Below are 144179 nucleotides of genomic sequence, written 5' to 3' on the forward strand. Positions count from 1 at the left end.
CTTGCGTACATCCTCTGTTTTGATTGGGTAAAAGGAGGACACTTTGGTATACATGTGATTGATTCATATACAACTTGCTATACAGCCTATAGCTCCATTGCGAGGGGGTGTATAGTTGAACAAATCAAGTTGTGTACAGCCTCCCTTCCTCTGGCCTCTGGAATGGGAAAAGGCGTACACCTTGGTACAACCTTGATTCAAATACACTTGCTATACAGCCTATAGCTCCAATGCGAAGGGGGTGTATAGTTGTAACAAATCAAGTTGTGTACAGCCCTTCCTCTGCCTCTGGAATGGGAAAAGGCGGACACTTTGGTATACATGTGATTGATTCATATACAACTTGCTATACAGCCTATAGCTCCATTGCGAGGGGGTGTATAGTTGAACAAATAAAGTTGTGTACAGCCTCACTCCCTCTGGAACGGGAAAAGGCGTACACCTTGGTACAACAATTATTCAACCTGGTATACAGCCTATTGCTCCAATGCGAGGGGGGTATGTAGATGTACAAATCGACTTGCGTACATCCTCTGTTTTGATTGGGTAAAAGGAGGACACTTTGGTATACATGTGATTGATTCATATACAACTTGCTATACAGCCTATAGCTCCAATGCGAGGATGTGTGTAGTTGAACAAATCAAGTTGTGTACAGCCTCCCTTCCTCTGGCCTCTGGAATGGGAAAAGGCGGACACTTTGGTATACATGTGATTGATTCATATACAACTTGCTATACAGCCTATAGCTCCATTGCGAGGGGGTGTATAGTTGAACAAATCAAGTTGTGTACAGCCTCCCTTCCTCTGGCCTCTGGAATGGGAGTGAGGCTGTATAACCATGATTCAACCTGTTATACAGCCTATTGCTCCAATGCGAAGGGGGTATCTAGTTGTACAAATCAAGTTGTGTACAGCCTCCCTCCGTCAGGAATGGAAAAAGGCGTACACCTTGGTACAACCTTGATTCAACCCGGTATAAAGCCTATAGCTCCAATGCGAAGGGGGTATCTAGTTGTACAAACAATGTTGTGTACAGCCTCCCTTCCTCTGGAATGGGAAAAGGCGTACACCTTGGTACAACCATTATTCAACCTGGTATTGTGATTGATTCATATACAACTTGCTATACAGCCTATAGCTCCATTGCGAGGGGGTGTATAGTTGAACAAATCAAGTTGTGTACAGCCTCACTCCCTCTGGAATGGGAAAAGGCGTACACCTTGGTACAACCATTATTCAACCTGGTATTGTGATTGATTCATATACAACTTGCTATACAGCCTATAGCTCCATTGCGAGGGGGTGTATAGTTGAACAAATCAAGTTGTGTACAGCCTCCCTTCCTCTGGCCTCTGGAATGGGAAAAGGGAAGGCTGTACTAACCATTGATTCAACCTGGTACAGCCTATTGCTCCATTGCGAAGGGGGTTATCTAGTTGAACAAAGTCAAGTTGTGTACAGCCTCCCTTCTCGTGCCTATGAATGGGAAAAGGCGTACACCTTGGTACAACCTTGATTCAACCCGGTATAAAAGCCTATAGCTCCAATGCGAAGGGGGTATCTAGTTGTACACAACAATGTTGTGTACAGCCTCCCTCCTCTGGAATGGAAAAGGCGTACACCTTGGTACAACCATTATTCAACTGGTATTGTGATTGATTCATATACAACTTGCTATACAGCCTATAGCTCCATTGCGAGGGGGTGTATAGTTGAACAAATCAAGTTGTGTACAGCCTCACTCCCTCTGGAACGGGAAAAGGCGTACACCTTGGTACAACCTTGATTCAACCCGGTATACAGCCTATAGCTCCAATGCGAAGGGGGTATCTAGTTGTACAAATCAAGTTGTGTACAGCCTCCCTCCGTCTGGAATGGGAAAAGGCGTACACCTTGGTACAACCATTATTCAACCTGGTATACAGCCTATTGCTCCAATGCGAGGGGGGTATGTAGTTTAATGTACAAATCGACTTGCGTACATCCTCTGTTTTGATTGGGTAAAAGGAGGACACTTTGGTATACATGTGATTGATTCATATACAACTTGCTATACAGCCTATAGCTCCATTGCGAGGGGGTGTATAGTTGAACAAATCAAGTTGTGTACAGCCTCCCTTCCTCTGGCCTCTGGAATGGGAAAAGGCGTACACCTTGGTACAACCTTGATTCAACCCGGTATAAAGCCTATAGCTCCAATGCGAAGGGGGTATCTAGTTGTACAAATCAAGTTGTGTACAGCCTCCCTCCCTCTGGAATAGGAAAAGGCGTACACCTTGGTACAACCATTATTCAATCTGGTATACAGCCTATTGGTCCAATGCGAGGGGGGTATGTAGTTGTACAAATCGACTTGCGTACATCCTCTGTTTTGATTGGGTGAAAGGCGGACATTTTGGTATACATGTGATTGATTCATATACAACTTGCTATACAGCCTATAGCTTCATTGCGAGGGGGTGTATAGTTGAACAAATCAAGTTGTGTACAGCCTCCCTTCCTCTGGACTCTGGAATGGGAAAAGGCGTCACCTTGGTACAACCATTATTCAACCTGGTATACAGCCTATTGCTCCAATGCGAGGGGGGTATGTAGTTGTACAAATCGACTTGCGTACATCCTCTGTTTTGATTGGGTAAAAGGCGGACACTTTGGTATACATGTGATTGATTCATATACAACTTGCTATACAGCCTATAGCTCCATTGCGAGGGGGTGTATAGTTGAACAAATCAAGTTGTGTACAGCCTCCCTTCCTCTGGCCTCTGGAATGGGAAAAGGCGTACACCTTGGTACAACCTTGATTCAACCCGGTATAAAGCCTATAGCTCCAATGCGAAGGGGGTATCTAGTTGTACAAACAATGTTGTGTACAGCCTCCATCCCTCCGGAATGGGAAAAGGCGTACACCTTGGTACAACCATTATTCAACCTGGTATTGTGATTGATTCATAAACAACTTGCTATACAGCCTATAGCTCCATTGCGAGGGGGTGTATAGTTGAACAAATCAAGTTGTGTACAGCCTCCCTTCCTCTGGCCTCTGGAATGGGAAAAGGCGTACACCTTGGTACAACCTTGATTCAACCCGGTATAAAGCCTATAGCTCCAATGCGAAGGGGGTATGTAGTTGTACAAATCGACTTGCGTACATCCTCTGTTTGATTGGGTGAAAGGCGGACATTTGGTATACATGTGATTGATTCATATACAACTTGCTATACAGCCTATAGCTTCATTGCGAGGGGGTGTATAGTTGAACAAATCAAGTTGTGTACAGCCTCCCTTCCTCTGGCCTCTGGAATGGGAAAAGGCGTACACCTTGGTACAACCTTGATTCAACCCGGTATAAAGCCTATAGCTCCAATGCGAAGGGGGTATCTAGTTGTACAAACAATGTTGTGTACAGCCTCCCTCCCTCTGGAATGGGAAAAGGCGTACACCTTGGTACAACCATTATTCAACCTGGTATTGTGATTGATTCATATACAACTTGCTATACAGCCTATAGCTCCATTGCGAGGGGGTGTATAGTTGAACAAATCAAGTTGTGTACAGCCTCACTCCCTCTGGAACGGGAAAAGGCGTACACCTTGGTACAACCTTGATTCAACCCGGTATACAGCCTATAGCTCCAATGCGAAGGGGGTATCTAGTTGTACAAATCAAGTTGTGTACAGCCTCCCTCCGTCTGGAATGGGAAAAGGCGTACACCTTGGTACAACCATTATTCAACCTGGTATACAGCCTATTGCTCCAATGCGAGGGGGGTATGTAGTTTAATGTACAAATCGACTTGCGTACATCCTCTGTTTTGATTGGGTAAAAGGAGGACACTTTGGTATACATGTGATTGATTCATATACAACTTGCTATACAGCCTATAGCTCCATTGCGAGGGGGTGTATAGTTGAACAAATCAAGTTGTGTACAGCCTCCCTTCCTCTGGCCTCTGGAATGGGAAAAGGCGTACACCTTGGTACAACCTTGATTCAACCCGGTATAAAGCCTATAGCTCCAATGCGAAGGGGGTATCTAGTTGTACAAACAAAGTTGTGTACAGCCTCCCTCCCTCTGGAATGGGAAAAGGCGTACACCTTGGTACAACCATTATTCAACCTGGTATTGTGATTGATTCATATACAACTTGCTATACAGCCTATAGCTCCATTGCGAGGGGGTGTATAGTTGAACAAATCAAGTTGTGTACAGCCTCACTCCCTCTGGAATGGGAAAAGGCGTACACCTTGGTACAACCTTGATTCAACCCGGTATACAGCCTATAGCTCCAATGCGAAGGGGGTATCTAGTTGTACAAATCAAGTTGTGTACAGCCTCCCTCCCTCTGGAATGGGAAAAGGCGTACACCTTGGTACAACCATTATTCAACCTGGTATACAGCCTATTGCTCCAATGCGAGGGGGGTATGTAGTTTAATGTACAAATCGACTTGCGTACATCCTCTGTTTTGATTGGGTAAAAGGAGGACACTTTGGTATACATGTGATTGATTCATATACAACTTGCTATACAGCCTATAGCTCCATTGCGAGGGGGTGTATAGTTGAACAAATCAAGTTGTGTACAGCCTCCCTTCCTCTGGCCTCTGGAATGGGAAAAGGCGTACACCTTGGTACAACCTTGATTCAACCCGGTATACAGCCTATAGCTCCAATGCGAAGGGGGTATCTAGTTGTACAAATCAAGTTGTGTACAGCCTCCCTTCCTCTGGACTCTGGAATGGGAAAAGGCGTCACCTTGGTACAACCATTATTCAACCTGGTATAAAGCCTATAGCTCCAATGCGAAGGGGGTATCTAGCTGTACAAATCAAGTTGTGTACAGCCTCCCTCCCTCCCTCTGGAATAGGAAAAGGCGTACAACTTGGTACAACCATTATTCAATCTGGTATACAGCCTATTGGTCCAATGCGAGGGGGTATGTAGTTGTACAAATCGACTTGCGTACATCCTCTGTTTTGATTGGGTGAAAGGCGGACATTTTGGTATACATGTGATTGATTCATATACAACTTGCTATACAGCCTATAGCTTCATTGCGAGGGGGTGTATAGTTGAACAAATCAAGTTGTGTACAGCCTCCCTTCCTCTGGACTCTGGAATGGGAAAAGGCGTCACCTTGGTACAACCATTATTCAACCTGGTATACAGCCTATTGCTCCAATGCGAGGGGGGTATGTAGTTGTACAAATCGACTTGCGTACATCCTCTGTTTTGATTGGGTAAAAGGCGGACACTTTGGTATACATGTGATTGATTCATATACAACTTGCTATACAGCCTATAGCTCCATTGCGAGGGGGTGTATAGTTGAACAAATCAAGTTGTGTACAGCCTCCCTTCCTCTGGCCTCTGGAATGGGAAAAGGCGTACACCTTGGTACAACCTTGATTCAACCCGGTATAAAGCCTATAGCTCCAATGCGAAGGGGGTATCTAGTTGTACAAACAATGTTGTGTACAGCCTCCCTCCCTCTGGAATGGGAAAAGGCGTACACCTTGGTACAACCATTATTCAACCTGGTATTGTGATTGATTCATATACAACTTGCTATACAGCCTATAGCTCCATTGCGAGGGGGTGTATAGTTGAACAAATCAAGTTGTGTACAGCCTCCCTTCCTCTGGCCTCTGGAATGGGAAAAGGCGTACACCTTGGTACAACCTTGATTCAACCCGGTATACAGCCTATAGCTCCAATGCGAGGGGGGTATGTAGTTGTACAAATCGACTTGCGTACATCCTCTGTTTTGATTGGGTAAAAGGAGGACACTTTGGTATACATGTGATTGATTCATATACAACTTGCTATACAGCCTATAGCTCCATTGCGAGGGGGTGTATAGTTGAACAAATCAAGTTGTGTACAGCCTCCCTTCCTCTGGCCTCTGGAATGGGAAAAGGCGTACACCTTGGTACAACCTTGATTCAACCCGGTATACAGCCTATAGCTCCAATGCGAAGGGGGTATCTAGTTGTACAAATCAAGTTGTGTACAGCCTCCCTCCTCTGGAATGGGAAAGGCGTACACCTTGGTACAACCATTATTCAACCTGGTATACAGCCTATTGCTCCAATGCGAGGGGGGTATGTAGTTGTACAAATCGACTTGCGTACATCCTCTGTTTTGATTGGGTGAAAGGCGGACATTTTGGTATACATGTGATTGATTAATATACAAGTTGCTATACAGCCTGTGGCTGCAATGCGAGGGTGTGTGTAGTTGAACAAATCAAGTTGTGTACAGCCTCCCTTCCTCTGGAACGGGAAAAGGCGTACACCTTGGTACAACCATTATTCAACCTGGTATACAGCCTATAGCTCCAATGCGAAGGGGGTATCTAGTTGTACAAATCGACTTGCGTACATCCTCTGTTTTGATTGGGTAAAAGGCGGACAGTTTGGTATACATGTGATTGATTCATATACAACTTGCGATACAGACTAAAGCTCCAATGCGAGGGTGTGTGTAGTTGAACAAATCAAGTTGTGTAAGGGCTACGTCCCTCTGGAACGGGAAAAGGCGTACACCTTGGTACAACCATGACTCAACCTGGTATACAGCCTATTGCTCCAAATGCGAGGGGTATGTACATCCTCTGTTTTGATTGGGTAAAAGGCGGACATTTTCAGTTTAGTGCGTGAAGCTCATTGAAGAAAGTTTCTTCTTTTTTCTTATGTCCTTTAAAAGTTGTATTACTATTTCTTTTGTTGATGCAATGAATGACATCAGTTCCGAGTGAAGTTGTTGTGTTTGCTGGAAGCTATTGGCATACAACAGGTCACGACCTTTCGCCTCATTGGTCAGTGCGTGAGTAAACAGGTGATGCACTGCGAATTCAATACCAGCTGAACAGGGATACCACATTCCAATTCAGGATTTATTATATATGGCTGCAACCTTTAAGAAGACGAGCATAGTATAATTGTTCCAAACGTCGAGACCAAACTGGCTCTGCATAGAGCCACCACTCGTTCAAAAGAGATTTTACTCCTGGTTGTACCCGCAGGTTTACTATTCATATTTATGTGTAATTACTCTTATTCTCCAAATCATGCAAAGCTTCAAGCACCATTTGCTACAACTTTTGATGAACATCATAGCATTAATTTCTTTTAAATTACAACAAGACACGTTTTTTGTGTGCAATACATACACCTTTGATAATAAAGATCAAAACATAATTTCCACAAGACATTCATTTATTAAAATGAGGTTTAAAACAAACCTTTTCAAAAAAAACAACCTTTTTAATCTGTTAAACTATCTTTCGAAACCTGTCTAAGCGATTAGGTAATGTCCTCTTATTTGCATGATTTGGCCCAAGACGCTTTAAACTGGCAGTTTATCCAGTAAATGTACTGCGAAACCTTGCAAATGAGTAGGCTAGGCCTATACAAATCATGTTCATCGTCACAAATAAATTTCGTTCGGTGCTTTTATTTTTTAGTAAACAATTTGCAAAAACCAATAATTTTTGTTCACTAGCATTATTATTATTTTTTGTATTGCTTCATTTGTTTATTTTACCCAAAGCACAAAAGCATGAACAACATTTTAACAGGTGTTTTGACAAACAAAAATTAGGGTTTTCAACACAAAGCTGGTTGTCCCCACAAGACTTGCAGCAAAAACAAAAACATTGAAACAATATATTATCTCTATGTAAGTGAGAGTTGTTTGCCCTACTGAGTACTGGTGGTTCTTAAAATAACCGTTTTTGTGTTGACTCACCCCCTACTGGTCAGGCTTGACCATGTCTTCTTCATTCTTCTAGAAGTAGAAGTTGGTGCAAGTTTCAGCAAAACAGCCAGCTACTTCGCTCTTAAGAATAGCTGTACGGTCTCAACTTCTCGAAGAACAGCAAGCCGCCGTGCTTTTGAACGGCGGCATTTTGTGTACGGCACACGGGCGAAAGTGTCAAATGGTGCAGCATTTTCACTTCCGAAATTTAGCATTTTTACTTGTCAAGTTCCAGCTTCAAATGCTTCTTACGTTTAGTCTATATCATTATTTTAAGGCGTCCACTTGAATCCACGGCTGGACCAAACTCGGCAATTTTTTTTTAATTTCCGTTAATTAGGACAACGAAATACGAAGGAGTCGCAAGGCTGTTACATCCGTACTACATGTGTTAATTACACCAAATGAAAAACAAACATAATTGGTGGACCGTTTTACTCATGATTATATTTCTACGCGAGATGTTTACTCGTCGAAAATCTAAGCAAACAAAACATTTTTAATAAGAGTGAAGATTATTTCTTCAAAAGTATCTCAAACAAAATAACCTGGAAAAACTTTCATTGTGTTTGTCCTTTGTTTTCCAATGTTAACTCAGCAAAGGTGCACTACTTTCACCGGTGCGCGGAAGGTTTAAAGTTCTACGGTCGCGGAAATGTTGTCCGTGAAACTTTGAGCATGAGAGGCATGGACGTGTTTTTTTTTGTTTTTTTGTTTTTTTTTCGGGGGGGGGGGGGGGGAGGTCTTAGCTCATTTAGACTAAATCTAAGTTATTACCTTCTGTAAACCCTGTAAGTTATTTGTAAAATTTGTGAACTTTTATTTGTTGTTCTGTTCCGAAAGTGTATCATGGCTAGGCAATGGAAACTATTGGTAATTACTCAAAATGTAGCATAAAACCTTACTTGGTAACGAGTAATGGGGAGAGGGTGATAAAACATTGTGAGAAACGGCTCCCTCTCAAGTAATAAGTATTTTTCCACGAATTTGATTTTAAGACATCAAAATTTAGAAATTGAGGTCTCGAAATCAAGCATCTGCGGAAAGCACACAACGTCGTGTGACAGGGGTGTTTTTTCTTTCATTATTATCTCGCTACTTCGATGACCGATTGAGCTCAAATTTTCACAGTTTGTTATTTTATGCATATTATGTTAAGATACACCAAGTGGGAAGACTGGTCTTTGACAATTACCAATAGTGTTCAATGTCTTTAAGATGGACTCATTGAGTTGTCATTAGTTGCACCCAAAAGCTCCCACGAGAAAACAGAGCGTCGCGGGCCTCAATATTGTACAGTTATCCTTAACTATTTTACTCCATACTCGAAGATTTTGAGAGCTGACAAAGAAGTAACAGGTATTCTTAGGGGTATCAAAATTATGGTGTGGGTCCAGGGGCTGGTGTCAGATGCAATTGTGTTCGCCATGTAATACTGTCCGTTCCGGACACTTTTGCATATGCAATTGTGTTCGGTATGCAAAAACCGTCCGGCGGACATGTATGTATGTGCACGCGTAAGCGAGCGTGCATGCACTGAACCTGATGCAGCATGAATCACGTATTAATTTTTACGATGTCATCGCTGAAATAAAAATGGTCCTATTTGCCGAGAGGTTTAGGAAATTGAGTTTCTCAAGCTTTGGAAAATCACGACGGCGAGCCGGGTGTTTACATGTATTAGGTCTAGCTTTATAATGTTCTCAGTTTGGAGTTATAGGGAGATGAATCGGCAGGCCTTGTGACTCCCTAAATCACTGAGCAGAGATAATTAATACCCTATTACTAGGGAGTCAACACACCGCTCCAGTAGTCAATCCATCGCCACTGGGGGGCGCTATAGTATAATTCGCGCACGCTTGCATCATCATCGCAGGTGAGTTTATTTACCATTGACAAGTTTCGTTTTTGTTATGATGCGTAAACAAACCCTGAGATTGATTGGGGTTTACAAAAGAACTTAAGAATATAAGGTAAGTTAACAACTATTTTGTAGTAGGTTTTAAGCTCTACAAGAAAATTTCTTGTTGTATTATGTGCAAAAACACAGAACAGATGTTTTGCCTGTCCAGTTTACGGACATCTCCTCCTCATCATATACTTCGAATAGTCAATATGGGTACCGGTCAACTCGGTCCCAAGCCAACTCGGAAGGCTTAATATTGCCAAAGTCTTGCATCAATTATAAATTCACATATTGATTTTATTTGCCATAATTGTAACCCATTCATGATCCCGACTGTCGCAGGTGCTCACAGCCCCTACATGAAGTAAAAGAGCTATGATTCTTGATTTCTTACATCTACAGAAAAAAAAAAACTGGTGGAAAAAAAAGACATAAATACATGTACATAGCACAAATTCAGGACTGGAATTTCGTCTGTAAATATGTTGAAAAGGCAAGGCCTTTTTCATTTTGCAATAGGGCACTTCCGTTGGAAAATCTTAAAGTCTTTTGAATGGAACCTGCCAAGGCCAAGACCAGGCTGCCAGGGGTAACAGAGGTCATGACATCAGGTTTTATTAAGTTCCTGTTTTCTATGCCATATTTTTTAAAGCGATGGACACCAAACCCTCATCAGTGGCGACACCAGGGCAGACCCTGGACCAACAGGCCAAGAAATTATCCAAAAAGCAAAGAAGAGAGCAGAGGTTGCAGGAGCAAGGCAAACTAGACCCAGCAGGTAAACCCTTTGCAGCACCAACAGCAGCAGCAGCTGCAGCAGCGAGTGGAAAGACACCAGCAAAGACACCTGCAGCAGCCGCAGCGTCAGAGTCTCAGGGAACTCAGAAGAGTAAAGCAGAACTAAAGGCTGAAAGACGTGCCAAGCAGGTCAGTATTTCAGGGGTTTCCCTGAACTTTTCTTTCAAATCGCCTGCCGGACGAGTCAACCAGAATTGTGGGTAGCTTGCAAGTATTTTTCACTAGCCTGCATGATTTAATGCTTACAGTTTTCACAATGTCACAAAAACAAAATCCGGAAGTGAGGTTTGGACAATCTTAGCACCTTATTTCTGCCCTTAATAAGACTTTTTTCTTCCAAATACCAAGACTTTTCAAACTGTTTTACAAACTAAAATAATTTATCTCAGGGATTTTACCAATGCACCCCTCATTTATTGTGACTCTGGCCTCAACATAACAAAGTGTTCTTGTAATTCCAGGAGGCAGACAGACAACGAAAAGCCAAGGAAGCTGGCGGAGGCCATGGAGGGTCAACGGGGGCGCCATCTGGGGGGTCATCAGGGGTAACATTACACACCAAAATCAGAGCTTCAAAATCCACATCGTCAGATGGACCAGGTTGGTAACAATAATAATAATATATTTATTACGAGCTTAGTACGGATGTTTCTAAGAGCACATTCAATTTTTTCCTGCAAGTATGCGGGACTACATTTGAATTATGAGACCTACTCCTTTTACATAGCATTTTCTGGCTGAAAAATGGTACAAAAGAGTAGAATTATTTAATATTTAAAAATAATTTGTTAAGAGCACCCAATTCAAGCTCTGGTGCTTGTGATCAGCAGAGTGTGGGTTCAAGTCCCGGTCGTGACACCTGTGTCCTTATTTTTTTTAGAGCAAAACACTTAACCATGATTGCTTAATAAAATTTGGGAGGCAGTGCTTTCTGCTCTACCAGCCAGGATTCTGTCCTGATTGATGATACCCAAGCCTACATTCGTATGGACTGTAAAGGGGGTATCCCTGTTTCAAACCCCGGAGTAGGTGACAATGGCCCCTGGAAAAATAGTTGAATTGTAGCCCACACTGAGGCCTTGTGTGTCTGGCGACTTGCATTAAAAAAAAAATTCTAAATAATTCCTACATGTCTAAGGTTATGATAGTTGCCTTGCAATGAAGTTACATCTTTTGACCCCTACCTGTAGGTCAAATGGTAGGAGGCTCTCTATTGACCGATAGTGGTATGTATCTGTATGGTGCCTGTCAATGCAATCATTTTTTTTTTAAATCTTGAAACTTTAACTTACAGCATCTCATGTCAAACCGGTTCATCTAAGACTTCATTTGCATTGGATATTAAATTAATAGGTTACTGTGTACCATGGTAAACTTTTATTCTTGGTTGGGTTGAGTTACACAATGTACCATCCACGGGACTTAAATTTAGGGAAACAATCAACAAAAATGCATTAAGAGCTTGTAGCTAAAAATGTTCTGACTAGACCGGTATTTATTTTACAAGAACAAGGGGTTTCTGTCCCAGTGCTAAAATTACTGGGCTTTGGCCAGTGGTCATGTTTTGGTTACTGGCCCAATGTGAAACTACAGGACTCTGGCCAGTGGTCCAGAGGTTTTTTTTGTTACTAGCCAATGTTTGAATTACAAGATGTATTTCAAGCCCTGGGGTTTACTGACTCTGGCCTGTGCTCCAGTGGATATTTCAACCTCTGCACTGGTTTAAACCACTTTACATTCAGCCACCAGTCTTTCACTAAGCGCCTCGCCACAATAATTCTTTGTTTATTTCCTCATGGGTTGATTGTACAATACATTACACGGGTATCATTTGTTGATCACTGAGGTGGCATTACGCATTTTACTTGGAAGTGATTGTTTTTTTGTTTGTTTTTAAGATCACATTTTTATAAATTTACATATAACAACGCCCCAGCCAGATTGCAGACTAGGGCTATTGATATGAATGTTAATATTGGGCTCTATGCTTGTAAGGTTTTTTGCTTTCGTGCTTTGTGCTCCCAAGGTTTTTTTTCTTTTCGTAACAGCCTATCAAATCCCTGATTTAAAAGGAATGATCAGGTGACTAAAGTTTGCATTAAATTGTTGATGTCCTTATGGTACCAAAGCATGATGTGTATAGTCTTGGTGCAAGGCATTTTTCTATATAATATTGTCTGTCATACATGTACATGTCATACCACTAGTAATAATGAACTACCATGTCTGGTATTGAGACTAGACTGTTGGTAAATGAAGGGCTATCAGCTTGCGGGTGCTTTTCCATGCAAATACTTGCTTTACTGTTGCTGAAAGAGGGAATACGAAGCACATAGTTATGTCGTTGGATGCGGGACGAGTTGGTTGATGGGAGGAGCCAGTGCTTTTTGGGAAGAGTTGGTTAAGCGTAGTACAATGTGGTTTCTTGGCGTGTGCAGAGTTTCTAGCCTTTGTTTTCTACGTGCATGTGCATTGCATTATATTACATTGCATTGGACATTTACAATTGCATTAGTTTCTTGTTGTCATGTTTGTTATTTTCTGAATTTGTAACCTCCCAAGTAAAGGATTGATAAAACTTAATTACATGTAGTAGCGAACAAATTCTATAATAATGTACGAGTTTAGCAAACACCGTGAACGGTCTGGATGTGATTTCTCTACAAAAATGGTAAGGCGGCTCACTTGCATGTGATATTAGTAGGGATATCCCTATCAATATCACATGCATTTTTGTGGAGAAATCACATCCAGGCCTTTCACAGTGAAACCAATTGAGAGAGGATAACTACCGGTAGTTTTTTAGCAGACCAGTTTTGTGCATTGATTAGAATTTGATTCATGCTGCAGAGCTCAAATTTGTAGGGAAATCTACAACACAGTAGAACTTATATGTAGCTCAGAATTTATACAGGACCGGACTAATTGAATCTCACAGTTTGATACCTTTATATTTGAAAAATCATGAAAAGAAAATGTGTCTCACTGTCATTGGTCTTAGGGGTACGTACTGTTTACTTTGATAATCAAAGACACGGTTGCACTGAATGTTTTCCCTTTTTGTCTAAAAAGATATGACACAGTTGTGAGATTGTTTTTATCCAATTGGAGACTTTTGGACGGTGTTTTTTCACAGTTCTCGCCAGAAGTGCGCATGCTCAGAGCTACCCGCGCATTACTGAGCGTATGTGCGTACGCTCAGATGCCTTAAAAAAGGACCAGTTTGTCTGCTGCCGCCAGCATCTAAAAAGTCTCACATAAAAAAAAAACCCAGACTCAAACACTTGTACAGTTGCAGTTTTCAAACCATAAAGATTCTGAAGTAACCCTGGTGAAACAAAAATTCCCGTTACTTTCTAATGCTTACCACTTTTTGATGTTTGTCCTCAATTGTAGTCTCGAGTTTGTCCAAGAAAGAGCCCCCTCGTGTGTCGGACGCGTTGAAGCAAGATGATCCAAAGGTGCAGAAGAGAAGAGCCAAGAAATTGGAGAGACATCAGGTAAGGTAGACCGGTGAAATCTCCTTCATCCATCTGAAATTATCGTCACTGGTGACTTAAACATTCATTTTGATGCAGCCTCAACACCAATGCAAATAAATTTAAGCATCCACTTCAGGCTTTTGGTCTTACCCAGCATATCAAGGAGTGGTCTCATCGTCTGGGTCATTACATGGACAATGTCATAACTTGTGATATAACCCCACCCAATTTTATTTTCTCATGGTTGCATAAAGTAAACATTTGTGTGAAACATAATAATTTTGTAATTTTGTGTAGATTCCCCAACGAGCTGAGATCGAGCGCAAAGTCAGTCTCTTCTCTCATCTCGATCAATATGAGAGACAGGTGTCGATCACTAGAGGGCTGAGCTTCGCTAGCGGAGGGATCCATCCGGCTGTTATGAGATTAGGATTACAGTATGCAGAGGGGATTATCTGTGGAGCTAATGCAAGGTAAGATTACTGCAGGAGTGGGTGTTGGAAGAGGGTAAATACAGAAGACCTCAGATACCTTTGTATTTTTCTTGACTCATTAACAGTCCTAGAAATACACAGAGGCCATGACCCTGGTCTTGGCCTTGATGACCCTTCAAAAGTTTTCCATAGACTTTAAGATTTTTTTGCGATGGAGGTGCCCTATGCAAAATGAAATTAGCCCAGCCTTCTTACGTTCACAACTGATATCGTTTACAACCTATCGGACCTGCAACTAGGCATGACACTCCTCTCTAAATACTCCAGGACAAGAAGACCCAACCTACAGAACCCTATCGTAAAGGTGGAGCACTTTTGCACACCTACCAACAGCAACTCTCTGATGACCTTGGGATGGTTGGTATTGGATTACAGCAGCTTCAGAATATAACGATTTCTAAACAACAATTCAGTTTATAAAGTGAGGTAGCTTGAAGCAGTTTTAGTTTAATCTGCCGCTAGAGGGCGCTCTTACATTTAGTGACGTAATTTGTATTATTTTTTAAACCAGACCTTTGCCAGAGTTGTATTAAGTAATGGTAAAGCATCAAAAGGTGTATATATCAACCTAAAATCCATTAAATAACGCCTTTTCAAAGTATGTTCAGTTCAATTCAATTCAATTTAATTCAATTCAATTTAATTCAATTGTTTATTGTCACACATATAAATACATATACAGTGAAATTCACTTCGGCTTGCGAGTCAAAAAATATTTAAAAAATAAAAAAAAATTACAAAAAAATACAGAAAACCCTTAAACCACATAGGCATATAGAATAACGAACAAAATAAACAGTATGCGCACATTATGCAGAGAGACAATAAGAACTATCGTAATAATCGTAATAATCATGTTGGAACTTACTTTTTGTTTTTATGAGAGGGCTACACTTAATTGATTTGGGCTGTCAACCCCACTTAACTACCACCAGGGGCACATGACCACCCACTCCTGAGCCTAAAAAAGGGTTATCCCTTCACAGACAGCAAGGATGTAGACATGGTTATCATCTATCATCTACCTCACCCTCCTCTACAAAGTTCAGAACCAAGCTATTGCAGTCAATCCACACATACGTGTACCTTAACCCAGCAATCCCATGTAATACTAGATCATTCCACCCAAATAAATATCAGATCATCCCAGGTAGGATACAGTCATTCTCAAACTCATTTTTCCCAAGAACCGTCATCTGGTGGACATCACTCCCCGACAACATTATCACCTCCCCTTCAGTTGAGGTATTCAGGGGAGTGGTGACTGCTCACCTATAAGCAGCAATGAGTCTTTGTTTACTTGCACCTTGTACAAATGCACCCCTGCACCGCTCATGGACAAGTAGTCCCTCGGCTTTACGTCCTGTCTTATGGACCCTTCCGAGTATCCAAGTGTCATGACCAGGATTTGAACCCACACTCTGTAGCTGACAACACCAGAGTTTGTGTCCAGTGAACTAGACCGCTCGACCACGACACGCCAATGCTTGTACTTCGTTCTTTTTAAATCTGTTTAAATTATTGTTAATATCTGTATATTGTTGTAATGCGCAGCTGTACATATTTTTTATGAAACTTGTGCATAATAAATGAATAAATTATTATTATTATTATTTTTGTTGTGATATGTCATTGCAGATGTATAGCCATGTTGCATGCTTTCAAGCAAGTCATAGCTGACTACACCACCCCACCCCAGAAGGAGTTATCCAGAGATCTAGAAAGTAAGATCAAACCATACATCAGGTAATTGACCCCTTGCACAACTTCCAGGGCCCAATTTCATAGAGATGCTAAGCACAAAAATTTGCTTAGCATGAAATTTCTTCCTTGATAAAAACAGGATTACCAACCAAATTTCCATATGTTGCATATTCCTTATTAATGGTATTCAACTGTTGTTTGCTTATCCTGAAAATTAAGTGGAAATTTGGAAGGTAATCCTATTTTTATCAAGGCAAAAATTTCAAGCTTAACAAATTTTAGTGCTTAATAATAATAATAATAATGAACCATTTTTGTATAGCGCATATCATAATCACAGACAAGTCTCTATGCGCTTTGCAGCTCTATGAAATTAGGCCCAGGTTTTTTTTAACTATTACATGTTGGCTAGTGAAAAAAACTGAGGGCGCCCCAACATTTTGGTTGACTCATCCGGTGGGAGAGTGGACAAATTAATGAGGGAAACCCCCTGAATTGTCGTGATTGTTTTTGAGATTTTGAGTGTCAAATGTTTAACTTTGATTTGTGTTTGGTTTGATTGTAGTTTTCTGAATGTATGTCGACCTAAGTCAGTGAGTATGGGGAATGCAATCAAGTATGTCAAGCTACAGATAAGTCAGATTCCCCAGGACATGGCTGATACAAAGGTATGTATACACCAATACACCAAAGACAAAGACATACATGTAGAGCAAGTTCGAGTGCTAACATTTAGTCAACACCTGATTAACCACTGACCAGCAATGTACATGCGCAGTATCGCACTCACTCGAAAGACTTGTTTGAAAGTCTAGTCAGCAATCGGGAACACTTTCGCATTTTCGCTGTAGTATCACTGGTTCCCTTCTGCCCATTACACATGTTAGCATGGAACAAGCTATTGAGACCAGTGAAGAAACCATGGTCATGAGGTTGGTTCCAAATGGTCGACCACAGTAGTCAACCAATGTTCGACCAGCCTTGGTTTGATTCAAACTAGTCAACCTTTAGTTAACCGTGGTGCACACTCGAACTTGCTCACAGCTGCAGCATTTTAAGACCGGTTGACTGAAGCATGTCTGGCGGTCCTAGTGATGCGCTAGTTGGTGTGCAAGCTTACGCTTGGGCAATGGTAATGCATAATGCAATCTAGCCTGATATTCTTACTACGTTAGTCTGTTTTCTATTTTTGTTTTACCCTTGGGAAAAATCTGAATTTTTGTTATTCTAAGTAAGGCCTGCAAAAGTCTATTAAAAGCACTGGACACCTTTAGTAATTGTCAAAGACCAACAAGAATAACAAATAATGAGAATTTCACCTCGTGATTATTTTCTGTGACAGTGCACTCAATCTGTCCAACACTTATTATTAACAAATTTTGTATTTTTTCTTAGGCAAAGGAACATCTATATCAGTGCATTGACTCTTATGTGAATAAGATTATTCTGGCTGCTGTAGCAATCTCTAAAGATGCGATTAAGAAGATTAAAAATGGAGATGTAATCCTCATATACACATGGTATGTAAAACTATGTCACTAAATAAACTATTTAATAGTAAACTTGCATGTACAACCATGTAATAATTCTCTCTTGAGGGAGTGTTGGCTCTAAAAAGAGCCGGTTTGGTCTCAACGTTTCAAACAGTATTCGCCTGAAATATCTGTTTTTCGATGGAAACAATTCAAATATAAAACAAAGCCATTTTTCAATGATTGTCAGTGTAAGCCATTACTGGGATTGGTAGTGCTTGTAAAAGAACCCAGAACACTTATCATTAATAATATTAATAATAATTGTGGCTTCTTATAAAGTGCCCATGTCCGTCACTCAGTGACACTCCTGGCGCTGTTACACACAGTATTTCCTGCAAGAAATGGAAGAGTGGGTGTTAACGCAGGTGTTTCTGGTTCACATAGCAAGCACCCTTGTTTACAGGTTTTCCTCAGGCTTGCGAGCTACAGTGATAAACTTCACTTATGAGGCAACCTTGGTTTCATCACAAGATATATATAATAACAGACGCTTATCATGGAAGAGTAGGGATTATTACCCCCGGTGTTTCTGGTTCACATAGCAAGCACCATTGTTTAAAGGTTTCCTCAGGCTTGCAAGCTACAGTGATTTAAAGTTCACTTATGAGGCATTCTTGGTTTCATCACCGGAAATACAAAACAAAAATAATAGTAATAATGAGACCTTATTGCCCTGACAAGACAAAATGTCTGTCTTTCCATAGAAATAATTCAAATATAAAACAGAGCATTTCATGTCATGGTTTCACAGTTCTTCCCTGATATACAAAGTTCTTTGTGACGCCCATGAAGCCGGCAAGACATTCCGAGTGATCGTGGCCGATAGTAGACCCAAATCAGAAGGCATTGAAGCTGTACGTCGACTCATGAAACATGGAATCAAGTGTACATACATCCTGATCAGCGCAATCTCCTACATGATGCAAGAGGTTTGTGCTAGAAGTGCATTTAAAAATCAGAATCTCTTAAATGTGTTGATCCACAGAACAGTAAGCTTATTTTGAAGTTTTTTGATGAAAACAAGTCTTTTTTTTTTTTCTAATTTAAGAGAAAGACAAGCACAATTTTAATCTTTTTTTTTTGTTAATTAACCATGATTGTAGGGCATTAATTCAGTCAACTACATGTAAGTGAGACTTTATTTTTTCATGCTAAAGTAGTTTTTTCTGTGAAATACTTTTTTCTGAAATGAAGTCATAATCAAGAAAACTGGATCAAAAAAATTTAAACGAAAAACGTAACAACCAAAGTTATAACAATGGAATTTAAGGACTTTGTATTTACATGCTTAAAATTGTACATGGTGGGATTGTCCATAAATGTCATAGTCCTAGTTTATTTTTCTTTGTTCTTCCCAAAACTGTCAAGGTATCCAAGGTGTTCTTAGGAGCTCACGCCTTATTGGCCAATGGTTACGTCATGTCTAGGGTGGGGTCGTCCATCATCGCTATGGTAGCCAAGGCGTACAACGTGCCCGTTCTTGTCTGCTGCGAAACCTACAAGTTTAGTGAACGTGTACAAACAGATAGCTTTGTCTTCAATGAGTTGGGTAAGTATTGTAGTATTTGCATTGTATCATTGAATGGCATGTCATAACCGTTTTTACTGACAAAATTTGATTAAAGAATGAACAATAGTATCAACGTATGGGCGTTTGTGATGGTTATACAGAAATAAATGGTCTTACTCACCAAATAATATAATGTGTAGCCCTAGTCAGGAACAGAGGACATCTGTGATGCTATCAAGCAAAATGAGTCTTTTGCTGTTGTCGACCCGGGTCTTTTTTCTTTGTTTTTATTATGAAAAGAGAACAATCTATGGTTTAAAACTGTTAAAACCCTATGTTCATAGTATTTTTGGTTCAAAAGTTGTGATATTAGAAACACAAAGAGATGCCAGAGAATGAAGCTGAGAAAAAGGGAACAGTCAAGTTGTTTATTGAACATACACCATCACATTTTCTTTCAATGCTAACTTTTTCCTATTTCTGCTGTTATTTAAAAAGATAGAAGTTGCGAATATAAATAAGATATTTTTTGTGCATTTAAAACAGAAAAAAATGGATTTGAAAATGTCACCCCTTTGGCCTGCTTTGGCTTGTTTCTCCATACTGGTGTTTCTGACAAATTTCTATCTGTGTTTAAACCTTTGCATTTTTATTTCTTCCTTGTACAGGAGATCCAGACGATCTAGTGAAGATCAGGAAACCCACCCAGTACCTGAAGGACTGGAGAAACATCCAGTCCCTAACCATCCTCAATCTCGTCTATGATGTCACACCACCTGACTTCATCTCCATGGTGATCACCGAGATTGGCATGTTACCATGCACGTCTGTACCTGTCGTGTTGAGAGTCAAGAATGTCGAAACGTAACCCATCGTGTCCTGGACAGGCCTGGAAGTAGTTGCAGGCCCTGGAGGCCATTGCCCGTGGTCTTGGCCTTCGGCCCCTTCAAAAGTTTCTCATTGGTTTTAAGATTTTTCAATGGAATGGCCCTCTGCAAAATGATAATTGCTTTGCCCTTTTGAAGATCAAATTCCAGGCCTGTTTGGAGACCTTAGAAGTTGAACAAATCTACATATAATCTGTGGTATTTTGTTAAGGGAGTGCCCTCAAACCAATAAGGGTAAAGTATCTTGCTCAAGAATATAAACTGGAACCCACATAAACTGGAACGTCTTGCACCAGAGCTTCAGTCCGTCACTCTTTACCCCTGGGCCACGGCACGCCACAGTCACCTATTGTCAAAACAATTTTCGTTTGTGCAACAATGTCATATTTTTGTCAAAGGGAGTGGACTGCAGACTGTTTTGCTGGGCCCTGACATTAGGGCTAGCCCTTAACACTTGCCCATTAAAAACTGCTTGGTCAGTAAGCACCACCTCCACTTCTCCTCGCCGCGCGCCTCACTATCGAGTGTTAGCGGGCGCTGTTGAAAAAATGCCAGATCACCCCACCACACCACACTCAAAACAACAATCACGGCTTACAGAAATAACCTCTTTCAGTGGAATAGTCACTGTGTGTATAGCGTTGAGTGTATGGGGCCTTTGGCATACCATACAGGTTGACCAACTCAACAAGAACGTCTTGCACCAAGTCTACTGCAAATGCTTCAATGGATATGGAGGAAGATATAATATACAAGTGTCTCGTACATTTAAAGGCAGTGGACACTATTGGTAATCACACAAGTTTAGAACTTGAGGTCTCGAAATCAACTATCTAAACGCACACAACTTCGTGTGACAAGGTTTTTTTCTTTCATTATTATCTCGGAAGTTCAATGACCGATTGAGCTCAAATTTTCACAGGATCGTTATTTTATGCATATGTTGAGATACAACAAGTGAGAAGACTGGTCTTTGAAAATTACCAATAGTGTCCACTGCCTTTAAAAAGGAATGTTTTCAGTTAACTCTTTCACTAGTTTAAATCCCCTTGGAAATTTATTTGTGAACAAAAATAAAGACTGCACGCCCAGACATAATTCAGAATGGGAAACAGGACTCTTTAGGGTACGATCATGACCCGTTTTTGGGGTGTCGTTATTTGCAAAAAAAACAAGTAAAAACTTATGTGTACATACTGTATTACCAAGTTATCATTAAAATAAAAGGTGCCTGAAATGGATATACTCCTAAATAAGAAGTGTGGTGGTAAGTGGTGCTTTGAAAGTACTAAGTGTTCTCATTTTAACAAGTGTTCTCAAATTACAAGATCTAACTGTAGACTGAAACATCTGCAAGAGAAATACAAGTCTGCACTCCAAAAATGCAGATTTCTGCTCTTCTTTGAGCATGTTGAATGATTTGGCAAGTGTATGGTGCATTTACTCCTGCATTGGTTAGGATTCTGTGCTAACCTCCTTAACAGTTAGTTGATTGCAAGCAAAGAATGCTACCCTGATGGATTATAAGGCCCAATTTCATGGCTCTGCTTACCGCCAAACTCTGCGCTTGCGATCACCATTCTTTGCTTATTGTGCAATGGCCAAATTTCTGCACTAGCTGAGTAAAGCGAAGAATCCCTAGTAACATGGAGTACGCACACACAAGCAAAAATTTCCTGCCAACACATGAGATTTGACAAAGTGCGGAATTCTCTGTTTCTGTAAGCGTTGATCCTTTGCTTAACACATGGACTATAAGCAGAGCCCCAGGGCCCAATTTAATAGAGCTGCTAAGCAGAGTAATTTGCTTAGCATGAAATTTCTTCTTCGATAAAAACAGGATTACCAACCAAATTTCCATTTGTTGCAAACTGCTTGTTAATGGTATTCAGCTGTTGTTTGCTTATCCTGAAAATCACGTGGAAATTCTGTTGGTAATCCTGTTTTTTATCAAGGAAGAATTTCCATGCTAAGCAAATTTGTGTGCTTAGCAGTGCTATGAAATTGAGCCCTGATCACAGCAAACAATTTTGGGATAAACGGCTATGGATTCTCTATCAAAAACTGTTTTCAAACAGCATCTTTCAGGCCAAAACAAAATGTTTGTTTATCCATAGATGGTCCCAAAAGACAGGGTCAATCTGTAATTTGTTTAAATACATGTATGTTTTATATGGATATTGTACTTGGGAATATAAACTCTTTGGTATAAAAATATTAAGTCACATAACAACATTTTCACTGTGTTTTTTAAGCAATCGAATGGTTCAACAAATCCAACACTGCTCTAGAATTGGTTTGAATCCCTCCCGAGTAACATGCCTGTGATATTTTTTCACAGGACTCGGGGGGGGGGGGGGGGGGGGGGGGGGGAAGTACTAACTGAGTATACAGTGATAACACACATCGGTGAATAGGAACAAAACCCCAAATTAATATTCTTTATCCTCTCGATGCAAATTTAACATCTATTATAAATCCGAGGTATACTTTGCCTCTGAGAAACTGGGTCCTGGAGTGAAATTTGTACATTCTGTTTAAAAAAATTCTTAGCATTATTCAAAATGAGGATAATCAGTTGACACAACAACATTACAATGTTTGATAAGTTTTATCTTTTATTTGAACTAAAATTCATCCTGGGTCGGAAGGTGAACCCGGTTAGTTTTTAACGTGCATTGAACGAGTCACTCTGATTTAATTACCACTCTCACTCTTTGAAAAAAAGACAAATCTTAAAAAAAGATGCACACTTGATGCTCAACTACATTATCTACGAATAATATAGAAGACAAAATTGCATAATAGGATTAACTTTTTTTCAATACTTTGCAATTGGGTCATTTCAAATGCATGAATTACAATTTGACTAGACTTGTGGACAAATCATTAATGTTTTTACGCGGTGAGATGGTCGAGTCGTGGTGGTGGCGTAATGATTCAGGTCTCTGTAATCGAAGGCCTCCTGCTCTCGCGCAAAGCTGCTGGCTGCAGACTACTCTGCTACTGCGAGAGCAGTCGACTCACGGGGGCCAGTGTCGCGAGAATTAGAGAGTCGAAATGCTATCACCGTGACAGAAATTTAATGACTTGTCTACAAGTCTACCATTTGATGGATTCTCAAATACAAATAACCCATAACTCAAAAAGGTCATGTCCTGAACTGGAAATGTTGTCCATGTTTTCTATTGTCTCAGTTTCTAAAACGAAACAAAATTATGACAAGTTTCATTTTTCAGCTGAATCTTTGCAACATTCACAATGTTTGGAGGGTAAACAAGTGACACCTTTAAAAGAATTACTTGCAAAGGTACTAGATAACCTGAGAAGTTAAACAGTCATTATGAAACAAAATTTATCTTAAAAGTTTTGAAGGCCGAAACGCCTACAATCATATCTGTAATGAATTTTGGGGGGGGGTTTTCATTTTAAGAGTCGACTTTGTAAGGCCAATGTTTATTTAAGGTGTACATTAAACAGGCATAATATTCTTCCTACTTAAGTATGTTATTCAACTTTTTCTTGGAAAAGTCAGAAAAATTTAATACATTCTAAAAAGTCTATTAAAGCCCACATCCTGTATGCATTTAGGTCAGTCCTTGTACCACAATTGGATAAAATAGTCATACTTTTTTCCAAGGACAAGTTTTTCCCAACTAATATAGTATCTATAGTATTACAGTAAGTGCCACAATTTTCACCCATTTATCATGTTTATTGAAATCATAAACTGACCTATTGCAGACGCATCTTGTAGCTACCCTTTGAAGCACTTTTAATGAAGTAACCACCGCACAAGCAGAAGTTCCCTGCTTCCATAAGTGCTGAATCTTAAGCAGAGCCTAACAGTTTATATGTGGAAAGACCCCCATTAAGCAGCTCTATGCGATTAGGCCAAACAGCTGGTTTATTGTGTTTCAGCAGGGTAGCTTCTTGTTGTGTCTGACCAGGGAACAATTTTATGAAGCCTGTAAGCACAAACATGTGCTAAGCACAGACAAGTCTTGCTTAGCAGAAACTTGGTACCAGCCAAAATTCCACCAGGCTCACATTGTTAAAATTTGTTCTAAGCAAAGAAATTTGCTAAGAAGTATATTCTTCTTAAACAGCTCAAATTCATAGAGCTGCTATGGAAATATTGCGGAAAAAGTTTCTGCTAAGCAGAAATTAGCAGGATACCAGTCACAAATTGTACATATGACATGGTAATTTGGCTGGTAACCTTATTCTGGTAAGCAAAATGTAATTGCGCTTAGTTACTTGTGTGTGCTTAAGCAGCTCTATGAAATCGGTCCTGCATGACTATAGAAAATATTCTGTAGGTATACTTTGAGTTATAAGAACATTACTTTGTCTTTGGAAGTTGCTTTAGTGAATATCGCCTGGATGGTTGTAAAGACGGTGTTGGGTGCTTTGGAAGCGTCGATCGTCTCCAGGATTCCCTTCTTCCTGTAGTAGTCAGTCAATGGAGCCGTCTGCTTGTGGTACGTCGCTAGACGAGCTACCAACGTGGACTCGTTGTCATCTGAACGCTTCATTAATGGCTCACCGGTAATCTGCAACAGTTTGAAATGATCCTAATTTTTAATTTATTAGAGACAATAGCAGAAAGAAGCGGCTTGCCCCCAAAATGCAAGATTTGAACTATAGGAACATTGCAAATTCACTCAAACAAAAGTACAGCCATGCATTTAACTGGTATTGTCCATGTAAACAAAGAATTAAAATTTATAGAAAACTCAACTTCGGTTGCATATTTTTTTCTTTTCTTCAACTATCAAAAATATAAACACAAGGAAAACTGACTAAGTGACCGCCATGTAGGGCTAGATTGCAAGGTTGGTAGAGCGCCAGCATGTCGTTGATTTTTTTTCCCACCAGACACCCCCCTGCACCAAATTGATGTCCATTTCTCAATTTTTAAATATATTTCATAATTTACACGAACCTGCTGACAAAACTATTCACTTTCCTTGCATTTTAGATTATCTTATAAACCTTGGTCTTCTCTATAATTGAACTACTTTAACATGTTTAATGAGAGTTGTTTCTAACGTTTGTATATTACCAACAGCTCTCCAGTGCTCTATACCAAGTCAGTTTATGGTCATAATATTGGAGTAAATACCTAAGGCAAGACATTAATGTAAAAAATAAAAACATGAAGTTGTTATTTGCTAGGCTGAGCATCAGGGTACCTACATCATCAGTCATAGGCACTTTGGGTGGACTGAACTCTTCATGATAACTTCGTCCACTAGCTCGATGAATCAATCGACCACAGATTCGCTTGATGAGCAGCGAGTCATCGATGCCGAACTCCACTACCGAGTCGAGCTGAGTCTTCCTGGAATCTAGAAGATTATCCAGCTGCAAGATTATCAAATCCAATCAAATCAAATCAAATGAAATAAAAACATCAAATTGATTGAATCAAAATGAAATGAAATTTAATCACATAAGATTTCAGATTTATAAGATCATGTCAGATCAAGCCGAATCGAGTCAAATCATATCAAATCAAATTAAATCAGAGTGAATCAAAATCAAAACAAATCACATCAAATCAAATCAAGTCAAATCAAATCAAGTCAAATCGAATCAAATCAAAGTGAATCAAAATCAAACCAAAATAAATCAAAGAATCTGCCAAATTCTGCCCTTAATTTACAAATTGTCCCCATATTCTTCCTATGGTAAGCAAATGATACTTAGTGAGACGAAGCAGGTATGCATAAAAAACACTAATTCCTTGCTTTTCATTTCTTTTCATTTATTAATTTCACAGGCAAAAATTCAAGCACAGACAATAAGAACAGTAAGAAAACAAAAACATGAACATTCAATAAAATTACAAAAAAAAGTAGCACCCCTGATGGATTGTAAAAAAGTAAACTAAATTACTATCGAGTTAATCTCCTGATGCCACAATTTAAAGGAACACGTTGCCTTGGATCGGTCGAGTTGGTCTTTGAAAAGCAGTTGTAACCGTTTGTTATAAAATGCATATGAGTAGAAAGATGTTGTAAAAGTAGAATACAATGATCCACACAAACATGCCTCAAAACTGCACGGTTTTCCTTCTACCTCGTCGACTAACACGGTCGAGGCAAATGTGTGTGCACGGAAACCAGTCATCTCGCCCCCCAGCAAAGTCGCCCACAACAAAGTCGCCCCCCAGCAAAGTCGCCCACTACAAAGTCGCCCCCCAGCAAAGTCGCCCACCACAAAGTCGCCCCCTCACTTACAAAGTCGCCCCCTGTCAAAGTCTCCCCTCACAAAGTCGCCCCCTGACAGAGTCGCCCACAACAAAGTCACCCCCCGACACTGTCGCCCCCTAACAAAGTCGCCCAGTGCATGGTTGAGCGATGTACACAAAAGTGAGGGCGCTTTCGAATAGTTTGAAACAATTATTAGCACTGGGGAAAGACGAAATGTAGGCCCCTTCATGCTGTTACAGAAGGAAAGCTACGGGATTTTGAGCGTGCACGACGGGTTTGAGCGTGTTTAATCTTTGTGTTGTAGCAGCTTCTTTTAAAAATTAGAACACTAAAATAATATATATACATGTAACAGGTTATTTACATTTTATGTACGGAATATATATACATCAAATAAATTATCAAGCAGAAGTGAACCTGAGGGTGATGGAAAATTATTTCACGAGTGTTTATTTTGAGAAGTTTGGACTGTCTTAAGTTGGTGAATCCAGTGTGATTCATCTATGCTTGGTCATCACCACACCACTACGAGCCTCCGGTGATCTTCTAGTTATACTAGCGGGGAATATTCACTAGCGGGATGGCGCGCTTCGCGCGTCACCCCCACTAGAAATAATTGCGTATAAAATGCTGCAAAAATAACTAGCTAATTGGTTATCGAAAAGACAAAGCATTCGCGGATTTATTAAAAGTAATTGTGTTTTTTTGGTTTTTTTTAAATACAGTTCTAATTTTTTGTTCGCGGATTTATTAAAAGTTCGCGGATTCGCGGATTGATTTAAAGTTATTGTGGTTATTTATTTGTTTTTAAATAAAGTTCTACATGTACTACTTTTTCCAACTTCAAACTTTTTTAAATATTTGTTATTTCCGTGTAACTGATGGGTTGTTTTTATTTGCATTTATTTATTTGTTTTTTGTTGATGTAAACTTCAAACTCAATTTGTTTAATTTTTTTCCCCTCCATGTTGAAGCAAATGTTTGTGCAATGGTAATTATTCGCGAATTTATTAAAAGTTATGGTGGTTACATATTTGCTTTTAAATGAAGTTCTAATTGGTTTTTTTTTAATATTTAAAACCTTATTTTTTATAGTCTATATGTTGTTTAATTGAATAAAATTATGTTAACTCTAAAACTGATGTGTTTTGATACATTATTTGAAGTTCTTGAAGCTTTATTGTTGTGATAAGTTGCCAGGTTGCCTACTTTAATTAAAACCCTAAGTCGATCACTAGGCCTACAGACAAAATCACATTTTAGTCATAACAATTGTTTGTTGTTAAAACAAATTGATTAAAAATATTAACTAAAAATATTGGGTATAAAAATATGTTTCCGGTATGGATTAAAAATTATGCACAGCAATAATTATGTATACAATCTTAAATGGTTGGCATGCTTAATTTAATTCAGAAAACTGTCTATGTTCGATACAGATTTACATAATATTAGAAGGCCAATTCAAAGTATAAAAAAAAAGAAAATAGCTAATTAGTTATCTAGCGAAAAGACAGAGCATTCGCCAAGCCTGGAATCTCCAATGGTTGAATCTAAAACGTTAACAAAGGGCGCCCTCACTTAGTGAAATCTTCTTGGGCGACTTTGTTAGGGGGCGACTGTGTCGGGGGCGACTTTCTTGGGGGGCGACTATGTCAGGGGGCGACTTTGTGAGGGGCGACTTTGACAGGGGGGTGACTTTGTAAGTGAGGGGGCGACTTTGTGGTGGGTGACTTTGCTGGGGGCGACTTTGTTGTGGGCGACTTTGCTGGGGGGCGAGATGACTGGTATTCTGCACCATTGTATTCTACTTTTAAAACATCTTTCCAACCATATGCATTTTATAACAAACGGTTACAAACGCTTTTTATAGACCAACTCGTCCGATCCAAGGCAACGTGTTCCTTTAAGAAGAGATAAAAAGGGACATTCAGTATAAAAATATAGAATTATACAAGCAGTTAACCTGCTAACCTGTGAAATCCGCTTATACTGGTTACAGGGAACTAAGCTTGGGCGATATCGATTAAATTTATTCACTATATATCGCCGACAATATATCGCGATATTCGATATAATCGTGATTAATTAAATTTGACATCATCAGTCTTCAAACTCTCAGTGAAAGTTGTAGAAGAGACAGTCATAGCATAAGAGAGGTGTTCTAATGACCTATTCATCTGGCGCGATATATCGATATTGCGATTAAAACCAAATTGATCCGATATCGAAATTGTTTCCAAATTAGTATTGCGATATTTGATAATATCGTGATATCGCCCAAGCTTACAGGGAACGATTTCATCCAGCGCTTTTGTGCACACTGAATGGTTACATTGAGTAGCAAATGGTGATTTTTTGAGAGCAGCAACTGACACATCTTGCATAGCATTTTGCTTTGCTATACAAAGGAAATCGTTCACTGAGTTAAGAGGAACTTTTTCCAGTTACCATAAATTGGACCCTATTTATTTACCATTTCAGCTTGAACCACTGTCCTTGGGAAGCCATCCAATAAGAAACCATTAGAGCATTCGGCTGTGTCCAGCTTACTGTCAATCATCTTGACCACTAAGTCATCGCTGACCAATGCCCCACTGTCAATCACAGACTTGACCTCTTTGCCAAGGTCCGATCCCGATGCTATGACGGCTCGCAACATGTCGCCAGTTGCTAAGTGACACACGCAGTACTTCTCTGCAATCATAGGACCCTGGTTTTGGGTAGAGAGAAAGGGTAATATTAAAAAACAATTAATGATAATTAAAACAAAATGCTCAAATACCAAGGGTTTTCTCCTAAAATAGTCTGACAAAAAAGATCCTCAAGAATCAGGTGAAATTACCTCATAAAGAGGTGCTCTTTTCTAATAACCAAGGGTAAAATGCCTTAAAAGAAGGAACCGGCCATTAAGCTTGGGCGATATTGCTTTTATTATCCCACGATATACACGTATGGTCCAAAAAGTATCACGATATTCGATTAAATCACGATTTATATTTGAAGTCTAAAAGTCTGACATTTTACTATGCCCAATTCTAATACTTCTAACCAAACAAATCGCGGTATGGATCTGTGAGGTGTACGCTGTCTACCCATGGTGTTACAGCTCTATGAGTTACACACACATAAAGTGTCTTTTAAAGTGTCTACTGCACATGCATGTTCTTATATGTGTGTATATCCTGCCCATTTCATTCTAGCTAACCAATAAGCATCCATAATGCACATGGGGTGACCTCTCATTCATAAAACAGTTGTGGATGAGTTATGGTTTGTGTAATATGATATCCCATTGTGGTCTGCAGTTCCGCCCGCCTGGGTGCTAAAGTCTTTGATGTTATTGTTTTTCATTCAGAACAGACCCTTGTGGTTGCAAGACTCTCAATAAGGGAAGAAATCCTGATACTTCATCAAAACCACGATTTGCGGATAATTCGATTAACAAAAAATCAAGACGATATGGTAATCGTTTAAGAAATGGTAGGCCCCTGTAGCAATTTTCGATTTTATCGAGATATCGCCCAAGCTTACCGGCCAAGGCCATTTTTATTTTGCACTTCCAATGGAAAATTGTTAGTGTCATTGATTGTGACCAGAGTGCAGACTGCAGTGTCCGAGTTATGAAAAAATTAGACTCAAGTCAAAATAAAAGATAAAAATGTGACTCCAATCCAGGTAACAAGATCAAATATTTTGACCAACGTCCGACTAAAAACTCATACCACACGGGTTGTTGTATCCAGTTGGATGCATGACAATGAAAATTCACATTCAATTACATGTATGTACAAGGCTACACAAGCTCAAATCCTAAAAAAGGGCAATAATACAGGAAGTATACGTAGCCTTCAGTGTTGATTGAATGTGTTATGTGCATGCCATTTCAATATGGTGTATAAATCATCTCATAAAACAGTTACACTTTACAGTGTAGTAGGCAGTGCTTGAACTTGAACTTGACCACATGCCTTTAAGATAAATAATTTTAGCCTCAGGCGAGTTTACTCATGACAGAGGATTAGTATTTTTGTGAAAACTTGTTTTGAAGCACCATGTTCAAATGTTGAGTTTTAGTCTGATAATATCTTTCAATTCATCTCAATTCATCTCAATTCAATTCAATTCAATTCAATTCTATAAAACATTTATTTCGATATCGCCCTCACATGATAAAATACATAATATTGGTGTTTCACAATATTAACAGTGAAAGAGTACATGTAGCTAACATTATTATTTAACCAATCTACAGCAATTCTGTTGAGTATTGATTAATTTTAGCCTACATGTACAGTGTAGGTCCTCTAAGTGCTTGTTCAAATCAAAACAGTTCATGAAATTGTGCACTTAAATTGATATAGGTATTGTACAAATAATTCTGGTCACTGGTGAACATTCTGAGCTACGAGCCCTGCAGTCTCAATGATTATCCAAGCAAATTCAAGATTTTGACAAGGTGTGTTATTAAGGCATTGTAAGGAGAGACATGGCACATTATGCACATGACTGTGTATCAAGGGTGGGGTATTAGATCCTTTGATGTGCATTGAGCCATGGCAGTACAGTTACATGTAAACAAGTGTAGTAAATTCCAAGGAAGGAAGTATGTACTTGTAGATAGCTATTAGTATTATTGTGTACATGTACGCAGGTAGTATTTAACATAACTGATAATAGGCCCTATAACTCATTCCTCATCATGTACAAGTACCTGGGACTTTAATGAGAAGTAAGACAGTATACACATTTACTTCAAGATTTCACAAACACATGAAGAAAGAGCAAAGATTAATATTATCTGTGTTACTCATTACTGTGTAATTATCTGGAAGCAAAGTGTTATCTCCAAATACAAATTATCAAGGCATACTGACAACTCATCCAAGATGAATAAAATCAAACCTTAGCTCAACAAAAATACAGGAATTTTATAAATTTTACAATATTCCTTGAAAGCCTGACAGCAATCAGAGCCGTGCCCTCGTCCAACATGTCCAACTGTACCTGTACACCTTTACCAGCCCCAGGCGGCCCCAATAGTACAGCAATAACCCCAGTCCTTGTAGCAGGGCGAGGATGCCGTGGGTGTTCCTGCTCCATCCCACCCTCCGGTCCCTGTCCTGGTCCCCCATGTTGGCCCTTAATAGCTGGCACCGCTGCCATTGTAAGTATCAGTGACTGTCACTTAACAATGACACAATATCAATGACACTCACTTCCTCTTGTCTCCCGAACCCTACACTACTGTATTACCCAGCACACAGTCTATTGGGTTTACATTGAATTGATGCATTGGAATGAGGACTCCACTACATCCCTGTGCAGATGTTTTTTAGCCAGCAATGCGGATTGGTATTCATAGATTGTGCGGTATGCATGCAGTCAAGGGTGTCTACTGCAATGTACATGTAGGCCATACTATACAATTGTACATGATGTCTAAATGTGTATGTGATCTAGGCCAGGGATGTGGTTTGATAGTATGGGGAGCCCGATTTCATATTGATGAGGAATGATTGCCATTGCTGGATAACATTACAATGGAGTAATTAAAAATTAATTGGTTTTAAAAGTATGTAATTAATATCACTTCTTTGGTTCAGTGCTTTTATAAAATACATACTTAAAAAGTAGGGTCTATCTGAATTTTGTTAATTTATTTCTGTCTTTTATAACAGTCATACGTATGAAAATCACTGAATGTTAAATTAAAGGTTTTTTAATTTGTAGAATTTGCATTTTTCTGTGCATTATGACACCAACCAGTGAAAATTTCATGTAAAACAACTAGAATGTTTCTGAAATTTGTTATTTTATCTGGGTTTTATTTTGTAAAACCATCTGTGTTCACATACATAATTTTGTTTATGAAGTTTAATAAATCAGGCATGGCTTTAAAAAGTGTCATAATGTACAGTTTATTTGTTTAATAGTGAATTAACATACATCTGACTGGTTTGGCCTTTAATACACGTATTCTGGGGCAGTACCTAACAGTAACACATTCAAACCTTGGTACAGAAACTAAATAACAAAAGGGTGCATTTACATGTAGTGTCCCCGGCTGGGTGAAGGTCCCCAATTAGAAAGTGTATACAAACCATTATATAGCTCCATGACAAAACCAATGGGAGCTGTTGCCAAAAGGTGAAGTTAATGGACAAATACACATTCACATGTAGGAGACCCGAATGCAGGTGTTTACACTGTTTGTTTTACAGATTGCACAAAGCGACATTCACATGATGTTACCAAACAATGTAATATGATGTAAATCATGCTTGTTGACTCACTAGCCTAGCATGCCCCAAAACCAATAAAATGTAAATTTTAATCTTTAAACCTGGGGTGGAACAGTAAAACAACTTTCAAGAGCCAGATTTCAACCAGCAACTTCCAGATTTATGTGCTGGTGCTCCATTGAACTGAGCAGTTTAGCCCAATGTTGGCAGTCTCCCCTACATTGTATTTGTCAATTCTTCCTCAGTTGGGCAGGAAATGATTATTCAAGAAAAATTATTATAAAGCACCTGAAGTGTCCAATAATCATTCATGTACAAGTACATGTAGGACTCTCCAATAGTGTATGGAAATTGTGAGTGCTGCAACTAAACATGAAAGCAAGGATAAAAAGTGAACTAATAATTGGATAAGTTAATTGAAAGGAAATTCCTGTTAGTTAAAACACTGGCAAGATTAAAGTTTTTGTTTTTGGGTTAGGGTTTTGTATTTTTTTTTATAAGACTTGATACAAACAATACATAACTTGCACAAGGATAAAACTTTGTCTAAAGCTGTTGTTTGGCCTTTTAGATCAGGAGACCAGGGGAAATGCGGCTGCCCATGTTAGAAAATACTATGGTGGGTGTTATTGTCGTGGGGCTAGTGAGGAGGTATAGGTAGGGCCCAAGGGCCTGATGAACAAACCTATTGGAGTCCCAGGTATCAGAAATGGCCCTGCCAGACATTTTCTGTGGCAGGGGACTCCTGCAAGACTTGCCCAAATGGCCCGAACCTTCGTATTGAGCTAAATCAGCTGGAGTTTTACCTACATGTATGCCAAACATCTAGCTGATCTAGCTCATACATTTTGACACATTTTGTCACAGGAGGATTTACAAGAGCTTTGACCTTTGAACTCTCTACTTCTGAAGAAACACTATAGGAGGATTTGGGTTAAATGAACAGAAACTAGTCAACTTTCCCACCAGAAAAGTTGCTCCCTAGTAAAGTTGCCCCTCACTTACAAAGTTGACCCTCACAAAGTTCTCACTAGAAAGTCGCCCCAGCAAAGTTGCCCCGAGCGTCCTCCGTCATCCCCTGTCAAAGCCACCCCTCACAAAGTCGCCCTCTAGCTACTAACTTTACTCACTACTTCACTGGGGCTATTTATAAAAACTTGTTTTTAACTTTAAGTAATAATTTTTAGGATAGGTTGATTGGATGAATATTCACTTTATATTTACTTTTTTTGTTTATACTCAGTAATTTTTGAAATGCTTTCTGCGTACAATATTCTCTTTTTACCAAGTCTTTATAAGAACTCAATTGCAGACAATAGCCTCTCCAAAAAGCTATAAATAAAGCCAGAAAGGAGTCGAAACGTCAGGCTCCAAACAAACAATTTTGCGCCGTCACTCTGGGAGGTGGAGGGGGGGGGTAGTAGGGTTATGATCGGGTACAGTCCCCCCCCCCCAAAAAAAAAGTAATAAAACAATTGATAATTAACATAAAAAACTAGCAGTGTATGGCAAAAGAGAAGATGGTGAAATTGAACACTGTATTGGACTTCAAACAAAATTTAAACTAAAAAAAAAAAAATAAGAAAATCCAACATAAAAGTATACTGACCGTCCTTAATGACGTACAGACAACCCCCGCCAGATATTTTTAACGCAATCAATGACAAAACGTTTTCAATGTGAACAAAAAATAGGGTCAAGTCAAGACGCCAAATCGACAACATTTTCACTAGGTTTCATTCATAATTTAATTTAAAAATATGAAAAATATGAATTAAAACATACACTAACATTTAACAATTTTTAAAACATTCCATATAAATAAATCAAATTTAGGCCCCTAACTTATAAGCCCCTATAAACTAAAAATTTGTAAATCATTTAAATAAAATAATCAACTTTTTAAAAAACCAAGCTCAATTAGGCCTAATTAATAATAATTAAATTATTTCTCATTCAAAATCAAGTCAGTAGTGACAGGTGAAACTGAGATAAATAAAATGAAATAGAATATATAGAAACCTACAGTTTGAGTTTGTTAAAATTTAGTAAAGAAAAGTGATAGCAGGATATGGAAAGTTTTCTGTCCCACACGGCCCAGCTGGCCCCAGCTGGCCCGCCCACCCGAGCCAATGGACCCAGCCCCCGGGATAATCTTCTTACCTGCGTGCCTTTCCCCGCACCAGGCGGTCCCAACAAAATTGCCTTCACTCCATCGACACTTTCGTCTGGTTTAGCGGCCGGTTGTGCTTGTGGAACGGGTGGCATTGTGGCAGGAGGAATCTACAACTCTTTCTCACTTAGAATACTAGTACAGGATGGCAGATAAACTTGATGATACTAAAAAAAACAGCACTTTTTATTACTGTGTATTGATTAAAAAATTACCGGCTAATTTTACTGCGGGCAAATTGCTAACACACAAGATCCTGCAGTAAATGCCATGTGTACACGCGTACGACCTTTAGCAGCCCGATGACCTGGCCAACTGCCTCGTCCTAGAAACTTACCTAAACATAAAGTTAAAAACCTCCATTGTTCACAAAATACAAAATAATTATTTCATAAAAATATTTCCAAAGATGTTCAAAGCTATAAGTATTATAATTTATCTACTTTTTCTTTTCTTTTTACAATAATCATTTGGTACAAAGTGTATAATTATAGACAGTTTTATGGGATCATAACAAAGTGGGAGGGTTTCGCGACGACCTCCTGTCTGGAACGACGGGAAAGTTATATTATCATAGTCGAAGTTTTCATTTCAATAAGGGAAAAGGAAGCATTTCAATTCAGAATTCATGTATCCGGGTCAGTTGAACACCAACATTAAACTGGACTGTCTTGTGCAACTTTATCTGGCTGTGTTGATCCATCCTGCAGTTCATCCGTGCTGTGACCCTCATACAATCAGAAATCCGTGCTTTTGTTGGAGATTGCAGCTAGCCGGGCGCCCGGGGTCAGAGACGCGTGACGGGCAACAGTGGTCAGGCCAGCTGGTCCAGGCTGTTCGTAAAAAGTGAAAGTGTTCTGAGAATCTTAGGCCTTGAACTGACCATAGAGCTAGGAAACTGACTCAGTGTGAGGACTGAGAGCCTCTTCACGGGTCAACCATGCATTTCTCAATCCCAGACACCCAGGCATACAGTGAGGGAAATTCTAATTACACAGTAAGTTAAATAATTGATTTATTGAATATTGAATGAATATATTATAAATAATGGTTGGAATTTTCAGTGGTGCACTAAACCGGCGCTGTACTCCTTTTTGAGTACAGCGCCCGATAATGTCAAAATTCGAAAAAAGGAGTACAGCGCCCCAGTTACTGGGTCTAGTGGTGTACCGTGTAGTATAATTGTAAGTAAAAATAAGGGAGAAGAGAACTTGTTGCAAAAAGTTTAACTGATCAGCAAAGTTTCTGTTCAGAAGTTTTTTCCAACCAGCCTGGACTGCGACCTTAAACTTAAAGGCTAGGAACACGTTACTTTGGATCGAGCGAGTTGGTCTACAAAGCGTTTATAAATTTTATATGTATAAATTAATTAATAACCGTTTGTTATAACAATTAAAATGCATATGGTAGGAAAGATGTTTTAAATAATAAAAGTATAAAACATTGATCCACCACGCAAATTTGTCTCGAAGTTGCGTAGTTTTCCTTTTACTTTGAGAACTAACACGGACAGCCATTTATGGGAGTGAAAAGTTTGACTTCCATAAATGGCCGACCGTGTTAGTCAACAAAGTAAAAGGAAAACCGTGCAATTTTGAGGTGTGTTTGTGTTCTAATTTTATAACATCTTTCTAATTCTAGGAAATTCTACCCATACATTTTATTAAAAATGGTTACAAGCGCTTTTTAAAGACCCACTCGACCGATCCAAGGCAACGTGTTCCTTTAATGACTGGACTTGGCCTTTTCACGTGTTTTCTGGAATCAACTTCTCAATTCTTACTGTACCTTTTCTTTTGGAAAGTTTCAAAATAGACCTAAAGACACTTTGGTTTTCTTTGTAAGTTTACTGTGTATTGGTTTTTTTATATGAGTTTTTATAATAATAGTTGATCGTCAGAACTTTTCTTTATTAAAACTGTGTATTAGAAATTCTCTTTATTTAAAATACAAACTGTTTTCTTCTTTGCCATTCAAATCCAGGGTTACAATCTTCATGTGAACGGTGTGTTCCATTGCTCACTGCGCTACTCACAGCTACATGACTTCAATGAACAAATAAAGAAAGAGTTTGGAACGGGATTTCTGGGCGCTCAGAAATTTCCCCCCAAGAAGATTTTATCACTAAATCAACAAGATATTGAAGAGAGGCGTCAAAAACTGGAAAAATATGTTCAACTGGGTAAGAATGAATATTGAGGCAAAGTATACCTTTTGACTGCTATTGTTTTTTAAATCCTATTTAAATGTAGAACATCATGTTTTACATAAAAACTTAATGTATGTGAAAATACGATTTTTAAGTGCTAGTGTTTTTGAGATCACCGAATATCTGGATTGGTCATGTCCATGCAGTACGGAAAGAATAATACATAATTGGAACACACAATCTGAGAAACGTTTCTCAGATTGACCTATTTTTGAACCCCTCTATTTAAAAGCACAATTTGGGGAACAGCTATAGTTCTTCTCACCAAGTAAGTTATTATGGTCATAAATGTTATTTATAAATAATAATAATAATAATAATAATAACAATAATAATAATAATAATAATAATAATAATAATAATAATAATAATAATAATAATAATAATAATAATAATAATAATAATAATAATAATAATAATAATAATAATAATAATAACTAAATAATAATAATAAGTGGTAAATTATATAAATTGGAGTAATTAACAAAGGTATACGCTCATTATGAAATTGTTACTCGGTACTTTCCTGAGTCCTAGTAAGAGAAATCCAAAGGAATGGGATTGTACGCACCAAGGCAATGACAAGGGCATTTACCTTTTTTGTATTTGAGTATCCGGCCTGTTGGTTATAATTACTCATTTTTTTCCGGCCTGTTGGTTATAATTACTCATTTTTTGCCCCTAACAGTGAGTCAGGACCAACGAGTAGCCAACAGTGATCTCTTCAATGGGTTCCTATTGAGTGCACAGAAAGAAACTCGGAAAGAGAAACCAGTGGAAGCTAAACTAGACGTGTTTCTGATGAATGGACACAAGATTACAGTTAATATCATGTCGATGGATCAAACGGATGATGTACTGGAGGTGAGTAATCAATGCATTGCTGGGAGGAAGGGAGTCCAGTGACCCGGACTCTGGTCAGTGGTCCGGGAGGTTTTAGTTAATGGCCTAAAGTGCAATTTCCAGTGAGTAGACCAACTATTCGGGACCGAACTGATTGTGATTTTGAAACTGTGGAAAGTTGGGCCAGTAGCCGCTGGACCCTGGCCAATGGTCCAGCGGCTACTGGCCCAACTTTCCACAGTTTCAAAATCACAATCAGTATCAAATCATAGACAATGTAAGTTGGAAATTAAGAAATAAATAGTTGTTTGATAAGATTAATTAAATGAATAATAAGCATTGACATTCGTGAAACTGTGGGGGACCCATACAGAAGCAAAGCTTGTGGGTATGGTTCCCTGAGCAAGCTTGTGCATTGAGCCGATAATTATTTAAATTTATGTGTTGTGGAAGAAGACACCCCTCCAAGTAGGAAACATGTTCCGGGAAAGACGAGTGTACTCAAAAAGGGCTCAATGCACAAGCTACTGGACCCTGGCCAATGGTCCAGCGGCTACTGGCCCAACGCTTGGACTCTAGTCAGTGGTCCAGTGGTTATTTCAAGCCCAGTGGGTTACTGGCCCACTGTAAAATTACTGAATTTGTCCAGTGGTTATTTTGATGCCAAACCTATCCCCAACTTTATTGGTAATCTACTAATCTAACTTCCCAACATTCCCCAAATTCTGGTTTCACATTTGTCCAAGGTAACGGACAACGGAAGATCAACATGTCTGATCAAACACTTCCTGTATTGTCTGATTTTAATTGTTGTGGTTAAATTATAGTAGTTGGACCTCAATGGACCTCAAAAAGTTCACACACTAGCAATTGGTTTGTTCAGTCCATAGTTGTACCACCATATGCAACCGTCTAGTATGTAAGTGGTCCCGAATAGTTGGTCTACTCACTGGAAAATACAAAGCCTTGATCATACTTCCTGTGAATGTGAATGCAAAGCAAATTTTGTCACATGGCTGTTTTCACAGTCAAATGTTTTCCAGGAGTTGAATTATTTGTATGACGTCAATATTCGCATTTGCAGTCGCAGGCAGTATGAACAAGACTTTACAAAGATTAAGAAGTTTAAAAAGCGCAAATAAAAAAATGCATTTTTGTCTTTCATGGGTCTGGTGCAGGCAGTGGCTTCTGAGATAGGTCTCAAGAGTGACTTGGTTTTCTACTTTGCTTTGTTTCTTGTCAAGAAAGATGAGGACGATGAGCGGGGAACAAGTAAGTACTTATTGGCCCTTAACCATGATTGCTTCTCTTAAAGCAATTGCACAACATCGGTAAACAGTATTGTCCAAAGACCCACACTTCGTGTATCACAACTTTTAAAATAACAAACCTGTTAAAATTTCGGAACAAAATAACGGGAAAAACCTACCCTCGTTTCTGCACGTTTTACTGTGTCATGACATGTGTTTAAAATTAATCTGTTATTCTCGATATCGAGAATTGATAATTGTTTTAATGTTTTCTCAAAAAGTAAAGCATTTCATGGGATAATATCTCAAGGGAAGTCTTTCACCATTACCTTCTGTAAACCCCTGTAAGTTATTTGGAAATCTGTGAATTTTTAATTTTTGTTCTGTTCAGAAAGTGTCCAATTGGAACCTGTAAGGGGGAGTAATATTGTGTTTGGATTATTTAGCCCCTTATTGTTTAAACAAGCAGCTTGGTGTGCTCCCAAGGGAGTTGAGAAAGTTTAAAGAGTAATAATATTGAAAGTTTGATAGTTTCTTGGATAATAAAATCTGTTTAACCCCTTCCAGCATTCTCCCTTGTCCCTGAATACTATACAGTTTACCACCTCCCACAAAACGGAGGTCTGCGTCGGTAATCATCCAAAATAGAGGGCATTGCAACAGGAGATCACTAACTCACAAGTCGGATGTTGTGAGCCATAGCTGCGTATTGTTACTTTTAGCTCATTGCCAGGGTTCTAGAATTGAAGTTTTAACTTTTGTTTTTCTTCTCTTTCCTGCAGTTGTCAGAAGACTTCAGGATTTTGAGTCCCCTTTTATTTCACTGAAGTCGGCAGCCGGCAAGAACAAGATTGTCCTGAGAAAGAAGTAAGTCAGATGTGTCAGAATTAGCAAATTTCATAATCATAATAATAAATGCGCTCATATATATCTGTCTCTCAGTGGCGCTCAAGTATTTTACATTCAGTATTTTCCAGCAAGGTATGTGGGACTACGTTTGAATTATGAGACTTACTCCTTTTACATAGCACCATGCAGTGGTTAACAAGGTTCTGTGGCACAATGCAGCCAATTCAACCATGAACACCAGGGCGAACCCCTGTTATTTTCGATATGTGCATTGGGTTCTAATGGGTGCATTATACAACACAGGACCAATGGCTTAACGTTGATATTGTTTTTGCAGTTACTGGGATGCCAACTATGACGATGATCTGATAGCTGACAGTGTGGGACTGCAACTTCTTTATGTGCAGGTGAGCCTTTAATTGTTAAATATGCTATTATTTTTAATAAGGGAATAAAATGGTACCAAAGAGTTCTTAAAGTGCCGTATAAAACCGGCTTTTAACCGCCAGTTTAAGAACGAGTCACTACTCTTTTATTCCCGCTCATAAATGCCTTTTTGTTTAAAAGGCAAAATAAAGTAAAAAAACTCTGTAAAATTATCTGTTTGCCGACGTCCTTTCCTTGATCTCTGTATGTGTGTTGCATTTATTTGACCGAGACAATTTTCGGATGTGTGGGTAGTAGTAGTAGTATGCATCCTCGTATTCATGGGCCAAAATGGCACGGCAAGATCGATCACCCCACCCTACAAATGTATCCAAAAACAACCGGTTATAAACAGCTCCAGCTGGTCATTATCAACCCTTTAAACACCCCCACGTGACGTGCTCTCCACCAAAAGGTATAGCGAAACTGTCTAAGGTTTTATGAATAGTATTTAAATTGTTGTGGTACCTGCTGCTGAAGTGCAAGATTGGAACTACCTCTAGCTACCAGGAAGTCTGGGTGGTCTAGTAGTACGACATCTGCTCTAGAATGGCAAGGTTGTGGGTTCAAATTCCACCCAAGTAATATGCCTGTGACTTTTTTCTCACAGGACTCTGGGAGTGCTTTACACACATCAGTATTGGTAAAAAAAAAAAAGTATTCTTTATCCCCAATGAAAATTTAATATTTATTAAATGCCGTTTTTATTTGTTTACCCTTAAGGTCGTGAATGATATTGAGAGAGGCTGGGTCCAAGCGAACCCAGATCAAATCAAGAGATTAGAAACCCTGAAATCTAAAGGCTCACGCAAAGAGGTAGGTTTAGGTTCGTTGACGTACACAGTCATTTTCATTTGAGAGCCAGCAGAGGCAAAGATATAGTTTGGGGGAGTTAATGTATCGAACATGTGTAGGGAAAAAGCAAAATCATCATGTAGCCCTGTGCAAGTTGTGAACGAGAAAAACTTTTTGATGGTAATATACATATTAAATATAAAGTTTGGTTTTATAAGATGTTGTTTACTGTACTGATTTGTTTTAAGGTCCAAGACTCAGTTTGGTCTCAGTGGTGATGAGGCCTCATAGTCTTGTCTTAAACATTGAGGTATATCGGTCTCAGTCTCGGAAATGAGGTTTTGGTGTTGGTCAGGATCTCAACCTTGATGGTGAGGTCTTGTTCTCTGTATCAGTCTTGAACATTGAGGAGGGTCAGTCACGGTCTCATAAATTTTGGTCACAGTCTTTGGCGCAACACAAAGATATTTACAAAAGAGGGAGACTGTCAACACAGGGCTAGATACATGTGGCTCAAATGGTAGAGCGCTGGCACATTAATACAGAGGTCACAGGATCCAACTTGGCAGTGGTGTCGTGACTCGCCTTCCACCTCTGGGACCCCGGTTCAAATCCTACTGGGGGCACTAAGTGGATTGGGTTATGAGTCCCTTCTTGACTGGTTGGGTTTTCCCTGGAATACTTTTCTGGGTTTTCCTCTCATATCTAAAACTGACATTTCTTCATCATCTTTCTTCTCGTTTGGCTCTAATTAGTTAGAGTGTTGAGAATATTTATCCAGATCCAGAACTATAGTAAATATTTTTTGGTTCATCCCTAAATTGGCTTACCCAGTCATGGATTATGTGATAAACAAAAAAAGTTATTAAACCAATTTCTATTGTAGTATTTACAGTTTGCGAGAACACTGAAGGACTATGGATTCATCCAATTTAAGCCTTGTATAGTAAACTACCCAGCCATCAACACACCGGCAGTAGTCAGCGCTGGTAATAGAGAACTAGTCTTTCGTCTCAGGCTGGAGAGTGGTGCATGTAAGGAGGGCAGCTTCAAGATAACTCGCATGAGATGCTGGAGAATTACATCGGTAAGTCAGGGAGCCATACTTTGTCTTAAAGGCACTGGACACTATTCATGCTATTGGTAATTACTCAAAATAATTGTAAGCATAAAAACTTACTTGGTACCGAGCAATGGAGAGCTTATCCCTGATTGTTGTAAATATTTCCCCTCTTTGCAAAAAGGTTGGCATTTCTGGTGCTTTTCTGTTCAGCCCAGTCCATGCTCAGCCCAAAACAATGTCATTGTTTATGGTGATGATTAGTAGCACATGAGTTGCACAGGCTGTTTTCTCCCCACAGACATGACAGAGCTGAGATGGTTTAAGGAATGAATTAAATGGGGCCAACAATGAGGGGTAATAATTTTTGAAGCGCTTTGAGACGTGTGTAAAGCCAGATATAAAAACCATTTATTATTTTTTGAATGTGATGTTTACATTATTTCAGGTGAAAGAAGGGGAAGACACCAAAGAAGACCCATCCCAGCTAGAGCTAGCCTTTGAGTACCTCATCGGCAAAGACAAGCTACGATGGATAGTCATAACCAGTGACCAGGCTATCCTTATGAGTCTGAGCCTACAGGATATGGTGGATGAGTTATTGCTGTTCAAACGAGGCGGTCGAATCAAGAGGGTAAGAGAACCAACCTTGTTTCCTGTTGTATTTGATCTTAGCCTGCCACTTTTTTGCAAAACAAAATGTAAATTTTGTGTTTGTAAGTGGCCAGACACACAAGGCCTGAAGGCCACTTCAAGTTGTGGGCTACAATCAACTATTTTTCCTGGGGCCATTGCCAACTATTTTTCACTGAAGGCTACTTCAAGGTGTAGGCTACAATAAACTATTGCCACCTACTCCTGGGACTGAAACAGTCTAACCTGTAGCCATAGACAGGTTTCTAAAAAGAGCCATAGTCAGTCAGAGAATAACCAGAGTGTCTTCAATGATATATTAATTGATTTTAATTGGTATCCTGACTCTACCATTGGTCTTCTTGTTTGTTCATGAATACAGCCACATGATAGAGTGAAGGGGCCGGAGAGACAGTTCAAAGGTCGCGATGGTGGGGTCATCGTAGCATCATCAACATCCAGTCCAGCCATTGACCCACACTCACCTCCTCAGGTAGGTTGTAGGTCATACAATAACACTCAGAATAATAACTAGTTCTTATAAAACACATTTCACATCCACCGACTCAGCACGCTTCCGATAAGAAAAGACGAGTTACCCGTCCTAACTTAGGATGGGTTCAATGCGGTCTAACGTCTTCCGTTACAGAACTGAACTCGTCCTAAGTCCTAAGATTAATTCTAAGTTAAGAAGAGTTTGGTGAAATCGACGGCTAGTCATTGGGCCAATAACATTCCTTTAATCTTTCTCAGCCGTGTCAGCAGAGTAATCCCTTATATTGAAGTACACAATTAGAAAATGCAATACTGTCTCAAATTAAAAAAAATTCTGAGATACATTTTTTTGGGGCCATTCATTTTTAAAGAGTGATTACCAAACTTAAACCTTCCCTTTTTGTGTTTTTCTTTTTGTTCGTCACAGAGCCCTACAGATACCAGTCCGACTAAGACGTCTAAAGCTATGGGGTCCGTCAAGAAGATTTCAGTAAGTCTCAAATACTTAAGTAATATGCATGCTCGAAAGTGCAAAGCTATAACTGCAGGAACCTGCGATGACATTTCTCACATTTTATCCTTGCTTATCAACAGGACAAGTTACAGTCTGTGGGGGTGTCCGCCAAACCACATCACTCTCCGATGTCTGTCGTGGAGAACGACATCTTCGAAGCTGGTATCGGCGAAGACGACTTGTAAAACAGCGCCCTCAATTCAATCTCTGCAACGCTGATTTACTTTTTGTATAGAACCACTGTATGCATGAGGTGAGCAAGACTGATGTCGTTGTCATTAATTATGAAATAAATGAAGGAGCTTTCAGACGGCTATTCAAGGGACGGCAAACTTTGCGTCACTTGGGCTTTATGTGCTTGCCGCTGCTTTTATGTCGCAGTGAAAAGTCAAGTTTTGTTAATTGTGTTGATAAACCACACTCACAGTTACTTGTCATTTGATTGGTGGAATACTGGAACACACATAGCGTGTCATCCTTTATTTGTCCATTACATGTACATGTATACTGCCGCAACGCTTTAAAAGTGAGTATAGCCGGCGCATATTATCACACAAGCCTAAGTGGAATGCAGAAAAAATATATACCAATATCCAATTAGGCCAATGGTTGAGTTGGATACGTAATGCATGGCCAGCTTTATCTTTCCGCATTCCACTAGCGAGCGCGTGATAGCAAACTTAACTTCAAGCAAACTGTTTGAGTATGCGCGCAATGCATGTGACAATCAGCATGGCATGCAAATGCACCTCTTTTGCATTTACTTTGACTTCTGTAGTTGTTTGTTTTGTGTATAGCTTATAAAAGAGCAGTGTGCGGCATTAACGAGAGCACAATATGTAGGGTGTGATGTAGGCATTGCGAAATATGTTTAGTTCACACTCCTTGGTACTGTAGATTGACCAATCAGATCTGAAGATTCAAAGCCTGAAGCCCTGCTTATACTTCCTGCGAATGCGAATGTCAAGTAAATTTGTATGGCACCAATTTCGATTGACAAGGATCTGTTGTAAGTAATATAAAACACTTTGAATGCACTTTGGTTTGTGCATTCGTCACAGAATAAAAACACTCAAAGTGAAATCTAGCTTTTCTGTTTCACCCCGCTTTGCCTCAGGTAATGGAATAGTCCAGATTTCACTGCATGTGTTCTGTCACAATTAGGCATTTATAAGTTTCCAGTATTTGTTTAACAGTTGTGTTTAGTATGCATGTATATCTTTAATATTATTACTCTCATTTGCAAATTATACTTACGCTATTATTCCTACTTACATAAGTGTTTTACAAACGCTCAAAAAACGATTGCATTTTAATTATTGTGTTTATTTCTGAAAACCTTGTAAAAAAAATGATCTTCCTTGTCAAATATAATATAAAATAATGTTATGCTCACTTCTGGGCAAAATTTTGTAAAGTCTTGTTAGCATAGACAACTTTTGCTAAGCAGAAACAGGTAATCAGTGAAACTGCCATGTAATTTATATTAGTTGTACTGGCCTGCTTATTGTTGCGGAGCAAATTACTTTGTTAAGCAAGTTTTTCTGCCTAAAATCTTTTTAAAGTTCATTACTTTGAATGAAACTCAAAGTGTGTCTTTTTTTAGTTTAATACATTCTGTTAAAGACACTGGACACTATTGGTAATTGTCAAAGACCAATATTCTCACTTGGTGTATCTCAACATATGCACAAAATAACAGACCTGTGAAAATTTGAACTCAATTGGTCATTTAAGTTGCGAGATAATAATGAAAGAAATAACACCCTTGTCACACGAAACTGTTAGCTTTCAGATGCTTGATTTCGGGACCTCAAAATCTAATTCTGAGGTCTCAAAATCTTATTCATGGAAAATTCTCAAAACTGTGTTACTTCAGAGGGAGCTGTTTCTCACAATGTTTTATACCATCAACAGTTCTCCATTGCTTGTTACCAAGTAGGTTTTTATGCTAACAATTATTTTGACTAACTACCAATAGTGTCCAGGCCTTTAAGGAAAATTGTTTTGTTGGAAGTTTTCTACCTTGACCATCTTTATACCTTGAACAAATATTTGTTTTTCAATTTTAATGTTGTGCTGTCCACACTATTTGTCAGCTCGTAATTTTAATGGGGGTGTTTCCTGCTTGAAACTTACACAAATATAAGGAAAGTCTTTTGTATTTCTGGCGTCTCTTTAACACATTCTAATCAAAAGGTATTTGTATATAACATAAACATATTCCCTTTCTACCTGTTTGTATCATATCAACATTGAGTTCAATTTAATTATGTTTTGTCCATAAATTTTGCTGAAGCGAAAAATGGCCAAAACATCTAACGTGACACTTCGAGTCACGTAAATAACACAAGGGCCCAATTTCATAGAGCTGCTTAAGCAGAAAATGTTGCTGAACAAAAGAGTTTGCTAAGCAGAGATTAGCAGGATACCAGTCACAAACTGTACATGTGACATGGCAGTTTGGCTGGTAACCAACTTTTGGTAAGCACAATTTTGTTGTGCTTAGCTACTTAAGCAGCTCTCCTATGAAATTTGGCTCAGGTACTGGCCTTTAAAGAACCGAGGCCCAATTTGATAGAGCTACTTATAAGGCAAGAACAAATTAGCTAAGCACAATAAACGTTTGCTTTCCAGAATAAGGCTATCCGCCAAATATAAGTCACATGTACATTCTGTGATTGGTCCTGCGTCTTGTTGCTTTAGCATGAAATGTTTACTGCTGAGCGTGTTACTCTATGAAATTGGGCCCTGCATGGCTTCCCTACCCAGATGTATAGCACCTTTGACTATTTTTTTCACAAAATAATACTGTAAGTGTTATGCCCGTTTGAATCCACTGCCTCGATCAGTCTCCAATCTCTGGTCTGAATCCCTGCTGAAGGCATAATGAGTATAGTCAACAAAACTGAGGGACCACGTTAGCCGGAGCTGATCCCAAGCTGAAGCTGTGGATTCAAGGAGGCCCATAGATAGAGAGCACACACACATTTGTGTGGTTTTTACGTGTTATTCTGATATTGATGTTTGGGTTACTATACAGTGATACATTGCTTGTATTATGTCTATGGTCTATCCAGTGAAAGTCCATTGGGTTTAAGACCAGAGTGCCTGCCTTTATCCCATCCTTCCGGATGAAGCAGGTACCAGTCTATAAACTTACTTCAGTTTGAAGTATCCATCAAGCTCGTTGGAATACTTTGACAATCCGTCTTCCGAAAAATTACTAAAATAATGAAATATTAAATACAACTCGGGTATTTTTGTATAACTCCTTAACAAAAAACGAACCCACCAAGCTAAAATATATAGGACCCTGCATGATGTGTACCATGGCAAATCTGTCCGCATATCTTGCACCAATAGACCGATCCATTAAGCTCCGCCCCATTGCGTTTTGACCAATAACAACCCATTGTGCAACCAAAGGTCCGACAAAATAAGGTCCGACATGCGTGCGCATATGCTTGGCGCGCGCCGCAGAGTTGTGCAGAATGGCATTGGAGAGGCTCATGATTCTTGCTTACATGTGCTCAGTGTGGGCGGAGCCTAATGGATCGGTCTATTGCATGATGGTCGTGTATCTTGGTCCTAGGGCTCTCTGCTACATGTACCTCAGAACTTTAACCTAGAGCGTAACTTGCGCTGCGTTTTGAAGCCACCCTGGGCACAGACATGTTTGATTTTTTTTTAAGAGAACACACGTTGCCGCCATTCTTTTACATTCGGCGTGTGCGCTTGATTGACATACTAAAAAAAAGTATACGCGCCTTTAAACATGGCGCACATGACGCTCGCAGTTTGTACGCTCATCAGCAGATTGCGCATTCACATTTGCTGCAATTTTTGGTTCGATGACACATAAAAAAGAACAAACGCACTATTATGCAAATAGCCGTACAATTGCCGTACAAAATTTCAAGCTTTTGTATTGGTTTGTACATAAACATGGATGCGCCCACACGGCTTCAAAACCTTAGTGCGTGTATAACGGGGTGTTAGCGCTCTAGTCAATATATATAGCTCTATGGCCACCATTCTAAAAGTGCCGAGCTCAGAGATATGCAGTCAAAAAGTTGGGCCCTGTGTGGCACACAATTTGCTAAACAAAATAATATAAAACCTTGCTAAGCAGAAATAGCTTACCAGCCAAAATACCTTGTAATTTGTATATACCTTGTAGTATGTTTGGCAGGTAAATATCCTAAGCAATATTGAATAAAAATTGGTTTTATGTTACATCACCTCAGTCTGTTTACAATTTATGTTAGGTACCGGTGTGGCAGGAGATCCTGTCCCACAATATGGCAAACTGTGTAAACTTCTTCTGATAGCGACCTCAGCCAATGTTAATTTCCCATATGGGGGACAGAATATCCGGCAGACGAAATGTCTTAAGACACTGGAAATTTCTCTTTCTGGGCAAAATTTCTACCGTGTGTGAAACAATTTACTTAAAGCATGAGCAGGAAATTCCACCGGTACCCTTCCGAGACCATTACTTTCTGTATAAGTAATTGACATACATGTACGCCCAGACATGGTTTTATTGTTGTATTTGTGACACAAAAACTATCTCTTGCAAAAGTGTAGGAAAAATAATTAGAACTAGAAATTCACATTTGTTTTGGAAACATAGATACTATGTTAACATTGGAAAAATGTCTTTAATAGCCAGGTAACGTTATGACCCTTGACCCTTATTGGTCGAGAGTAAGTTGGTTAGATTTTGCAGATGTTTTTTGCAGCTTCTATGGGAACTTTGATACAAGCCCTTTCTGGCTGCTATGGTCTCTAAAACTTAAAAGGTTAAAGGCAGTGGACACTATTGGTAATTGTCAAAGACTAGCCTTCACAGTTGGTGTATCTCAACATATGCATAAAATAACAAACCTGTGAAAATTTGAGCTCAATCGGTCATCGAAGTTGCGAGATAATAATGAAAGAAAAATAACCCTTGTTTGTAACACGAAGTTGTGTGCGTTTAGATGGTTGATTTCGATACCTCAAGTTCTAAATCTGAGGTCTCGAAATCAAATTCGTGGAAAATTACTTCTTTCTCGAAAACTATGGCACTTCAGAGGCAGCCGTTTCTCACAATGTTTTATACTATCAACCTCTCCCCATTACTCGTCACCAAGAAAGGTTTTATGCCAATAATTATTTTGAGTAATTACCAATAGTGTCCACTGCCTTTAACAGAAGCGCATATTCTGCATGATAACAAAAGAATTGTTCCTGTGCAAGCGTACTTCAAATTTCAAAGCATTCTTTGCTAAAAGAAATAATGGTGCTGACTCCGTAAATATGTCTGTAGACACCTAAATCAAATGGGGTACTTTTATAGTGTTTGCCTTATATTCGAAAAGACAAACCAAAAACAATCAAACCAAAAACAAAGACTTTCTATACTGTGTAATTCTATTCATCATTTACTCTTTATACTTAAATGTACAGTTTATACAAATCCATCTCTTTATATACATTATTTGATAAATATTAATTTAAGTATTTGTTTATTGGTGAATAATTGCGCACCTCAATAGAGAAGTAGTTCCCCAATCTTTATAGAAACAATCACCTTTGATATTAATCAAACGCCTCAAGTCTAATTCAATGAGAAATGTTTTTAGGCATATAAAATTGACTTTTTTTTTATATAAAACCAAATTATCAAACTTTATAGAGTTTACAGGTTGCCTTGAAATACCTATTGGACCTGCCATTGGCCAGAATCCAGTAATGTTAGCTTGTGGTCAATAAACCCCCAGGGCTTGAAACACACACTGGACCACTGGCCAGAGTCCAGTAGTTCATACATTGGAGGACAGTAACCAATACCTTCTGGCCAGACCAGTCCAATAATTTCAGCATTGGGCCATTAACCAATACCAATGGCTAGAGTCTAGTAGTTTCATATTTCCCTGTAACCCACAACCCACTGGACCACTGGCCGGAGGCGGACCACTGGCCGGAGGCGGGCCACTGGCCGGAGGCGGACCACTGGCCGGAGGCGGGCCAGTAATTTAGGTATTGGGCCTTGCATGAAATACCCAAATGTAAAAGGGTTTGTGGACTTTTTGTAAGACCCAAATTTACATGTAACTTGCATGGTTTGAAGATGATGGTAGAATACTAATTCCCGCAAAACTTTATTTCATCAAAGAAAAATATTTTCCTATGAGATGTAGAAAGCTGAAAAGGTGTTTTAAATCAGCAATGTAACAATTTTGTAAACAATAATAACATATCTTCATAAATATAAATAAGCAAATGGCAATGCCTTTGAAAGCACTTTGTGTTTTCCTTTGCATTTAAAACAAAATGAATAAAAACGCTGGCTTCCAGCAATTTGATTCATAATTAAAATAAATAAAATCTCAAAAGGAATGGTCATTGCTTGGAAGAATACATTTATTCCAGTTGTTCAGTTTTTATTTAACCCAGTTTACATTTACAAAATTCCTAGCCAGTTTCCCCTTTAGTTTATTACTTGGCTGTATATTGCGCCACAGCACCTAGTACATGGTGCTGTGTAAAAGGAGTTGGTATCATAATTCAAACAGGTCCCACACACCTTGCAAGAAAATACTGAATGTTAAAGCGGCGTGCGAAGGATATGAGCACTAATATAAGAAGCCACTATTGTTATTATTATTTGAGTACAAGAACCTAGTAAGTTGCCTAATAATAATAATAATAATAATAATAATAAGCATTTATATAGCGCCATCTATCTAGGAAACTAATCCGAGGCGCTGGAGAGGAAAAGAAACCGAAACAAAGAAGTTTATACAAAGAAAAGGATCAAACGAGTGCCTAATTACCGTGACTTAGGAAACAAATAGGTTTTTAGTTGCAATTTAAATGTGTCTAATGAAGAAGCTGTGCGAATGGCTATTGGTAGAGCACTCCAGAGGGTTGGTGCTGCATATGAAAAAGCCCTATTACCATAAGAGGTGTGTGTCCTTGGTGTCACAAGAAGACACTTGTTAAGATGATCTGAGGCTGCGTTGAGGAATGTAATGTGAAATAAGTTCATTGAGATAGCCTGGTGCTAATCCATGAAGTACTTTCTATGTTAAAAGTAAAATTTTGAACTGAATACGCTCTTGTACTGGCAACCACTGAAGTTTCTGTAAAACCGGTGAAATATGATCAAATTTAGAGGTCTTAGAGAGGACCCGAGCTGCTGCATTCAGGGCATGTTGGAGTCTATTTAGAACTTGTTTAGAAATATTGAACAAGAGACCATTTCCAATATCTAAACGAGATACAACAAAGGCATGTACCAGGATAGAAGCTGATTTGTCATCAAGAGTTCTACGAAAACTGTTCAGGTTATGGATATTATAATACACTGGACACTATTGGTAATTACTCAAAATAATTGTTAGCATAAAAAACTTACTTGGTAACGATCAATGGAGAGCTGCTAATGGTATAACACATTGTGAGCAACAACTCCCTCTGAAGTAAAGAAGTTCTTGAGAAAGAAGTAATTCTCCACTAAAATATTTGAATTAGATTTTGAGGTTTAGAAATGATGCATTTGAAAGCACACAACTTTGTTTTGACAAGGGTGTTTTTTCTTCCATTATTATCTCGCAACTTTGAGAGCCAAATTTTAAAAGTTTTGTTATTTTGTGCATATGTTGAGATACACCAATTGAGAAGACTGGTCTCTGACAATTACCAAAGTGTCCAGAGTTATAATGTTTAATTGTAACCATGTGCCGCTCTCCATCACCTTTTTGCAGTTTGTTGAACTAAGAAACCATACTTATCAATACTCTGATAGATTCCAATGTACCCGGCTGCTCTAGAGGTCACTGGCATGATGAGGTCACGGCAGAAATTCTCTCTTGTGATTGGTTGATTGCATTCTGGTTGGATCGGGTTGCAGCCAATGAATTCTAAGAAGCTTATAACAAAATCAAAGCAGTTGTGTCTATCGTCTTGATATCTGAAACATGAAGAAAAGAAAAAAATGAAAGAAAAATTTAGATTTCGGAGTAGAAAAGGGGATTTATTTATTTATTAAAACAAAAAACTAAATGTCCACAGATTTACATTTAACTTACACCATTTGAAGATAATGATAGTAGAAAGCTCCACTTACTTAAAAACTGGGGAGGTGCTGTAGTTTGTGAGAGATGAGTAACACAATGTCCCAGAAATACGTTTTACATGCTAAAATAATATTCCTCTTTAGAGACGAAAATTATTTTTGTGACTTGTTTTACTCATTGTGATACTTTAAAGACGCTGGACACTATTGGTAATTATCAAAGACTAGTCTTTACAGTTAGTGTTTCTAAAAATATGCATAAAATAACAAACCTGTGAAAATTTGAGCTCAATCCGTCGTCGAAGTTGCGAGATATTAATGAAAGAAAAAAAAACACCCTTGTCACACGAAGTTGTGTGCTTTCAAATCAAGATGCTTGATTTTGAGACCTCAACTTCTAAATCTCAGGTCTTGAAATCAAATTCGTGGAAAATTACCTTTTTTTCTTGAAAACTAAGTCACTTCAGAGGGAGCTGTTTCTCAAAAACAATACTATCAACCTCTCCCCATTACTCATTATCAAAAACAGTGCTATGACAATAATTATTTTGAGTAATTGAGTAAAGCACTCCTTTCTTCGTGGGGCGCTATAGAAATGCTTGTTTATTATTATTATAACCAATAGTGTCCACTGCCTTTAAGGGAAGCTTGGGTGAATTAGACCGCTCAGCCACAACACACAACAATTTGCTTTGATTCTACAGCCATAATGACTCTCAAGCCTGGCCGGTAGAGCAGAATGAACTGGACCTACCCAATTTGGCAAAGCAATTATGGCCAGTGCCTTGCTCATCCCACTTTTGTATGTGAATGTGAAAAAATCGCAACACTTCGCACGTCCTATTGAGAGCCAAATAAATGGAGACTGATACATGTATTGCATTGAATGCTGTGCACTATAATTTCATACCAACCTTTCTCTACACCACTGAGGATCAGCAGCAGCCTCTGCTAGTCTCCCATCCCAGCCGTTCTTCATCTCCTCATCATACTCCTCCACTAGAGGTACAGTCAAACACTGATGCCATCCTGTAGACTCCGAATGGACTCCTGATTCATCAAAACTGTATACTGATCCTGCAAGTGGGTCAAATGGAAGGGAGAAAATGTACTGCATTGACCTTTCTTCATGACCTAGACAACCAAAACCAATATCCTCCATTTGAAAAAAAGTAATGGCATAACCCTTAAAGGCACTGGACACGTTTTGTAATATGGACTAAGCCCAATACTCACACTTGGTGTATCTCAACATAATGTGTGGCAGATCAGAGCACCCCCAGCCTATATTAACTCTCTCATGAATAACTTAGTTCCATCCCATACGCCCTCACTGATATGTTCAAAACACACACACAGTAGAGGATGTACTCACATCAAATAAACATGTCTTGTTTTATTCCTCTTCATTACAGTTAATAAAGAACCTTCGGACAAAAAGTACAAGCCCTTTTACCTTGCATTACATGAATAAAAATAAAAACTGTGAACATCTTTGCTCATTGAAGCTGCAAGAAAACAATGAAAGAAAAAACACCCTTTTTGCACAAGTGTGTTTCTGATGCCTGAAGTCTTTAATTATTTGAGTGAGAAATTACCTCTTTCTCAAAAACAATGCTACTTCAGACGAAGCCATTTGTCACAATGTTTTGTACTGTCGACAGCTCTCCATTGCTTGTTACCAAATAAGTTTGGATATTTTATACAATTAAGTAAGCCTTCTGCTATTTAAACTAAACATTATCTGAAAAAAACTATTTTGCACTTTAAACAGGAGGTCATTGGTTCAAATCCTGCTCAACTAAATTGTCTTTGTTCAACCCCAATAGTGTGGCTACATGTATAAATGGATAAAAGTACATTCCACTCTACCTTTGGAAGTAGTTAATCCTGTGTGTAAATTTTTGCCTGGTCCATAGGAACTGCAGTGTGTGAATGAAACACAATGGAGTACGATCTTTAAGAAAGAAGTTTGCCTTAAAAATACCAGGCACCTTTGAATTGTACAGAAAAGTTTGCAAAAAATATTTTGCAAAGTATGGTGATTCTTGCATGAATTGGAGAATATAGCGCGTCCTTGACTCGTATCCAACAAGGCCGAATGTATGCTCGGTTTAAAGGGAAGGTACATGTTTGGTAATTGTCAAAGACCAGTCTTCTCACTTCGTGTATCCCATCATAAGCATAAAATAACAAGCCTGTGAACATTTGGGCTCAATTGGTCATCGAAGTTGCAAGAAAATGATGAAAGAAAACACACCCTTGTTGGACCAATTTGTGTGCTTTCAGATAGGAATAAAAGACTTCTAGCTAGAAGTCTTTTATTATTTTAGTGAGAAAATACCTCTTTCTCAAAAACTATGTTACTTCAGAGGGAGTGGTTTCCCAAAATGTTTTATACTATCAACAGCTCTCCAATGCTCGTTACCAAGTCAGTTTTAAAGTTAACATTTGTTTTGAGTAAATACCAAACGTGTACCTTCCCTTTAAAGCTTGTGTTTACTAGACCACAATTTATTTTACAAGATCGGAATCAAAATAAGTTGAACAAGCAAGCACTGAAGAGACTATCTACATTGTAGACAAAGATCTCATAATCTGTCTTTGCATTGATACTCAAGAGAATTGAAAGATACAATCAGGTAATTTTCACAAAGCCATTTCACAATTAGGTTGCCTATTTAAAATGCTATGTCAGATTTTTGGCCGATTTTAAGTTATTTTGATTGGGGGTCGAGAAAGTTACAAGCTTTCATTTGAGCCATTGCTCGAAAAAGTCCGCCAATTATTAGTAGCAGTGAAATAAAGTGCTCAAAATTAGTTTTTGTTGGGATCACAACAATACATCATGTGACCAATTCTTATGTGTTTTATAAGAAACGTTTTAAATTTTTGTCATGGTTCCTGACCAAAGTAAAAGTTAAACTTTTTTTCGTTAGAGCGGGTGATACTCTTTTAAATGTTTGGGGCCAAAAATCTGAAATAGCATGTTTAATATTGAATTGGAAAATACGAGACCACAGCTGGCTAGTCCGGGCTTGCTGGCCCAATACTAAAATCACTGGCCATGAGCCAGCAGTCCAGTGCTAATCTCGAGCCCTGTGTGTTATTTTTTCACCAGTCACCTCTGCCTATAGGCTCAATACTCACGTGAGAAAGTCACCAACTGTTGGCTTGATGACCAAGCTGTAAGGTACCCCATGGGCCGACAGAAACGGTGACGGATACCGTGCCACTGGGGATGTCACACTAGACTGATCAACAACATTTCCACACATGGGGCAATGGGTCAGTACGCTGAAGATAAAGATCTTAGTTTGAGGCTGGCAATCATGGGAGAAGGATCTGACACTCTGAAATGATGATGACATCTGCTGGAATAAAGTAAGAGTTATTAAGTGAATAGAGTTGCGATAACGTATCGCAACTAAAACTGTCAGGGCTTTAAATTTAAACTGGGTGGACTGCAGGCTAGGTCAGGGATTTTAGCATTAGGCCAGTAAGACCAGACAAGTCCAGCCTTGGCTTGTGCATATCAATTTTACTCAGAGTTGGCCACAAAAGTGGAAGTAGATTTGAACAACAACCTTTTATTGTAACCCTCCACCCTTCTATTCTAAGTGTAATCATCTAAACAAGTTTTCAGAGGTGCTCTCTTTCGTTATATATCACTCAACAAAGTTGATAAGAAAGTTATACTGAGTCTGCATTGATTGATTGTGTGGGCGTGGCTTTTTATTTTATAACACGGTACGTGTTGAGTGTGGAAGTGGTCTAAACTCTAAACCTTCCAGCTTCCTATCCACGTCAATTGAATTATACAATTTTTACAAAGCTATCCGATAATCCGGCTTCTGGGCTAGTTGCGATAACGCAGGAGGGTTACGTTATCGCAACTACTTCTGGGCAAGTTTTCCCCAGTTGTATTGTAACATGTTTGCCCGGTGGGTAGTGCGTGGCACCGATTTGGCCCACCACACACCAGATGCACGGTCAAACTTCTTACCTGCCATGCCTGCTGGTGGTGTCCGGAAAAGGTCGACATAGTTGAATCTACTGAGAGTGAGGTAACAAGCATTACTTGTGTACAGCGCCAGCGAGGAATGGGCCGTTTGAATCATTCTAAAGCATGGTTTTTAACAATCCTAGAAAGGTTTTACAAGTCTAAAACCCGCACACATTTTGATTTTTGTGTTTCACAAAATGTTGTTTGTTTACATTATTTAGTGTGGTTCCCGTGCAACCTCTCCTTGTACACTAATTCCAGGCTTCTTGAAGGCAGGGTACCACTGCACTAGATGTAGTCTTGGTTCGCTACGCCTGTCTTCTTTATTGCATCACATTGACAACAGAGGGAGCTTTACACGAGACACGGCTGCACGTTTGCGATGCGAACCAAGACCACACTGGATCTATCAAGCTGTATTATAGCTCTATGGTCAGGGTTACTATGGTCAAACCCTTACTCTATGGTCAAACTAGACGTTCTGAACCAGATACTGGCTCTTTTACTTAAAACCATGGAGCTATAAACTTAAAACCTAATTGGCACTGACAGATATGTTAAGAGTAAACACACCTTCTATTTGTTGCATCCCTCAGGAAAATTTTGTGTTCTTTCCTTTGTCCCTGCAGTTGAAAAGTAACAGAGACTTTGAACACATTTCAAATCTTTTGGAGCACTGCCCCAGTCTTTAGAATTCCCCTATGTGAGTAGTCCAACTTAATTGTTGGGCTGGTACTGGCTCTTTTTTGTATCATCGGTCTAGTTGTATAATATGGCAACTATTGGGACCGATGATGAGAGCTAGCCATAATGCTACCCTACAGGGAAACTTCTTCCCTTTCCTGTTTTGTTCTCGGTCTTCATATGGAAGTGATAATAACAGTTTGAGAGTCTAACTTTTATGGATTCTGAATCCAACATAATTGTGAATCCAAAATAAAGGATTGCAAATTTATTTTCTGGTGGTGCTAACTTGCTTTAAATATTGAATTCCCCAAAAATAATAACTCTTAGTACAGTGGGTTACGTTGATTGTGCCATTGATGCTACAAGCTTGGAGCTTGGGACAGTCCAAGCATAGAGCAAGATGAGTATGCCATGAGAAATATGTTCCTTTAGGGCCATCACAGATTTGAGTTTGAAAAATGGAAGGTGGGGGAGAACAAGCATTTTTCACCATTTAAAAATGGATGCCATTGCAAGTTATTCCACCAAGATTTCTTCAAAGATCAAATCTGTGATAGCCCGGCCCTAAAGCCAAATATCAGTCATGTGATATACTCATAGTAATAGTGGTGTACCAAATTCCATGCTCGGGCATGTATGCTTCAGGGCAAGGGCACCAAGGCATTTTCTCCTTTGTAAAGGGCACCCTATATGAGGAAATTGAACATTTTTACTGGGGCATTTCAAGGACACAAAGGCCATGACCGGGCAATCGCCTTTGTTGCCTCTGTGGAGTATCAGGCCTGCATGCTTGTATGGCACAACTTCTTTAATTAATTTCCACAACCCACCCCCGCTACGCTCTATTTAAATATCGGTCAATTCCCCCTCACCCCCCACCCCCCCCCCCCCCCCCCCCCCACCTTCCACCACAAGTCACAACCAATCATATCATATATACCTTCAACCACATGCAATGAAGAGAAGACAAGACGCATATGACGGATACACCACTGTTTTTGAAATGGTTCATGTCCATTTATTCTACTTGGTGTTTAAGAACAAGTCAAAACAATTCAACAGACCAGGAGGTTGGTTACACAACTTTGACATTCATGCAGTATTTGAAGGCATTCGTTATAAGGGTTGCCAAGAATATTAATAGTGAACCAGCAAAATGTATTAGTAGGGAAATCTGTTTTGCTTCTTAGCGTAGACTCTGTCACATATACTTGGTGTTCAAGCAATAGCAAGCTAGAATGAGGTACATGCTGGGATCAATTTCATAAAGCCACAATGAAACAGATATAACTGCTTAACAAATTATTTTCTGCTAAGCAAAACATTAACAAATTTATTTGCTAAGCAAATTTGTTTACAAATTTCTTTGCTGAGCAAAAAAAGACTGAGGAACCAGTCACAACAATGTAAACTTCATTGAATGTTGGCTGGTAACCTGTTTTTGCTAAGCAAGGTTTTCTTGTGCTTACAAGTTTTATGAAATTGCGTGGCTACATCTTGTCAGTAACTAGCCCAGCATCCACCTCGATCCAAGACTATCATGCGAGTACTGCGAGTATCTACGAGGTAGTCTATAAACATGGCAATTATGAGTTTGTTATCGCCTGCTGCTGAGCTTACTATAATAGACAAAGACACTTGGTGTTGACTTTTAGAACATTATTTACCAATCAACAATTCAATTTCCATTGATGATTGTCACATTTAATGCACAAACTCGTTGCCATTGGTCTCACTGCACCAGTTACAGACAAAAAAAGGACAACAAAAAAAACACTACCTGAACAAAATCCTTACAGAAGGGCGGACATATTTTTGGTAACAAACTTGCAATAATTGAAAAGCAGATGTGGCAATACATGCAGTTGTTTTTTTTAGGTTTTTTATATATTATTTATATTCATTAATACACAGCCTGTAACGAGTCCAAATTCATGTCACATGTGATGTTACAAGATTTAAGCTTCAACTGTGATGCACACATAAGTTACTCCATGGCTTATCAAAATCGACATCAAGTGAACTTCAGAAATAAGAGATTTTTTAAAACCTGAAGTGAATGAAAAGGAGATGATTGTTCACTACAATACAAGTAGCACCGATGCTCAGATAGTTTTTGTTTTTAGTGTAAACCAAAGATCGTACAGCACCACAAGGAGCTTTTCTAGTTTGAGAACCTGAAGTGTGGCATGGGCACCGTTCCATTAAGAAATTGTTTTGTTAAAGCGTTGAAAGCCATGGTCATTTTGTCTGCATTGGGCCCAATTTCATGGCTCTGCTAACCACTGAATCCATTAGGCTCCGCCCACAGGCACAAGTATCAAGAACCGCACCCATAATACATCGGACTTGATTTGTCGATTTGTCAGACCTCCGTTGCGTTGTGATTGGTCCATATGCAATGGGGCGGAGCTCAATGGAACAGTTTATTCAGCACTTGCGATCACCATTCATCAGCCGGTAAGCGCTGAATTTCTGCGCTTGGCAAGTAAGCGAATAATGCCTAGCAATGTGGGAGTATGCACGCGACAAACAAAATCTCCTGCTAACCTGTGACATACATGTACACTAGAGCAAAATACGTGCATCCATAAGCGCAATTCTTCGCAGGCAAGAGAAAATAAAATTGGGCATTCTGATCCATAGTTGCATCAACGGAGTTGCTTACTAAAATGGCGTCCAGTGAATACATCAAACGCCTACAGCTTTACAACGATCTTTGGAGGAAACCCATTTGGTTTTTGCCCGTATCGCATTTTAGGTTTGTCATTTGCCATTCTTACAGTTCCACTTGTTTATATTATACATACACCAAACTAGTTCTACTGTAAAAGATGCAGTTAAACATTGGCACAAATAAAATCAGTTTCCATATTTGAATAAAACAAAACACATTCAAATTTACAGTTTTGTTGTGCCGGTTGAATCAAACATACTTAATTTTAACAGACGTAAGTTTGAATAATTTATGCTTTTCTTATATTTATTACTGGTTCATTGGGTGAAAACCAAGATGAAACTTGATAAATATCAATCAAGCAGTGTCGTTAATCTAGACATGGATATTTCACTAAAATGTTAACAAACATTAAACAAAAAAAACTGGGACAAAATAACAACCAAATAAAAAAAAGGTAAACTTACAATATTATAGATATGCATTTTCAAATTATAATGTAAAATAAGTCTAGCTTTATTCAAACCTGCAGCTTTTAAAATGTGGAGACAGACCAGGAATTGGTTTTTGTGCATTCTTAAATTTCATTCTTCTCAATGTTTTGCTTTCTATTACTGTATAAACTCCAATGAGATACTGTTAAACAATAACTTGTCATACATGTATTGCCCAGACTTTTTATTTCACCATTATTACACAAATGGAGGGACAACCAAACATTTCACAAAAAAGATAATGCACTTTACGTGTACAAGGAGTGTTCAACAATTTGACCCATTCTAAGACAAGTAAACAATTCCCCTTGATCAAGAATTTGCACAGCAATGCAGTAGTCTGGTTCCATTACACTGTGATCAACTACTCGAATGTGTGGTAGGCTAGACCAAAGAGTGTGGATCAATCGGCTTCGGCTAGGCGCTTTGGCTTTCGGCTGCAAATACCACAATGAAGGGAAGGATTTCCAGCCATAGGCATAGCCACATTATCAGTTCAGCAGTTTGGTTTTAAGGGAAACCAAGTTACTGAGCGACTATAAGCGTGGCCAACAGACAATATGAAAACCCAATGTCCCCCCCCCCCCCCGATCGCTGTTATCACTTCTTAAAGACACCACCCTTCACAAGATCCAATTGACCGATTGCCATTCTTTAGTTCGAGTGCCATTTTAGACTAGGCAATATGACCACACACGGACACAGGTTCTTCTTCGCCCATGCCAACAATATAATAACAAAACCAAAAAATCAACAACAACAAAATCAATCATTCATTACAATACACAATATTTTTTTGTTTGATTAATACTGAAGCAAGTACACAGGCAAACAATCATCAATAAGTTTAAGAGTACACTGAGCAGATCATCAAATGGGTTCATGGTAGAAACACAAGAAAATAACCCTTGAAATGAAGACATAAAATCATTGTAACACTACACAAGGACATCTCACTCCAGGCCAACATAAAGCACCTGTAATGCCATCAACTACGTACATGTACATTATTAAACATTATATACCACACACATTGATCCTCATCATTTGATTGCTGGAACACGCGTTATATGCCGCCCATAAGTTTGCCACTGTATACTTCTGCAACGCTAACAAATCTTGAGTCCTAGAACGCTTGATATGTGCAGTGTCGATCCAGAAGGACATGACTGGCAGACTTGGTTGGTGTCTACACAGAGTCAGCCGAGCTTTTTATCAGGGTTTTTTAAAAGGATTTTCAGAATTGTGTCTATTGAATTTGTGGTTAAATAAAAAATAAAAAAAATCAAATGGCAAGGATCTACATGTGAGCCATATAAAAACAAATATTGAATGCATTTCTTTCGTTTCATACAACGCAGTCCTATGCATCCAATATGTGTATATTGGTGGATTAATGAGAGTTCGGACTGTACATTATAACAAACAGGCTGCCATTTATCTTAACATGTCCCTTTCACAGCTTAAAAATGATAGCTAGTATAATAGAATTAGACAATTAATAATAGTACAAGTCAGTCACTAATATCTAGCACTAATATACATCAACACCAAGCCACTTTAACATGAGACCACTAAATGTTATCAATAAAGAACATCTTTAAATTTCTGTTTGGCTATTTTTTTTTTTTTAAAGACTTTTTCTTTTTAATTTTTTTTTAGATTTTTATTACCATACATATTAAGCCTGCTAGTAGACCAAGAAAAACAGTTAACGCATCGGCATGGTAACGAGCATCACTATTTCACTTGGCAACAGTGCAATGAAGAATAAATGGCCCTCTGATTGCAGCTCCACAGGGACAAGGTTGAAAATCTTGTGGGCAACAAGCAGCTTGTTCTTTGGTTAAACACCCGAGAAGGAGGATGACGTGTCAACTATGGCAAACTCTCTAAACCTATTGGTGCATGTCAATCATGAAAGGCGTTGCTTGGATAAAATATACACTACATCCTACTTATTTAAATCAAGTAAATACCGCTTCAATAATTTTATCCTTGAAGCCCAAGTGTTAAATCACTAAGGGCAAGCGTTTTGTTTTTTCTTCACTGCGGCTATAAAGTCAAAATGGTTCTCGCTCATTTTTTGTTTTGCTACGCTAGGAAATACATTGTTGACCAAGATCAAGACCAAGATGAGTTTTTTTAATCGTAAGAAAGGGAAATAGAAAAAAAAATTCCATCTTTAGTTAACTGCGGTTTGGAAGTGTGAACTTTGATCAATTGTTGGTTAATGGGCAGAGACCCCTACCTTAAGTCTGTGACTTCTGGGTAAGTTGCTTCTGCACAATCAAGTATTTCTGTGGTATTTATAATAACGTTAAATTATCTAGTGCAACACATGTCAAGCATCAGCAATTTGTTTCTGAACCATAAATTAATGTAGTTTTTGTTTTCCCATTTGAAGAACCCAATTTGTTCAAACTGGAAAAAAAAACTTTGATTACACTTTAAGTCGATAGCAAATAAATGTGTCGCAAATGATACAAACCTGATAAAAATGCTACATTTTTCTATAAAATAAAAAAAAAGAAAAACAGGAAAATCAGGGGCGAAACAACTGAGAATGGAAAACAAAAAAACATGTGCTGGATGGTGAACAGATGAAACTTTTTAGGGTTTTTGTTTTTAAAGGTTTTTTTTTTTTTGGTTTTTTGTTTTGTTATATATTTTGTTGTCTACATTCTCAGCATGAGCAAAACATCATGGGCACTAACACACTACATTTACTTCTATTCCTTGATTCTAGTCTGCATCAACCTGTTCCTCCCCCTCATTAGTATCTGACGTCCACAACTGAAAGAAAACAAAACAAAAGATTTCATTGCAAGTCATTCATTCAAATTATTATTATTATTCACATTTTGTAAAAGCTAAAATGAAGGTCATTTTATGAGCATCAGGCCCGCAAAATAGCGGGATTCGAACCAGGGTCCTAAGAGCGGACGGCGTGGAAACTTACCCCATCACCAATCGGATCTACTTAATGAGCTTTTGTAAACAGTATCCTCAGCACACACACCTTTGTTTCAACATGTGGCACAAAAAAAGTCTGAATACAGATTGTGATACATGGCCTCAGGAGTGATGGAAAGGGCGAGGATTGAGGTCTTGTGGATAAAAAAAATACAAAAGCCAAAATTTGATGCAGAGATGCCAACATTGAATTTAAAAAAAGAGTAGCATCTCCCAAAAGTTAAGGGCGAGCGTGGCTTGGGCTCCCTAAACCGATTTTTCTATTACCCTCTACAATGCTAATTAGCTCATTTTCAGGCAAATAGAGATCAATGGATCAATGTAATAGAGATCAATGGATACGATCTTGCAGCAATGCACTAGCGTAAAAATACTCATCCGGCCAGCCAGCGGGGGAGAGGGCACGCATCAATCATTACGTCGAGACACTTACATTGTTCAAGTGAATTCGCCGCTATTATTCAACACTGCGTTCTAAAATTAAAAGTGTTTTTTCTCTTCTGTTACAATTATTCAGATTTTTATTTTTTTATTTATTTCCACTTAATAGTTCATTCGTTGTTTGCATGTATTGTACGATTTAATAAAATTATATTGGGCGGCTTGTTTAGCGTGTTTTATTGAGTATTATCGTAGCGTCGTAGTCACGGCTCGAAATCGTATTTGCTACGCCCAAATCGTGTATGTTGGTATCTCTGTTGATGGAAGGGCCTAAATAGTACATGCAGGCCTGATACTTCACAGAGGCAATGAAGGGTGATTGCCTCCATGGCCCCATGTCATCGTCTTGGTGCCCATAAAATGTTCCAGTAGAAATTTACAATTTCCTCATAGGGGGCCCTTTACCAAGGAGAACATGCCTGCCGTCGATTTCAAAAAACTCTTCCTAACTTAAGACTAATCTTAGGACTTAGGACGAGTCCCAACCCTGCAGACCTTAAGATTAATCCTAAGTTAGGACGAGTTACTCGTTCTAACTTGAGTTCTAACTCTTTGTGAAATCGACGGCTGGATGCCCCTGCCTTTCCAAAAACAAAGCCTACATGTAGGATTGTGAATGCATTTGGGGGTCTTTTCATTTTTCAAGGCACCATACTTAATTTGTGTTGACTCCGAGACCCTTTAGGCAACCGTGGCTCTGGCACCATTCCTCATTTCTGCGTTTTGTAGCAAAAGTCTATGTTTTTCAAAATTACTAACGGAGCCCAAGCTGAAGACTAAGCCCAAGCCTTTGTTCTGCAAAAGACCTAAAAATAGCAGACCAGGAATTTAAGCTTTGTTTTCGAAAGGGCAGCAAGGGCACTAAGACATTGTCTACATGGTTAAGGGCACCCCAAGAGGAAATTGTAAATTTATACCCCCCACTGGAGCATTAAATGCTGATGATTCATTTTGCAGCCTTGACGAAGGGGGTCACGCCAAAGGCAATACTATCAACGGGAGACTTTTGAAAGCAAAGTGGCAGCAGACTAACCAGGGAAATTTCTATTGTTTACGTAGTTCTTTGCCTGTGCAAATTACTGTGAAACGTGGATTTACCTGCCAAGTCTGCTGACACCTAGCATCCCGAAAGTCACCCACTCGGACCCCCCCCCCCCCAGTCCATACACAGATACCACACACTGCCCCAAAAGAGCTATATACCTTCTAGGCTAGCATTGTGTGTGTGTAGTTTCTCTGTTTGTTCTGAGAAGACATGTTAATAAGCCAGCTTTGCACCAATAGTTTACTATTGGTAGAAGAGTTTTAACGTTCAACAATTTCCAAAGGGGATCAACAAGTATTATCTTCAAGCAAACTTAATACAAATGTACTTGATTCTGAGGGGTTGACCATAGCAGCAACACGAAGTGTGACAAATTATACCTATATTTCAATCTGCTGATTGCGCTTGTAACTCCTCACATGCACTATTTTAAGCCAAGTATACGCGAAACCCTGAATCAGTTGCCCTGAATTCTTCCAACATTGCGTATTGCATTAAGCTGTGCGTCAAGTGTGCTTGAAGATAAGTGTGTTATTTCACATGCACTCGTGGAATATGGAAAATAAAACACTTCAATGTCCCATATCCAACTTCCCCTCATTGAATACAGGCATGATATTTGGCTGTTGTCTGTTGGTATGGGATACTGAAGTGCCTGATCTTTCCATATTCCATGAAAACGTGTGGTTCTTGTTCTGTTGGGATGATGGCTAGCATACCGTGAGATTGTCTCTTAACAGCTGCATGATGAGTGTGCTATCCTTGTATGAATCTTCCTGCAGTGAATCCAGTTCGGCGATGGCTTCATCGAATGCCTACATACACAAATTAAAAATCAAGTACAATTGTAAACAAACACAACAAAAAGCGAGGACCACTTTTAAAGGGGGCTCACTTCTATTCAGCCCATGCCAGTCTCCTGTATGAGTGATACAGTAACAACCAGACCCAGATCCAGACCACCATCTTTGTCACTGGATTCAACTTTTTTCTTTCAACATTAATGCCTGGATTTTCATCTTTGAAAAGTCAAGGTAATTTTCATTTTATAAGGGCACTTGACTTCCATTGTAAAATGTTTTAGTATAACGAAGTGTTGAAAGGTCAATAAGGCCAAGACCAGGGGCAACGCTCCGAGGCCTCCATGTAATTCCTAGCCTGAACATTCTCAGACTTTACAGGGCTAACGTAGACACGACTCAAAGTGTACACTGGATTTCAGAGTTCATAATTCCATACATGTATAGCCACAGGCCTGCTTTGATCACAACCACACAGTCCCTTTAACTTCACAAAGCATTTTTCCTCCAACCTGAATCGAGCAGCCTTGTCAAACTGCTCTTTAAAGGACGAATTAAAAGGAAAGACTGGTGGCTTGATGAACCGAACTTAAGAGGGATGGGGGTTGGCCTAGTTGGAAGCATCAATGTTTGCCTTACAAAAATGGGTGTGGCACACTAACAGTGGTAAGACTGTCATGTGCTATTTAAACTGTCAGGCCACAACATACATGGTTCATAAAGAAAAGGGGGTTTGTCCCACGGAAAAGGGGGTTTGATGGGCAGCATATTGCACCACAACACCTTGTCAACCAGTACACGGTGCTATGTAAAAAGAGTATGTCTCATAAATCAAACGTATTCCCACATACCTTGCAGGAAAGATACTATATGTTTAAGCGTGCTATATAAGAAGGCACCTTTATTATTTTTTTATACTGCCTGGTGTGCCTCACCCACTAAATATTTGTAAGAATTTTTCAAAGGTCAAATTAAGTTATGTGATGCACTCATTTTGAAACAGATAAAAGGAACAAAAACTTTACAAGTTTCTAACCTCAAGTGAAAATGTCATTTTGTTTGATACACTTTCAGGTCAACATTTGAAACATAAGGTCACTGAATATTTGATCAACTACAAATGGGTCTTTACAATCAAAAGAGAATGCCAACAACGGTTTTAAAAATTCAATGCCCTTTTCATTGAATAATATCAAAATGAACAGCAGGCCTGATACTTCACGGGGCAACAAAGGATATTGCCTCCATGCCACCAGTCACTGGTCTTTGCCTTGTTGCCCTTGCAATGCTGGAGTAGAAATTTACAATTGTTCTTAAATGGTGCCCTTGCCCTTTCAAAACTTACGCATACAGGCCCAGAATCAAAATGGGTTGAACAAGAAATAGGACACCACTCGAAATAGAAGAAGGAAAAGATCTGTATCAAGTATCCATTCTTACTCATTAGAAATGAAAGATCTTGATCATATTTGTCAAAAATGTTTTTGCCAAGATAGTACACATTGAGGTATGCACTTATACACTAAAAACACAAGGCTTTTAGACCCATGGCTTGTCTTGATGTGAGTTCACTTTCCCGATGTGGCCTCAAGCCTGCAGTCCAGCGTTAATTTCAAGCCTTGCTTGTACAACTAATCTGGGCCCAATTTTGTGGAGATGCATAAGCAAAAAATTTGCTTAAAGCACGAAAATAGCTTGCTTATTTTACACATGTTACTGGCCAAAATTGTATGCCATAAAAAATGCCTGTGATTGGTGTTTAGCTATTGTTTACTTAGCATAACAGTCAAGTGGAGCCTTAGTCGGTAGTCTTTTTACTAAGCAAGGATTTTTTTAAAAAGCAAAAATATTGTGCTCCATGAAATTGGGCCTTGGTTAAGAACAGTGTACCTACCTGTTTGGCAAGCTTGCACGCTTCGGTTGGATTGTTTACAATTTCATAATAAAATACTGAGAAATTGAGAGCCAGACCAAGGCGGATAGGATGTGTTGGCTGCATTTCAGAACAGCTGAACTTGAATGCTTTGTCGTATGCTTGTTTCGATTGTTCAGTGATTTCTGCAGAGGGAAAGAATGAAATAAAATTAATCGTTATTGCAATGCATTTCTATGGATGCCCGCTTGAACACGAATCATTGAGTACAATTTTGTTCATCAAAAGCATGGGTGAGATTGTACAACAAAATGAATATAATGAAAATCAGTCACACTCGTTTCAAAAAGTCTTCCATTGGGTCCATCATTTCCAGAAGAGATTCTATATCGATGTCCATTACTTCATCAGTGACTCGCCAGCAGGACCAACAAGCTGGTCATTCACTGGGACGAAGGAGTGTCACAAGTCCATCATACTAATTAAGGTCGCATTTCAACACTGAACTAGCCAGCCAAACCACTTCAGAGAATTTTCACTGCAGGCCTTGAATTACCTGCAGTCCCATACCTTGGCCTTGATGCCCTTCAAAAGTTTCACATTAACTGTAATGGAAGTGCCCTTTGAAATTCCATGACTGCACTGGTCCTCAGATTTTTGAAGAGGCATTAGGCTAGCGGTCACACTGAAAGGGAGACACTGAATAATGTGCCCATCCCATCTTGCACTGGGTGTGCTGTATAATGTTTCTTACCTGCTTTGTCAGCGTGTGCTACCTCTGCGAGGTACCGGTAATAGTCGCCCTTCATCTTTAGGTAAAATACTTTGCTTTCTCCCTTCTCATCGGAGACTTTTTCTTTGATGAGTTTTTCGTCTAACAAAGTCTGCAAATAAAAACAAATTATCACCATTTAGTAATTTTTCATAAATGTTAAATTTGCATCGGGGATAAAGAAAAGTTGTTTTGGTTTTACCCATTACACTGATGTGTGTTAACACTGTATACTCGGTACTTTTCACAAGTTCTGTGCAAATAATCACAGGCATATTAGTATACGTTTCAGCAGGCAAGTACTACACAATTTAATGCATGTTTAATAATGTTCCATCTATCAAAATGTCATACAAGTCGAGGAACAATTTCATCCAGCATTTTTGCATAGCAAAATATTTCAACTGAACAAATTTTGCACACAAGAGTGGGGATATCGAGTAGCAAATGATGACTTTTGAATGACACATTTTGCAAAGCATTTTGCTCTGCTATACAAAGGATTCAATCATTGCAAGTAAAGCATCTGTTGGTTGTCTGAAATCGAATAATGCTGCTCTTGCTCGCTTAGAAATAGACCCTCCTTGTTTGAGAAAAATATAAATTAGTACCAGGCCTTTAGAAAGGGCATCACAGCAAACATCTTCATCAGCAAGGGAATGGCCATGGTTAATCATAGCCCGAGGATGTACAAATTATTGACTTTATGTTGATGACCTTTAGTTTCACGCATGCTATTGACCCAATTCACCCTAGGTCATCATCACAATAACGGAGTCAACATCCATGTGTGTTTCTATTTCTACCTCCACGGTTATACATGTATGATGTATTGCGCAATTGGAATGAGCATGTTTAGGTGCAATTTTACTCCCAAAATGGTGGGCGTGGCACGACAGACAGTCTGTGTGTGTGTGTGTGATGTTGAGCTTAGCATGAGGGGTCAATACATCAGCAAGCAGATGATGAATGACATACAGCCTTGTGCCGATCAAAAAGGAAGACACTCTGCATATTTTGTTTTATCTGGTAGTTTGTATAAAAAAAGCACGATTTCCTCTGTTTTATACTCTATTATATTCTGCATCTTCATGTATGAAAATCTTCAAGGCAGTCCTGACCACTGTTGATTTTTGTCAGAAAAAAATTAAATGAATGTTAGGTATGGACAAATCTATAGCATGAACTTGTTGGTATGAGTATGACTCTCACTTGTCAAGTACAAATGCACAGGTCATTAGAGATTTTCTGCATAATTTACTATACTGAAAAGTAGCCTTTGGGCAAACAGTTATGTCTAAATTAGAGACCAGCTCTTTTATATGTAGGTACATCAGGCCATGGAGGCAACGAGACGATTACCTCACAAAATAATACTTCCCTCATCAAGGATAAGCTCCTAGTAGTGCCCTTGCCCTTTCAAAAGCGAAGCATAGACATTTGGGTAAATAGTGCACTGAAGATGTACATTGAGAATCCCGCGAGACTGAAAAACAAAGTCTTTCATCTGGCACACTGCTACCCGATGAATTTGCTACTGTATTTGCAATTTGCATTTGATCCCAAGGCTACATGTATGATGTAGCCCTGTACATCTGGGAGTGCATCAGTGACTCCTCGCATTCCAAGGAAACATGTTCACGTTTCTCTAGGCTAAATCCACTTCAGAATTCCCATCAATGAAAATGTTGAACGAGTAATGATTTTGTGACCTTGTGATTTATCAAAATAATTTCACTTCTTCACAGCTCTCATAATTACTTCTTCTCACATCAGGGCCAGGCATCATGTAAAAACCAATCTCCTTTCTGTGTATTGTATTCCCGAGGTCCTAATATACCCTTACAAGATCTACATACTTCAAATGCTTTCTCAATAGTGCAGTTTGAGTTTAATGCGTTGTTTCTCAAATAACAAAAGAACCGAATGTTAGAATTTTTTAATAACGCAATAAGGAAGCACCTTAAGACTAACTAATTAGGCTACATACAAAACAACATGGGGACTTATTAAAAAGATTTGGCATGAATTAATTAACTCTTCTTGTCCTACATGTACATGTACATGTAGCCTACATGTACGAACTCGCAGTCCATTCAATTTCATCCACTGTGGTTTTGAATTATTATAACTACTTGCATGCCGGTCTGAAACATGATATTGTGTGGGGAATGCATCTACATGGTTCAGACATGTTAAGTACATCCAGACTTATTCTTGCATAGTTGTCTTGTGCCACAATACACAACCAGTGCAACATGTTTACAACACTTAACAGGCAGAACATCTTCAATCATAATGACGCTAAAACCTGGCAAATTGCAAGACTATTTTTTGAAACTCCATTTTTTTTCCCCTGTTCTTCATGTATGCTGCCATAGTGACAACAAAAAGGGCATCGCAGATGCACAATCCACAAATCACATAACATGTGCATCGCTTAATCGGCGCTGCTCATGACCCATTCCCTTTCCGGATTTAATAAGAAAACGATTGACACAGACAACTGACTTTCTTCAACAAATTAAAATTTTGACAAAATGTTTCACATTTTTTTAGACAAACAATTTGATAATTATTTTTGTATTATAACTGACATTGACCAATTTATTTGTTCCTTCACTAGGGCCACTGATTTTCCGTTTCAGAAAAGTGCAAATTCCGTTTGGCAAAAACATGAATTCCGTTTCAGGCACAAAAAATTCCGTTTCATGTTTTTTTAATTAGATAAAAGGTTGTTTAATACCCAGGGACACACTTATAAAAATCAATTTGAGATAAGTTGCACTGTTGACTTCGTAAAATGTTCATTTGAACTGACAAATTTCAAAAAAATACTTTTGTTTATAATTGTGGATTATTTTGTATACTGCTGAGTGCTGTTCTAAAAAGGTTGCACTGTGACTGCAGTATCAATGCACATGATGTGATAGACTTGATTCCAAGTCTAAAACTGCAGTTGATTCTCTGCATCAGCCACATTGTAGGCTAATGACAGGAGTGTATCCACAAGAGGGCGCTGTTTCAGCATGATCAAAGACTTGGGAACAAGTCTATGGACGTGACCATTCTCCATCCACAAACAAAATGTCAGCCATTTTGTTTTCGCTTTGGCGACAGAATGTTGACAGTTTACGGTTTTATTTTAGACCTTTCCGAGATGAAAAAACATTGTATGTGTTCTTATAGATCATAGGTAAGCTAGTTTGTGTATTATTGTTGGTAAAAGAGAGGGAGAAAATGCAATTTGGGTGAACAAAAAATGTTTAAAACGTGCCGCGAATAATGCCCTTCGCTTAACCATGTTAACAACGTGTGTACATCATGTGTGTAAACATTGAGGATGGTGTGAAGTAGAACAGAATGATCCACGGTTACGATCTCGTACTTTTTAATGGTTTGATTTCTGATGCCTTTTTAGTTTAACAAAAAGAATCTTAATAAAGAATGCAATTTCAATAGTTTTGGCGTCAAGAAAGAGAAAAAAAAAAAAAAAAAAAAAAAAATCAAATTTTCTGAAATCCCGTTTTCCGTTTCAAAGGGCGGATTCCGCGAATTCCGTCCGTTTTCCGCGATCGCGGAAAATCAGTGGCCCTACTTCACTACCAGGATGGCACGATGAGTTGTGGCATTTGACTGCTCAGATCACTGTACCTTATTCATGAATACATTGTAAGCAGCACTGCCCAGCATTGGGAAATTCACAAAATAAAGACTCCTTGTTATTTCCAGCCACTGATTATGTAATCTTTTTTTTTCCTACACCTTCCTGTAAGGACAACACATTCTACTGCCCAAATGGGCAAGCTGGCCATGCTAAATTCATTAAGATGCTTTCCCCTTGAGGATAATATCCAACCCTCACTCTGTAGTAATCAGCTGCTAATTAGACACAGATTCATGGATGGCAATTTGGGGCTCTCTTTTTTTGGTAAATGGGGTTAGACTGTATGGTCATTCATTATTCACATTTGCAGTGAGCTGAACCATAGAGCTAGTAGATCTATGGCTGAACCCACATGTGGGGGGCTGTGTTGTAAGATCAAAGCAGGCCTGTGGCTTAGCATAAAATGATAAACTCCCACCCAGTAACTGCATGTGTGCACCCTCCCTAGTCAAATCTATGTAGAGGTGAGCACATACAAGCCTGCAGTAACTGGGTGAGAATTTATCATTCAATGGACAGCTGGCCTAAAGTCTGCTTTGATCTTGATCACACAGCCCCTTTAATATAGCGTCCATGGTGTAACTGACAATGCCTTGGAATAAGAAAACCAACATTCATCAGAAATCAATGGTCAACAGGGATTCACAAGTGAGAGTTAATTGTGAAATCAATAAACAAGGGGTTCACTTCCTTACATTTAAAGTAAACTACTCCACAGTGAGCAATTGTTTACATTGCTATATTTATATAATATTCGTACTGTATATCATTCATTTTCAAAGCTGTTGAGCTATTCCCACACTATTTAATTTTATTAAATACACAGGGGCTTTACCTGGACATTTGATACACAGATATTTCATGTCAAATTCCACTGCATAGCCCCTGTGCTGAAAGCAAATTCCTTGCAAAAATGACTATTTGTTACCCCTTGTTGCTAAATCTGATTTGGGTTTTTTTAATTCACAATAATCATGTTATTGCTTGAAGGCTACATAAATCCTTTGGCATACAATTGGTCGAACTGATTAAACACAGCACGTCTTCGCCCCCCAAAATGCCATTCACACTCAGGCCTAGCCTTTTCACCTTTCTATATATAAATAGAGGGCTGAACTTGTTTATTTGATGTCCACAATCATTTTTGTTTCAAGTCCAAGGGTCAGGATTTTTACATCACTCCAACATTACATGTTGCTATGCTTTTTAGGGGTTAATCATCATGAATATCTTACTTTGTATGTGGGGTGTTCTCAATGCCAACTATATAAAAGGTCAAACAGTTTTTAAGGGAAATAGTTGTACAGTTTGATTTCCATGTCATGAAAACAAAGTCATTACGAAAGTGTTTTAACGATGTTTTTTCACAGTAAAAATCAGTCACTTTGAATATGCGCATGTGCAGTGCCATTATGTCTTTATTGTTGTTTACGAAAAAAAGGAAACCCATCTGGCTGCTAAGTTGCGCCAGTGTGAGCCCATGGCTCAATTTTAACTGAGCCAGTCTCAGGTCTTGTATTGAATTTCGTTCTTGCAGGGGCCTGCAGTTAATATTTTGAGGCCTGCACTCTGCAGTCTTGGCTCATTTTGATCCACAGAGGAGCCATCAATTTTGGCTCAAACTGAGAGCGATACGTTCTTTTTGTCAGTGATTATAATTGAATTATTCTTACCTTTCCAAAAAAGGTTGACACTGACAGAACATCAGATAGAGGGAGGAACTTACAACTTGGAACCATGAAGGCCGAGACGTTTGAACTTTTGAAGCAAAATTTTTCACAAAAAAATCATGAAAAATTAGCGGCGCGCTGTTTGAATTGAATGAAGTGCCCGCTTAATTTTTTTTTAATGTTAGTAATGTTGTTTATTAATAATTTAATATTTGTTTAAACTACATAATTATTTCTCATTTTCATTAGGCCCTACCATTAGACCATGATTAGGCCTACAAATACCTACCCAGCCCTGATACTTCGACGGCAACGACGGCAATTGCCGCAATGCCCTTCAAAAACCCACGGCAATGATTGCCGTGCCCTTTTCTCATCATTGCCGCTGTGCCCTTCCTCCCGAAAACAAATTATATTCAACGTTGTCAAAGTTCGAAAATAAGCCAAAAAGTCCCGATGTCTGTGTAAATTTCACGCAACGAAATAGATCCCAATTTCACGCACGTAAGGCACAACAGCAGATTTCAGGCCCGTTAGTCGTTGTTCTTTGCGTGCGACAAAAAAATACTCGAAACATCGAGCGCTAGAGGGCGTTTCGGAACAAAGCGATAGCGTGAGATTAAACGCCCTCTAGTGGTAAAATCACACGAACCAACGCTAAACGCCTTGAGACAAAGACTCGACGTGTGCATGCTGGGATAGTGGTTTCCCCCATGCTTGGTACGTGTGATGTACCATCATCTACAGCATAGTCGTCGCGCACCGCATGCATTTATTCTGTCAACATCGTGTCAGAATGGAGCAGTTACGTGGGAATTTTGGCGTCTCTACGAAAAACTACACAACGTGCATGACCAATAGTAGTAGGATTACGTATGAACAAAAACTATTTATTGTGTATTGTAAGTAGTTGTTCTTTATTTTGTTGAATTAGATGAATGCTTTCTTTTTTTATTGGGTAATAGTTAGAAAATGGAAAAATTGGAGAAACTATTTTTTACAGGCAACTCGCAGGTTTTTTTTCAAACTGCTGTCGTGCCCTTCGGAACTTTTTATGATTGCCGTGATGCCCTTCCAAATTTTTGAAAATTGCCTTGGTGCCCTAAATTTTTACAAAAAGTCAAGGCAATACTGCCGTGCCCCTTAAAAGCCGAAGTATCAGGGCTGCCTACCTACCAGACTGCTACCTACAACATTCATTCAAAGCCCAGAGGAATGGTATAATCCAGCATAGGATGTCCAGTTATACAAAATCTAAAAAATCTATTAAAAAATCAGTAGAGTCTAACCCGTTTTTCAGTTATTCGTGTTCGCGCCGCCATCGCCAGATTTTATTTCCCGTCCATAGCTAGAAGTTTCTGCCATGGCACTAATTTCATCGTTTCGTGCACGGCGCAGCTATCTTGGAATATGCAAATCAACATGACGTCATCGGCATGCCGAGCTGTGGGCCCGTGAGGGCGCGAATACAAATCAACGGCTGTTTGCTTGTGTACTTTTTCGTGAACTATGTACAATGTAGCACATGCGCATAAAAAATACACAAGCTTAATTCACATAAAACAGCCGTTGATTTGTATTCGCACCCTCACAGGCCCACAGCTCAGCAGGCCGATGACGATGATTCGCATATTCCAAGAAGAAGATGGCTGCGCCGTGCACGAAACGATGAAATTAGAATCGGCGAAAAGTAGCAAAGTTATCGTTCAAAAATTTCTTTTTAAAATTTTATTTGTTTCACTTTTCAATACACACAAAGCAAGCTAAGAGTTATGTGAACACATTCAGCCGGTTTATAATGCCGGGTGGCTCATAGTACGCGAGAATTTTTATATTCCTTAATTAGCTGCATGAGGAAATGGGGTGGACGTGTGGCTAAGGATTCAGCTATCCTTGGCCACTTGAAGTGGGGCTAGCTGGTGCGTACAACTACAAATTCTGACAATTCTACGAAAAATGACAATGCACTGAATAACGGAAATATGGGTTAGACTCTGTACTGCTTTTGACAGTACAGTGGCATCTCAACTCCCTCTCAAACACACAGACAGCATGGACAGTGCGCGACAAATGGATATAACGCCTATGACGGATAGCTGTCGCTCTAAAATAAATTATCTGACATGTTTACGACAACTTTGTCTATTAAAAAAACACTGCCTTTTTAGATGATAACTTCACAGTGTACCTGCCATATAAATATTATTATTAAATTATTATGTCAATTGCCATGTCATGCGTGACGTGTAGCGAACATGACAAGATATGAGGACAGATGACATGCCATGATTTGGCAGTCAGTGAACTGTGGCTGTCATTTTTGTCAGACGGCCAACCCTTCATGACATTTTTGTCAACTCACCAGGACATCTTTACAGATTTCGTTCAATTCTTTCTCAATCTTTTCCCGATACACCTTTGCCATTTCCTTTTTTCTATCACTGCTGTCTGACTTCTGCTCGATGCTACTGATAACCCTCCAAGACGAACGCCGAGCCCCAACGACATTTTTGTAGGCGACTGAAAGTAGATTCCTCTCTTCGTTAGACAGAACCGATGAATCTCCGAAATCTTGTGTCACACTTTTCATGGCTTCTGCCATGTCATCATATCGCTCTGCTTGCTCAGCAAGCTTGGCACGTTGTACCCACTCTTCTCTTTTATTTCCACCCTCACCCGACATCTTGAAACCAAGGGAAAATTGACAATTGACGAAGGAAATGCCGAATATTCACGGTTCAAGTTCAGCAGACAGTCGGGTCAGGATCATAAAATGGCGGCTACTACACTGCTTATTTACACCACAATTAATACAAATATCCATACGCCAACAGTATTTTTCCCAACTGTTTTCTGCAACGATAATTCGAGGAAAAATTAACATCAAAAGGTGACAATGCAAAACTAATGAGGATTTAAAGAGATAAAATAAATCATTTAAATACTTCTTTTAATTATTATTTTTACTTTTAAGCAAGTGCCCTACTTCTAGCCTTTTTACTACCTCGGAAGACCCTTCCTCCTATGAGTGCTACATAGCGCATGCATACAGTGGCTAGCTAGCCAAATGCAGTTCCTTGTGAGGGGTTTCCAGCGATGAATCACACGGGCTGGTTAGAACGTCACTGTTACCACGGGCACCATTGGTCAGAGTACGGTGAAATTCGTCAATGGCATGAATGAGATCATCCACGAAGTATTCTGGTACATTCTTATCTAATGCTATGCAATAATAATTGCATGTAGCCTGGTTCACCGGCACACAGGTACAAACACCATAGATGGGGCGGGAGGAAATCAGAATAATCAATGAATTTATTACAACTGAGATGATCCACGCACTCGCTCAAAGTAATTGAATGTATCATCAGAGTACCTATTAGCCACCCTGCCTCAATACACCTGCTGCATATTTCAGAGGTTCGGTCCCGCCCCAAAATCGCTAAACCTGGGAAAGGTCTTCTCAAAAAATAATAATAATTCAGCATGCTTGAAGAGGGTGTGGCTGTCAACAAAAACTACCACCACCGGTTAATTTAGGGGAATAAATCTTTGTCTGAATATTAATATTAATTTGTCTGAATAATAATAATAATTATATGATTATGCAGACAATTTTAAATGTTCCTCGAGAAAGTTAAAAGCTTTCTCGAATTGTGGTAGACAGCCGCCAGATAATAATGACTAATGTCGGGTCCGACAACATTAGGGCACATACGTAGGGCCTTAACTTTTTTTTCTGTGTATCTCTTCTTTCAGCCGCCCACCACCCCCACCCCACCTCAGTTTTAATTGTTGTTTGATTAAAAGCAATTAATAAAACATCACTATCTTTCAAAATTTTTACAAACTACTTGCTTCGGCGAAAATCGACCCGTGTGTCGGGTAGACACTAATTTTTGTTGTGTCTGTTTTTCTTTGTGTTGTGTTTTGTTTTTGTTTTGTTTTTGGTTTTACTGCGCCTTGAGCGCCCAGCAGGGTGGATATGTGCGCATTACAAGTCTTATTATTATTATTATTTAGACCAAAAAGACAGACCCTTGCATGACGTCACACGCTCAAGCAGCGCCCTCACTAATTATGAGGCCGCTATTAATAAGGCCGCTAATAATGCCCTTTTAAAAACGTGCACGTACCCTCAGCATAATTTTGTTTTATTATACACATCTGAATTTATGCAAGAGCCGGCATCCCTGGTGTAAAACAATGGAACTGTGCATGCACTCTTAATCTGATTATAAGACAAAGGTCTTCAGATGAGCCGCTCAGTGAGGGCGCTGTTTTACGGTCTTGGGGCGTATTGCATCACTTTTAGCACAGCGTGTGTTTTTCATAATAACATTAGTTCCACCCATCCCGGAAGAGACTCTGTCCCTCGGAGATCCGCCGGTCCCTGTGTACTGTGTACCTGCTTCCTCTGATAGCACACCCTCCGGCGGCGGACAGAATTCCCTGGGGATGGGACACGGGCTCATAGGCAGGGTATACTCCAAAAATTATTAATGGCCATACAAAAATGAGTTCACCTGGGAGAGCTGTTGATTATACAAAAAACACAGTCGGGAACAATGCCCGACCCTGTGGCAAGAGATTCTGCCCCCCCCCCCCCCCTTGATAAAACTTTGTACAAACTTCTTCTGATAGCGCCCTCTTTTGATCGAATCATCAGAGTCCAGCCCATGTTCCCGATGGGGGTCCGAATCTCCGGCGGACACACTTCCCTGACCGCCCACCCCCCCCCCCGCCCCCACCCCCGTTTTTATAAAATGTTTCATCCCAAAATTCTAATCTAAGCAAAGCTTCAATTCAGGCATGAATCCTGACTCCGGCCCAGGCATCTGCCCTTCTGAAAGCACACCAAATTAATGCAGGGGTTATTTTGTTTTCATTTTTTCTTGCATCTTTGAGCCAAAAATTTAACATGGTTGTTCGTTTAAGCATGCATTGGGGAACTTGTTTTGATTCCAGTTACCATCATCATCCCTTCCTTGGCAGAGCAGGATTCCGTATCCCCCGGAGATTCTGTCCCCATGGCGAACTGTGAACAAACTACTTATGATAGCGCCCTCTTTTGAAACATTTAAAGCCAAATCCGATGTCTCACGGGGAATTCTGTCCGCCATAATGGGAAATTAACATTTTGCTGGAGAAGAAGGATTCCTCAAAATTCCCTCAAAGTTGAAACAATACCTTTTTTTCACGTTAGGAAATTGCTCCTTTAGGTTCGTTACGTCTTTCAGGTACCTTCTTCGACTTCCCCACTAGCTAAAAAAAATGTTGGGATGGCGTCATGTTTTAGAAAAGACCGTCTCTTCATGTCAATGTGTAGTGTATTCCGGATTCTCGAAGCACGACGGCTCGAAGTGTTTGCTTCATAAAGAAAAGACGTCGGACCGGACCACTTTTCAAACTGACCCCATCTTTAGTTGTTTTGCTGGTCGACATTGCCGGACAAATGCAAGAAAAACCCTTTTCGAAACGTACAGCTCAGGACGATCGACGAATGTACTTGCACGTACGTGTGTTCGATGTTCGATCGAGGCAAAGTCTGCCTCGATTGACGTCACAAAAGGGGTAGGCGGAGTCACCCCACACAACTTTATTAATTTTTTTAAACATTATAAATCGTTAAAACAGTTTACTCAAAAAATTATTTTATTTTTCAGAAACATAATATTATTATACTCTAATGTTTGAAGATTTTGTGTTTATATTATTTCCAGGTGACTTAAATAAAATTCAAAGTCAGTTATACAGGGGGGAGGGTAATCAGGGGTGGGGGCGGCAGAACTAATTTGGTGTTCTTTTGAAATTGAAACGTGAACAACAGGAGTAGCGAGAAGGTTTCTTTTTAATAATAAGGGGGTGCACTGAGGCCTACAGTTGCCTTGGATCGGTCGAGTTGGTCTTTTAAAAGCATTTGTAACCGTTTGTTATAAAATGCTTATGGTTGGAGAGATGTTTTAAAAGTAGAATACAATTACCCACACAAACATGCCTCGAAATTGCATGGTTGTCTTTCAGCGAATCGTCGACTAACACGGTAGGCTATTATTTTATGGGGAGCATTTTTTTTACTCCCATAAAATAATGGCCGACCGTGTTAGTTCGCACAGTAAAAGGAAAACCACGCAATTTCGAGGCAAATTTAATTTTGTGTGGGTCATTGTATTCTACTTTTAAAACATCTATCCAACCATATGCATTTTGACCAAAAACGGTTCCACTACGCTTTTTAAAGACCAACTCGACCGACCAAGTCAACGTGTTCCTTTAATAATATTTACTGCAAGTCTGTTTTGCACTGGGCGGACACAACTGCATATGCAAATGTGTCCGCAATTGCATTATGCAGCAGCGTCCGGGCGGACACGATTGCATGTGCAAAACCGTATGGCGGACAGTATTGCATATGCAATAATGTCCTCCGGATGGTATTGCATGAGGCGACGGCCGTGGCCACCGAGTTACTGTGTGGAATCGATTCCAAATGAATTGTATCCAGATCAACTCATGCGGAATCGATAATCCCTGCCAGTCGGGCACCTGCAGATGGTTTGATCTCCAGACGTCTTTTCCCACGCCGTTGACACACTGTGTATTACTATTGCGAAACACGTGTAAAATTTGTTGTGTGATTCCGGATTCTTATGCTGATCTTTTTCCATGTGTTGGAGTCCTGTATTTACATTCCATGTGCTGTGGCTGTGTTGTTTCTAAAAAATTGTTTCTAAATCGCATTATAGAATAGGATTCAGAAATGCCGAAGTCAAAAAGAGACAGAAAAGGTAAGTTTAATCATGTATTGGAAGTCAGTTACACACTGCCAAAATGCCAGTGCAGTGCAAGCAACCGGCTGGTCATGACGACGGTCGCAAACTCACAACTTCCAACCATGGAGGAATAAATCCAACTTAACTCTCAGTCTCATTATGTTTCTCAACCAGCAATTAGCATGACGACCAGCCAAATATTGAAAATGTAAATTGTAACGTTGTGAACTTGTGAATAGATGACAACGTGTGTGTGTGACTGTGAGCATGGAGCAATAAACTAGTTTATTGCTCCATGGTGTGACTGTGAGTGACCGTTAGCTCCATGACCATGATGACCATGGTGTTACCATCATGGAGGAGAAACATATCATAATATAATGGTGAAGGGAACTTTCTATTAATAAATTTTGTATAAAAATATATTGTATTCTTTGTATTTTTAAATTTCATTGTTAATTTTGAAGAAATTGTTATCCGCTAGCTATCCATATATTATAATAAATAAACATGGCTGGTCTTAAATTCAGCATATTTATAATTTATTGATGGTGAGTATTGGACTCAAAAATTCATTATTTGGTATTGGATTGAACATTTTAATCTGGCATAATAATATGGCGGATGGTCATGGTCCGAGAGAGTGAATGCGTTCATTTCAATATCATGTGTAAACTTGCCTCTAGTGTAAAGTATGCACCGGCGGTCGTGGTTCAAATCCCGCTCTAGTCATAGAAACATACATACATACAAAAATACCTCCATTTCAAATGTTCTTTGTTTGACCGTCACCCCAAATTAGGGAATAAAAACATTACAACACAAGTTTGGAAATTAAATAAACCACACATGGGAATACTCTGGGAGTTTAAAAAATACAAACACAACAACAAAAAAGGAGAGCAAGAAGTTACAGTGAGTGATAAACGAATTTATAAAAATTGAAAAACTAAAACCCCCAAAACTGTCAGTCGGTGAGTTGTCTGGTCTGGTTATTAAGAAAAAGGGATAAACAGACTTTCATTTGTTTATGCAGACTTGTCATTTTCAGGAATAAAGAGCTGATCTGCTGGAAACTTGAAATCCATGAGTTTACTTTAATTATTGATTGCTCTTTACACACAGTGTCATTGACAAACACGCGGAAGAAAGGTCTGGAACTGAAGCAGAAGTTGATTGAAGAGGTACAGTAGCTTTCTCTTTTATGGCCTTCTTTTTCCATTTAAGAAACATCAGGGCCTTTTTTCATTAAGGCTGTAAGCAGGAACGGCATTCTGCTCTACAAGCCAGGCTCCTAGTGGATGATACTCATGCCTACATGTTCTTGTGTACTGTGAAAGGGGTAACCCCTTTGCAGCACCAGGAGTAGGTGGTCACGTGCCCCTGATGGCAGTTGAATGTGGTTTACAGCCCAAATAGTTTTAAAGGCAGTGGACACTATTGGTAATTACTCAAAATAATTATCGGCATAAAACCTCATTCGGTAATGAGTAATGGAGAGAGGTTGATAATATAAAACATTGTGAGAAACAGCTCCCTCTGAAGTGACATAGTTTTCGAGAAAGAAGTAAATTTCTACGAATTTGATTTTGAGACGTCAAGTTTAGAATTTGAGGTCTTGAAATCAAGCATCTGAAAGCACATGACTTCGTGTGACAAGGGTGTTTTTCTGTCATTATTATCTCACAACTTCGATGACCAATCGAGCTCAAATTTTTACAGGTTTGTTATTTTTTTTTTCATAGGTTGAGATACACCAAGTGAGAAGACTTGTCTTTGACAATTACCAATAGTGTCCAGACTCTTTAACAAAACAGTTTAAACAAATTACATTGTGTTTATATTTTTTCCTACAGGTTCGAGGATGTGTAGACAAGTACGCTAGAATCTTCCTCTTCTCTGTTGAAAACATGCGCAACAGTAAAATAAAAGACGTCAGAAACATGTGGAAACACAGCAGGTAATTATACGCACAGATAGTAAACAGAAATTTAGCAATTGGTGGATGAGTACGTAAGCGCTCGCCTCTCACCAATGTGGCCCTGGTTCGACTTCAGGCCAAGGTCATGAATAATGTGTTAGGGTGGTGGTCAGGTTGGCATAGATCTTTCCACGCCGTCACAATCTTGGTCATGTTCCCTGTTTCCAACAGTAACCTGTTTCCAACAGTAATGAATTGCTAACATTCATTGCGCAAACATGGCACTAGACTATTGTTTCGTCCAGCCGTCAGTTTGGCAACTATGAGTTGGAATGGAGTAAAATCAAGATGGCCACACTGTGATGAAGGTCTCTAAGTGGTATCTTTCCTCACCTTTACCTCTAGGATCCCAGTTCAAATTATGCTCCGTGAAGCATCAGGCAAGGTGTTTGCCTTGTTGTTTACTCATGCAGTTGTAATTTTAAAAGCATATTTCCACTTGCTTTACAGGTTCTTCTTTGGTAAGAACAAAGTGATCGCCATGGCCCTCGGTAAAGAAAGAGAAAGTGAATACAGAGACGGTTTGCACATGCTCAGTAGAAGACTGCAAGGCAATGTGGGATTGCTATTCACCAACGAATCCAAAGAGGCAGTTAATGAGTAAGTTAAAATCACAATGCAGCCCTGCAGACTGTCTTAAAGACACTAAACACCGTTGGTGGTTGTCAAAGACCACTCATTCTCCTGAAGATGAGCAGAGTATACTGTTCGAAATTCGTGACCCAACCGACTCTTTTCAGAGCCAACACTCACCCTAAGAGATTTACACATGGTTGAACCCGCATGTTTACTATTTATTTATAGTTTCTTCTTATGTCTCAACACCATGCAAAGCTTCAAACAATACTTACTCTTCTCGCTTGTTGTAAACTTCTGAAAATTCAATTGGTCGTTGAAGTTGCGAGAGAATAATGGAAGAAAAAACACTCTTGTCACACGAAGTTGTGTGCTTTCAGATGCTTGAATTCAGTACCTCAAACTCAAACTCTGAGGTCTTGAATTCATATTCAAATATTTTGGTGAGAAATAATTTCTTTTTCAAAAATTTCGTTACTTTGGACTTCTCACCATGTTTTATACTATGGACATCTCTCCATTGATCACTAACAAGTAAGTTTTTACGCTAACAATTATTTTGAGTAGTTACCAATAGTGTCCATGTCTTTAATTTGTCTGATGTAAACTGCAATTTGTATATTTTAAATATTGTTGTAACCCTTCTCCAGGGTGATGGGGCATGTACCTTTTTGGATTAACCCTTTAGCACGCACCGACAGGAAAACAAAGCTACGAAAAGTGGTTGTAAATAATCAGAACATACCTTGAGAAATGAAAATGAATGCCTCTATTATCAACAGATACCTTCTGTACCTAAAATAGCGGTATTCACCAGAAAGTTTGACGCGAAACGACTTTCGACCTTTGAACCTGACGTCATTTTTTTCTTATGTGGACCATGTGCTATTCTTAGACTGTTCTCATCTTGAGATCGCGCTCTATCTACGGCTGTTTGCTGCGTTATAGTCGCATGTGTATAACTCAGGATACACCATGTCAAACTGCGCGGGCGCGTATGGGCGGTATGCATGGTCATACACAGGGCGCCTCCGGGCGTTATGCGGGCTAAAGGGTTAAAACAATAAATCAAATCAAATTATTCTCCCTTTTTTCACCAAAATGAAAATTTAATGTTTATTGAATTAAATTTAACTGAATTGAATTTGTTTATTTTCATAGATGGTTTGAGACGTTTGTAGAGCCCGATTATGCAAGATCAGGAAACCTAGCCAAGTCTACCGTGGTTCTTGATGAGGGACCACTCAGTCAGTTCTCTCACTCTATGGAACCTCATCTCAGACAGCTTGGACTTCCAACTTCACTAAAGAAAGGTCAGTGTCGGTGAACGGGTTTGGGTACTTTTTTTACCACAAACATTACAAACGTGGTCAGATTTACATTTAACTTTGAGATTTAAGATCAAAGATGTCAGAAAGCTTCCCTTAAAATATTACTTGCTGAGGTGTTGTAGTTTTTGAGAAATGAGAAAAAAAGTTTAATGGAAATTATTTTGGCAAGTACATGCGATGGATTTTCTGCGACTCTCCTGAAAACATTGCTCTGTGATTTCCACTTTTTGTAAAAAATAACTTGATGACTAATGAAGCTGAAACTTCTACAACTAAATTATATCTCACATATATTCACTCACAGTGAGTCAGGATTCATGTTATAGCCAAAAACGTGATTCACAAAAGGTATTGAAACCTTTTAAGAGCACCAGACTGTTTTTTCTGATCAGCAGAGTATTGGTTCAAGTCACAATCTTGGCGCTTGTGTCTTTGAGCAAGATACTTGACCATACTTGCTATTCTTCGATTAGGATATTAAGCCATCTACAATCTCGGCCATATCTCGTTGGGCCCCACTGCCCCCTTTCAATGTTGTTCCATTTGCCAATCTTCTTCTGCGTTACAGTCAACATTGAGCGGGGGACGGGGGACAATTTTTTTTATTGTCAATGGGAAGTCGCAGGGAATTGTTTTATATAACGTTAGGAATGGTTGGCCCAAGCCTGTTGTTTCGGGATTGTAGGTCCTGTGTACTTGAATTGTTAGTTGGCGCAAAAGAACCCAGCACATTTATCGTGGTAATGGTTTACAAGGTGCTGTGGCACAATATGCTCCCCAGCAAACGAGGGTCGCCGGGGCGAACCCCTTCACTTTTCAATAAGTGTGCTGGGTTTTCTCAGATTTCTAAGACTGAAAGTTCAGATGTCCATGGTGTCTGTTTGTAGACGCTGTGGACAGGCATGCAGTTGGTGGTACCCTCTGTCTCCTAAACTTTGATGTATTTGAAGAAGTTCTTGATGAAAATGATATTAGTTTTTCTTAAAGGAACACGTTGCCTTGGATCGGTCGAGTTGGTCTTTGAAAAGCGTTTGTAACCGTTTGTTATAAAATGCATATGATTAGAAAGATATTTTAAAAGTAGAATATAATGATCCACACAAGTATCACTCGAAATTTCATGGTTTTCCTCTTACCTCGTCGACAAACACGGTCGGCCATTATGAGAGTCAAATTTTTGACTCCCATAAATGGCCGACCGTGTTAGTTCGCAAAGTTAAAGGAAAACCACGCAATTTCGAGGCAAATATGTGTGGATCATTGTATTCTACTTTTAAAACGTCTTTCCAACCATATGCATTTCATAACAAATGGTTACAAAACGCTTTTTATAGACCAACTCGTCCGATCCAAGGCAATGTGTTCCTTTAACGTTTTCTCAGTAAGGAGACACTGCATTCAGCCGAAACTTTCACAGATGACTTTTATTGTCTTTTTGTATCTTTCTTCATAACTTTGCATAATATAAAAGCATAAAACAATTGTTGACCCTATCTTTACAAATGTTGGTAAAATGTTTATTGTGCGTATTTATGTAACACTTATTGTTTTGTGTTTAGTACTTCTTGTAAATCAGAATTGTTTTGCCGCATCATTTTTTCTTCAATATTTGTTTTATAACACCCCAAACATTTCTAAATACTGTAATATTTAGTTACAAACCTGAATGCTATAATCCACGGACGATGCGAATACAGACTGCGAAAACTTTTACTGTGCTGCTGTAGTGTCATGTAATCCGAAATGGTTACAGACTATCACTGTGCATACATGTTATTGCATTGGCTTGTATTGTAAAACATTATTTTTGCTTATTTGTGTTTGTTTATTTAATTATTTATTGACATGTATAGTTATATATAGGTTAATCACTACCTTGTGTATTGTTAACCTCAAAATGGAATAGAAGTAAAGTGAAGTGAATTGACTTGGATTGATGTTTGTACTACAGGTGTAATAACGCTAGTTGGTGAACACACAGTGTGTAAAGAAGGAGAGTCCTTGACACCAGAACAGGCTAGAATACTGGTAAGATGACAAACATGCACAGAGCTTGCTTTGCATCAAGGCCCAATTCCATAGAGCTGCTAAGCACAAAAATGTGTTTAGCATGAAATGTTTGCCTTGATAAAAAAAGGATTACCAACCAAATGTCTACGTGATTTTTTATAGGATAAGCAAACAACAGCTGATTACCAGTAACAAGCAAAATGCAACAAGTTGAAATTTTGTTGGCAATCTTGTTACAATCAAGGAAGAAATTTCATGCCAAGCAAATTTTTGTGCTGAGCAGCCCTATGAAACTGGACCCTGATCTTCAATGTTTTCATTTTTATGGCAGATTGAGTCATGAAATGTAAAGTTGTGTGTGGCCAGCTTGTGTTGATCTTTTGGCCCTTCATACAAGACTGTGTTGTGCAGTGTGTACAATTTTGTGTATTGTGTGCTATAGTTATGGAGGTTTAAAGGCAGTGGACACTATTGGTAACTACTCAAAATAATTTTAGCGTAAAACCTTACTTGGTGACAAGTACAATGTAATGGGGAGAGGTTGATGGTATAAAACATTGTGAGAAACGGCTCCCTCTGAAGTGACATAGTTTTTGAGAAAGAAGTAATTTTCGTTGAATTTGATTTGAAGACCACAAGTTTAGAATTTGAGGCACAAAATCAACCATCTAAAACGCACACAACTTCGTGCGATGAGGTTGTTTTTTCTTTCATTATTATCTCGCAATTTCGACGACCGATTGAGCTCAAATTTTCACAGGTTTGTTATTTTATGCATATGTTGAGATCCACCAAGTGAGAAGACTGGTCTTTGACAATTACCATTAGTGTCCACAGCCTTTAAAATCAGTACAGGGGATTATTTTTGTGACCAGTGGTCTAGTGCACTAGGCTTAAGTTCTGGAGGCAAAAGCCTTGGGGTGTGGGGATTCAAATCCCAGTCATGACATTTTGTGGCCTTGCAGTGACTCTCCAGCAGGACCAGTTAGCTTGCCTATTCACTGGTTTGTAAGGTTTTTCACTAGTCCATATTATGTCATATTACACCCGGGTAAAACAGGCGCTCCAGAGTCGCGCCCAACCAAATTGATGAGGAGCGACTCTTGGTCAACCCAAATACTTTTTGGTTTCATATAGGAAAACTTAACATACATGTAACATTTACATTATGTTCAGCTTATGACAAGATCGACATCTGAAACCAAGGCGCTTCAGTCAATCTTTCGACTTCTAGCACGTCCAGTCGCTCCTAACTATTTCAGACGTCAAATTTTTCATGCACTTCATTCAATAATTTGGTTCGGCGCGACTCAAAAAATGTTGGACTTGTACATTCTATTGCTTGAAGTTACTCATGCAATGTTATCCTGTTGCAGAAACTGCTTTGAAATATTGTGGTTGATTTTAAGATTGACCTTGGGCGTTTTAACTTGTGTTTGGCTAGCAGGCCACTGTTGAAGGAGAAAGCTATAAATGTGTTGCAATGTTTGAAAATATTACATTTTGTTACCTGTAGTTACTTATGCAATGTCATCATTTTGCAGAAACTGCTAGGCAACACCATGGTTGATTTCAAGATTGACCTCCTGGGCATGTGGTCCAACAACGGCACATTTGAAGATTTCAAAACTTCTGAGATCACAGAGGCAACAAGTTATAGAACAACACAGGAGGATGGAAGTGATGGGGAGCAGGAGGAGGCAGAGAGTGGGGAGGAGGAGGAGGAGGAGGATGTGGAGGAGGAATAGAGAAACAACCTTCTACAGATAATGACTTTTATATTTAAATGAAGCCACACACAAGCTTGTATACGCCTGAAACTGTAGACCGCCTATTGTCCCTCTTTTGATTATACTCCCGTTGGTTTTGTACACGTAGTCCATGTGTGGACCTTTCCCGAACCGTGGACTCTATTGTCCTCTCTTGTTATAGGTCCCAGGTTTGAATGTGTATACCTACTCACATGGGTACCTATGTGTGCCGCTCCAGATTTTTAGGGGTTAAGACCATCTGCTGAAGTTTTCTCAGGGCAAGTCGTACCATTTTGAGGAATATTACTCCACTTAGTAAACAATAATTAGACGCCATAAGGTGTTCCAAATAAAAAAGATATTTAAAAATTAGGATATTTTGAACTGCATGAAATGTGACATTTACGTAAAAGTGTCACGTAAAATCTCATCATGAACCGAACGTAACCGTACGTATCGGGCCAAACAGGAAGTATGTGCAAATTTAATTGTTGCCCACAACTTATTAATCAAGAATTGTCTGATGTGTCATCATTATAAAGTGATAAAGCACCGAGTTTTTTTTAAAGGCAGTGGACACCATTGGTAATTGCTTAAAATAATTATTGGTAAAAAACCTTCCTTGATAACGAGTAATGGAGAACTGTTGATAGTATAAGACATTGTGAGGAATGGCTCCCTCTGAAGTGATGTAGTTTTCGAGAAAGAAGTAATTGTCCACGAATTTGATTTCTAAACCTCAGATTTATAATGTCAGGTCACTAAATCAAGCATCTGAAAGCACACAACTTCGTTGACAATGGTGGTTTTTCTTTCACTATTAACTGTCAACTTCGACGACTAATTGAGCTCAAATTTTCACAGGTTTGTTATTTTATGCATATGTTGAGATACCCCAAGTTAGAAGACTGGTCTTTGACCATTACCAATAGTGTCCAGGGTCTTTAAGTACACAGCAGAACAAAGTCCGTCAAGAATTACAATTGATTTTATTCTCTCACAATACTCTCGCGAGACTGCAGCATGCTCAACACAAATTTACAAAACAGCTTGCAGCTTCTCCCGAAGACGAGCAGAGTGTACGGTTCGAAACGTCTAGACCACACCGGGTCTTTCCGGAGCCAACACTCCCGCAGAAGAAATCAATTTTGTTTATACTCTTTAGCATTTATTTTATAGTTAGTTCTTAGTTTTCCGCTTCAAACACCGTTTATTTTGCAGTCACAAAATTCAGTCCGTTCTTTCTTTGCAAGTTATGTACATGTATACCCTGCTCTACAAAGTAGCACTCAAACTTGCTTAGCATGAAATTTTAGCCTTTAATATGAGGATTACCAACTAAATGTCAACGTGATTTTCAGGATAAGCAAACAACAGCTGAATACCAGTAACACGCACTAAGCAACAAGTGGAAATTTTGCGTTTTTTTTGTATGGAAGAAATTTAACCCCTACTAAATTTGTGTGCTTGGTGGCTCCTCGACTCGAGGAGTTACCGGCACAAAGGAGAATGTGATCTTTCTTTTGCATGCTGTGATAAAATGAAATAATAATAATAATAATAATAATAATACAAGGGAATGGCCGGTCACATTCAATGTTTTAACTTTAAAAGTTGAAACTTTAAAGTTACAACTTTAATGCGAAAATACGAAAAAATACGTTATTATACGTATAATACAAAAGTGTAAGGCCGCCAGGGCTAAATATTACCACGGCAGTGTTTAAAGGCAGTGGACACTATTGGTATTTGTTAAAGACTAGTCTTCACAGTTGGTGTATCTCAACATAATATGCATAAAATAACAAACCTGTGAAAATTTGAGCTCAATCGGTCATCGAACTTGCGAGATAATAATGAAAGAAAAAACACCCTTGTCACACGAAGTTGTGTGCGTTTAGATGGTTGATTTCGAGACCTCAAGTTCTAAATCTGAGGTCTCGAAATCAAATTCGTGGAAAATTACTTCTTTCTCGAAAACTATGGCACTTCAGAGGGAACCGTTTCTCACAATATTTTATACCATCAACCTCTCCCCATTACTCGTCACCATGAAAGGTTTTATGCTAATAATTATTTTAAGTAATTACAGATACCGGGTGTCTCAAAAAAAAACTATAGGCCTACACTTTTGAAATGGCTGCCGAATACAAAATATACGATTCTGGGGCAAAATGTTTATGTGTATGGATAGCTAATGGTCTCAACTTTCATATGACATCAAAAAGTCAAGAAAATAATTCATGCCTGGGTGAGTACTGCTCTTTTTTGTGAAGGGTGTAAAAATAGGCTGCGCAGGAATTAACCTTTCTTGATAAATTCATGATCAAATGCGATCAGTTTGGGTTTGCTGATTGAATTTTATGGTTTATTAAACCATTTGTTTGTTTAATTCATGAGTAAACAGGAATTGCTTTTTGTTCTTGTAGCATTGTAACTTTCACTGGTAGTGGTAGACTCAGTGGTGTGATCAAGGGAGTCAGGATGAGGTGATGGTAGATGTTGCAACTTCCATGTTAACAAACTGTGTTTTTTCACATCTGTGACTTTAAATAAAAACCTTCACCACATTTCAGTTATTGTAAGATGAGTTGAACATTTCATTTTTTTCTCTTAATGTCCAGATGGGAATTAAATAAATTGATTATTCAAATACGGCTTGTTGAAAATAGGAATGTCACAGATGTTTGCTACTTATTCTTCAGGTTACCCATTGACCTGAAATTAGTAGCCGAAATCTTGGATTGAATGTTGTAAGCTACAAAGGACTACCTCTCACAAAGGGAAGGCTAGTTCCTGCGCAGCCTAATTCTCAACCCTTCACAAAAGTTAGCAGTGTTCACCCAATCATCAATTAATTTCGGACTTTTTGGTGTCATGTGAAAGTTGAGACCATTAGCTATCCATACACATAAACCTTTTCCTCCAAAATCATATACTTTTTATTCGGCAGCCATTTAAAAAGTGTATAGGTTTTTTTGAGACACACGGTAGTGTCCACTGCCTTTGAGAAAACAAGTCAGTTGCATTGAATGACCGTATGTATAGCAAGTACAAAATTGACAGTGGAGTGACCTGACGGGCTCACTGGAATTTGTTACCTGGGCGAATTAGCTCCATCAGCTTTGCCTCGGTCAGAAAATCGCCGTTGAAGATCAGTTGACAAAATAATACAATGCACTTCCTAGACTTGTGGACAAGTCGTTAAATCGGCCCCACGCGCTGAGATAGTGCTCCCCCGACAACACTGCTCTCGCGCGAACTCACTGCTCTCTGTGATAGCGGTTTCATAGACCTTATTGCAGATAGCGACTTTGAACAACTGCGCATGTGCGCGCAAAGGACTGTGGGAAAAATTTGGCACCTCGCTCAAAAAAGTAAACAACGTTCAACGTTCGTACACGATCGATCGGTTTGCAAAATGGATGTGGCAGGAGTGAACGAGAAAGAGCTGATTGATAGAATAAATAGTTCTGGCATAGACGAACTAAGGTAATCTTTAGCTAAAGTGAATGTGCCAAGACACAGTAGTTAAAGACAAACTCCAAAGGCGACATTTTTTCGCGATAAAATTACTGTTTTTAGGTTTGCCCGTCTACGTCTGTAGGGCGTCGGAAGACTGACATTGACAAGGTCAATGGCGAAAAGTTGCAACACGGATCAGTGACCCTCCCGCAACCATCAGTCACCCTCGAAGGATCGGAAATAACAACCAAAACTTCCCACCAGTGACTCCGATTTGTGCTGACAAATACTTCGACAAAAGCATGGACGACCTCCATGACAAAAGTAAGACATTTTGTTCTGTTACAAAACAGAGAAACATTGCCAAGGTCATGATGATCGAGGACTGTCATGACTGTTTTACAAAAAATAAAAACATTTCTTATTCCTGGTCTAGATAGAGTCCAGATATAGCTCTGTGGATAAAGCCCATCAATGGTTACATTGTCTTGATTCGATTGTATCTGTAATTGTATGCCACTAATCAGCAATGACGTGGACGTAAATAGAATAGCTTGGTAGTTGTACATTTTTAAAACTTCATGTGGCAGATGATACTTTTTCCTTATTTCTCACACCATCAACTTTTTAGGTCTACCACTGATATGGTTCAAAATTAAAGTGACCAAAAGTGACTAAGTAATTGTGGTTTGTACTTATATTTATTAATATAAATCTATTTCTACCTCCATGGTTATACCGTAGATCATGACATGACAAGTACGACAAGGTTCTGGTGTAGGTCCTAGCATACTTCTACTAGTTTCTAGAACTTAGAAGTAGTACTAGCATAAACATTTTTTATTCAAGGGTTCAGTTTATACAAGTTTGATGTACACGTATTGTACGAACATGATTCTGTGCATAATATAATTTCATACTTTGTGCTTTGTTTTGTGCATGTATTACAAAAATTATACTTTTAGTACACTGTACCATAAAGCATCAAGTTGTAAGCTTTATTGTTAGACCCTACTGGTACTGTAATAATGGTATGTTTGTTATGTCTATAATTTTATCATATGATATGAGACTATGAGTTTTTGTAGGTTTGTAATTTGAAAAGCAAGGACTAGGTCACACGAGCGAAACCCTTCTTAAGGTAGGAATTTGAAAAAAGAATATAACTTCTTTTAAATTTTTGTTTTCAAATAAGTTTGATTTATTCAATAAAAAAAATAGATTCTGCATTGGGCATCCTCAAAAAATAAATCCTTTTGGTTTTACTTGGAAATTGTCACCATTTAACTTTATTATTTTGGGGGCAATTATCCCAATTAATACATTTTTGGTTATGATAGACTAATAAAAAGCCATATTGAGAAGACTATTTATACAGTAACTCGCTTTTATATTCTTTATAAATAATCTATATTTGTTCATCTGTTAAACCTGATTCTAAACTTATATACTGATAGGTCTCATTTTGTAGTTTAAGTGGGTGAAAAGTCATTTCAAACCTTGCCATCAAAGAAGAAGTATTGTGAGCACTTAAATGTGATTCTCTGCAAACTCTGCATCTTCAAAATTTGGATTTAAATTAACAAGTAAGTAGACTGGCACTGTGGTCAGGTGGTTCAGGGCCCACTAATAATGGGTCCAGTACTGCCAGAGGCAATTTGTTATGTATTAAGCTGTCTCATGACTTAACAAAGCCATTATTAAAACAATTGATATTTATTAAGCTGCAGCCACCTTTGGCAAACACATCATGCATGTCAGAGTCCTTGTTCACAAAAAGACTCTAGAAGAGGGTGATAGCGGTTGGTGGAGTGATAGCGCCCTCTATGGGCGGCGGAAATTTGTGGAAATACAAAACAGGGACGTCTTGCACCAAGACTAATGAGGAGTCGAAATCGGGGAGCCATCAGTTCGCGCGAGAGCAGAGAGTTCGCGCGAGAGCAGTGTTGTCGGGGGAGCACTATCTCAGCGCGTGGGGCCGATTTAACGACTTGTCCACAAGTCTATTAAGTTCCTTATTGACAAGGTTGGGTGGTGGCTTGCATGAGTGGTTTTCATTGAATAAGTCATGGTCTTTTCTTCTCTACATATTATATGTATATTATGGTATAGTTGTAGATGCATCATGGCGGGATAAAAACATGTATTTCGTGCGTGCATTTCTCCATGGTTTGTCCACCCTCCATGGTTAAACTCGGCAGATCCTTAAAGCCAAGGCTGCTTGATTAGTGGTGGAAAGCAGATTGGAAACAAAAGTGCCAACAGAAACAAAACTTTGGGAACTGAAGGTGCTGGATTTAAGACAACTGCATGGAACTCAATGTGCGCAGTGAACTACTACTAGACATAGTGCGAGTAAAAACTGGGCTGCTCTTTTAACATAGGCTTGATGCTAGTCCACCCCTAAATACATCTACGTGTATTGTAGACAAAATAAAATGGTGGGTTGCGGAATTTGTTGGCGGTTGTTAAGTTATTTTACTGATGTAGTTAAAGAAGGTGGTTACGTGGGATGTATTGCCGTACTTGGGGCATTTGCAGACTGGATGACTTGGATTGCAATGACGAAGAGTCTAGCGGTGATGTTACCGACTTTACAGGAGCAGTTTGGCGCTTCAACATGGCTGGTTGGGTGGATGATAGCTATAATAGACGGCACTGTGGATCTAGCAGGTACAATTTGAATATATAGTGGTGTGGAATTTTTGACATAGTCAATGGGATTATTATTATTATTATTATTACTGGTTTATTGTAAAAACATCTGCTTGTCGCAGTCCAGAGACTGAATTAAAATACATGATTTACATTATCATATAAACATTTTAAAAAGCAGAGGAGAAAATTTATACACAAGAAAAATTGAAAAATTAAGAGCAAAGTCAAAAGAGACGTTATGAGAACTAAAATTAGATAAAACAAAAACAATAAATATTTAACAAGCCCACTTAACTAACAAACCCAACTGAGACCAACCAAAAAAACACAACAAACAAACAACCAAACGAACATCCAAACAAACAAACAAGCAAAAAAAAAAAAAAAAACCCTAACAAACAAACAAAAACAAACACCCCGACATACAAACAAACCCCAAGGAACAGCAGCCCGACAAACATACCCCCCCCCCACCGCCAACAGACAGCACAACAAACACCCCAACAAGCAAACAAACAAACAAACAAACAAACAAACAAACGAACAAACAACCAATCAAACACCCCAACAAACAAACAAACAAACGAACGAACGAAGGGACAAACAAACAAACAAACAAACAAACACTCCACCAGACAAACAAACACTCCACCAGACAAACAAACACATTAAAAACACACTAACAAAAAACCAAACACACACGCGCAAAAAAGTTAAAAAAGACAAAACAAACAAACAAACAAGAAAATAAAAACCGGGAATAAAATCGATGGTAACAATTGGAGGCCTGCCAAAATGTGTTACAAGTTCAAAATACTGGTGAGGTAGGGAATGGGGCTAGACCTGTATCGGTTGGTTCTGCACCTAATACTAGACAGAGTCGGAATTCCCAAGGTTATTATATACGGAATGCCTTTCGTTGCATTTTCTCGAGGCACTCTCTTTGGACTTTGGTAAGACCACAAAACCAGGTAGGTGAGGCGTATTCAAGAGTTGGTCAAACATTATTGCAAATACACTGTTCTCAAGTCATTAACAGGAATGTTACATCGTTTAAGTTGACGTAAGAAGTACAGTTTTTTGTTGAAGGCTTTACACATGTAATCAACTTGAGTATCCCATTTAAGGTTTTCTTGTATATGAATGCCCAGCCAGAAGCTTAACACAGTTCGTTTGATTGATGACATTATTACCAATTTGAAAAATGGGCTTAACAGGTTGGTGCTGGAAGCAAGAAATCATGACTTGACATTTTTTGGGGTTGAGTCGCATGTGATTTTTTAATGACCAGGAATGCAAACAATCAAGCTGCTGTTGCATTAAACTTGTTTGGTCATTATTACGATATGTTTGAACCAACGACATCATCTACGTATTTGTAGTGGGAAACCTCAGGAGTGCAAGAAACAAAGTAATTTTCATTGCTAAAAAAGCCACCTGCCCTATTGTTTAGTACCCTGGGGGACCCCAGCATTGGTTGGTTCCCAGCTGGAAACACCATATCGAACAGCTTGACTTCTGTTTGTTAAAAAACTACATACCCATGAAATAATTGAAGTACGAACACCAAGGTTAAGAAACTTTTCAACAACAATCTGATGATTTACCCTGTCAAAAGCTTTTAAAAAATCAAAGTTTCCAACGGGAAGTCATTAAAAAGACGAAAACGTACAACATACCTCGACTGACACGCAGAACATGTGAAACTGGAACAAAAATTAGCAGAGATCACAAAACTTTAAAGGAAAAGCCAGAGCGAGCTCTAACAGCTGCGATGTGGATGCGCTGAAGAACTCCAAAAGATTCAATGGGAGACTTTCTGGGACGATAGAGGGCAGCAGACTTACCGGGTAAATCCATTGTTCTCAGAATTATGCGCATGTTCAGAACTACGTAAACAATGGAAATTTACCCGTTATGTCTGCTGCCACCTAGCGTTGGAAAGTCTCCTATTGGATTGGTGTGGAACTTGGGACATTAATTCAATGGGGTTCAATGGGTTCCACAGAAGCTGATGCCGTTGAACTCAATAATGAATCCCATTGAATCGTATAGTAAAACAATGGGATCCCATTGAATCCCATTCAAAATATCAAAGGGACGCAATCGGATGCAATGGGATTGCTGTGGAATTATGACATATTATTCAATGGGATCCAAAGGGGATGCCATCGAACCCAATTGAATCACATTGCATCCCACTCAAAATATCAACGTGACTCAGTGGGATTCAATGGGTACGTTGGCTGGGACCGGACCCTTATACGCAGGTGGGGCATTTCCGGGGCCCATTTTATATAACATGTAAGCAGTCCTTTAGACCGCAAAGACTCGTTACAGTATATATATAACTCTATGGACCGGACCTTAAGTGTTGTCCCACAAACCAGTCATAAGAGGGCGCGCTTTAGCGAGTTACAACTGAGCGCAGCACTATCCAATATCAAGCAATAATCGTCTTGGGTCAAGACTAGGACACCCTAAGTGTCCTTGCACAAATCCAAAGTGTCCAGTGCCTTTAAGGTTTTCTGCAAGTTCTTGGATGTTAATTTTTTGACTGTTTATTACTGATGAAACATCCCGCAGGTCCATTTGCACCAATACTGGGGAATACATTTGGTGTGCGGACGGTCTTTATGGTCAGTGGTACAGTAACTGGTGCTGCATTTATCTGTTCAGCTTTTGCAACAAGTTTGTCAACAATGGCCATCATTCTTGCAGTTGTGGGTGAGTTTTAAATATTTATTTGTTATTTATTTAAATTCTTCGGATAATACAAACATAAAGGCAAAAGTTCATAAAAAGATGTGCCCCCAGACCTTGCTTGTAAAAAGGGTAACAATTTATACACTATACACACTTCACAGAAATCTAATTGCAGTCAAAACTAAAAGCACTACACACACGATAGATAATAATTTATATGAACCGCCACACAAACAAAATATTAATATCGAAGTCTTATATAGTGCATGTTTACCAAACAAGGTACTCATGGCGCTGAGTTTATACAAACTTTCAGAAAGATAGGTTATTGCAGTGATAGATTCTGAGACCCAATTATTTAGCACCTTATAAGGATGTACGAAATATGAAAGCAGAAACGCCAACTAGACGAGATGAAATGGGGGAATATAGTAATATTATCGCAAAGTAAAACTGTTCCATTTCACGAGGCGAAGCCGAGTGAAATGGAACAGTTCAAATTTAGCCACTCAATATTTGTTTTATACAACTGACATATAGATCCTTGTCATTTGATGTATTTTAAAAGTATAACATTATGAAAAATCACACAAATTAATGACAACCAAAAATAATATAGCGCGGCAACAATGCACAAATCGGATCACAACCTTTTGCACAGGTGCTCCCATGTTTTAGCAGCGGCGCGGCGGCGCTGTACTGCTAAAAAAATACGTCACTTCAGAGGGAGCTGTTTCTCACAATGTTTTATAACTCACATACAGATCCTTGTCATTTGATTGGCGGAACTTACCTCACGTGACATTCACTATTACTCCCATCTGCACCGGCGATCAAACAGACCTATATTATTCGCCCATGGGGAATAGCATTTCCCATTCAACAGGGATCATCCTTGTTCCCAATGTTTTTTAGCAGTACAGCGCCGCAAAGATCTATAATGTCAGTTATAAATTATAAAACAAATATTGAGTGGCTTTAAAGGCAGTGGACACTATTGGTAATTGTCAAAAACTAGCCATCACATTTCGTGTATCTCAACATAAGCATAAAATAACAAACCTGTGAAAATTTGAGCTCAATCGGTCATCGAACTTACGAGATTATTGAAAGCCAAAAAACCACCCTTGTCACACGAAGTTGTGTGCGTTTAGATGGTTGATTTCGAGACCTCAAGTTCTAAATCTGAGGTCTCGAAATCAAATTCGTTGAAAATTACTTCTTTCTCGAAAACTATGGCACTTCAGAGGGAGCCGTTTCTCACAATGCTTTATACTACCAACCTCTCCCCATTATTACTTGTCACCAAGAAAGGTTTTCTGCTAATAAATATTTTGAGTAATTACCAATAGTGTCCACTGCCTTTATTTCTTGACTTGGGAGGAATATTATCGCTCGGTAAAATTTGGACTGTTCCATTTCACTCGGTTTCCTCTCGTGAAATGGAACAGTCCAAATTTTACCTTGCGGTAATATTCCTCCCATTCCACTCTAAGCCACTCAATATTTGTATACTCTAAACCTCTCCCCATTACATTACCCGTTACAATGTACGGTGTAATGGTAATCTAATCTAATCTAATCTAATCTAATAATTAGTTTGAGTATTTACCAATAGTGTCCACTGCCTTTAATGAAAAAATAAATTTTGAACTACATCGAATTTTGTTTTCATTATAGGACCCACACTTGGACTGGTCAATATATTATCCCGAGATCTAATTGGTCGATATTTTGACAAGCACCACACAACTGCATTAGGCATAGCTGGCTTGGGTACTTCTTTAGGGTTCATTATCTTCGCCCCTCTCACGCAATTCCTATTGGACCTCTATGGTTGGAAAGCGACGATGATGCTCCTTGGTGCATTATTCTTCAATCTCACCGTGTGTGGCGCTCTAATCAAACCAGAAGATAAGACTACGTCAGGTAATGGAGGCTACCATTCGGTCGACAAAGATGGCGACCATTCGGCCATCGACGATCAAGAAGACGGGTCAAGTCGACAGAGTCGGTCGTCGACTTGCACAACAATTCGTAAACTTATCACCGCGAGTCTTCAACTAGATTTGTTCACTTCGGTCCGTTACTGGCTTGTCACGTTCGTCACAGTTATGACGTGGCTCACGTTCGCTGCGTGGGTGATCTACTTCGTACCGTACGTCACTATCTCCAAGGGATACTCACTAAGCGAAGCTGCTAACTTTGTTTTAATCTTCGGTATTGGGAAGATCTTAGGGAGTTTACTTGTGGGTCAAACCGTCTCTGTTTGTGGACAAATCGGTCTCGGTGCTAACGTATGGATGTCGTTTGCAATCTTCACTACATCAACATACTTTTTTGTTGATCCATGGTTGACTGCTAGCTGGGCTATTTCTGTTGGTGCATTCTTTTTCGGATGTTTTCATTCGTTCATGTTCATACTGGGTGACGTCATCACGAAAGAGGCGATCGGTGTGGATCAGTTGGGATGTGCGCTGGGCTGGATCGGATTCAAAGCTGGTGTCGTGAGATTCGCATTCCTGTTCTTTCCAGGTAAGCATTTTAAAACGCTAAACTCATAAACTGCTTCATCGGAACTGTAGTTTTAACTTAATTATCCTCATGCTTTTTTAACAAACGGTTACAAACGCTTTCCCTAGACCAACTCGCCTAAATCTAAGGCAACGTGTCCCTAGACACTGGACACTATTGGTACCAACTTGTCAAAGACCAGTCTTCTCTTCGCACTTGGTGTATCTCAACATATGCATAACAAACATGTGTTAGTTTGAGCTCAATTGGTTGTCGAAGCAGCGAGAAAATAATGAAAGAAAAAGCACCTGAAAATCTAATTATGAGGTATCGAACTCAATTCGTGTAAAATTACCTCTTTCTCGAAAACTACGTTACTTCGGAGGGTGCAGTTTCTCACAACAACTCGCCATTACTCGTTACCATGTAAGGTTTTATGATAATATTCATTTTGAGTAATTACCAATAGTGTCCACTGCCTTCTTTCTTATAATAGGTCTTTTATTATTCCCGATTAGGTTTGGTGTTTGACACGCTCGGTAGCTACACCTTGGCGTTTACCATCATGGGAGGAATTAATCTTCTGAGCTTCTTTGCCTTTCTCGCATTGATGTGGCTCAAAAGATACCGCCAAGACACAGTCAAATAAGTGTTTCTGTCATGATTCGTCAATGATCACAGGTGATCGGGTACTTTTTGTAGGACACAAAACACAATAATGCACTCATTTACTTTAAATTCATAGGATAAGAAGATAATAATAGTAGAAGGCTTCCCTACTATTTACTGAGGTTGCTGCAGTTTTCTTTTCTTTTTTGAAATTAGTAAACAAGGCCACGACAATTATTTTTAGTATGTAAAACGTGTTTTCTTTTTCCAGTTATGGTAAGATCATAGGTTTTCTCGGTCAAATTCGGCAAATGAGCAGCCAATTTCATTTTCATGCATTCGAAGTAAAGCTGTTTTGCCTTTCCAGTTGTTACTGAGTTTCAAATTCAGATTCCTTTAGCACTCTGTTCAATTTAGCGTATCGTCATTCTTTTTCGTGACAAACACGACTTAAGAAGCGTCTGCGAATTTTAATGCTGCTTTGATGAATTGTTAAATTGAAGGATTATTTTGTTAAATCGAATGACGCAACATTACTAATCATAAAACAAAACCGAATGACCCTTTTCAGTAGCACTCGATTTCTAACGAAATAGAAAAGCTTGGTGGTTAAATTGGCTGCTCATTTGCCGAAATTGACCGAGAAAACCTATACTATACCTAGTAATGTTTTACATGCTAAAACTGAGACGAACATGATTCTCGTGACATTTTTTAAAAACTAACTTCTCAAAAACTACAGCACCTCAACAAGTGATATTTTGATGGAAGCTTTTAACTATCATTGTCTTCAAACTGTGTGAGTTTAATGTCAATCTGAGGACGTCTTACAAAAAGACCCCTTTATAAGGACTGCTGGTGAGCTAATTCAAATATTCCGCGAATTTCTAAACTGTGAGCCATCGAGAGCGTTCTTCACGGCTGTGCCAATAACTTGGACATCTGACGCCATGAGGCTCGTGAATTACGCCAGATAACTGCCTCGAGCCCACACCAATCCCTGTTTATAATCACCATTACCGTGGACTAATGACGCCGTAGGGAAAGGACGTGCACTAAAAGAGCTCCGCGTCTATTGAATATAATCGCCCAACAGTGCTTACTGAGTACTCACACTAGGGTAATAGCCATGCCGCCTAAACTACGAGGGGGAACGAGGACCGGCCGTGTAGCAAGCCCTGCCGCCAAGCTTCCAGTAGCCTCGGAAGGCGAGGACAGCGACACTGTCGGTGATAACAACGACGACCACCTGGAGTTTGAAAACTTTGTGAGGTCTACCCTCTCCAAGTTAGTGGAGGGCCAGCAGCAACTCGAGGCTCGACTGGCTGCGTCAATAGAGTTTAATAGCGAGAGAATCGTTGTTCTAGAGAAGGCTAAAATGGGCCTCGAGATGTCCGTCAGCGCCCTCGAAGGGGAACTTTCTGAGGTGAAGGACCGTCTGTCCAAACAGGAAGAGGAAATCAACAAGCAGGAGAGGTTTGCAAGACGAAACAACTTTCGTGTGGTGGGAGTGACCAGGTCGGAGAGCGAAAACTGTGCAGAAAAGATTTCCAACATCTTCACTACTAAGTTCGACTGGGACTCAAACCCCCCGCGAATCGAGCGTGCCCACCGGGACGGACGGGACAACAACGGTCGACCAGCCCATATACTGGTTAAGCTGCTTTCGTACCAAGATAAAGTGAGAGTAATGAAGGAATGGCGACGAGCTCTGGAGGGGTCACAGCTACACATCCTGGACGACCTCACATTGCAGGACTGGCAAGAAAAGAAACCATGGAAAACCTAGGTCAAGGCTCTTTACGATAAAGGTATAAAGCTGCGATTTTTCGCTGGTAAATGGCGATCGAGTACACAGCTACACATCCTGGACGACCTCACATTGCAGGACTGGCAAGAAAAGAAACCATGGAAAACCGAGGTCAAGGCTCTTTACGATAAAGGTATAAAGCTGCGATTTTTCGCTGGTAAATGACGATCGAGTAACGGTGAGGCCTTTCACCTTTCGAGATGAAAAACCAGTCTATGTTCTCCACTTTGGTGGGGTTTTTCTTCATAAAGAAAACTGTGACTTTAGTTGAGTACAATTTTTTCCTCAGTACTGCCATTCGGGGCGATTTTAATGTTCGTTTTATGCTTTTTGGAAAGGAGCTCTTGTGTATTAGTAGGTTCCATCCCTCTGATCCATCTTTTGCGGGTCATTCGTCGACCTAGAAGATTTTTTTTCAGGGGGGGTTTGGAGGGAGGATTTTTTTTCATCCTCTGTTTGCGGGAAGGGTTTTTGTGTCTTGTGGGATGCAAGGGGTTTGGAGAGTGGGTGGGGTCAATGCAAAAATCCAGGGTAGCATATATTCTTTTCATATCGTCGATTCACTGTGATATTTCTATCTTGTATTTCGTTTCTTTAATTAAAGAATTGTTAGTATGCACATGAAAAGTAAGTTTATAATGATTGCCAATAGTATATACACTCCTTTTTCCTCACGTAAATACAACTGCGATGGAAAATAGTCAGTTTTCGATAGCCTCGATGAACTGCCAAGGGTTGGGAAACTTAGCCAAGAGAAGAGATGTTTTTCATTTTCTTAAAAGTAAAAAATATTCTGTTTATTGTTTACAAGATGTTCATTTTGATAAGGGCATGGAAAATCTTGTCCGGAATGAATGGGGTTTTGAGTGTTTTTTTAGTTCTTTTAGGGGAGTTGCTATCCTTTTTAATAACAATTTCGAGTAAAAAGTCAAGCGTGTCAAAAATGACGACAATGGTAACTTTTTAATTTTGGATTTGGAAATTGGAGAGTACAATATCTCCCTGATTAACCTGTATGGGCCAAATAATGATGACCCTGGCTTTTATGATGATATATGTCACGGCCAGGTGTTCATAAAATAACACCCCCGTTTAATTTTGGTTAATTCCTGTTTTGCGTAGCGCCCCCTACGTTCTCATTTGTATTTCCCGCCGTTAGCGTCATTCTTAAATTGGCCGAACTATCATCAACATCTCTGTTCATCCAATTTACAGGTATGATTCTTATTTATTTTATTACATCTTTATGCATTATTTCTTAAACTTTCAAGTCTTACAAATGGTTGACTTCTGTTCTGAGCAGGAAACACTTGGAAGGTTTGAGTTTCAGGCCGTGGTGACGTAGACGTGAGAAAACCTCTGAGAGACGCTTGATGTGCTCTTCAAATGAATTAGAGAAGATGATAATGTCGTCAAGATACAAGAGCACTTTGGAGTAGTTGAGGTCGCCGAGGCATGTCATCATTAACCGCTGGAAGGTGGCCGGGGCGTTTTGGAGACCAAAGGGCATTCTGTTGCACTCGAAAAGACCCATGGGTGTTGTGAATGCGGTTTTCTGTTTATCCTTTTCCTCCATCTCCACTTGCCAGTATCCAGATGTTAGATCAAGAGTGCTGAAGAACTGTGCGTTGCGTAAAGCATCTAAGGCTTCTTCTATTCGAGGTAGAGGGAAAGCATCACGTACTGTCTTGTTGTTGAGCTGCCTGTAATCGACGCAGATACGAAGTGAGCCATCTTTTTTGTAGACAATGACCATGGGAGAGGCGTAAGGGCTGCTGCTTTTTCTGATTGCTTCTGTTGCTTCCATGTTTTTAAGATGGTCCTTGACTGCTTCGTACTGAGAAGGTGGTATACGGCGGTAGGGTATGCGGAATGGCTTGTCGTCGATCATTGGGATGCAATGTTTGATTGTAGACGTGCAACCGAAGTCTAGTGAGCTTGTCGAGAACACATCTGAGTACGTTTGAAGGAGATTGCTTAGGTGTTTCTTCTGTTCGTCACTCTCTAAGGCTGCATTTGACAAGTCTAACTTTGGAATGATGCTGTTAAAATCGTCAGTCACGTTTGGGGTTGAAGTAGAATTGATTTCATCTGCTCGAAGGATGGAGGACAACTGTGCCAGTTTACAGTTGCGCTGTACTTGAATCGGCTTAACAGAGATGTTGCAGAGTCTGACAGGGACACGACGGTTAGAGCCTACATCAGCAATTAGTTTTCCCACTTTCAAGCATGAAGAAGAGTTGTCGGGAAAACTTTCGACGATGGTTGTGTACGACTGATTTCCATGTATACGGGGAGCTTCACAGATGATGTCGACTTCTTGGCCAGGTAGAATTGTACGAGGAAGTCTGCCTACATACTTGGCGTAGCCGATCGTGCCTGTCTGGTCTCTCGTCGATACTGAAGTAGTCGTGTTGAGGTATGCTGTGTGCCACGTTAAGTTTTCATCCCTCACTTGGTCCATATAGTTACATCCTCTGGATATTTGTTGGTCTCGCTTCGAGGCTCTGATCACATTCGTACCAACGAGGACTGGTACACGTCGTCTGTAGCTATCTGACGGGACAACAAATGCAGGGACATCGTCATAGGTGACACCAAGAATTACGATGGAGATCGGAACAACACCAAGGTATGGAACGTTCTGTCCACTTGCGCCTTCTATTGAAACGTCTGCTGGAAGTAGTGATTTGGTCTGCAAGTTGGAGTTGTTCTTCCAGAGTTCTTCAGTGATTGATGTTATCTGTGAGCCAGAGTCTATCAGTGCTATGTAGTTTTCACCATCTTCTTCGATGACATCTTCATTATTAGGTCCGATGAGTTGTTGGAAGTCTGGTTTGGCTGGGTGAGTCAGGGAAGAATGTTGATGAGCTGGGCGTTCATTTACTTGGCGTGTGGATTCTGGCTCGCAGACGGCTTGCCCATTGGCCGCGGGCTTTCCAAGTTTAAAGGCACGTTTCTGCATCCTCTGGCAATGTGTCCTTGCTGACCACATTTATGACAGATGAAGACCCTGTTGGTGTTATCCCCTTGTTGTCTTGATGAGGTTCTTCTTGGGTTGTTGGCAAGTTCTTCTACCTTTTCGGTGAGGAGGCTCATTCTAATCATCAGTTCTTGAAGAATATCGTGGTCAGTCTTCTTGTTGGGTGGTTGAAAGGAAGTCGGTGCTTTGTGAGGATTTGGTTGCGACTGATAATGATGTGACTGTGCTGACTTCTGTGACTGCGCTCAGACTTCAGGCTTAGTCGTCGGTTCAAGTCGCATCTCTCTCTCAAGTTGTCTTACTTCCGTCTGCAACTCACGGAACGTCATCTCACGTGGTCTCATGGGTGCAATTCGTCGGGTTACTCGTTCATCTTTTACTCCTCGCATGAATTGTTGCGTCAGCATGTGGTTGCGGTTTGGAAAAGGTACGTTCTTGCTCATGCGTTCTTCTACGGTGCGGAGTGTAGCTTCAATTTCCACTGCGAAGATGCTGGCCGATTCATTGGGACTCCTCATACGTGCATAGAACTCTGCTAGTGGGTCACCAATCATCATGAGCTCACCAAACTGTGCCCTCAGCTCAGCAAATGCATGTTGTGGAGTCTGTTGTCTGGATGGAAGGTTCAATACTAGTTTCCTAGCTGCTCCACCCAAGTACCTCACTATTGTTGCAAACTGCATCTCTATCGGCATCGCTGTATTTTCTATCAGGTACTTAGTATCTCGCACCCAGTCGTCGACGTAGGTGCTCGAGCCTTCTTTCCCTGTGAAGTTAGGGACGTTCTTAACCTGGTGTGACGGCATGAGATGTAGCTGAGGTGTGGTTTCAGTCCGGTTTGAAGAAAGATATTGATGCTTCTTGGTGTTCGGTTCAGTCCGACTTGAAGAAAGATATTGATGCTTCTTGGTGTTCGGTTCAGTCCGACTTGAAGAAAGATATTGATGCTTCTTGGTCTTCGGGTTGTTCGGCTGTGGAGAATGCGGTGAGAAGTTGAGGTAGTCTGGTGCTACGTGCCTTCTTACGGGTGTAGATATAGTTGAAGAAGGACATGGAGGGGTGTATCTTTGTTGTCGATGAGGTTGTTGATACAGTCCACTTTGGGAGAGCCTCTGTTCCAGATGTTGAAGTTCAGTGAGCATCTCTTCTGCTAATGGTTGGTACTTAATGGAAGGTCCATGTTCAGAAGGAGAGGTTCTTGGATGCTGTGATGGTGATTGAACTGGCGGTTGAGGGCTGAAAGTTGGGGGATGGAGTGAGCTGCGACGTCTTGGTCGGGTTGACGCCAGTGGATCTCCAGACATCATTTCATAAGCAGGAAGTGTGTCGTCTGCTTCCTTTCTCCTAGACGTGGCCATGGGTGAGATGGAGAAATGGCGGTTGGGTGGGCTGAACAAAATGCTTGTTACTGACGAAGAAGCAAGAAACTCACGAGAAAAATAGCACAATATGCATGTGAACAAAATGAAGCCCCAAAAATCAATTGTGAAAGAGAGAGAAAACAAGTCTAACTCAGTTTGGGGAAAAAATAAACTAAGTAATCGCAAGAATATCAGTTACTGACACCAAACCATTAATAAATAGAAAATAAACAAAATAAGCAATCAATTATCAATACAAACAAAATAAATGAAAGCAAATTCTTAAATCAGTCAAATGGTGATTGAAAAACAACCAATGTCAACTGAAGGTATCCGCTTAATGATAACGTTTAAATACAACGTCAAGCTTTGAACCTTCCTGGATGACTTAAATACAATGACTGACAGGAATAATCACAAAAAAATATATACAGCAATTCAAACGGCAAATAGAACTGGGTACCGTAACTTGTATGGAGACACTCACAAGATAAAACTAGTGTCGCAAAGGTAAGTAACACCAACTAAATAAATGGAACCCACAAATTAATTCACTTGTAAATCAGTAATACAAATCAATAATCAATCAAATTGAATGCAAAAGCTATGCAACTGCTCAATACATCATCTGAATGGGAATCAATTCAGACTTTAAAGACCAGTAGCATCGGAACTATCCAGCCTGTAATTGATACACAATAGCTCAACGGTCAACTCTATCTCAACAATAGCACACTTCAATGAACAGGTAATTGGTCAACAATAGTGAACAATAGTGAATAGGTTCACTCAAGCTGTTATGCACTACAACAATACAAATTCGGAAGCACACAAGTTTAATAGAAACTGTTACCTGGGAACAAAATGTTGCGTCTTTGGCAACGGATGTTTCGCGTACTGGCTGGCTTGATGAGAGTTCTTTTTAAAGACAGTTTAAAGTTCTTCCACTGTATACCGATCGGCTTGTGTAGATACCCGATACGAATGTCAAACTTGAGTTGAATTTCCAAGTTCAGCTAATGTTCATTCTGGATCATAACCGAAACGTATCACTGTCCGATGCGAGTTGACCACGGGTCCGAATCGATCCGGTGACGCAGAAAAATTGTCAGTGGTAGCCGGGCTTGGTGCTGGTACAAAATGTCAGTATCCACGGCTCGGAGATAAAACCGATCGGGGTAGGGTATTGCAGCTTCTGTGGAACACTGTCTTCAAGGGGGTATTACAGGAGCTGGCTGTAACCGGTGCAGCTTCTGTGGAACACCGTCCTCAAGGGGGGTAGGTACTGAAGCTGGCTGTACCCGGTGCAGTTTCTGGCGGGCAACCGCTCCTCAATAAGGGTAGTACTGGAGCTTGCTGACCCGGTGCAGCTTCTGGCGGGCAACCGCTCCTCAATTAGGGTAGTACTGGAGCTTGCTGACCCGGTGTAGTTTCTGGCGGGCAACCGCTCCTCAATAAGGGTAGTACTGGAGCTTGCTGACCCGGTGCAGCTTCTGGCGGGCAACCGCTCCTCAATTAGGGTAGTACTGGAGCTTGCTGACCCGGTGCAGCTTCTGGCGGGCAACCGCTCCTCAATTAGGGTAGTACTGGAGCTTGCTGACCCGGTGCAGCTTCTGGCGGGCAACCGCTCCTCAATGGGGGTAGTACTGGATCTTGTAGACCCGGGGAAGTTTCTGGCGAGCACACGGCTCTCAATGGGGGACGGACTGGAGATAGCTCAATCCAGTGTGTGTTGGTGAATTTTCCCCGTACCCGGATTCTCCACCATTTGTGACCATAGAGATGTTGTTAGAAGTCACTGTTTAATAAGGCACGGGGAAACTGGATTTGCAGATCTCTTGAATATGGTTTATTGTCAGATCGAATCTGTAAATTGGATGAACAGAGATGTTGATGATAGTTCGGCCAATTTAAGAATGACATTAAGCAAAATAGTTAAACAATAACAGTTAAACAATAATAGTTAAACAATAATTACGAATAGCTTAAATGGAAAATAAATAAAACTAAATCCCGGTCGCCATCTTGGCGATTCACATATCTCATGTTTACCAAAAGAACGTTGATTAAAAATACACTAAATAGCGCAAATATATGTTGATTTAAAGAAACAATAAATTCTCATGCATTCTATTGATAAAATAGGTAAGACTTGAAAGTTTAAGAAATAATGCATAAAGATGTAATAAAATAAATAAGAATCATACCTGTAAATTGGATGAACAGAGATGTTGATGATAGTTCGGCCAATATTTAAGAATGACGCTAACGGCGGGAAATACAAATGAGATCGTAGGGGGCGCTACGCAAAACAGGAATTAACCAAAATTAAACGGGGGTGTTATTTTATGAACACCTGGCCGTGACATATATGTACTGCCCTGAATGATTTGGATAATACTCATGCTATTTTATGTGGGGACTGGAACTTGATATTAAATGATTTCCTTGATTGTGTTAATTACATTAATTTGAATAATCCTCTGGCTAGAAACAGAGTGCTTAGTTTATGTAACGACTTTGATTTAATAGATGTTTGGCGAGTTCACAATCCAGATTTTCGTAGATACACTTGGAGACAACACCAAACTCTGAAACAATCCAGCTTGGATTATTTTTTAATTTCCTCGGAGCTTAACTCTTAACTCTAAAATTATTAGTAGTGATATTAAGACAGGGTACAGAACTGATCACTCTTTGGTTGATATTAAATTGGATCTTAGCGACATGGAACGTGGTAAAGGGTATTGGAAATTTAATAATTCACTTTTGACTGATAATACTTACTCCGATTTAGTTAAAGACACTTTTGGGGAGTTGGTAGATGAATATGCCGCTTGCCCTTATTTACGCTCCAGCCTAAGAAAAATGCATCCTCGTGACATTCACTTTGTTATTAATGATCAAGTTCTTTTTGAAATGTTATTGATGAAAATTAGATCCAAGACGATCTCCTACTCCGCTTGGAAGACGAAAGAAACCAGAAAAGCAGAGTCCATGCTTGAGAAAGAGATTATTGTTTTTTCTGTTAAAGTTTCGGAGGGTGATCTTGAGTCGGTTGATCTTTTAAATGCTAAGCAGACCGATCTTGTTGCTCTCCGTAAAGCTAAGATGGAGGGTGTTCTAATTAGGTCTAAGACTCGTTGGATGGAGGGTGGTGAAAAACCCTCAAAGTACTTTTTAAATTGGGAGAAGCGTAATTTCGTCAACAAAGCGATGAAATGTGTTATTAATGACGCTAATTGTAAACTTACTAGTTCCAATGACATTTTACAGGAGGCTATAGGAATTTCTACCAAAAACTTTATTCTACTCGGAGAGTTGATGATAATATTGATTTAAACTCTATTTTTGCTGCGGCTGACAAGAGTATTCTTTCTGACAACATGCGTGATAGCATTGAGGGGCCCCTGTCCCATGAAGAACTAATGCGAGTGTTAAAAAGGGCGAAAGGGGGGAAGTCCCCAGGCTCAGACGGTTTTAGTTTTGAATTTTATAATTTGTTTGCTCCCGACCTTTCATGGTACCTTTTACGTTCATTAAATGGTGCCTATGTTTCAGGTCAACTTTCGGTCACTCAGAAATACGGGATTATTACTCTCCTGCCAAAAGGGAACAAACCTCGGCAGTATTTGAAAAACTGGCGCCCCATTTCGCTGCTGAACACATCTTACAAAATTGCCCCGGCATGTATTGCAGAGAGAGTGAAATCCTGTCTTCCCTTTATCATTCATGAAAGTCAGAAAGGATTCATGGCAGACCGTTTTATTGGAGAAAATATTAGGTTGATGTACGATTTACTGAACCTCACTGATAATAATAGTATTCCGGGTTTACTTCTTTCTATTGACTTTGAAAAAGCATTCGATTCCATTTCTCACGATTTTATTTTTAAAGTGCTCGATAAATTTAATTTCAGTCCCTCAGTTACAAAATGGATCCGGGTACTTTACAACCAAGCCTCGTCATCAGTTTTAGTTAATGGGTTCCTTTCAGAATCATTCCAGATCGGGAGAGGTTGTAGGCAAGGAGACGGATTAAGCCCTTACTTGTTCCTTTTGTGTGCAGAAGTTTTATCCATGTTGGTATGCAATGACAAAATTCTTGAAGGTATTAAGGTTGAGGGTACAGAATTTCGAATATCCCAGTATGCGGATGATACGGTATTGTTTTTGAATGGCACCGAGAAGTCTTTGCAAGCAGCGTTTAAAATTCTTGACCTATTTGCAAGTATGTCTGGATTGAAAGTTAACATTGAGAAAACGAACGCCATTTGGGTTGGTTCTAAGAAGGGTTGTGGTGAAAAGCTTTGTGAAGAGATTAAGGTGAACTGGGTTGAGGATGAGCACATTTTTAAAATTCTTGGTATTGAGTTTTCTACTGACCTAAATTCCATGGTTTTGTTAAATTACAATAGAGTTATTTGTTCCATTCGTGGACAAATCTTCAACTGGTCTAAGAGACACTTAACCGTTCTAGGGAGAATTGCCGTTGTAAAATCTTTACTTTTGTCTAAACTTACTTACCTTGTGTTAACCATCCCCGACCCACCCTGTAATATGATCAAAGAATTAAACACTATGTTCTTTAACTTCATTTGGAAAGGACACGACCGTGTTGCTAGAAACCAAATGCTCCAAGATTATGGCCTGGGTGGGTTGCGGATGGTTGATGTCCGTGCTTATATAGACGCTTTAATCACCTGGTTACGTAGACTTTACAAGGCTAACCAGTCGTCAGACTGGTCCACTTTATGTAATCATATTTTTGGCCTTACTCGTTTGTTATTATTGGAAGGTGGCTCAGCAAAATTTGTGGGTCCGCAAAGAATTTATAATAATTTTTGGCTCGATGTGTTCAAATCGTGGTCTAATTTTACTCGGGTCCACTTACCCACAACTACAGTGGAGGTACTAAAGAGCACGCTTTAGTTTAATGATAAAATTAAAGTTGGTGGGAAGTGTATTTGTTATAAACATTGGGAAAGCAAAGGAGTTAAGTTTATTTGTGATCTTATTGACGAGAATGGGGATTTTCTCCCTCTTGAAGATTTCAAGAACACATTTAGTGTCCACACTAACTTCCTGGAGTATAGTGGGGTGTTAAGAGCTATTAAGTCGTCATTTAAGGACATCTTGATAGAACACTCGCATCTTAATTTTCCTTTTTTACCTTTCAACCTTGAAGTCCTTTTAAAGGACAAAAAGGGGTCACAAAGAATCTATCATGTTTTAGTCCTATCTAAACAGGTCAAAAGGAAATTTATTGACAAGTGGAACGTCAAACTTAATACCAACCTCGATTCTTCGAAGTGGTCTTTGATTTTTAACATTCCCTACTCATGTACTGTGGACACTAAACTAAGATGGTTTCAATTTAGATTAATCCATCGGATCCTGGGCACTAATTCATTTTTGTTTAAAATCAATAAGACCGACACTAATCTCTGTACATTCTGCGAAAAAGAAGAAGAGACCATTTTCCATCTTTTCTGTTCCTGCACCCATACTATTTCTTTTTGGTCCTCAGTGTTTTCATGGATAAAAGAACAGACTAATTTCTCCCTTGCAATGGATAACGAAGTCTTTCTTTTTGGTAATACCAAAAATAGCAATGTGGTTAACTTGATCCTGTTGATATGTATGATTTCATGTGTATACAATGAAAATGATCGGGAAACGCCCATCACTTTTAGTTTTAAAACGAGAGGTGAAAAAGTACTATTCAATGGAAAAATTTATGTTTTTTACTGATGGAGTAAACTTCAAGTTTTATCAGAAATGGGACTCATTTTTGATCTTAGGCCAAGGTTAACTTGCTTTTATTGTTAATGGTATTGTATATTGTATTTGTCATGTAAGAACTGTTTGTACGAATATTGAGACAAGTGACAGTGGAAAATAAATGAGAATCCCTGGGATAAAAATAAATAAATAAAAAAATAAAATAAAAAATAAAACAAAACCGAATGACCCTTTTCAGTAACACTCGATTTCTAACGAAAAAGAAAAGCTTGGTGGTTACATTGGCTGCTCATTTGCCGAAATTGACCGAGAAAACCTATACTATACCTGGTAATGTTTTACATGCTAAAACTGAGACGAACATGATTCTCGTGACATTTTTTAAAAACTAACTTCTCAAAAAATACAGCACCTCAGCAAGTGATATTTTGATGGAAGCTTTTAATTATCATTGTCTTCAAACTGTGTGAGTTTAATGTCAATCTGAGGACGTCTTACAAAAAGACCCCTTTATAAGGACTGCTGGTGAGCTAATTCAAATATTCCGCGAATTTCTAAACTGTGAGCCATCGAGAGAGTTCTTCACGGCTGTGCCAATAACTTGGACATCTGACGCCATGAGGCTCGTGAATTACGCCAGATAACTGCCTCGAGCCCACACCAATCCCTGTTTATAATCACCTTTGACCTCGCATTAACTTAAAACATGGAGGTCTGCAGTCAATTCCAACGAAAATGTACAACATACGTGTTGCTGCAAGCAGAGCGAGTGGTATGGTGAACCTAATAAGCAAAGGATGAGGCGTTAAGCAGACAACATTTTGCCAAGGACAGGTTCCTTATTTTATTTATTTTTTAATTTTATTTTATTAGACTTTCCACTGGCATAAAAATCTAAATATACAAGACGATACCAAATAAAGAAACAATGTCTGAGCTGAAAAGTGAGACTAGAATGGCTTTAGTTACAAAGCCTTCTTATATTATTTCTTTAGGACCGTTTTCATTCAATCGCCATTCTTTTGTTTGAAATGGGCCTAGCTCTTTCAGTTTAAAGAAATATGCCTTAAAGGGAATGTACACGTTTGCTTAATACCCAAAACAAATATTAACTTAAAAACTGGCATTGTAACGAGCATTGGAGAGCTGTTGATAGTATAAAACATTGTGAGAAACGGCTCCCTCTGAAGTAGCATATATTTTTGAAGGAAGTAATTTCTCGCTAAAACAATAAAAGTCTTTTATTCCTATTAAAGCATAAAATACAAATTCGTCCAACAAGCGTGTTTTTTTCTTTCATCATTTTCTCGCAACTTCGATGACCAATTGGGCTCAAATTTTTACAGGCTTGTTATTTTATGCATGTTGAGATACACCAAGTGAGAAAACTGGTCTTTGACCATTATCAAACGTGTACCTTCCCTTTAACAAAATAAAGTATACTTTTATGTATATAATAATATGTAGTGTAAGAAAAGGAGAAAACAAAGAGTTACGAATTATTAAAAGTAAACCTTTACTAAGGTAAAACAAGTTAAATACATTAACTAATATCCACTATACATTTAGGCGTTCATCAAATACTGTCATGAATACCAGACTTCCCACCTGTGGTTTACGACGTAACTCGCGGACGTTCAGCCAAGGGTGCTTGATTGTTGGTGAAGTGCAGATCGGACACAAAAAAAAGAAGTGTTGTCAGAAACAAAACTAAGAGAGCTGAAATTATTTTGTGACTTGTTTTACTCATTTCTCAAAAACTACAAAACCTTAGTTAGTAATATTTGAAGGGAAGCTTTCCACTATCATTATCTTCAAACCCGGTAAGTTTAATGTAAATATGTGGACACTTTGAAAAAGTACCCGAATCCTTAAAGGATTCGGGTACTTTTTAAAATGTCCACAGATTTACATTAAACTTGATTCGGGTACTTTTTCAAAATGTTTTTGAGAAATGAGTAAAACAAGTCACAAAATGAGACCAAAAATATTGTAACGGAAATTAGTTTACTGTTTATTGTTTACCTTGTGTATAATTGTTATTTTCCATCTGTGTATATATTTCCATGTGTTTAGTAGCTGGCTACGGCTGCCGCAGCGTTTATTACAGTTGGGCGCACGCGTGCTTCAGCGATCTATGCAGTTGGGCGCGCGTATTTATTTTGCATTGGGCGCTTCCGTATTTCTCACAGTGCTTACCGCGCAATATTTGGCGTTATTTGGGCTTGTTAAATTAGCGGCGCGGGTTATCTTTTTTTTAGGGCGCTTTTACAACACACTGCAATAGTAACGTATAGTGCAGCGCATAATTGGGCGTATTTTATAGCGCGGTTTGGCAGCGGAAGTTCAAGTTGTTGCTAGATTTATTGTTTATTGTTTAAATTATAGGGTCAAGTTATGACAGATCCCAGTGACTTGTCAATTTGCTGCTTACAAGACCAGATCACTTTCTTTGTACTACTCGGCGTCACTGTATAATTTATATTGTAAACTTGCGGGATCCAGAATTATTTATATTAATAGCGTGTGATCGACAGATCTGTTTTACTTCATTTTCATGCTACTTCGCTACGCTCATACGCATGAAAAACAGTTTAGTGTTAATGGACACGCCATAATAAAAGAAAAAGGAGGCAATAGGATTTGATTCAAATTATTTATTTACAGCATGGGATAATGGTGGGATCACAAACACCGAGTCTTAAATTCCCTTTTTTAACTTCCAAATTTAAGAAATACAGCACTGGATCATCTGATCCTCATGTATCACTTCTGGTCATCTGACCAACATTTTTTTTTTTTTTTTTTTTTTTAACACACTAAACTGGTCATCTGACCATGTCGGATCATTTGATCATCTAGCTCGTTCGTGCACAATTTCAATTAATCTTATTCAACTTAGTCGTTTCTGATCATTCCTTGCAGAATCATTCCTTGCAGATGCAGAATCTCAATAAATTCGAATTAAGTACATCAACTCTCTTATAATTAGAACCAAAATTTCGTATAGATTCAAATTAAGTACATGTCAAACTCTCCTTATATAGAACAAAATTCTCATATCTCAAATCTCTGGACGAGCCACCTGGCTATTTCGTAATGTTAAATATGGTAATAGGAAAATTCTGATGCAAATCATTATACACAGCCAAATTACGTATATGCACAATTTCAACGAGTCGGACAATTTTCTTAACATAACAATATTTAAAACTCAAATCTACTAGCCACTTAGTCGTTTCGGATCGTCTGCTCCTTAAATTATTAATGCAGAATTCCAATAAATTCAAATAATAAGTACGTTTCAACTCTCTTATAATAGAAAAAACTCGTCTGCTCCTTAAAACGTATCAACTCTCTTATAATAGAAAAACTCTCTTATTATACTGGACGGATCACCCGACCGTTATACAGTAAGCCTACTCTTTGAAGAGTGTCCCTGACATGTCTAGTCTTTGTTTGATATCCCATTTGACGTATCTGTTTTTAGCCTCAGTGGTCTTCCAGCGACCGTGTTGCATTATCAAAGCTTCAGGAACATGTTTGTTAGCTAGGTGGGAAGGCCGTATACCTTTGGATCGGTTACGCCTATGCGCCTAAGGGCCTCAAAAAACAACTCTCTGCACCTAGTGTAACTTAAGGGTCTATCAGCGCCAATTTTGTACGTTTTTGTACTGGACAAAAATATAACAGGGGTGAACAGATATTTGTCTTGACCCAGATTGATCCCGGCAGCCTCTAAAAATCGGCGTAAAATCGCAACTGGTGAGTAGGTGTCCAGTGTGTCGCAAAGAAAAGCAGTACTACCGTCCCTGAAAATGTCGGTTTTTGATTTTGGGATAAAGATTGAAATACCCTTATTGTTTGGCAATTCAGATAAGTGGGTAGCCTTCATACCTGCCATCTCATTGTGAGGAAAAAGGAGAGCATATTTGAGGGAGACATAGCAGGCAGATCTAAGATCTAAAAGCGAGGCATCAGGACCCGCGAAAAGGTCGACAATGGCTTTGACCTGGCTAAGGGAAATTGGCTGTTTTTGTGCGGGCGGACGATGTAGTTCCCGCCTACCGCTGACTATCACATGTTGAATGATGGGTGCATCAAGCGGGTTACTTTTGACATTAACCAAGGAATGTAACCATCTCAATGAAGCAGCAGTAGAAATCAAAGCACTATCCGAGTTTGAATGTGATTTTATATGTGACAGGTAAATTGCTAACACTTGTTCAGAAAAGGGGAGCACCAGAGGAATACCTTGCAATTCTAACCAGGACAAAAATTGACGACATTTTATAGAAATAAGCCATAACCGTACCCTCGGATTTAGCAAAGATTACATCTAGCAGCATTATTTCTTTCTGGGCTTGGAAATTGAGGGGGAAATCGAGCCAAAATGGGTGGTTTCGGACTATCTGTATGCACACAAAAAAAAAAGAGAGGAAGAATTAAGAATGAAAATATGTGATACTCACACTGTACAAGAGTGAGAAGGGATTAAAGTGGAACAAAGTCTAGATATGCGGCTGCAACGCAGCCATATAGGGAGTTGTGATTTCTGCCATGTTTAAGTGCGAGATAACCAGCTTCAGTAATGAGGTCCTTGACCCAGGTACGGTATTGGGACCATAGTAAGGGCCAGAAGGGTTGCGAAGGCCACCAGGGGAAAATTATTACGCCTTTACATTTGCAAAGATGTAGGTGTTTAAGGGTGGATGCCACTAAGGCTACAGGGGGAACCAACAATGCATTTTCACCGTGCCAGTTCTGGGCAAAGGCGTCTTCACCCGAAGAACCTGGGTTCCAAAAACGAAAATAAAATCGGGGCAGTTTAGCATTGTGAAAAGTAGCAAAGCAGTCAATTGTGAATGGACAGAAAGACAGAAATCTGTAAGAACGACTGGAACGTTTTCATCAAAGGCGGCTGCGATGGTCATTTGACAGTGACGAGTCATTAATCTAGAAATACTACCAACAACGGGGGACAACGAAATACCCGATTTCCAGTCGTCCAAGTTAAAGCGCGTTTTTGGTATGAATTTGTTGAGAACGCTGAGATCAAGAATAAGTCTATTTTTCTTGGAAGCTGAGCATGAGACAGATGTGGTGAAACGAATTTTGGTATACATCACACTTTTGTTGAATGATGCCGTAACCAACTGAGGGCGCTCTTTCACTTTAACGGTGAGCGTGAGGATACATGTTGTAAGGTTGTGAAAAGGCCAGACTTTTGGGATTATTTTATTGTCAGAGGAATTTAGTCTCATTCTCATCGATACCGGTAGTATGTAAATTATTTGCAAATAATTATCTAAATATTTAGAATGTGATAACCAACTTCCAGGTCTTTATGAGTAAGTTGAGTAACTTAATTAGGCTGGGGCGTATGAACATTAGCCGGGTTACGGAACAGGGTTTACTTTTGGTCCCTTTTCTGTTTTGGTCGCCAAGTTGCCAGGAGTGTGGTCGGAGAGAAGCTCTTAAAAGTTGTTTTTAACAGAGAAATAAGATGACCAGATGACCAAATAATTGTTCTATAGAAGACAGATCGGTTGGTTTTTCTTTGGAATTGAATGGAGATGTAAATATATCATGATATGCTGAGGAGGGTGTGAGTTGAGCCTACGCAACCCAAACCAAGGTGTCAAGCCTGATTTATTTGTCGTCGGACTAAATTAAAAACACTACACAGATAAAGGACTGTTCACGAATAGGATGAGATTTTTCTGAAATACGGGAAGAAGCCAGTAAATCTAAAATGGAATCTGTTACAAATTTGGCCTCGCGTAAGGCCGACTTATTATTCCTGAAAAACATAGGAGGGGGTTCCTCTTCAAAAGGACTTACATAACCTTGCTCGATTATTGATAAAATCATGTCAGGGGAACCTATATCACGCCAGAATTGAACATGTTGTTTTAGTCTCCCTTTAACTGGTAAATTATCAGACTGTAAGGATGCCTTTTCAGGAAAACAATGTACCTTCAGAACGTCATCGAACTTATTGCGAATATTGTCTTTACTGTGCCTTTGGCAATGTTGAGGCGGTGCTGGTACTGGCGGTATCAAAAGACCCTGTCGGGGCATATCGCTGGTTGCCTGCTTGGGGCAATGCTCTCTGGAACTGGTAGGATGGGGCGTGCCATGATGGGAATGGAGGTCTCTGCCCGGTGAAAGGGACGGCTGGTGTGGGTCTTGCCTGATTTCGGTAACGTGAGTAGGTGTTTGAACCAAAGGAGTAGGGGCAATTTCTGGACCAATGGCCAGACATTCCACAGGAGAAGCACGACTCAAAAGACGGCATGCCTGAAAAAACACAATTTTGAAAAAAGAGAGAAAGAAAAACGGCGACTGGAAATACAAAATAAAATATTTTATCAAATTAAACCCTTTGCCCGGGGATCGGGAGGGTGGGAGGGCATTAAGTCAGGTTTAAAGTATTATTGGCAAAGATAGATGATACTCGGTGTGTTTGTGAAATCACCTGAATGGGGAAGCTGAGAAAGCACTTCATTTATATAGGGGTATGCTTGAATGAGTTATAGACTATCAAACACAATGGTATGGGTGCATCTCTGACGCAAGGAAAGCATAAACTGCAAATTAGAGAGAAGGCCTATGGCGCGCCAAACAGACAAAACTAAATTTTCATGCTACTTCGCTACACTCATACGCATGAAAAACAGTTTAGTGTTAATGGACACGCCATAATAAAAGAAAAAGGAGGCAATAGGATTTGATTCAAATTATTTATTTACAGCATGGGATAATGGTGGGATCACAAACGGCTTTTGAAAATTGACAAAGTATAATAGGTAGGGGTTTAACAAATCGCTTTACAATACCTCGAAAAAGATGGCGATCAGGATGACCAAATGTGGGCCTAGAACCACTCTGCTGGTGTTTCGGAGCCTCATTCCGTCGCCGCTTGCGCGACTCTATATCTTTCAAAGCAGCTTCCTCTGCGACGAGAACCTGTTCTGCTGTTCAGCAGTCAATTTGTCGACGTTGGTTTTGTCTAGATGTGACACGGTACCCCAGCCGGCCTTGCTGGAGTCGGCTATTAGAACTTTCTGCTTTCTTTCGGCAATCAGGGTCGTCCCTTCTTGTACGGCTTGTAGGGCTGCTTCGATGTTGATATCGACGGTCAAGGCAGATTGGATTTTGCAAGCACAATCTCGAGTTGTCCGCAGAATTCGTACTGGGCGATATTGCCTGGTCTTGACAGATCTTTGGCTTCAAGTTTGAGTTTGAGTTCTTTCAGCGCCGTAGAGTCATTAGGTGTTTTGTTGATAGCGCTAAACTTAGCGTCGAAAAAGTCTTTAAACTTGTCAAAAATTTCGGCGGTTTGTACGTGGTCGCTTGAAGTAGACATGTCAGGTTTAAAGTATTATTGGCAAAGATAGATGATACTCGGTGTGTTTGTGAAATCACCTGAATGGGGAAGCTGAGAAAGCGCTTCATTTATATAGGGGTACGCTTGAATGAGTTAGACTATCAAACACAATGGTATGGGTGCATCTCTGGCGCAAGGAAAGCATAAACTGCAAATTAGAGAGAAGGCCTATGGCGCACCAAACAGACAAAACTAAATATTCGGTAAGATAAAAACCTCTTTGATTCATTTCACGTATATAAAGTGATTTTTGTTGTTCTATTTTTTAAATAATAATTTCCCTGCTTTACGTGATATATCGGGCACCTCACGGAGGCCCGGTTAGTAACTGTTCATATAGCACCTCCTTAAGGAGAGAGCCGAGGTCCAGTAGTTGTTAACGTTTATAAAGGGATTATTATTAACTATCCACGTCACCATTTATTGTAAAAATTACTGCCAGTTATTTGTTGTACACTGTTGAGCGATTTGTGTGCATTTTTAAGGGCAAGTACTGCTCTTGGTTTATAGACGCAATAAATCCTCTCGTTTTATTGTTCCAGAATTTATATCTGTTTCCCTTGTCTATTATTCTTGCCAGAGTCCTCTGCCTTTAAATTAGGATATATTTTCCTCAAACGAACGTCCCCACAGATTAATATTCAGCCGCTCGAATATTTATTTGTTTTAATAAACTTGCGATTTTTGGTCTTTACCAACTTTGACCAAAAGTTCTTGGTTTAAGATCGTTTCCTTTCTAATTGCATCCGAAGGGAACAAACAAGAATATATTTTCGCCACACTACTAATTAGTCATACGCAGACTTTCCAGCTGTGTTCAAAGTCTCAAAGTTATGTAAAACTTGCAATACAAACGGTTCTACTAAAATTCAAACAATGATTTCATAAGATCACATAATAACACAAAATAGTTGATTTATTTTGTCTGTAACGATAGATAAAGTTTAATAACCATGCAATCGCTGTCAATCAACAAAATGCGTTAATTGTTGTTGCTGTTGTCGTCGTCGTCGTCGTCACCGTCACCACCGCCGCCACCGTCGCCGTCGCCGTCGTCGTCGTCGTCGTTGTTGTTGGGGTTGTGGTTGTTGTAGTTGTTGTGGTTGTTGTTGTTTGTGGTGGTGTTTGTGTTGTTGTTGTTGTTGATGATGTTGTGGTTGCAGTTGTTGTTGCATGATAATGTTGTGGTTTTTGTTGCTGTTGTTGTTGTTGTTGTTGTTGTTGTTTGTGTTGTCTTTGTGCGTTTGCACACTTTTCTAATCATGTGTTTCTGTAAAGCCTTTAATTCTGATCGATCTTTGGATAGTAATCATTAATACATGGCTTAGTGAAATTCAGTTCACATCGCCATGAGTATAAAAACTCACAAACCAGCTGGTGGGCTGAAGCGGAGATTGTGCGTCGTAGGCCATGGTCGAATCTGGTTACCCCTGGATTGTCAGCTCGAAGCGACCGTTATCGTAGGTTATCACGACTGGTACTCCGAAGTAATTTAAGTAATTCCTGATAAAATAAGTCCACGTATCCATCGGGGATTCCCGTTTGGATATGCGGGCATAATCAGCAGTCAACAGCTCTGTATCAAAGTAATAAACAGAGATCGCAATATCATTAACATTGCCGTTATTGTTCTACGAATATCGAACGGAAATAAACAAAGTTCGTGAAATTATCCTTAACCTTTCGTTAATCGAAGACCTAGGCCTATATGCATAACATAAACAAAATTATACACTAAAGTTTGTAATTGTTTCTTTAGAAAAAATCCAACCAGATTTCAGTAAAAACGCGAGTATGAGTCCGAGAAGTGCAATTTCTTTATATCCTGGATTGGTCCCAGAGAATATTAAACAAACATTTAAAAAAAAAAACCCAACCAAACAATTGTATTGGAGGATGTGATAGTAAGTGTATGAGCATTGTCCTTATTATACAAACTTTTAATAATTAGAGAATATTAAATCCTGTGTATGACAGACAATCTTAGACAATAGCTTGGCAAATCAACAAAAGTTAAGATGATTAATTAATTTCTCACTCAATAAATAAAATACTGAAAGCACACTGTGCAACAAGGTTTTTTTTCATTCATTATTCTCTTGCAACGTCAATGACAAGTTGTACTTTTACAACATCTATCTAACCATATGCATTTTATAAAAAACGGTTACAAACGCTTTTCAAAGACCAACTCGACCGATCCAAGCCAACGTGTTGCTTTAAAGGTTAGCATGAAACCATATTTGGCAGAGAGTAATAGAGAGCTCTTGATAGCATAAAACATTGTGAGAAACGGCTCCCTCTGAAGAAACGTAGTTTTCGAGAAAGAAGTAATTTTCCACGAATCTAATTTCAATACCTCAGAATTAGAATTTGAGGTCTCGAAATCAAGCATCTGAAAGCACACAACTTCGTGTGACAAGCGTGTTTTTTCTTCCATTATTATCTCGCAACTTCGACGAACAATATTGCGTTCAAATGTTTCCCACAGGTTTGTTATTTTGTGCATATGTTGAGATACACCAAGTGAGAAGACTAGTCTTTGACAATATTACCAAAGGTGTCCAGTGTCTTCAAATGCATATGTTTGGATACAACAAGCGAGACTACTGGTCTTTGACAAACGGGTGTCCTTTCACAAATTTGTTATTTTATGCATATCTTGGGATACACTGAGTGAAAATTTTGGTCTTTGACAAACAATGTCCAGTGCCTTTTAGAGAGAAACATTACAAGATGCAGGTATTTTTTCTCCACCCAAGGTGGCCTGTCAGGCGAACTGATTTCGAGAACATCAGCCGATACTCACCTACTCGATACAATGCATCATCACAATCACCAGGACCATCATGATTAAAGCACATGTATCCATAAGCAACAACGCCGAAAGTGACCTCTAGCCTCACTGGTGACGTCATCGGCAGCTGAAGATCCATGGTTTGCTTAACCAGAAACGTATTTGGAGCACAGAGGGAAGTTCCCTCAACTGTTGTTCCTGAAATAAAGGGATTTAAAATAGAGGGCTTTGAGAAATCGGAAATAGTTTTCAAAAAGTAATTCGGTATAGCTATATACTCAACGTGTAGTCTTGTGTTTTTAATGTTACAAAAATCTAAAGCCCTTTAAAGGCAATGTGACACTATTGGCAATTACTCAAAATAATGATTAGCATAACATCTCACTTGGTAACGAGTTATAGGGAGAGGTTTATAGTATACGGCTCCCTCTGATGTGATGCAGTTTTCGAGAAAAAAAGTAATTTTCCACGAATTTGATTTCGAGACCTCAGGTTTAGAATTAATTTGAGGTCTCGAAATCAAGCATCTGAAAGCACACAACTTCGTTTGACAAGGGTGTTGTTTCTTTCATTAGTATCTGCTCAACTTCGATGAACAATTGAGCTCAAATTTTCACAGGTTTGTTATTTTATGCATATGTTGAGATCATAGAGCTATATATAAGTGAGAAGACAATTACCAATAGTGCCCAGTGTATTTAAGCTTTAAGACCATTGCTTTCAATTCTTCTGTTTCAGCTAAGTTCTGTCTTTATAAATCCCTAGTTCTCCCAATTTTAGAATATGGCATGCCAGCTTGGCTCCCTCATACATATCTCCAGACTCAGGCCCTCGAACGTGTACAAAAGTGTGCTATACTCGGTTTATTCTTGGGCAGAGGATGGGTGAGATGTCCTACCCCGATAGACTTAAGTCCCTCAACTGGTCGTCTCTGTCAATTCGTCGTAATTTTTCTGTTTTGTATTTTATCATTAAGTGTAAGTTTAACCTTATTCACTGTGATGTGGCAGACATCATTTCTGTCAACCATAGATATCCCAATGTTCTCACCTTCAAACACCTGTATGCTAGAACCGATGCTCTGCACTTATCTGCTCCTCATCTTTTTCCCAGACTTTGGTCTAGTTTGCCAGAAAACATTCGTAATTCACTACTGCTCTTGCCCTTCCACAGCTTTCTCAAATCACTTAGATTTTCTGTCTGTCAATCTCATGAATCTACTGAATAGAAGCTTTAGCCCAATCACTTGTGCAATATTTTAAGTCGTTTTAATTTATCTACAAGTTTAGGTTTTATTTATTTATTTATTTCCTTTTATTGTTTATCCTTACCCCATCTGTTATTTTTACTTATTTATCTATTTTTAATTTAAATTAATTTAATTAATTTTTTTATTCTTAATATATATTTATCATTTTTTATTGGTTTTTTATTTTCTGCTTTTATTATTGCTTTGTGTACTATATTATGTTAAATCTATATTAATTTTATTGTGTACCCCAGATGTGGGGCAACATATCTACGGATCATAGTATGTATTTGCTTTTGTTGTCCCTTGCCCATCTTGGAGTATAATGTTGTCAATGTATTTTGTTTTGTACTGTTATGGCGAATAAAATAATAATAATAAAATAATAATAATAATAACAAATGATTCTTACCACTCTAATCCTCGTTGCAGTCAGGTGACTGTATCATCTGACCCTCGATGGTCTTCACGCGACGGTCTTTACCAATCTTCACTTCATAGGACTTCATTTGAGGCTTCATGTTGACTCCGCCCAGACGTTCTTAATAATACAACCATCAAGAAATTGCTTTGGTTTGCCATTATTATGTCATTATTTTTTTTTTCCCTAAATGTCGTTGCTATTAAGGCGCCTTGTCAAAACCTCCAAGCTGTTCCATTCCGCGTGCATTTTGCGGGAGTCCGCGGATTTTTGTAACAAAAGAACCCGTAGCAACCGGGCATGTCCACGGCCACCACGGCTCATTTACATGTCAATAAACATGAATATTCCGGGGGCTCCGCGGAGCGACCGGTCGGCCATTGTAAGGTCCAGCTTGTGAGCTGATCGGCGGAACTGCGGAGGAACGTAGGTGGTTAACAATGGTTTTACCTTAATTTGCAGATTAAAAAGCAAAGTAAGGGTGGATGTGTAACTAAAATCCATTTCCTCCAATGTGTGATTTTTAAGACTTGGTTGGGCCTACATTACCAAAACATGAATTTTAAAAATGGTTGTCTTTATTCCCGGATTCGACAAAAGTTCCAGGCTACGTGCAAACTCCGTTGTAAGCTAACCCTCTAGTCACTGCACCGCCCGAGTTTCTGAAAACCAATTTTTCAAGATTCTTGCAGTAAACAACTGGAATCGTAGTTCAATTTTTAAAAGATAGCTTAATATTTATGCACATTTTTTTACCCTTTTGGTAATGATTGTATAAAAGTACAAGCTCCCATTGGGAACAATAATCGGCTCTCGAATATTTTTTTGTAAGGATAAAATGGACACAATAGCTTTTCAAGGCTTTTATCTGGCTCAATGCTCATACTAATTAAATGCGAAGGCGTTAGTTTTCGACAATATCATCATTAATGATGAATAAATACAGTTTCCGTTGTGTTTACTAATTGGTATGAGCTAAATTATTTCATCGAAGCTAATGACGATGAAATAATTTAGCTCATACCAATTAGTAAACACAAAGGAAACTGTATTTATTCATCATTAATATTGATATTGTCGAAAACTAACGCCTTCGCATTTAATTAGTTTGAGCATTGAGTCAGATAAAAGCCTTGACAAGCTATTGTGTCCATTTTATCCTTACAAAAAAAAATTCGAGAGCCGATTATTGTTCCCAATGGGAGCTTGTACTTTTATACAAACATTACCGAAAGGGTAAAAAATTGTGCATGAATATTAAGCTATCTTTTAAAAATTGAACTACGATTCCAGTTGTTTACTGCAAGAATCTTGAAAAATTGGTTTTCAGAAACTCGGGCGGTGCAGTGACTAGAGGGTTGTCAGAGTATCCAGTGGACAATTTTAACTGTTCGTTCTTACTTTCCAAGCGGAAAACATTGGTTTCTTATTAATAAAATCCCAAGTCACCGTCACCAATAAACAAATCTACACACCTGTGCGAGTGTGTCTCCATGTCAAAACAACCAGATAGTCTGGTTTGTCCAATGTCTGGGGGGGGGGGGGGGAGCCACAGTTTTAGAGACCGATGTTTCTATTGGCTGTTGAATTTAAATATAGCGCGCAACGAATGTTTTCATTGGTCGATTTTGCCCTACTGCCAGAGCAGCATATTGTATTCAACATCATGGAAGAAAACGTTAAGTAGTCGCGGCGGCGGTGATTTCTTATTAATTTAGCATCGTTTTTCTTGCGGGAAAATCGATTAAATGTGAATGGTTTCAAGTTAAAAATCAATATTTTTGTATCAAGCATAAATGTTGCAAATTATGCTTCGCAAATTGGATCGCAACATTTGAGATGCACTTTTTACAATTGCATAGCAAATCATCAAAATTGCATCACAAATTGCGATGTATACAGGCGAAATCGTTCCCTGATTATCACAAGCGCTGGATGGTGTAATTGTCTTGTCGGTGCGGCCTGTCCGCTTCCAGGAGGATGTTATTCATGAGTAAAAAATGTATTGTTCTGGAAGAGCACGGCCGGTCCGCGTCCAAGCCGCTGATATGACCTGAAAATACAACTTGTTTATTCATGAGACTTATTGTTATACTAACAATAGCGCCTGGCAAGGATAGCTCATTAACTTCGCCGCGCTTCAACGCACATGGCCGTTCTTCCGCAGACTGTCCGAGGTCCTTAGCAACGGCGGTATTTGCTGTCCAGTCCGCAGACTGTCAGCGGAGGAACGCCCGGGAGGTTTTGACAAGGCGCCTAAGTGGGAATATGGAAACGTGAGAATGTTTGACTGAGTTGGTCATTGATGTTGCAAGATAATAATGAAAGAAAAAAACAAAATGAACACATTTTGTGTGTGTGTGCTTTCAGATACATAAAAAGGGCTACAGGCCTGAAGTGTTTTTTTTATTTGAGTGAGAAATTGCCTCTTTCTCCAAAACTACGCTACTTCAGAGGGAGTTGTTTCTTACAATGTTTTAAAATAATATAAACAGTTCTCCATTGCTCGTTACCAAGTTAGTTCATTTTTATGCTAACAATTATGTTAAGTACTTACATCACCGAATTTAAAGTGCGCCTTTTTTAAAGGATACAAAGCGCTAGGGATAATGCAACCAAAAACCAAAAGAGAATAATATAAATAATAGTAAGCAAAAATATTAGAAGTGACGAAACAAAAACACATTAGATGGAACGATTAAACAAATGTTTCATACTATAGTTACCAATGGGGTAAGATTGTGTGGGTTTCAAAATAATAATTTACAAATGTTATTTTACCTTTCAGAGCGGCTGTGCCAAATAGCACCAAGAGTGCTAGAGTTGTCAGATCAGGTGCCATTATTATTCCGAAGGGTGTTAGTTTATCAGAATATCACAGAACCACGGCAGAATCTCTGTACCACACTGTATGCATTACAAAACATAATGGTAGGCTTGCCGCTATAATTGCATGGGGATGTCGACTTCGTGATTTACTTCAAATTACCGTGCCAAGTACAATGTCAGAATATATTGATCACTGAGTAATGCTGGTGCCGTGCGGCTGTTAAACGATTTTAATTATCTTCAGCAAAATCGATTGTTTTCGTTTGACGATCAAAGGCTATAGAAGATATAGTTTTATTGAGCCACGTATCATCATTTTCTTGGCACCAGCACCAAGGTTATAAGCTTGCCTTTTAGCTTGCCATTATGCAGTCGCGTTGAATGACTTTGTGTGATGGCTAAAAATGTTCTATGCAATAACTTATTTTATGAATGGCTTGGATAAGATTTGATGTGGTGCACATTCTTATTTCATTAGAATTGCCATCCTCAAAACTTTTCCTGTTTTTTTTTCAAAGGATATTCCATTTTGAATCGGTTTAGAAGAATAAATAAATTCCCTTGAAAATCACTTCGATAGTGGCAAGTTCTAAGTGCATTTGAAATCCCCCATGAGGGCGTTTGTCTGCTTCACTACAGCAAAACGAAATACTTTTGGAACTTGGGGCATGCGGCAGTATTTGGAGTGTATAATTTCCTTATGCATAATAAAAGTTTTATTAAATTCTGACATGGAACTTTACCGATCATCACTTAAAGCCATTGGACACTTTCTGATTAGAACAAAAATTAAAAGTTCAAAGATACAGAAGGGATTTGCTCACGAAAGACTTCCCTTGAATTATTATTCCATGAAATGCTTTACTTTTTTAGTAACCATTAAAAGAAGAGGGCGCTATATCAGTCAATAATAAGAGCCGTATATCGGGACGATTAAAAACCACGATCACACAATTGGAAGTACGATTATTCCCTCGCATTTCAACCCGCTCAAAAATGCCGTAGAATTCGTTGAGCATACACTGTTACAAGTCTATGTCGTCCAAGTGCATGCTGATGTCACGACAAAGGACTGACCAAGTTTAGGAAATCAGCTGACACAGCCCCATTCCAACTGGTACCTAAGCATAACAAAGCAAAAACACACATACTTACAGCATTGCACCATGCTAAATAGAACAGCCTACGAACCGTTCCACGTTCACGTACATAAACAAGTCCTCTGTACACGGAAAACAATTCTTGAAAACATCCATTTCTTATGAAATGAATCGTTTTGAATAAAACAAGTATTTAAAAACTCCTGGTTAATCATGTTTTATCATTTAGGGTAAAATCTGCTGAGATACTTTGATTTGAAGAATTCATTATGACGTCACGCGGATTGATATTGGCTTGACGTGTTTATAAAGGAAGCAATGCCATTTTAATTTCCTCTACAACATTGACGCGGAGTGGTTGTGTGTGCAGTGAATACGTTCACACAACCCCATTTAAAATAAAACGTTCCTTTGGAACATAAAAAATACAAAAAAAGTTTAAAAGTAAAAAACCAACAAATAAAAAAAGTAAAGAAACTACTGTGCTTGCTGCAGACGAGGAAACTACGGGATTTTCAGCTTATATACGTGTAAACGTAAGTCACATATGGAACTGATAAATGAAACTGAATGAAAATTTGCCAAGCACGTCGTTGGTGTTCACGTGTGGCGAATGACGAGTAACAATTTCCCCGAAACGTGCTTTCATTTTTGGTGTGGTACAAAAATGGGTTATAATTCCGTGTCTGACTGCCACTTTTTCATTTATAACGAAATAAAATTATATCTTATTTACTGAACATCATTGCTTAGGCGTTGAATGAGTCGTTGATTGAGGACACTTATTTTTTTCTTCTATCTAATAATATTATAAAAATGTAATGTGATTGTGAGAGAGAAAGGCAGCGGCCGCGGCGGCGGCGGGAGGGTAGAATGATTGCGCAACTTAACTGTCATGTGATTCATGTTAGTGCCCCATAAAAATAAAAAATTAAACATTTATTATAGCGTTACTTAGTACTAGTTAGCGGTAGTAATACAAATTTACATGTATTTTATACTTGGGCTTACAGGCCTACAAGTACAATACAATACATGTCAAGAGTTTGATTCCTTTATTTTCTTTTTATAGCCTAATAAAGCCCTAATTTTAATTTAAAATTGTTTTATTTTTACTTTGCCAGGAGATGTACAGCTTAGTCATGATTTGCCTGCTTTAACTTATTGTTGCGTAGGTCAAAATAGTTGCTTTAACTGCAGTGCAAGTGCAATTATTGCATTGCATAGTATATAGTGTATACTTCACATTTCATACTACACAAGTTCAATATTTTATTGTATCCTCTGCTTACCTTGCCTTTTTCTTTGAATTGGAAAAAAAATAATGATGCCATATATCAACCGATGCCCTAATTATCTTTATTTGTTTTTATTAAGTATGCAAACATGTATTAAAACTTGATGAACATTGAAATGTTCAAACCACACACCCATCTTCGATGACTTCAACTGGCCCCATTTGTTTTGAGTTTTTCCAGTTTTCACGGCAAACAAGAAAGCATGGTTTCCCTGTGAAGCCATACTAAAGATGTTGTAAAAGTAGAATACAATGATCTACACAAACATGCCTCGAAATTGCACGGTTTTCCTTTAACCTCTATGACCAACACGGTCGGCCATTTATGGGAGTCAAGTTTTTGACGTATACTAATTAGACTGGGTATTTCCTGCTGAAGTAAGTTTATGAGTTCTCAAAGATTTAGGACAGTCCTACCTTAGGACTTGTCCTAGGAGATATAAAAAACGAATGGCTAGTCCTAAGTTTGGACCTGAAATCGTCCTAACTCGAGATAAGACTAGTCTTAACTCTTTGTGAAATCCACCCCAGGCCTAGTAATGTATGGAAAAATTTGGCCATTGTAAAAAGCCGAAGTGCGTGTCGTAATGATTATGGACTGCACTTCAAATTTAATAAAATCATTGACATTGGAGTTTCTCTCTTTCCATTACAGAACAAAACCAATAATCCAAAATGAATGCTGCTGGCGGTGCCAACTACCCAATGGGATCACTGTACGTTGGAGACTTGCATCCAGACGTGACGGAAGCCATGCTGTTTGAGAAGTTCTCCTCAGCGGGACCTATCCTCTCAATCCGTGTTTGTCGTGATATGATCACTCGTCGTTCTCTCGGATACGCATACGTTAACTTCCAACAACCAGCCGATGGTATGTGTCTATAATTCGAAGGTTTCTAACCCCCATTTCAGACAGGCGTTCCAGAGTCGCGCCGAACCAAATTATTGAACTTAGCGCATGAAAAGTTTGACGTCTGAAACAGTAACAAGCGACTGGACGCCTAGATGTCGAAAGGTCTTGCAGTTGATCGTTTCAGACGTCGATCTTGTCATGAGCCGAACCTAATGTATGGTATGTTAAGCTAGCCTGTCTGAAACAAAAATTTAATTGGGTCAACCCAGAGTAGCTTCTAAGCTATTTGGTTTGGCGCAACTCTGGAGTGCCTGTCTGAACCGGTTGTTAGAATTTATATAGCGCCTTTAACCCCCAAAAGTGTTCTGGGGTGCTTTACAGAGGGTTAAAAGCCAATGTGAACTTGACATTTTGAACGGTGTAGTCTTGTTCTTCTTTCATTCTCCTGCCCCGTCTTTTTTTCAGAGCCCACACCTTCCACTGAAGAAATTTACACTGTGGTTTTACGGGCCCACAAGTTAACTTTTTATTCATAGTTTCTTTCTATTTATCCACACCATGTGAAACTCCAAATAATGCTTACTTTTTTTGGAAATTCATTTTTACAGCCGAGCGAGCTCTTGATACAATGAACTACGACACATTAAAGGGAAAGCCCATACGTATCATGTGGTCGCAGCGTGACCCGTCATTGCGACGATCCGGTGTAGGCAACGTCTTCATCAAGAATTTGGACAAGTCTATTGACAACAAGGCCATGTACGATACCTTCTCTGCCTTCGGTAACATCTTGTCTTGCAAGGTCTGTAGCCACTTCTATTTTCTACACCTTTTTTTTTTTACTTGATGGATTTGTCCCCATTTTATTGAAGACCTGGGCCCTATTTCATAGAGTTGCTTAAAGGAATATTACAGAATTGGATTTGCTAGCAAAAAAGTAGCTAGCAGTGTAAGCACACTATGTAATCCACAATATACATAAACTGACAAACCTGTAGAAATTTGAGGTTAATCGGCCATCTAGGTCATGAGAGAATAGTGAAAAACCGATTACAAATTTTGCATTGCATCGATGCCAAAACAAAAATGATTAAAATGCTCACTGAGCTAAAACTCAAAATGCACAATTAGATTAAATATGACATTTCAGACAGAAATATTTCAAGGTATGTTTCCTACTATCATCATCAATAGACTGTAAGTTTGATGTAAATCTGTGATCATCATGATTTTTGTTTCTTACCGATTCTGTAACGTTCCAAATTAAGCACAAAAAGCTGCTTAGCACAACAAATGTCTACTGACCAGAAAATGGCATCATGTGGGGGTTCAAACTGAATTTTATTCGCAAAACGAATGGTTAGAAAGAATAAAATTCTTAGTGACTGCAAATTATTCCACACTGATAACGGGAAAAAGGATTCAACAAACAAAACATTTAATGATGGGGATCTAGGGAGCACTGTCTGATATACTTAAGATTGACAAAATATGATTTTTGTTTGTTTGTGCAGGTTGCTTTGGGAGAAGACGGCTCCAAGGGATACGGTTTTGTGCATTTTGAAACTGAAGAAGCAGCACAGAAAGCCATAGCCAAGGTGTCTGGTATGCTGCTTAACGGCAAGAAAGTGTAAGTTGGCTTGCAGGACCCCAACTCTCCACCACTGTTTTCAAATCCGTACTAGATAAATGTTCAGATGAATCAATAAATCAGTCAGTTTCATCACAATGGCCCATGTAGTCCCATCTTTCATCCTATTTTCAGCATTCTGGCTTTACATGTAGAGACCAACAATTAGTGAACATCAATGGTCCCCAGTGTTTGAATTATGGGGAGATTTGTACAGTCCGTAGCAAGTCAATGTGGTGGTGGCGGTGAGCCTGTAGATGCAGTCATCTAAAGATGAATCGGTCCTCTTTGTAGAAAAGCTGGCCTTCTCTTTTTGTAATGTCGTTACGGACCATTTTCAGATAAAGTTTCACCTGTCAAAAATTGATGTTTGCGGCATTGGATGTGGACAGAGATTGAAGTTTTATCTTTGAAAAATGAGTGTTATCATTTGACACTATTTTTCATTTGCAGGTACGTCGGGCGCTTTGTCCCACGCAAAGAGCGCCTAGCTCACTTGGGCGACCAGCGCAAGAAGTTCACCAACGTATACCTCAAGAACTTTGGAGAGGATGTCGATGATGAAAAGCTGAGGGTTATGTGCGAGGTGCACGGCACAGTGGCTTCCGTCAAGGTCATGTTTGACGACAAATCTGGCCGTGGGAAGGGCTTTGGCTTTGTTAGCTTCGAGGACCACTCAGCTGCTCAGAAGGTAGGTTTTTGAAAGACATGTCGGCCACAAGAGAATTTTCTCACAATTTACACAGATATTTGCAGTTAAATCCTATGCGCATGTTATTGTAAACATCTACTGCGTAGTCGACCAAGAAGTGCAGCTACCAAACCTCACCTCGGAATAATAAAAACACAGATATGGAAAGCTTGCGTCACTGCACCATTATCCTGTGCAATCATTGTATCCAATGAAATCACTGATTCTGTAAAACCAGTTTAAGTCTTTATCCTTGCAATAAAAACAGGAGACCAGTCTAGGGGTCCAGCTGACTGTCTTGGTGTCAAGGTTTGCCCTAAACCTTTTTAGTGACTGGCCAACGGGACTAGGGCCCAATTTCATGGCTCTGCTTACCGTAAGCACAGAATCGGCGCTTTCGGAAGCAGGGAATTCTGTGCTTACGGCAAGCGTATTTCACGGATTAGCGGCGAATTTGGGCTTCTGCGCGTGCTACTTCACGCTACTAGGCATTCTACGTTTACAAGGCTGGCGTAGAAATTCGGCGCTTGCACGTAAGCGGGGAATCGCGATCTTAAGCGCAGAATTCGGCAGTAAGCAGAGCCATGAAATTGGGCCCATTTATCTTGCCATTTCACTAGTTTGTCAGCTATTTGGGCAGCAGACCACTGATGAGGGAAAATGCTGCATCAGTGTTTGTTTCCATTGTTTTTTAAGAACATGTGTACCCATGATTGTACACAAATAAAGATGGAATTGAAAGACAGCGAGGTTTAATAATACTCACTGGTTTGTTTTAGTTCGCATTTATAGTGTGTTTTCATTTGTGTGTGTTTTGATGGTGGTTTGTTCACGTCTCTTTGTAAATTTTAATATAGCCTCCAATGGCGATAAATTTTTTTATAAAGTTGCTGTATATTATTATATGTGACTATTTTTGTATGTAAACTTGTTTGTGTGTATTGTAATTTTTACTGTAATTTGGCCGTTGGCCACAGATGGAAAAAGAAATAAACTATCTTTCTATCTATCTATCTATCATAGTGCGTTGAAGAGATGAATGCTCAACCTGTCAACGGCCGTACAGTGTTTGCCGGACGTGCCCAGAAGAAGAACGAGCGTCAAGCAGAACTCAAGGCCCGCTTCGAGGCTCTGAAGCAGGTTTGTGAAAATGTTTATAAACAACATTGAAATCCTTCAGGACATGTCACACACAGCAATTTTTGCAGGCATTGTATGCAAAAAGGTACACTTCTGCAGCACATAATACTAAAACCCTCTTACTGTCACAAGAAAATCATGTGGAACTTAAGAAGTGAATGTGCTTTCTTCTTGTAGAATGCCTAGTACTGGTTGCCGGTGAATTGATCTGTGTGACATGGCCTTAACAGTCCCAAATACTTCTCTGTTCTCTGTTAAAGGCAGTGCATACCCTTGGTAATTGTGGGACACCAGTATTCTCACTTGGTTTGTCATGGATAAAATAACAAACCTGTGAAAATATGGACTCAAAGGTGTAAATGGAGTTGCAAGAAAAAAATGAAAGATAAATGAATCACCCTTGCATATTGTGTGTTCAGATGCCTGAGAAATATTTGAGCATTTGTTAATGGTTTGCAAGGGGGTCTTGTGTTATCATTTAATGATTGTGGTAGGCCCTATTTCCCAACTTTCAAGGGAATTTGTTGAGTTAAATTTGTGATTTTTGCTGTTGTTACTGTAGGGTTTCCAAGTCACCCTCAGTGTTGGACTTTTGTTTGTTAAATTGTTTCAACAGTATTTTGTTATGTGCTTGTGTACATGTTATGGAATGCTCGCGATATAAATCAGTACATTTTTATTGTTAATTAAACTTCAGGAGCGGAGCAATCGCTATCAAGGTGTCAACTTGTACATCAAGAATCTTGACGATGAATTTGATGATGAGAAGCTTCGTAAGGAGTTCACCAAGTTCGGAACCATCACAAGTGCCAAGGTAACGCACCAGGGCTCAAAATTAACACTGGACTGCATGCCATTGGCCAATGTTCTTAAAGGAACACGTTGCCTTGGATCAGTCGAGTTGGTCTTTGAAAAGTGTTTATAACCATTTGTTATAAAATGCATTTGATCAGAAAGATATTTTTAAAGTAGAATATAGATCCACACAAGTATCACTCAAAATCGCGTGGTTTTCCTTTTACCTTGTCGACTAACACGATCGCCAATTTATGGGAGTCGGATTTTTGACTACCATAAATGGCCGACTGTGTTAATTGCAAAGTAAAAGGAAAACCATGCAATTTCGAGGCAAATTTGTGTGGATCACTGTGTTCTACTTTTACAACATCTTTTTACCATATGCATTTTATAACAAACGATTACAAACGCTTTTCGAAGACCTAGTCAACCGATCCAAGGCAACGTGTTCTTAAGCCTCTAGCCTGTAAACTCTGAACCGGACAAGTCCGGTTGTCTTGTGTTTTTTAATTGATTAAAAGTACTTAACTTTGTGAACATATCTAAAACTTTCTTTCTATTGGTAAAAATCTTCAGTTGTGTTGAGTAGTATGCTTTAAAGCCATTGGACCCTTTCAGTAAACACTATTGTCCAAGGCCCACACTTCGTGTATCACAACTTCTATATCAAATAACAAACCTGTGAAAATGTAGGCTCAATCGGTCATCGGAGTCTGGAGAAAATAACGGGAAAACCCACCTGTGTATGCGGGCGTTTTGCCGTGTCATGACATGTGTTTAAAATAAATCCGTAAGTATCGCTAACAAGAATTGATATTGTTTTACCGTTTTCTCAAAAAGTAAAGCATTTCAGGGACTAATATTTCAAGAGAAGTCTTTCACCATTACCTTCTGTAAACCCTGTAAATTATTTGTAAATCTGTGAACTTTTTTTTTTTCCCTGTGCCGAAAGGGTCCAATGGCTTTAAATTGAATTATACTTAAAATACCACAAGACTGAAGTATGTAATGTGATGTTTTCTTATTGCTTGTATATGTTTAACTGGGTAGAGCATTCTTTTTCATCACAGTCTGGTCTTGTAAAATGTATGCTAGTCCAGAAAATGTTTTTAACCTACAAGCCCTGTTGACTTGTGTATTTCCCCCTCCCACTAAATTTGAGACCTGAACACAATAATTTCAGAAAAGTTTCTGTATCCCGTCATAAATTTTTCGTTCGTTATGAAATAAAATGGGTTCTAATTTACTGTAAAGAGGTTATCTTTTTAGTAAAAAATCAGTGAAAAACGGTGACAGGATACGGAATGTTTTTCATAATTTGCTATTATTCAATTACCCTTTGATGTTCGTACAAAGTGAGGAATTACTGTTGTCTCCGTGAAGTATCAGGCCTGAATTAAAACGTTTAAATATTGCCTACAAACACAGGTGATGTTGGATGAGACGGGTACAAGCAAAGGATTTGGATTTGTCTGTTTCTCCTCGCCGGAGGAAGCCACCAAGGCAGTGACTGAGATGAATGGCCGTATCATCGTTGCCAAGCCACTGTACGTCGCTCTGGCTCAACGCAAGGAAGAGCGTAAAGCCCAGCTGTCCAATCAGATCATGCAGCGTGTTTCCACTGTCCGCATGACGGTGAGTACACGGCAGAAACATTTGCCCTGAGGCCTGTATGCTTCGTTTTTGAAAGGGCAAGGGAACCAAGTCATTTTCTCCTTGGTAAAGCCCCTCAATAGCAACTAGTTTTGGGGCCTTATGTTTTTCTTAATTTGTTGCCATAGATTTGGGTGGGAGAAATGTAATGCCTGAGTGGATGAGTTGTTGGCCAATAAGAAGACACAATTACCATGTATTGCACGCCCCATTACCCACACACACCAAATGGTGCTCTTTAAAGTCGTGTGCTGAGGGCAACACACAGACTGTGCATCTTTGAATAGCTAATGACCAGGGGGCATTGAGGCAACCGCCTTCGTTGCCTTTGTGAAGTATCAGGTTTGCTTCCTCCTTCCCTTCTGTGTTGATTTTGCCGATACTTCTTGGGCATTATCCGTATTTGCTCACTACAAGTATTTGCATTCTCTCCTGTTTGGTTTTGGTGTGATGTTTTTGCTGATTGTTTTTGTAAAATGTCCAGGGCTGTTTCCACAAGCCCTTGGCTTATTTGAACAGCCTCACTACTCACGTCTTATATTGTTACTTTCTTCAGTATCATTATCATTGGTCATGTTTACTACTCTTTGCTTGTATTGTATTACTACTCATTTCTCCTAATGATTCTGTATTTCTTTGTTGTAAGTAAAGAAAAAAATGTTTCACTGAATTAAATTAATTTGAAACATGTTTTCTTAACATACCCTGCTTCGTTATGATTGCGTTTTTATATGTGTCTTTTAATCTACACTTTTGTGTAAAGATTTTCTTTTTAAGCAGGAGACCATGGTGTTTTTCCTTTTTAAAAATGTTGATGGTGTAATAAGTATTAATTTTGCTTTATAGTGCTTGAGAGGCCTCAATGAAAAGCAGTGCTGGGTGCTGATCGAAATTTACCCTTATTAAAGAAGACATAAATAAATAAATTTGAAACTGTTAATTATTTATTCACAGCCCGCCCAACAAGTCGGCCAAGTTTATCCAAACTACGGCAACTTCTACGCCCCTACAATCACCCCCACTCAACGTGGCATTTACCCAGCCGGTCAAGTAGCCCATGTACGCAACCCACGTTGGCCGCAGCCCCAGGCCCGTCCAGGTGGCCAGCCATTCCAAGCCATGCCTGCTGCAGGAAGGCACCAGTTTGCCGGCAACCCTCGTGCGGCTGCAACGGGTGCCACACCTGTAAGACCAGTGCACCCTAGAGTGCCACTCCAACCTGCTCCGTCTGCCCAGCGTGTCGCAACAGGTGAGTCTTGTACAATATTGCATCTGATCAGGCTTGCAAATCATTTGCGGATTATGAACAAGAAATCCGTTGCTTCAAAATGACCACGCATAACAAAAAAATTGCGCTTCATGAAGAAGAAAAATCCCAGCTGGATAGGACAAAAAAATCTTGCCGAAATAGACATACTTTATTGAAAAGAAACTGGTTTTAGAAGTTTACACATTATACAATAGCAGCACAGTCCAGACATGGACACAAGTTTGCGAGGTGCATGCCTGTGTAACTAACGATCTGTGAAAGTGTTGAGCTACAAAACCCTGTAGTCTTGTGGATTTCAATTTGTTCCCCAAACTCGAGCCCTGGTAGTTATTAGACGCTTGAGCGGAGGAATGAATGTTGTCTTCTGAAAATCTGTTGATATATTTGAACTAACTGTGTTCTATCTTTGAATGTGGTTGATGTTTGCTAGGTATTGCAGCCCAGACTCAACAGCCAATGCGTGTAGGTGGTGCCAATATACCAGTACCAAGCATCCAGCCCAGAGCAATGAAGTTTCTGCCCACCAATGCTCGCAGTGCCCAGCTGGTGCCCTCCATGGCCAATGCTGCCCAAGCGGTAAGTTCTTCTGAAATTGAAACGCTTAGCCTTCTTGATATTTCTCAAGACGCCAATGTATCTGTCAAAAGAACCTTGACCTTTGTGACCTTCCAAAATCTCAATCCTTACAGTTTCATAGCCCAATTTCATAAAGCTGGTTAGCAGGAAATTACTGCACGACAGTTAGTCAGGTCTGGGACTCGAACCCACATTCTGCTAATCAGAAAAAACCCCAGCTTGAATCCGGTGCTCAGTTGTGACCTATGTCTTTAGCAAGGCACTTGATGCTTCGTTCTTCCGATGGGACGTAAAGCCATTGGTCTTGTGTGAACCCAATTCATTTTATCTTAAAGAGAAGGGGTTCCTTCCCCCTAGTGTTCCAGGTTTGCTTGACGGCATTTTGCGCCACAGATTCTTGTAAACCATTACATGGTGCTATGAAGGAATAGGTCTCATACTTTAAAATGTAGCTCAACATGCCTTGCAGGAAAAAGAACTGGGTGCTTTGATAAGACCCAAAGACCCTTGTCACACAAGGCAACTTTTACAGGCACCTTGGAGGCAACCAACTGCAGTGCATGCTACAGGATCACTTTGGTAACACATGAGTCAATTTTAAAACATTGTCTTACGATCCACAAAAGAAAAATTTTATCATTAAAATGGGAATGCCTTTTGTTCTTGGAGATTGCTTGGAACTGGTTGATCGTAAATTGCATGGCCCTCAGGGAACAATAAAGAGCTATATAAGAACCTAGTATTATTATTTTTTGTTGTCTTCTCTTCCGTTGAATAGGCTGTGCCCCAACAGGCCATTGAGGTATCCGGCCAGGAGCCCCTGACTCCTAGTATGTTGGCGTCCGCCACTCCGCAGCAGCAGAAACAGATGTTGGGCGAGCGCCTCTTCCCGCTGATCCAACGCACCCACGGGGATCTGGCAGGCAAAATCACCGGCATGTTGTTGGAGATTGATAACTCGGAGTTGCTTCACATGCTAGAGTCTTATGAACTCCTTAGCGCTAAGGTAAGCAAACGTTTTCTTTAATGATCCTTCAGAACCATAGAAATATAACCCAGAGAACGCCGATTGAGACAATGTGTGTGGGATTTCGTTGTGAGACCATCTTTGTCCATGCTCGAACGCCACTTTGGGGGGCGATACAGTAGACGACATGAACATTGACCAATGAAAACACATAAAAAACGGTCTATGTGCGCTCACGATATGATCAACTGTCATACACATGTGGTGTAATAAGCCGCTTTCACAGAAGCCTTTTCCTTCGTTTTAGCTCAGTGTTCTCTGGTATCTATTTTATGATCCGAATCTGCATGTATGTCCGTTTGTTTGTTTGTTTGTTTGTTTCGACTGCTATTAAGTTGGACAATAGGCAGCTTGACAGTTAGCTGTGGTATTATTCGGGTTCTAACTCCATTGTTGTTATTGCCTTTTTACTGTTGTTGTATAGACGATGGGACCTATGTTTACATTCAAACCGCCCTCTGTTGACAAAACACTGTATACGTCATGTTTCGCCGGGCAAAAAGGCGCTTAGTTATGGTAAGATTGTATACACATTCTAGCTGGCTGCCAAAACACAAAGGTTTTGCTCGACGGTTGCACGCGAATCATGTTATGGTTTGAGTTACGTCAGAGGTCACATCGTCTAGAGTGTACGTTTTTTCAGTATCTGTCTATGGTTCACCTTTGAACTTTCTTTTTAGGCCTACTCTTTCTCAATTGTACCGGTTAACCCCTTTTTAACATTGGTACTTTAAATTAGTGTGGTTTTTATATAACAAAAAAAAAAAAAAAAGGGAATTAATTTTTATTGCATTGTATAGTAAGCTTTATTACTGAACTGCAGATTTGATGCATTAATTATCTTAGTGCCAAGGTGAATAGTTTTTCTATTGGGCTATCTTTTTCTCAATTTTATCTTTGTGGTAGAACACTTGTTCTTTTCCAACTTTCCCTTAGGACTCAGAAATTGGGTCTCACTTTAGCCAAACTGCCTAGTCTGTAATAAACTTTTGTCAAGGCCTTCGTGGCTTGGAAAGTTTTGTAGAGTCGCTTTCCCAAGTGACTGAAAAGAGTAGACATGTTAGACATTAAACTTGTTAACAGAATTTTGATAATAATTTTAAGAATAAGTTCACTTTTAAATAATGTGGTTATGGAAAAATAAAAAGAAACAAATGTTATTCCCAAAATTTGAATCTGAGAAACATTACTGGATAGGATTTAAACACTTGATGTAATGTTTGTTGTAGGTTGAGGAAGCTGTGAATGTGTTAAAGGCTCACCAGGCCAAGGAGAATCCAACCAAGCCAGCCAGCTTGACCCAGCAGTAGTAACAGCAAGAAGCGCACCACAGCAAGCATGTACAACCCTTCATTCATTGGCTTTCTGCCTACACTTGCGTTCTCAAGAATAGTCGCTGTAAATACTAGCTTGGATCAGACACAAGATGGCATTCTCAATCATCCCAGCATGGATGCTATCATCCTTGATTGGGATGATTGAATATCCAATGGTGGAGTCTAACCAATCCAAAATAAATCAGAATCTATAAGCTTCCGACACAGGCGGAGTGTAAAACACCCAATCAAGTTGTCATCAGTCAGTGACATTTAGACATATTCACACCGATTGTCACCATTTGTACAGGCATTTTTCAAGTTTCTACAGATTGTCTGGTATTGAATACTTTGCAGTGGATTTGGAGATTTCTGCATTGTGCATGGAATTTTACCTGTTTCAGAAATGTTTTTTGAAATGGGAGTAGCAACTTGAAAAATGACGGTCACTAAAGCATTTGAAATGATCCAGATTGCAAGTTGTTCAAATTCGTCAGTGATTATTTGTAGAAACATACTGTAAAGTGTTTACTTCCTTTATTCATCGATCGATCGATTAATCAAGCGTCAATCAATCAATCTTCGGTACTAAGACAGGGATGATATGGTTGGCCCAAGTTCAAGTGAATATGCCCAGTCTTAGCATTATGTCTTGTGAAAGTGCTAAAAGGAAAGTCAAAGAATGGAAAGGTTTCATGTTGGGGGGAAACATTTCGTCGGTAAACATTAAGTAGATTTAGCAGAAGAACACTAAAAAAAAAATCAAAAAGAACAAAAAAATAGTAAAATTGTGTGAAAAGGAAGTTGAGAAAAAAAAATTTTTGCAAAAAATTCTTCAACAAGCCAAGCTGCTTGGAAAGACAAACAAAAAAATCGAAAGAAATGTAAAACCAACAAAAAAAAAGAAAAAAAAACCACATTAAAAAAAAGCAAAATTCAAAATAAGGTGTTATCAATAGAGGGCAGTGTATCGAGAAAGAGACGACAAACGACGAATCCTTCAAGATTTCAGTGAGAGCAAAAAAATACAAAAAATAAAACAGTACAAACAAAGAAGAGATAATCAACTAATTAAGCTGCACCAGTTGTAATGGTGTCTAAAAAAGAAAAAAAATATCTAATAAAAACGGAAAAATAGTCTTAAAAATGTTACAAAAATGTAAAACAGTTAAACAAAAAATGTTGCAAATTTATTGAGCAGATTGTTGCGCTTTCAATTATTATTTTTTGCTGTAACATCGTTATTTTTTATTCTGAGACTTCTTTAAAAAGAAACATGTTTGCGGAACACGTTGTTGAATTGATCTACGTATCGTACAGATTTGAAAAGGTAAATTTCCCCAAAGTATTCCATCAAAAGTTTCGGACAAGATGTCGAAGTATAGTGACAAAAATTAAGTTGACATTAGTTCATGTTGGTTATACTTGCTGAAACGAGGACAACAATAGAAATACCCTAGCAAGATAAACCCGTCAAAACCGTTACGGTGACCTCTTTGAACATTTATTTTATTTTAATTGCTTTAAGAAAACAATATGTTTTAAAGACGTGATAAATACTTCCAACTACATGTACATGTAAATGTTTTTAGTGAGAGCTTAAAATGTTGTTCCTTTTTTGGGAGTTGCGTAACGAGGTCCCACTACAGGGCCTGATTTAACCCAGCTGTTCAGTGTAAAATGGGAGTTTGAAAACAATAATCCGTGGCCCCTTCAGAACAATGCACAGGGCGGGCAAATGAACATTGCTCTTTGACCTCTCATGGATAGCGCTGTACTCTAATAACGTCATGTGCACAAGGTCTATTACATAGCTGTTTAAGATGGTAACCATTTTCTGCTTAAGCAGATTAAGCTGTCCCTTATTATGTCACTCCCCCTTATGTAATCCCATCCTTTTATGTTTTTTATTTTAAATTTATTTTAATTTTGCACAAAAATATGGGAGAACTAGACCTGCAACAGACCTGAACTGAAGCGGATGAACTGTTCCAACTAGTATTGTTTTTCTTCTGGTAAACCTCATGAATTGTAACATCTGGGAGGTACCGAGTTTAGAACTTGAAAAACATGTGCTATGCGGGAAACTTTCAAATTGTCCAAATTTAATCTCATCCAAGGTTTGTGGGGTAAACACTGTACCTCTATGAAGTAGCCTTAAGTGATTGCTCAACAGTGATGTTGTAAAGTTCAATTTTGGGACTAAACTTTCAACTTATTCTGTGCATCACTACAATGCCAGTTGCATGGTTAAAATAATGAAATGTTTGTACATGTATTTTTTTTTAAGGCAAATAAGTAATTTCTTGTATAAGAGCCTTTATAATACAATGTACAATTATCCCTAAAATTGTGCACATTTTTTATGCTTTGTTCAGATTAAAAATAGCTGCTGTTATTTTGTTATGTTTTTGCTTTTTTTGTTTTGGTTTTTAAAAAGTCAAAGTTAATAAAGTAAGCTTGTTTTCACCACAGTTACCGAGTATTAGGTGATTTTCTTTCTTGTTTGAACTTTAATTTTATTTAAATTAATTACAAACTCTATGAAAATAAATAATATAAAATAACCAGATTTTATCCTCGCCTATAAATTAAATGAAAGGCACATGGCCATTCAAGGTGATTGAACTAGGGCCAAAGTTCATGGTTAGATTAGTAAACTTGCCCAGTCCCTCCGATTAATACTTGAATTTTGATCCAGATGTTTGTGCGACATTATTTTCTTTCTTTACGATTCTCTATCTCTGCAATCCGCATATAATTATACACAAACAAATTATTTATAAAAATATAAAATTTAGTTTCTAAATGGCTTAGAAATTAAGTTTGTGTACAACACTACAAACATTCTTATCCAATCCTCTTCGGCAACCCTTCTGTTTACAATAATTATTATTACCCACCGTTTCATATGGGTTGCCGTTGGCTATTTTTACACAACTATCAACAATGACTCTTTGGAGCGATGGGGGCTCAAATTGTTATCAAAATTGCAAGAAAAATAAAGACAGTAAAACGCCCTTGTTACACAAAATGTGTGTGCTCTCTTAGATTCAAATATTAATTTAGTGTGAAACTACCTCATTCTATTCTACGTAACTTTAAGAAGGAACCGTTTCTCATAATGTGTTTTACTATCAACAGCTCTTCGTTACTCGTTACCAAGTACGTCGACCAAAATATTTGTTGAGTAATATATAAGTTGATTTAAATGAGCAGTTCTCCTCTGTAGTCTAGTTTCTGGTTTGTAATATTCTGACCGAGGAACACACTGATTGCCGACAGAATAATCGTAAAGTTATGTCCTTTGCTTTCTTCGTGTATCTCTGCCGAGAAGGCCAAAAGGCGATCCCAAAAAGCCTCATGGCGACAGCTCCTCTGACGCGAGAGGGCGTAGTTAAACTGAACCCACACGTCGTCGATGTTGATGCCGCCGACTGCAAGTAACGGTAGAATGAGCACCAAGAATTTCTCATTAAAGATAACGATGTTGATTAATAAATTTTCATTGGCGAGATACATCTTTGTCCCGCTGTAGACTTCGTAGTTCCATGTGATATGGACGGTGATTCCTAGCACGGCTGAGGCCATGATGAACGGCATCAGGAATGTTAGCACACGCCTAAGCAGGCAAAACTCGTGGTTTATCTCTGCTATGCGACGCCTACACAGGGCAAGGTTTCCTTCGTAGCGTTTGATGAACACCAGGACAAGGTTAAACTCTGCTGTTAAAGCCATGCGCATGACCAGGACATAGTACCAGAAGCATGCGAAGAGTGGAAGCCCAACAACCGACGTGCCAATGATCACCACAAGCTTAAAGAGTGTGAAAGCTAACTCTCGTCTGGCCGTTGTTGGAGTGTAACTCTGTTTGTTATCCATCGCGGCACTGAGAATTTGAATACCGTTCAGAACATGCAGAGCATTAATTGCCAGAATCCAGACGGTGGTAAAGAATAGGAACAGCACACCAGGTAAACGGAACTGTGTACCAGTTAAACTCAACAGACGCCTAGCAATGTAGTCTTGATGAAGCACTTGCCACCAAGAGCTGTTTTTCTTCCCTGAGGCCCGGTGGATATACCGCATGGTGTTTGACACAGTGCAGATCAGAGCAACCTCGAGTAGTATGGCTTCATATGATAAGACAGACAGGAGATGTGTGATGTAGCGGAATATACCCCAGAACTTGATCATATACCAGAACAGTGCGACTATGGTACACACAAGGAACATCAAGATGGGAAGGTTGGCCAGAATGCCACACGGGGCACTGTTCAGTCGTTCTGGAACTGAAAACAAAACATTGGTTTTACACCAAAAATGTGCACCAATAAAAAAACCACACTGCTGGCACTAGTGGAAATGCGTCATTTTCGGGTATGACTAGAACCATGTATTTAAAACCACCTGGATACAAACCACACCCTTCTTATTTGTCCACCCGATATATAAAGATTCGGGTCTCGACTTTATATCAATTTTTTAAAGCTACTTCCCCATTATTTGTTATCACAAAAAGTTAAAGTCCCAAGTATCGTGGCCCTTCAGAGGGCTTGTAAACGCTAACGTCATGGGTAATAATAGTTTTCTCCGAAGTGCAAGGCCATGTGGAGTAGTAGATTGGACCATTCTATTTTGAGGAGGGGGGGGGGGCATAAACATGACTCTATAGCGGCAATGATATAGCACGCTTACCAGCTTTAGTGAAATCGTTTATCGCTGCCCCGTTGGCGTTCCATAGGACACTCCTGCACACGGCACAGTTGCCGTCTTCTTTTGATTCTCCATCAGTGACGTCATCTCTCTCGGTGTCCGGTTTTTTCCCTTCACCAGTTTCCATGTCAGTAGTAGCAGTGTCGACTGCCATGTGGAAACCTGTAATGAAATTAT

General features: G+C 39.2%; 9 protein-coding genes across 12 annotated transcripts in view; 5 read left to right on the forward strand and 4 right to left on the reverse strand.

Annotated features, from left to right (window-relative positions):
- Positions 1 to 9565: 9565 nt before the first annotated feature.
- LOC117305852 (translation initiation factor eIF-2B subunit delta-like) lies at positions 9566 to 20917 on the forward strand. Of its 2 annotated transcripts, none has more exons than XM_033790730.1 (11): positions 9566 to 9642; positions 10325 to 10599; positions 10932 to 11070; positions 13867 to 13970; positions 14250 to 14425; positions 16085 to 16192; positions 16716 to 16818; positions 17546 to 17670; positions 18437 to 18614; positions 19054 to 19234; positions 19864 to 20917. In XM_033790730.1, the coding sequence occupies exons 2-11, from the start codon at positions 10327 to 10329 to the stop codon at positions 20061 to 20063; spliced, it is 1587 nt and encodes a 528-aa protein (XP_033646621.1). In that variant the 5' UTR covers positions 9566 to 9642; positions 10325 to 10326; the 3' UTR covers positions 20064 to 20917. The 2 variants fall into 2 exon arrangements, with proteins under 2 accessions (XP_033646621.1, XP_033646622.1); XM_033790731.1 differs by lacking the exon at positions 9566 to 9642 and adding an exon at positions 9649 to 9739.
- Positions 20918 to 24281: 3364 nt separating this feature from the next.
- Positions 24282 to 34985, reverse strand: LOC117305853 (adenylate kinase 2, mitochondrial-like). 2 transcript variants are annotated; one of them, XM_033790733.1, is made up of 4 exons: positions 34712 to 34985; positions 28780 to 29016; positions 25285 to 25452; positions 24282 to 24638 (listed from the first exon to the last, which is right to left on the reverse strand). In XM_033790733.1, exons 1-4 carry the CDS (start codon positions 34814 to 34816, stop codon positions 24417 to 24419), a joined length of 732 nt encoding a protein of 243 aa, XP_033646624.1. In that variant the 5' UTR covers positions 34817 to 34985; the 3' UTR covers positions 24282 to 24416. The 2 variants fall into 2 exon arrangements, with proteins under 2 accessions (XP_033646624.1, XP_033646623.1); XM_033790732.1 differs by lacking the exon at positions 34712 to 34985 and adding an exon at positions 31311 to 31674.
- Positions 34986 to 35248: 263 nt separating this feature from the next.
- LOC117305854 (sorting nexin-17-like) lies at positions 35249 to 44864 on the forward strand. Its single transcript, XM_033790735.1, has 12 exons — positions 35249 to 35718; positions 36705 to 36903; positions 37619 to 37794; positions 38952 to 39045; positions 39806 to 39890; positions 40210 to 40279; positions 41022 to 41114; positions 41980 to 42180; positions 42602 to 42787; positions 43169 to 43279; positions 43709 to 43771; positions 43876 to 44864. Exons 1-12 carry the CDS (start codon positions 35662 to 35664, stop codon positions 43978 to 43980), a joined length of 1440 nt encoding a protein of 479 aa, XP_033646626.1. The 5' UTR covers positions 35249 to 35661; the 3' UTR covers positions 43981 to 44864.
- A 6567-nt stretch (positions 44865 to 51431) lies between these two features.
- Positions 51432 to 56065, reverse strand: LOC117305855 (MKRN2 opposite strand protein-like). Of its 2 annotated transcripts, none has more exons than XM_033790737.1 (5): positions 55873 to 56065; positions 55017 to 55237; positions 53739 to 53788; positions 52781 to 52943; positions 51432 to 51761 (listed from the first exon to the last, which is right to left on the reverse strand). In XM_033790737.1, the coding sequence occupies exons 1-5, from the start codon at positions 55942 to 55944 to the stop codon at positions 51542 to 51544; spliced, it is 726 nt and encodes a 241-aa protein (XP_033646628.1). In that variant the 5' UTR covers positions 55945 to 56065; the 3' UTR covers positions 51432 to 51541. The 2 variants fall into 2 exon arrangements, with proteins under 2 accessions (XP_033646628.1, XP_033646627.1); XM_033790736.1 differs by having other exon boundaries at positions 55017 to 55240.
- A 2138-nt stretch (positions 56066 to 58203) lies between these two features.
- Positions 58204 to 75762, reverse strand: LOC117305857 (14-3-3-like protein 1). The gene is made up of 5 exons (XM_033790739.1): positions 75337 to 75762; positions 67620 to 67749; positions 66887 to 67050; positions 64912 to 65007; positions 58204 to 62526 (listed from the first exon to the last, which is right to left on the reverse strand). The coding sequence occupies exons 1-5, from the start codon at positions 75655 to 75657 to the stop codon at positions 62476 to 62478; spliced, it is 762 nt and encodes a 253-aa protein (XP_033646630.1). The 5' UTR covers positions 75658 to 75762; the 3' UTR covers positions 58204 to 62475.
- A 3828-nt stretch (positions 75763 to 79590) lies between these two features.
- On the forward strand, positions 79591 to 88022 carry LOC117305856 (mRNA turnover protein 4 homolog). The gene is made up of 7 exons (XM_033790738.1): positions 79591 to 79762; positions 80873 to 80931; positions 81604 to 81707; positions 82179 to 82328; positions 83466 to 83617; positions 85587 to 85663; positions 87190 to 88022. The coding sequence occupies exons 1-7, from the start codon at positions 79735 to 79737 to the stop codon at positions 87391 to 87393; spliced, it is 774 nt and encodes a 257-aa protein (XP_033646629.1). The 5' UTR covers positions 79591 to 79734; the 3' UTR covers positions 87394 to 88022.
- Positions 88023 to 92994: 4972 nt separating this feature from the next.
- On the forward strand, positions 92995 to 99536 carry LOC117305865 (monocarboxylate transporter 12-like). The gene is made up of 4 exons (XM_033790747.1): positions 92995 to 93534; positions 96106 to 96246; positions 97906 to 98760; positions 99258 to 99536. The coding sequence occupies exons 1-4, from the start codon at positions 93300 to 93302 to the stop codon at positions 99386 to 99388; spliced, it is 1362 nt and encodes a 453-aa protein (XP_033646638.1). The 5' UTR covers positions 92995 to 93299; the 3' UTR covers positions 99389 to 99536.
- A 27838-nt stretch (positions 99537 to 127374) lies between these two features.
- Positions 127375 to 140402, forward strand: LOC117305849 (polyadenylate-binding protein 4-like). Its single transcript, XM_033790727.1, has 12 exons — positions 127375 to 127571; positions 128988 to 129203; positions 129794 to 129987; positions 130700 to 130815; positions 131269 to 131506; positions 132530 to 132646; positions 133344 to 133460; positions 134873 to 135079; positions 136052 to 136346; positions 136798 to 136943; positions 137722 to 137949; positions 139200 to 140402. Exons 2-12 carry the CDS (start codon positions 129008 to 129010, stop codon positions 139278 to 139280), a joined length of 1935 nt encoding a protein of 644 aa, XP_033646618.1. The 5' UTR covers positions 127375 to 127571; positions 128988 to 129007; the 3' UTR covers positions 139281 to 140402.
- Positions 140403 to 141159: 757 nt separating this feature from the next.
- Positions 141160 to 144179, reverse strand: part of LOC117305850 — a 5108-nt gene continuing 2088 nt past the window's right edge. Inside the window, exons 2-3 of the mRNA XM_033790728.1 lie at positions 143985 to 144164; positions 141160 to 143578 (exon numbers count right to left, since the gene is read on the reverse strand). Of these exons, the coding sequence (XP_033646619.1) occupies positions 142494 to 143578; positions 143985 to 144164 (1265 nt within the window). The 3' untranslated portion in view covers positions 141160 to 142493. The remainder of the gene's footprint in view (positions 143579 to 143984; positions 144165 to 144179) is intronic.

This window comes from Asterias rubens, unplaced genomic scaffold (genome assembly GCF_902459465.1).
Source record: "Asterias rubens unplaced genomic scaffold, eAstRub1.3, whole genome shotgun sequence".
Lineage (NCBI taxonomy): Eukaryota > Metazoa > Echinodermata > Asteroidea > Forcipulatida > Asteriidae > Asterias > Asterias rubens.

Excerpts from the sequence above, each read along its gene's own strand:
- LOC117305854 (XM_033790735.1), top strand. The coding sequence starts at position 35,662 with ATGCATTTCTCAATCCCAGACACCCAGGCATACAGTGAGGGAAATTCT. Across the intron at positions 35,719-36,704 it reads AGGGAAATTCTAATTACACA|GGTTACAATCTTCATGTGAA; the intron begins GTAAGTTAAATA and ends ATTCAAATCCAG. Across the intron at positions 43,280-43,708 it reads ACCCACACTCACCTCCTCAG|AGCCCTACAGATACCAGTCC; the intron begins GTAGGTTGTAGG and ends TGTTCGTCACAG.
- LOC117305849 (XM_033790727.1), top strand. The coding sequence starts at position 129,008 with ATGAATGCTGCTGGCGGTGCCAACTACCCAATGGGATCACTGTACGTT. Across the intron at positions 130,816-131,268 it reads CTGCTTAACGGCAAGAAAGT|GTACGTCGGGCGCTTTGTCC; the intron begins GTAAGTTGGCTT and ends TTTCATTTGCAG. Across the intron at positions 136,347-136,797 it reads TGCCCAGCGTGTCGCAACAG|GTATTGCAGCCCAGACTCAA; the intron begins GTGAGTCTTGTA and ends GATGTTTGCTAG.
- LOC117305853 (XM_033790732.1), bottom strand. The coding sequence starts at position 31,469 with ATGGCAGCGGTGCCAGCTATTAAGGGCCAACATGGGGGACCAGGACAG. Across the intron at positions 29,017-31,310 it reads GGGCTGGTAAAGGTGTACAG|GGTCCTATGATTGCAGAGAA; the intron begins GTACAGTTGGAC and ends ACCCAAAACCAG. Across the intron at positions 25,453-28,779 it reads CAGTGGTTCAAGCTGAAATG|CTGGATAATCTTCTAGATTC; the intron begins GTAAATAAATAG and ends ATAATCTTGCAG.
- LOC117305865 (XM_033790747.1), top strand. The coding sequence starts at position 93,300 with ATGGTGGGTTGCGGAATTTGTTGGCGGTTGTTAAGTTATTTTACTGAT. Across the intron at positions 93,535-96,105 it reads CGGCACTGTGGATCTAGCAG|GTCCATTTGCACCAATACTG; the intron begins GTACAATTTGAA and ends AACATCCCGCAG. Across the intron at positions 96,247-97,905 it reads CATCATTCTTGCAGTTGTGG|GACCCACACTTGGACTGGTC; the intron begins GTGAGTTTTAAA and ends TTTTCATTATAG.
- LOC117305855 (XM_033790736.1), bottom strand. The coding sequence starts at position 55,944 with ATGCTTGTTACCTCACTCTCAGTAGATTCAACTATGTCGACCTTTTCC. Across the intron at positions 53,789-55,016 it reads ACAGTTGGTGACTTTCTCAC|TTCCTATGGACCAGGCAAAA; the intron begins GTGAGTATTGAG and ends CACACACTGCAG. Across the intron at positions 52,944-53,738 it reads AGGATTAACTACTTCCAAAG|GATCAGTATACAGTTTTGAT; the intron begins GTAGAGTGGAAT and ends ACCCACTTGCAG.
- LOC117305852 (XM_033790730.1), top strand. The coding sequence starts at position 10,327 with ATGGACACCAAACCCTCATCAGTGGCGACACCAGGGCAGACCCTGGAC. Across the intron at positions 11,071-13,866 it reads CACATCGTCAGATGGACCAG|TCTCGAGTTTGTCCAAGAAA; the intron begins GTTGGTAACAAT and ends CCTCAATTGTAG. Across the intron at positions 18,615-19,053 it reads TCTCCTACATGATGCAAGAG|GTATCCAAGGTGTTCTTAGG; the intron begins GTTTGTGCTAGA and ends AAAACTGTCAAG.
- LOC117305857 (XM_033790739.1), bottom strand. The coding sequence starts at position 75,657 with ATGTCGGGTGAGGGTGGAAATAAAAGAGAAGAGTGGGTACAACGTGCC. Across the intron at positions 65,008-66,886 it reads CGTGCAAGCTTGCCAAACAG|GCATTCGATGAAGCCATCGC; the intron begins GTAGGTACACTG and ends TTGTGTATGTAG. Across the intron at positions 62,527-64,911 it reads TGTTAAGAGACAATCTCACG|TTGTGGACGTCAGATACTAA; the intron begins GTATGCTAGCCA and ends GTTTTCTTTCAG.
- LOC117305856 (XM_033790738.1), top strand. The coding sequence starts at position 79,735 with ATGCCGAAGTCAAAAAGAGACAGAAAAG. Across the intron at positions 80,932-81,603 it reads AGCAGAAGTTGATTGAAGAG|GTTCGAGGATGTGTAGACAA; the intron begins GTACAGTAGCTT and ends TTTTTCCTACAG. Across the intron at positions 81,708-82,178 it reads AACATGTGGAAACACAGCAG|GTTCTTCTTTGGTAAGAACA; the intron begins GTAATTATACGC and ends CTTGCTTTACAG.